This window comes from Parasteatoda tepidariorum, chromosome 5 (genome assembly GCF_982258835.1).
Source record: "Parasteatoda tepidariorum strain Cologne lab strain chromosome 5, Ptep-v5.0, whole genome shotgun sequence".
Lineage (NCBI taxonomy): Eukaryota > Metazoa > Arthropoda > Arachnida > Araneae > Theridiidae > Parasteatoda > Parasteatoda tepidariorum.
The window spans coordinates 38,084,333-38,204,956 of NC_141759.1; the positions used below are offsets into that span (position 1 = coordinate 38,084,333).

General features: G+C 28.7%; 2 protein-coding genes across 2 annotated transcripts; both read right to left on the bottom strand.

Annotated features, from left to right (window-relative positions):
* Positions 1-10,742: 10,742 nt before the first annotated feature.
* Positions 10,743-38,757, bottom strand: LOC107451601 (1-acyl-sn-glycerol-3-phosphate acyltransferase delta). The gene is made up of 8 exons (XM_016067755.4): positions 38,344-38,757; positions 36,317-36,496; positions 27,649-27,818; positions 27,378-27,539; positions 27,007-27,160; positions 21,123-21,307; positions 15,367-15,565; positions 10,743-13,723 (listed from the first exon to the last, which is right to left on the bottom strand). Exons 1-8 carry the CDS (start codon positions 38,360-38,362, stop codon positions 13,506-13,508), a joined length of 1,287 nt encoding a protein of 428 aa, XP_015923241.1. The 5' UTR covers positions 38,363-38,757; the 3' UTR covers positions 10,743-13,505.
* A 6,180-nt stretch (positions 38,758-44,937) lies between these two features.
* LOC107451599 (ATP-binding cassette sub-family C member 8) lies at positions 44,938-115,865 on the bottom strand. Its single transcript, XM_043054186.3, has 33 exons — positions 115,091-115,865; positions 110,070-110,252; positions 108,680-108,736; positions 107,831-108,031; positions 106,145-106,294; positions 101,931-102,074; positions 101,172-101,306; positions 96,282-96,444; positions 94,479-94,519; positions 94,225-94,362; positions 93,157-93,282; positions 88,814-89,018; positions 87,986-88,091; positions 86,737-86,832; positions 85,153-85,318; positions 84,009-84,146; positions 81,182-81,388; positions 79,381-79,708; positions 77,072-77,355; positions 73,399-73,559; positions 71,689-71,758; positions 71,277-71,434; positions 65,409-65,501; positions 64,492-64,594; positions 63,223-63,336; positions 61,767-61,893; positions 61,535-61,656; positions 60,053-60,240; positions 56,700-56,803; positions 55,725-55,774; positions 52,516-52,662; positions 46,117-47,368; positions 44,938-45,971 (listed from the first exon to the last, which is right to left on the bottom strand). Exons 1-32 carry the CDS (start codon positions 115,649-115,651, stop codon positions 47,222-47,224), a joined length of 5,013 nt encoding a protein of 1,670 aa, XP_042910120.2. The 5' UTR covers positions 115,652-115,865; the 3' UTR covers positions 44,938-45,971; positions 46,117-47,221.
* Between the last annotated feature and the right edge of the window lie 4,759 nt (positions 115,866-120,624).

Below are 120,624 nucleotides of genomic sequence, written 5' to 3' on the forward strand. Positions count from 1 at the left end.
CAAAACAAACTGCAATGACTTGACAAACGTTGAATGTTTGAAATACAAATATTTTTCCTCTGGTCGCTTTAATTAAAAATTGCTTATATTGTATTGCTAATTGATAAAATACTATCCATACAACAATACAAAATATTTTTGTAAAAAAAATTTTTTTTTACTTTGTCTGATATTAAATCCACCTAAATCTAAAAAGAAATTAATTGAACCCAAGGGAGGAACTTAGTGCTGAGATTTCATTTGTGTTGAAAAAATTAGGTTCTATGAATTGCTAGCATACTACTAAATTAGCGCAAATCAGTATGTTTCTTATTTTTATTTAATGTTAAAGATGACGACAAATTTTTTTAAATTATGTCATTTTCTATTTAATCTTTGTGAAACATATCTCTTTAAGACCGGTTTCTCTCTTTAAAAAGCTCAAAATGTAAAAAGTGATGAAAGTTATTTCGTTTCGAGGATTAATCTAAAAAATAAAAGATGCTTACTAGAATACATTAATAATTTTAAAATCTATGTTTATGTTTGTAACAAGACATCTAGAATAATTTAAAAACTAGAATGGTAGCTGAGAGAAAAAAGTTTTTACATGCAGTTTAAACATAGTTTAAAACACATTTTTTACCACTCTTCACCCATTGGGTTGATAAGTAAGGGATTAAATAAAATGTAATAAATAAAAATAGTATTATCCAAATGCTACGAATTTCCGTATTAATTGAAAAAGATTTCTCCCAGTTGCCAGTTAAAGATTTCCTTGATGTGTCGTCTTATACTGATCAATTAGGAAAGTGCTTTTAAAATAAAAAGTGCTAACGAGAAAAAGAAAAGTAAAGAAAATTATTTTGATTTTTGTTCCATTGCAACCAAATTATTTTTAAAAAAGGCAATTAAAGTATTTAGAAAATAATTGTTGATGCGTCACATTTTGTATAGCTACCCCAATGTTGCTATATTCAAAATGTTTTACCTCAGTGTATACAACTGAAAGCCTCCACACGGTTTTTTCTAGGTAGTCCGATTAGATCACTATGAAGTTAACCAATTAGTGAAAGAATCATTTAATAAGAAATATATTAAAAATTAGAAAATGGTAGCAAGTATATGTCCAAAAATTTTTTTAATTTAGGAATATAATTGGTTTGTTTTATTTACTTGTCAACCACTACAGATTCAATTCTCAAATATATATGATAAATTTCACTCAAGTACTTTTAAAATAAAATTTGGGTTTATGCGCACAAGTTGTTCGCTTTTTAAATAATCTGCGCATCCTACTTATAAGAAACCGTGTGGAGGCTTTCTGATGTAGAGGGTGATGATATGGGTCGCTGCGTGGCCCAGGTGCCCAGTTTTTCTAAATAAAGCAAGCAAGTAGTTGCATCATCCTAATAAAATATGAAACTAAGTTATTACTACTTTTTATTTTAAACTTTATTCTATACTCGTTTAACAGATCAGCTCCACCTTACAGGGTGTCACCTTTATTCTAAATTCGATGATTATCCAGGATTTTCGAACTAACTATAATTTCAATTACTCTCAACTAATTTCTCCAACAAATCTGATATTGAGGAATAGGAATTAGTTTCTAAAAATAAATGGAAAATTAACAGATCCACTAAAAGAAGTTTTTGTTTGGGACGGTAGCCATTCCGGTTTAATCCATTAGATTTAATTAATTTTAACCACCACTATATATTATTAATTTAAACATTGTTTTGTTTAAATGATGACGATTATTACTATATCCTTGACTATTGTTTTGTGCACTACATAGTGGTTTAGTTCACTATCACTTAATAATTACGTAAATTCTAGTAAATATTGGACAATGTCTTTATAGCCTTTATTCTTGCCAAAAAATACGATCTAAAAAAAAACAATTTTGAAAAAAAATAAGAAATATCAGACAAGAAATATGATCTAAAGATCTATCTGATTAAAATATATAAAATTACAAATGAATAACCGCTGGTATTATAATTTTATAAATAAATGCTGATAGTTAATAATGATTGTGTGATTGTTCATGCAAAAATCCAATGACTTTCCCCAAATTAAGAAAGCACAATAGAGACTGTAAAATGAAAAACTATTTTTATTTTCTAATTTATTGTGAAAAAAAAATTGTTTATACTTTAACCCATGTATTTTAAAATGTGTCTAGTCAATAAAAATGTAATATATTTCCTTCATTTCTTGCTGTTTTATTCATTTTTCATAGTTTTTTAAATTTATTATTAGTAAATTTAATTAAACTGTGTAATGGACACTTTCAAAAATCTTAAAATGCCCAGAATCTTCTATAATCACTACTCTAAATGTATAATTTTAAAATCCTTCTCAAAAAACGGTAATATACCTAATTTCCCGAGAACTCCTTCCGACTAAAAGTCTGAGGTTGTCTGTGCTGCTATGGAAACAGGAGTAAAGTAACTTCTAATGAGGGAGAAGTGAAGAAGCAGCACTCTCCTAAACTAAACCAAAACGAAAGGGTTATTCTCAAACCATATTCGTAGTGACTTTAATCTAAGTAACACTGTAGCGTGAACATAGTAACAGAGATAAACCACTCCCTAAACTTTTGTCGTGTGAGGATACCCGGTGAAAATTGAATCTTTAACCCAGCGGATGTCAGGCATCTGACTGATATTTATGCAGCAATATAAAAAAATCATGTAATTTTTGATCGAACAAATATATTTCAAGATATACTTTCTACAGTGTGCTCCAGAATGCCATATCTGGCAAAGAATTATGAGAGATACTTATATGCACACCAACTCTTATTTTTTTCCATATATATAACACAACTGGAAGGACATATCTACTCAATCTAAATCGCGAAAAAGAGAACCGACGTTCCACAGAAAAGTTAAATACCTTTATTAGTACCTATTACCAAAATTAAGCACCATTGGCGTTAACAATATAGCGATTTTTTACGTTTCCCCGAAACGAATAACTATTTTTTCTCCATTGCTTCAAAGTAAGTAATTTGTATTCATTTTAAATTCAGTTCAGTTGATTTCAAAGTGTAACTACAAACAAATTAATACGTGATTGCATAAAACTAGGAAAACTTATATGGTGACGTAGTCCTCGTGTGATACCATGATCATTAAGCTTGTGGCGAATAAAATCATCGCCAAGCCGACGTAAAAAAATAATGCAACCCTAGAATAGAACAGCAAAACGTCTTTTGCAGTGTGGCGGCGTGCACGTAAAGAAAAAGGGAATAAAGTTTTATTTTCATCCAAGAATGTGATGTTTTTTTTTTTTTTAAAGCAAAATGCTCATTTGATAAAATCTTTGTACGATCTAATATGGATAATCAAATAATTATTCCATAATGGTGACCTGCGGGCGTGTTATGAGCTCGCCAACATCGATGGATGGCCCACATTAAATAGTTGATTTGCTTAAAATATAACACCCCTCCCCCCCCCCCCAAATAAAAGAAGGGGAAAAAACGAAGTCACCCGATCAAAAAACAGAATTGAAGAAAAAAATAATGATCAAAATGATATAAATAAAAAAATAATAACAATTAAATAAATTCTTTAAAAAATAGCATAAATCAACTAGTCGTATTCATTCATCGAATTCTATCACTGATAAAATTCTGGAAGAGACGTAATGTGGTGTAACTACCACTATAAATATTAAAAACCAATTGACTAGTATATAAAGCATGTCCTCATTAATCATAGCACTTTATAATTGATGTAGGTTGCCTTAGTCGATAACTCTATTCCAAGAGAGTATTTAACTTAACGAGATGTTAATATTAATATCTTAGTTCTATTAATAGTACAGATTATAATAATGCGATTCTTAGAACTCTGAAATTTACCAGACATTGCTTGTTTTTGCTTTGCAGACTTTCTATAATTATCAGAATTTCCTCTTAATTAGTAAATCAATATGATCTTTAATCTTTGGGAAACATAAACAAAGCTATTATAGCCGTCGAAGATTGGTGAGCGGAATGGAAAATTTCTGTCAATGCAAACATCAAACTCAAAAATTAAGTAGAGATAATGATAACCACATTGTATATTGAGAGAAAACACCCCAAGAGTGTCAAAACAAATTATTTTGTTGCCACAATAAGCAGTCAAGTCACATGGAGTGATCACATAAGTAATGTTCGATTAAAAGCCTGCATCCTATATCTTATTTTAAAGAGCCAGTCACATCTCAAAGCGACTGTCTAAAAACAACCGGACTGTTTATCACTTGTGCATCGCTAGTACTTAGTTTCATCAGTTCACAAAAAATATATTCATTTTATAACAATTTATTATCAAATTTCATACCTATTTATTACATAACTAGGAGGGAAAAGCCAAATTAAATCTGGTGGTAGATTTTTATTTTTGATGCCTTCATTTAATACAGTGTCAGTAAAGTTAGGGTGCACTTTTGATCGGTCACAGGACTAAAGTGCATCAGGACTTAACAATGAATGTTTTCATTTAGTAGTAGTGCATGGGGGCTGCCGCCAAAAGAATATTTCTTTCTATTTGTTACCAATATTCATATAATTAACGTATTGTGGTAGATAAAACCGAACTGTTTCAAATATACTTTTTTCCTAATAATAAAACACTTCAGTTTCATTTTTTTCTTTTCTATAAACAGTACTTTTGTTGGATGCTATGCACCCAGTGAACGCTGTTTTTCGAAGCTCTGTCGCTGAAGAAAAGCCATAGTTTAATTTCCTTACACTTAAAGCAATGCGCTAATTTTAAACTATATAATATTGCCGAGAAAAACTGTCTGGGCTTTAGAACAGAAAATAACTTTAAAATCTTAAAAACTATTAAACTTTTTAAAAATTCGCCATTTTGGCGACATTTTTCTACTTAGATGAAAATTATCAAAATCACTGCCTTATTCTCAGTTTTTGTAAATTTTTACAGCGGAGTAAGTTTTTAAATATAAAAAATTAGACCACAAACGCTTTTCATTTTTACAAAACTGTGGCCTTTTCTCCTTATTGACGTTTTTTCCAAAAATTAAGACATTCGAATGCACCATATATTTTAATAATATAAAAAAATCCATAAGATATGAAATTACTTGAATGCGATTTTCGGAAACTAAAAGTGGTAGATAATACATAATGCTCTATTTGATGCAGAAAAATTAATAGGAACAAAGCTTTTTTTTAAAAAAAAAAAAATATTTAAAATGGACGTTTTTTTAGGTAGAAGAATAATAATAACACTGAACACCCCCCTCTTTCTTTTGAAAGCCTCTTGTCCTACCTTTTTCGTCTCAGAATGGACAAAAATGAAACTATTGTTTTTTTAAACCTACATAAAAAAATCCAGTTTTTTAAATTTATCCTGTAACATTAATTTATCGAAAATCAAATTAGATACATTTTTGTCAAACAACTTTTATTCTATAGTTTCACAGTTTAACACATAAGACAGAAGACATACAAAATCATCTCAAGTTAGGAAGAAAAAACAGTATTTTGTGCCAAGGATCAAACAAAACAAGTGAAAAGCATTAGAAGTATCAAAAACAGAATCAATCTGTATAACATTGCATCATTGACATACAAAATGCTTTTACCTCAATATTTAAAAAAAAAAATCATTTATTTTTAATTCCCTTGACTAGTTTACATCAATAATGAAACAAATATCACTAAGCCTTTTGATAATTAATAACAAAATATTATAAAGAAAGAAACATACTTTTTTCGGATTCTTGTTATAACAATATTTTGTTTTTCACTATTTTAAAACATAAATAAAATTAAGAATTATAAAAATCAAACGTCATGTTGATTCTTGTGAGAACTTAAAAAATTTTTCAATACAAAAAAATTAAAAAAGAAATTAATAAAAGTATATTTTATTTATTTACAATTAAAAAAAACTTAACACAACTTGCATTAAATCTTTAACACTAGAAAAATCATTTTTAAGATCATTAAAAAAATGTACTAGTTGACTTTGTTTTTGAGAGTTCTACACTTTTTGTAGAAGTTACGAATTATGAGAAAATTGGAGGTTTTTGTAAGTGCCAAAATTAAAAAATCTACCTAGATTAAGAAAAACAGACTTCAAAAAGACTACTATAGGAAATTTATTTTTTTTTATTTTTTGAGGGGGTAGAGAACAAATAAAAATGACAAATAGAACATAAAACTATGTTTTGACGATTACAATAAGAATTACTTTATTTTGAAATTGTGTTACTTGCTTTTTGAATTGTTTCAAACATACCATTCCATTTTATTATCATACTATCAGTTCCAAAACTACATAATTTTATTTGTCTTGATTTACTTTTTACTTATTTAATTAATTTGCTGTCAAATAAACTACTAACTGTTAGTTGGGTCAAGCTAAATTATTTGCTATTCTAGTGTTGAAGTAATGCAAGTTGAGCAATATCATCAGGAAATAACCAAAGAAAAAAAAGGAAAACAAAAAAATATTTCAGGTTATTAGCTTATTATATAACTTAAATTTCTCTAACAAAAATGTGATATTTAATTGATAGGTAAGGAAAAAAATATTCTGCATAAAAAAAAATGAAAAGGTCCAATAAAAAGGTTAATTCTCATATCAAATGTGTTTTCACAGAAAAATAGATTTGACCTTTTTATGACAGAAGGCTAAAATTTAAATTCAGCAGACAAGAATAAACCAACATGCTAACTTTCTTAATAATTAAAAACATACCAGGTGTCCAAAAAAGAATGATCAAAAAATCAACTAAGCAGTATGGTTTTTCGTTTTTCTGCTTCGAAAACAAAAGCATTAATTTTTTTCCAAGTTTCAAAATTAGTAACAAAGTTCAACTTAACTGGAAAAATTCATAAAACAATGTTTTCAAAATAATTGTTTGCAGCAATAAGATGAATACCCCCTTTCTAACACTTGCAGTTCTTGTGAAATAGTATTTCCCTTGGTTGAGAACTGCAACAAATTTTTAAAACAAATGGAATTTTGATAAAACTTTTTTCAGACTTTAGAACACATTTTCTAGTCTTTCTGACCTTTTTCATACATCTGTTTCAGTTATTTATATGTAGTTACGGAGTCAATTTTTTCTATTGTAATATATTAAGATATTAATGCAATGATTTTTGATACCAGTAGAAAAAAAATAAATTGTGAAATTACGTAAATTACAAAAATAACAGACGCCTCTGCAAATATTTTTACTGAAATAATCTGATATGCAACAGAAAACATTGCTTTATAGTTAATTAGTTTTTTCTAAACAGTGGTGCCATCAATTGATGAACTTTGTAACTAATTTTAAAACTTGGTGAGCATAAAATTTCCAGTTTCTTAGGTAGAACACAGCAAATTATAATTAAAATCATCTGTCATATTCAGAACACCTGATTAAGTGATAACACTAGTAGTACTATGATCTACAATATTGAATATTTAACACTGGCTTACAAAATATAGGGGAATTTTCTTACACTGTAAAAATTTCTCAATGGAAAACATCCATACAAAAAAGAGTATACCTACAACTAACAATCACATTAACAGGATATACAATATTTCATAAACATTTAGGATGCATGTCAAGTCATGTTACAAAATTTGAAATTGGCAAGCTTGACTCTCTCACAAGCCAAAAATTTTGGCATTGAAAATATTGAATTTTACAAAAGCTTTAAAAAGAAACTTATATCATTTTGTTTCAGTGAAAATAATATTTTTCATTTCAATCTAGAAAAAAAACAACCAACATCTCATTTAAAGCTCATCGTTGGTTTACTATAACTAATTTTAAATTTGAGTTTAAAATTTTACCTATTGTAAAATATTTATTTGTATGACAATATAAAATATAAACATTGATTATGTTTTAGTGTACTTTTTTCCATTAAAATTTTCAATAAATATTATTTACACAGTAAATTGAAAAATAAATTGTGTCTATGAAATGAAATATCTGTAGTTTTCAATTCAAGAGGAAATTACACATTGATGGAAAAAAAAAAAAGAATTGATAAATATATTTAAAGACGAAACTTTAAGTAGCGTGCATTTACTCCTGCCAAATCTTCAATAATAAAAAACATTTCATCAGAATATACGGTTCTCAACTTATAGAAATTGAATAAATATTAACAATTAATTCATAAAAAAAAGGAGACTGACTGTTTAGAGTAAAACTTCTAAGCAAATAAATATCATTTTTTTTCCTTAAAAATTACATTGTTTTAAATTATACGGGGATATTTTTCTGATACTCTTTTTAATTAGAAAAAAAATTCATAAAATATTCTGCAATTTAGTAGTAGAGACAGTCAATGAATTCAACATTATTTCAATAAATTTAAAAGCAGTTAAAAAATGTTTGAGTCAAAAACAAGACTTAGAGTCAACTTAGGAAACATTTGAAAATCAATATTTTCTTTTTTTAATGTTGGATAATTGGCAGGGGTTTAGATGCACTGCACCAATCCTTAAAGTATTACAAGCATTATCACATTAAACTATTATGCTTCTAACATTAAGAGATTTGAATTGCTAAAATATAAAAAATAAATAACTTTAAAAAAAATCTAATATATGTGATACAGATAATTATACGACTTGACCTATTAAAAAAAAAACATTCTTCACATATTACATACAGAGTCAAACCTCGATAACATGGACTATCCGATATTTGGCAAATTTGAAACACCTACGCACGTCATTCTGAAAATATGAAAAAAATGAAAAATACATATCTCAGTTGCAATATTTGGTGATACGGAAGTAACAAAAATATTTCTTAAAAAAAGTTTTTTTCTTTCGTTGAGATATCTAGGTTTGACTGTATGCACAAAAGTCAATGTAAAACCAATAGTTATGAGCAAATAGATAAGTTTAGATTTAAATAAAAGATTAAATATCTTTTTCTAAAAAAAATATATTTATAAAAATTTAGATTTCACTTATGATTAAATTTTGGCACTGATTGTGAGGTTTCCTAATTAGTAAAATGTGAAATTTCTATATTTTTTATTTAAAATTTGTAAAAATGACTATCTTTTCACATTATAACAATTATTCCTAAAGAATATAAAGTTGTGAAGTGTTTATATAATATAGTGCAAAAGCTTACATCTCAAAACAAAATGTTTATACAAATTAACAATCTGCAAAAGCTGATAGTAGTTCACTTATTAAATAAAAATTATATGTACAACTATATCATAGATAATACAATCGAATTCTAATTATTTAAATTACTTTGAGATAGGAAGGGGAAAAAATTCAGAGTAGCTATCAGATTTCAAAACAAGATTTAAGTGACAAAAATCTAACAGTTAAAACAAACAAGGGAAAACAGTATAAAATGAGAAAAAAAAATTATTCATATTCTATTAATAAATATGAAGTAATTCTGATATGAATAATGAAATAATAATCTTTTTAAAAAGTACCTTTTTTAACAGATACTCCAGAGATGCCAACTGCTCCGGACAGGCCCAAATAATTTAAAAGACGGGTAAATAAATACAAACTAAAATTTGCAAATATTTGACTAATTTTGTTTCATCTGTAAAAGATTTTGCATGACTTACCGATAACAAAGTGGCGAATTATATAAGCCTTCGAATTCTTTAGAAATAGTGGTGGATAAAAACCTAATAAATTGAATTTAGTAAACCAAGAATCACAATAAATAAACTACCACTCAAAAATATTAACTCACTGTCCGGAGCAAGTTGGCATCTCTGATATTCAACTATCGGAGTATTTGTGTAGATAGTTCTACTGAAAGAGCAAAATTTCAATAAAAAACGAATGATCTTGAATCACAAAAAGGAGTTATTTTTTCCATGCATGTACATAGTTGTAAAGAAGACAAATATAATACATAAGAAAATTAACTGATACACAACAACTGTGCAAACTAAATAAGTAGAAACAGTTGAACCCAGTTATAATGAACTGTCAATGGACCCACCAATAAGTCCACTTAATACACTTAAGGAAAAAAGCATTTTCATAAGGAAAATTAATATAATTCAATAAAGTTCCTTCCTAGTGACATAACGTGGAAAAAAATATACACATGAAAAACTTAAAAAAGTTTTCAAATTGCACGATATTTCTTAAATAATTTATACAATACAATTTTAAAATTTATAGTTCAGTGGAAAAAGTTTTTAAATAGATTTTCACAGCAAAAATATAAAATTACATTAAAGCAGAGAGCATGAAATATAGAAATATTTGCATCATGAAAAGAAATATCATTAAAAAAAAGTGAAATATAACAGGAGCTTACACTCCAGGAGAACAAAGCAATAATCTAATACTCATCTAAAATTATCAATATTTTTTTTTTAGAAAAAAATTCTTTCAAACATATTTTAGAATAATATAATGTTATATTCATAAAATCAATCCATAAAGGAAATTTGTACTTGTTGTTCAAAAAATATTCCACAAGCATTTATAAATAGATTACTTTGTTTAGAAAAAAGATAAAATTTTACTACAAATATTTTTTTATAAAATATATTAACTGTGCCAATAGTTCTGATATCCACATTTTTTAAATCCAGAAATTCATCACGCTACTTTCTAAAATTTACAAACATTACTGGAAAAAAATAACAAATTTCTTGTAAAATTTTACTTTAAAAATCACACATGAAAAACTTGATTATGAAACAATGACCCTCTTTAAAATTTTGTTTTTAATTGGTAAAAATGGAGAAAATACAATTTGCTAAGTTGGGAGGTATTCATAGAATTCAAAAATTTTATTTCTAAGTATATAAAATACAAAAATTACAAATAGCTACCTTTATTTGATTGGAAGTAGAACACTGATAAATTAATCAAATATTTTAACACAATATACAATACAATGTTTACTCATAATAACATCTCTACTGAGAATCTGAACTAAGTCATTTAAAACTCTTACAATTTAAAATAAAAGCCAAATAACCTAAAAAAAATTTTGCAAGGCCTAAAGCATTTTATGCAAAGCCTAAAACTAAAACCAAATACATTCTATGGAGCAGGAGTGCACAACCTTTGGCTCTAGGGTTAGTCTATGACCAAGTTGCTCCCTGCCTTTTACCCGAAGATTATAAAAAACTGCTTAGCTAACAGGAGAAAATATGTAGATGTACTAATACAATATGACAAAAGACTAAAATGTCTCAAAATGTTTGTTTTTTCTCTCAGAGACAATATTTTGAACTAGTTTCAGTACCATTATTGTACGGCATTGTTACTATGTCAGCAAAATATTTTAAACAAAAACATGTTCAGAGCAAATTTAGTTCAAGAACTTATTTAATTTAAAATTAAAATCTGAAAGTAATTGATGAGCTGTAAAAAACAATAAAATTATTTTTTCCAGTCAAAAACATGGCATTTATTAAGAAAAAAAAAAAACAATATGCATTAAATTTTAACTTTTTTAATCAAATAAATTTTACATTTACTATTTCTTTTCATTTATAAGATAAATTGATGATGATTTTATTACACTTAGAAACTTTTACTATTTGATATAAAAAGTTCATTGCAGCCTCTGAAAGCCTTTAATTGGAGGGGGGGCTTATCCAAAAATGATGTGCACCCTTACTATAGAACTATTAGCATTTTACTCGGTACCAAACAAGAAAAAGTAATAGATATTGAAAGAAAAGAAAACAAAAATGACAAAAATAGTTAAATTTTACAGGTTTCTTAGGTGCCAAAATATTTTTAAGTTTCGAGATCAAAACAGGATTCAAATGAAAGTAAACAGTTTTGAGCTTTGAATACTTAATTCACATACAATAGTTCTAAACTACAAAATTAAATCATTCCAACTTTGTTTCACATTCTACTAAAAAACATAAATTTATTTCCTAATGCTAATTCAAATCAATGTACACGCTATGAAGCAATAAAATTCCAAAAAGATAAATATTCATTGACTTAAAATGGTACCGTAATATTTAGTAATATTAAACATTAATTAAGCATAGCCAATTAATTAATAAACTAATACTATATTTCCTTAAACTAATAAAAAGTTCAAAACACAAGAAAAACTATTAAAAAAGAAAAAACACACAAAAAATAAACTAAATTTTGCACTCATTTTCAAGCTTATCTAGCAAACAAAAATGAATTAAATATTTATAAGGCACTTGTTCATATTGATATAAATGAAGAAAAAAAGATATAAAAACTGAAAGCATAAAATTATAACTGTAAGCATTCCCCAAATGAATGAAGCTGAAGTTCTTTTTAAATAATGAAGGAAGACATCATGCATATGGGAGCACATAGAAAAGATATTGGAAAAGTTATTCTACATTGTTGGCTACATTTATCAACATTGAGATAACATCACAGAAATACTTTCACTAGCAAACACAAACCAGTACATTTCGTGAAAGGGGAAAATAGACTTATTTCAGGGTTGGGTCTTTGATATAACAAGTGTCAAAAACTGGTTAAAACTGTCAAAAACTGGTTAAAACTTTCAAAACTATTAAGAGCATTAGGAAATAATAATGTCCATCAACTCCGTAAATCATGTTTATGAGGATTTTAAAAGGATATTTAATACATGAAACTAACAAATAAAATATATTCTAACATAATACTAATATATAAATACATAACTAACAATAATTATATCAAAGTAGAAACTAATATACCCTCATTCCAAAGTTATATAAAAAAAATAGTAGTCAATTATACTGATGTAAAGCTTTCAACTGATCTTTTGTTAGTATTTAGTAGTCTATAATTAGTATATGTATGAACACTAGTCACTTTAGAATTCTAATGTTAAGTCACAAATATTTCTTTTTAAATTATTTCAATTCTAGATTGTAATAAAGATCTTTTTTATTCAAAACTTTTACTTTTAATATAAGTTAAAAATAAGAAAATTAGTATTACAATTTAAACTTTACATAAAAAGAGCAATTCAAAAATCAATTTTTTAAGGCTTTTGACAATTTTTAATGCCAGTTTTTAACACAGGGTTTTTGTCAATTGGCATAACCCCGGTAAAAACCATCAAAAACTTCCCAACCCTGGGATATTTTTTGCATCAAAATAATTGTGCCACACACGCATTGTTAAGTCATGCAAACATTCACTTGCAATTCAATTAACATTTGGACAATAGAAAAATGACTTAAGTACTCCAAAACAGTAATAAAATACATTTAAAAATCCAAATATTAAAAAATTTACAAATGATTTTTACAGAAATTCATCACTGTGAACACATCAGCTTATGCATTAACAAAGAGGAAGAAAGCGATGCTAAGGGCGACACTCATAACTTCAATCAATTTTTCGTTGCTCTCTTTATCACAAGAGCAACACAGTTTTTAACTATTATATATACAATTCACATTGACTCGCTTTCGAGTGCAGAATGTTCCATCAACTAAAAATTTTTATTATAAAATAGATAAATTATTCTCCATTATCAAACAAGGAGTAAAAGAAAATCACGTTAAAAAACAACTAAGAATTGCTTTCAACAGTATCAGAGTTCTCATTTCCGATTGAATCTGTTTCGGAAGATTCACTCACTGGGATATCACTGATACTATTAGCACTACCATTGGCACTCTCATGGCTGACTGAGCCATTATTTATTCTCTTGGGTGATTTATCTTTCCCATAGGAAGACCCTTTGGCAGAACTGGTTGCTCTTACCATGTAATACATGATGGTGAAAACTGAAAATAAAAGACTGACATAAGACTTACAAACAAATAATGTAATGTTTTGTGTAACATTGACTACTCAATGCAACAATTGAAATTTAAAATGAAACAAGCTTTTTATTTCTAATAAATAATGCTTTATCGGCAGTAAATTCATGCATCGGAAAATATCCATGATATACAATCATATCACCGATCTGATTTTCGGAGTGGAAAGTTTCAAAGCATCCGAAATTGCGATTTACTGAGATGTGTACGATGTATCGATGTTTATGCGAAGGGTATTGAGTATGGTTCCTGATAGTACATCGATGGTTTCAAATGCGCGCAAAGAGTACTTCTCCCGATCATGACATCTCACGTTTGCAAGCTTGCACGAAGAGCATTTTCCTCCATAAGTGTACAGTGACAGTTGTGGTGATGATCGTTATCTTTTGCCTTTTTTACATCCTGACTCATCGTTTTGCTGACATGATGAACCCCAATGTGATTGAAAATCGAAGTGCAGTTAAATCCTATTAGTTATGGAAGCGTAAGAAGAAAAAAACACTTGTGTCTTATAAAAAATAATGGCACAATATGAGTGAAAAAAAATATTTGATACAATTTCGGTTTTTGTTTACATGCTGTTCTATAGTAGTTTAGACTTGCCCTCTCAACAGTAATTTAATTAAATTTCATTTAGAATTAAAATAATTTTATTGCACAATCAATGGACCTTTGCAATTATTTTATGGACCTTGTGCAATTAAATTTCATTTAATTGCTCAAGGTCCATAAAAACAACAGTAATTAGGAAACATCAAGCTTCTACTGTAATTAATGAAAACTTAAAGCCATTTTCAGACAGAAAAAGGAACTTCATCAATGTTAAACTCTAGACTGTCTTAATTTCCGTATTAAACCAGTACCTAATATTTATGAATATTCTGTTTTTCTGTAATGTATTTAAGAAGCTAAATACTTCTAAAACTTTTTTAACATTATAGCTTTGAAAAAGTTTAATAGTTAAAACTTGGCATAGTGGTTTAACACAGTTTTATGAATAAATTGAAGTTGTGCTTACGTAATTCTTAAGGAATAGAATCTCTTCTATGTCTTTAATATGGACTAAGAGAGTATTCTTGCTACAATTCATTGTGGGTCAGCAGTTTTTGCGTAAATGAAGACTTCACAATCTTGTGAAGAGTGTGGAAGGTGATGTGATCAGATTTAAAGTGTGTATCCACCGATCTAAAGTTAAGTGGATTTTCAGTCATTACTCTGTATAGAAACCCGGTACTCAGTCAGCTCAATGTAAGAGTAATCAGAGGCACTAGATGGATTTAAAGCTGCTACTTCGCATAAAACCCCTATACTCAATGCCAGTTCAGTGACCTCAACCATTGTACCAACGAAATTCTCAAATAGTTTTTACTCTATTTCAAATATATAAAGCTAATATAAAAAAAAAATTTTGAATATTTATTTAAAAACCATGAGCCTGAAAATTTCTTCCAGCTAACAAGCCCATTTTCACTGCTCAGAATAATTCTATATAATATCTACTAAGGTAATTTCAATTGTAAATATACTCTTAATTCTTTTTCAAGTAACTTACATCGAATAAAATATTTAACAGAAGATTATTTAACAAACAAAAAAAAACTACTTACATAACATTGCAATGCTTACTACAGCAGATATAGCAAATAAGCTGCCATTTACAAGAATATATAGCAGCAACCTACAAAATGGTACTCCAACAACTGCTGACCAAAATATAACATTCAATAGAGGAAAAATCCTTGGTTTCACTTTAATGCATACTCCAGGAAATCTTTGAGTTTTAAAATAATTATCCATTAGTCGATCCTAAAAAGAAGGGAATATTGATCAATTTCGAGCACTGCCACTGAGAAAATTTTTGAACAAAAAAGTATAAAACCTCACAGCCTAATTTACAATTATTTTCAATCAAACTTCTAAATTCTATTTTATTTTTAAATTTACAAACTTAAGGTTAGATACTTAAAAAATTTTTTAGAAAAAACAAAAAAGATTTTCTTTTAAAAAAATTACATAGCTCTTAAAATAACCATGATAAATTTAAACTTCTGTACAGATGCATGCTGCATATCAATAAAAATTGGGGTCATAATAATCACAAAATTTTTGCTTGCTCGAATGAAGCTTTAACATTGGGGTACACAGACTTTCTGAGTGAAAGGCTACTTGAATGGTCGGACAAAAAAAAGGGCTGCATGCATATTTAGACAGGTTGATAGCAAACATGGTCATTTTTATGTGAACATTAGTATATATAGTTAGTTTAAATAATAAAACTCATTTAAAACTGAAAAATAATTTTTTTCAGGGTGGCCACTCAAAACAGATTTCAAATTTCCATGATTTTTCCAGGTAAAAATCTTAAAATTTCCACGTTTGTGTTTTTTTCCTTTTTTCTTATAAAGTGTAGGATACGTACAAGAAAAGTATTTTATTCAAAATGTCATTTTTTTTAAACATATCTTGAAAAATTTTTTATTTTTTTACAAGATATTTTTTTATTGTTTTTTGATGTTCTGGTACAACATTAATTTTTAAAAAATTAAGACGAGGAGAAAATAATATGTTTAGCTTGCAGAATATATCGTTTTTATTGAATAATTTTAATTGTTTTTATTGAATTTAATGTGTTACTTTATGTAGTATTTGCTCAAAGTGTACCTACAAAATGACAAAATCAGAATAACCAATAAAACCTTGGATAAGTATTGTTTAATATATTTTCATTAAGGCAGGGATGAGATTAGTCAAAACGCAAAAAAGCTGAATTTCCACGATAGTAAATTTTACGCAAGCGCAACCCTTTAACAATAAATTCCAGACAGTTTAAGGTAATAAATAAAGTGTTGACATACAATTGTGTACTAATCTATTATTATAAAAACGATTACATTGATACTTAACATTTAGTGAAAAATAATTACCAATTGAAAAAATAAAGCTGGAAATTATATTTTTCCTCAGTTCACATAAGAGACAATTACTACTTGAAAAACTACCTGGTTTAGCAAATGAAAACTACTGAGAATATATATTAATATTTCATTTCTTTTAATAAATACTGTTATGTGATTTATAGCAAATATATCAGTAATATTACTTTTTAAATTATATTGGAAAAAAAAAAACTTTAACAATATACCGAATCATTATGTTCATATTATAGTCTAATCTAACTACAGCCCTCTGAAACATATCAATAACAGTGAAGTAGAAATATATAGTAACTCCTAAACATACAAAAATTGCTATTTTAGTTTGAAAAATTACATGACAATAAGCAACTGTTTAGATAATTGTTTCTTATTTGATAAGAATTTTGTATTTTATAGCATAAATAACAGCAATTATAAATAAAATTTTGATGATGAATTAACTCTTTTTCCCTCAATTTTTTTTTAATTAAATCCCTTTTTATGTGATTGCTTTTGTTTGCTATATCTATTATGTTTGCTATATTTAGTCGTTAGTCTATCTTCAAACATCTTGTGACAAATCCTATTTTTTCTTCTTTGCAAGCACAGAATGTAAGTTTTGAATATATTCCCTTCCAGTTTCTCTGATGTTGTAACACTTACATATACTAATAATCGTCGTTAGAAAAACAGTCACCTTTATAGTAACTAATTTTAAAAAAAATTTACTTCTTACAAGCATCGCGATAGTTGATCTTAAAATTGCGTGAATATGAATAACAATTATGGATTTTGAAATCACATGAATATGAAACTAGATATACGATTTTAAAAATGAGAAAATACAAACTGGGATATAGAATTTTTAAAATGCGTAAATACAAATCACGATTCATAATTTTTAGATAGCTTAAATACGAATCATGATGCGTAATTTTTAGATTTCATAAATAGGAATTATGATGCATAACTTTAAGAATGCGTGAATGCGAATCCCAATGTCTTATTTTAAAATCTTGTATAAATACGAAAATCAACGTTTGATATTACAAACCGCATGAGCAAATCAACACATTGAATTTTAAACTTGCGTGAATAAGAATCACTACATAGGTTTTTAAAAAGACGTAAATACGAATCACAATATCGGATTTTTAAATCTCGTAAATAAGAATCGCAACGTACAATATTCAAATTGCGTGAATAAGAATCGCAACACGCAAATATGAAAAGCTATGTTTGATATTAAAATCATGTGAATAAGAATCGAGATATTAGCAAATTCCAGGCTTGGGACCTCTAAAAGGGCTGTCAGAAGCAGCCTTGTTTGAACTACGAAAATCGGATCTATCTGGAGGGCGGGTAAAAAATTCGGAAAATCTTATGTGCTGCCTGTAAAAGGGGAGAAAATAGGTCAAATAAGTAAAAATGAGAAAGGATTGGTAGCTATGTAGTTTGAATTTTCTGTTTCTCTTTGAAAATCGGTAAATTTTCTGAAAAAGCGGAATACTTATAAAAAAAAATTAAATTTTTAGAAAATCTGAATTTTTGATAAAAAAGCTGAAATTTAAGAGATAAAAGTGAAAAAGCGGAAATCCGCTAAAAAGCGGAAAAATCTCATCCCTGTTAAGGAAAAGAAAACCATTTCAGGTGATTATGTATCAATAATTTTTAATAATTACAGTGGCTCCCAAAAGTGCTCACTCACTTATAACTTATATTGAAATAGGAAATAAAAATTCAATAATTAAAATGAATATTTCACAATGGGTATTTGATAATAAGATGTATAATCTATTCTTAGCAAAACTGCACGGAATATTTTAAAAACAAAGCAAAAGTTAATTTTTTAATCAAATAGTAACAAAAATGTTACCCCACGAAAGTCATCGTACATTTAAATGTTTTGAATCTCAGAATTAAAATTATCGCCAATTGCTTTTTTTATTTAATTATTTTTCATTTAATTTTTGCTTGCTAACTCCGAAATATTATATTTTATCATTTAAAAATGACTTGTGGCCGTAATAAAATAGACCAAATTTGATTATTTGTCTTCATAAGAGGTAAATCAGTAATGAATACGTTAAATTAGTTTACTGTATTCAATTGAACTGTGCAATATGTGATAAAATGCTTAAAAGAAGGACTTCCTATCAGAGATTAAAATTATAAATTTTGTGGAAAAATTCATAAATTTGCAATTGAGTGTTGTAAAAGTTTCTATAAAAATTTTTTAAAAGTTTCTATAAAAATTTTTAAAAAATATTCAGTACGAATTTCACCTGACAAAAAAAAAACTAGTTACACGTATTTTCAACCTTTAAAAGCTATTGTAGATGCTAAAGGAAACTCCACTAAATGTTAATTTAACGAAAAATTAGACTTACTAATAGACTGAGTTTTTTCTTTAAAAGTGTATGATGACTTTTGTGGGATAAAGTTTTTGTCACTTTTTGATGATTGATTCCTTAAAAATAAACTTTTCCTTTGTTTTTAAAATATTTCATACTGTCATTTAAAATATTTCAGTTTTGTTAAGATTAGAACACATTTTTTATCATTAAATATACATTCTGAAACATTCATTTTAATTAATGGATAGTCTTATTTCATTGAAAGTCATAAGTGTATCAACACTTTTGTGAATCACTGTAATTACATTTCAATATAAAGCTGTACTGTATACTGCATTATACTGTATTTCATCTTACCAGTGCTTTTTATAAAATTCACTGATCATATTTTCCTTAAACCAATATCTCAAGTCAAATTTTTAAATAATGGTATTTTAAAATAGCATTTTTATTTTAAGAGATTTAGTATAAAAAAATAAATGTCAGAAATGTAAAATTGTCTAATTTTTAGTTCTATACTCTATAGAAGAAAAAAAATAGATAAAATTCCTTAAAATGTATACTTTTCTGATTTTTTTTTCTTATTTGAAATTAAAACATTTAAAGAATTCTAATCTAAACACACAGTTTTTTAGTTTAGCATAGTTAATTGTTTTTGTTTGAACAACTGGAATCTTGTACAGTGCAGAACTAAAACACTAAGTTTTGTTTTCCTTCTCCTGACTAAACACATATGAATAAAAAAAATTATATTTTATGTATATACATCATTTAATATGTTTCCTATATATTCCTTAGTCATTGTCAGCTTTTTTAGGTAAAAAGAGGAATAGTTTTGAAATATCATCTCTGGAATGCAAGCAACATTTACGAACTTTTGATAGTGTGATAACTATACAATTCGAATTTTGAATCAAAAAACTAATATTTACCAAAAAAAACCGTAAAATTTGATATTAATACATAGTTAGTTCTAAAAAAAAACTTTTTTCAAAATAAAAATATACTGTAAAAGGTTAAAATGAAATAGAAAAAATTAGCATTAATGCAAGAATTGCATGCAACATTGCTGTTAGTGATGGGGGGAAATGCGTGATTGGTTGGTTTGCTGAGAAAAAATAATTTACAGATTTCTTTGAATGGAAGTTCAAAAGCTTTCAGAAAAAGAGTGCAATATAAAATCTATTATTTATAACCAACTAATTTTCAGAGAATTTAATGAAGTTAAAAATACAAAAACATTTTGACTCATTTTGTCAAAATAGAAAAAAATTACCACTCTCAATTGCGAACAAACTTTAAAAGAGAATTTAAAAACCGAATCCTAACCCCGTCTTCCACCATAATCTTTGCCTTTCCTAAATTGCACAGTCCCATAGTCTGCATAGAGATCAAAGGTTTCTACATTTGCTTAGCAACCTTGGGAGAATTTTATGTTGTATTCTAGTTTAACAGGGTTATAATGGAGCAAATTTTGATGAAAGCAAAGTAAGTTGATGATATTTTAACTGTTTAGAGATACATTTCCGTCTAAAAAAATGTGGGTATAATGGATGAAACAATTTAAATTAAGAAAATTAGCAAATAATTGAAATTAGTGAAATTAAAAAAATATATAAGAAAAAATTTCCAGGTTTTTATCCATAATTCCCTGATTTTACCAGGTTTTTTCCAGTATAAAAAAAATTCCCTGATAATTCCAGGTTTTCAAGGTTTTCCAGGTGGGTGGCCACCCTGTTTTTTCCAAGTCTGAAACAAATACTTTTTTTCTCAAGGCTGAAATTATTCCATTCAAATCTAAAACAACTTATTGAAATAGGAAAAGTGGTAAAAAGTAATGCCGTTTAATTATATCACACAAAACAAAATCTTACTTTAAAAATAAATTCAACAATAAAAAAACTGAAATGCTCATAGAATAAAAGTTGAATTAAGTATTTAATTTTTATAAATATAAATTAAATAATGGTTCTTCGAAAAAATTCGCTTAATAGAGAAATTTACAAAATGGAAGTTCGTTAAATAGAAGTCTAACTGTAGTTACAAATTCATCAAACAATATAACTTAAGATGAAGACAGCAATAAAATACCTTTTCAACATATAAATTATGCAACCATTTAGACGAAGCTTCATCTGAGTCAGTAGGAATCTCACTCATTGGATATCTTTTTATGTGGATATCTCCGTTAAAACTGTTCCCTTTTAACATGTTGGCAAATGTTGGTTTCACTGGACCATCAGGAAATGCTAACTGCACATCATAGACAGCAGCAACTAAAAAAAAAAAACAGGCAAATGTTTTTATATTTATATTTATATTCAGTGCAAGTTTACATAGTCTGCAGAATTCAGTTTCACAAAAAAAGTGTGATTTTTAAACTTGTAAACCATGTGATTATAAATCCCGATGATTAATTTTAAAATTGTATGAATATATGAATATGAAACTCTATATCGAATATAAAATATGCAAAATTACATATTGTGATAGGTAATTTTTAAATCGCGCGAAAACGAAACCCAATGTCAAATTTTTAAAGCACGCATAAATATGAAAATTGACATTACAACCGCAAAAATTAATCATGACATTGGATTTTAAGCTTGCGTGAATACGAATCGCGATATTGGATTTTTAAACCACGTGCTTTTAAATCACATGAATATGAAACTCTATATCGAATTTAAAACATGCAAAAATACAAATCGTCATAGGTAATTTTTAGATTACATAAATAAGAATCACGATGCTTAATTTTTAAATCGCGCAAAAACGAATCCCAATGTCAAATTTTTAAAGCACATATAAATACAAAAATCGTTATTTCATATTACAACCATAGAGTCATCGCTACATAGAGTTTTAAAAGCGTGTGAATACAAATAGCGATATTGGATTTTTAAACCTCGTAGATAAGAATCGCAATGTACGATATTTAAATCGCCTGAATAAGAATCGCAACATTCCACTTTTAAATCAGGTAAATACAAAAATCGATGTTTGATAATAAAATCGCGAATTTGAAAATGCATAAATACGAAACGCAATATGGGATTTTTAAATCTCATAAATAAGACTCATAACGTACGATATTTAAAAAGCGTAAATAAGAATCATAACGTACAATAGTTAAATAGCATAAATAACAATCGCAATGCGCAACTTTTAAATCAGGTAAAGACGAAAATCAATTATTGATATTAAAATGGCATGAATAAGAATTGAGATATTTGAAGAGTCTGGACTTGGAATTTCTAAAAGGCTTGTTTGTATTGGTTTTGTTTGACATAATTAATAGAAATTTACAAGATTAATTGAATGAGCAAATAAATATTTTCACCTAAAATACACCTCTATTTTTCTTTCGTTTGCTTTCACGCCAGAAAACAGGAAGCAGTGACGTCTGAATTACAAAAATACGAGCTATCCGACGGGCGGATAAAAATACGGAAAATCCTATTTTCTGTGCGTAAAATCGGAGAAAATAGCTAAAATAAGTAAAAATGCAGAAGGGTTAGCAGCTAGAACGTTTAATTTTCTGTTCATCTTTGAAAATCGTAAATAAATATAATTATTTTATTTCAACAACTGAATTTTCAAAAAAAAAGATAAAAATGTGATATTTATAAAAAATAAAAAAAAACTTTTAGAGAATCAGAGTTTTTGATAAAAAGGTGAAAATTTGAGAGACAAAAGCGAAAAAAGCGGAAATCCGCTAAACAGTTTCATCCATGTATAAAGGTCAAACAGTTGTCAACAAGTCAAACAGTTAGTATCCCAGGGTTTCCGCTACGGTAGCTTTTTTCGCAAAATGCGAAAAGACCCCTCAAAAATGCTAAAATTCAACAAAGCATTTTCGCATTTTTGCTAAAGGATTTTACTAAATTCCATTAAAAAAAAAGCTTCCGCGAAAAACCATGACGCTAAGGGTTGTTAAAAAATATAACTACTTTTTTGTTTTTAGCAACCACTGCCATCATGAATGATATCATGTTCAACATTAATAAATTAAGCCTCATATTTCAAAAATCTAATTTAAATTTTGAATATGTTCAATCAAGTGTGAAGGCTTGTATTTCAAGTTTAGAAGAAATAAAAAATGGCACCGGCACTCATTATATGAGTTTTTTAGATGATGTGCCTAAGAAGGAAAGTGAAAAATTTGAGTTTCAGGGCCATATAATTTTAGATGGACTGAAACAGAGGGAAAGATTCCGTAATTTGATGCACAATTTTTTAAACTGTATCATTGAAAATATTACTGATAGATTGGGAGATTTGGATAAAATCGAAATGTTCAATATATTTATACCTAGCAGGATGCCCCATAGTTCGGAAGAATTACAGCATTATGGTGTAAAGGAAATCCGTTGCATTTTCAATTTGTTTTGGGAATCTCCCAGAAAAGATTTTCAGTTTACAGAAACTGAATTACTTTGTGAATGGGGATTATTTAAACACATCTTAATGCAACGATGTAAAAACATGTCATTTAATGAATTACTTTTATTTTTATATACCAATGATGTGTCTGAACAGTACCCATTAATAACTTCTGTTATAGAGTATTGTGCAACAATACCAATGCACACTGTTGACTGTGAAAGGGGCTTTAGCTGCCTTAATTTGTTAAAACTAATATTCGAAACAGGTTGTTAATCAACCATGTAAACAATTTGTTAATGATTAATATTGAGGGCCCTGAAAGTGCATTTAACTTTCAAGAAGCATTTGTAAAATGGGCAAACATGAAAGAAAGGAAGATTGTTAATTATAAACCAAAATGTTTTGATAAATAATAAATGCGTTTTTTTTGTTATAGGTATTCTTTTTGATATTCTTGTACATTAAGCTATTCTTTGTCAGATAACTTACAGTACTTGTTTGATATAAAGTAATTTTATAAGCCTAATGGCATTTTAGCATTTTGCTAAAACTTTTTTTCAGATTTTAGCTTTTTTGCTAATGAATTTTTAGACTCAGCTTAAACCCTGTAGTATCCCAAGGAACTAATTTTTAGAGAAACTTCAAAGAAGGGAGGAATGAGGACTTCAATACTTTTGCTCCGCGGAAAATGAAATTCCTCATAAAATATTTTGACTCGTTCAAAAAATTTTTTTAGCAGAAATTAGCGGGAAAAATGGGATAATCTAAAAAAAACCGAACTCTGCCGATACGTGGAAGAATCACATACCTGCAGTTTGTCCAAAGAAAGAATTAAAATGACATGGAAAATTATGAATATAACATATAAAAATTCATAAAGATTCAACAAAAATAAGAATATGATATACCATAAAAATAACTCCCAAAATTGAAACATTAAAATTTTGGGAAAGAGAAATACTAAATACCAACATACTTGTTTTTTTAATTTTTAACACAAATGATAATACATTAAGCACCCTATTCATTTAATAATTTATTTTTAAAAAATTTTTTAAAAATCATGAGTTCTTAAGATATGACATACTCCTTCTTGTCTCACTAAGCATTACCGCTACAACTAACTTTTCAAGAGAAACTATTGTAATTTTTCACAATTGTCCTTTGTTTGAAAAAGATCAAAACTGATAAGTTACTTAACTTTAATTTTAAAAATCATTCTAAAATGTGTAATATATATATATCCAAAAAAATATATTATATTTAAAATAATATATTACATTTACAAAAAGAAATTTCTATTATTTTCATATTTCTTTCGTGTACATTTAATAACATAATATACAAAAATACTCTTAACAGGAACAAATTTAAGGAAAAAAATTGACTAAAGGTATTTTTCTCATTCGAAACCATATTACGACAAATTTCTTTGATTACAAGTAAAGAATAGGACAAAAAAATAATTGCAGTTTTTTTTCCTAATAAAATATTTTTCTAAAATTCTAATTTTTTTTTTTCAGGGTGGAATTAAAATTTTTTGCCAAAGAAATTAAAAACTTTCCTGATTTTTACAAGTCTTCAAGGGGTCTGAAAAAACTTCAGGTTATTCGAATTACTACATACTCTGAACAAATTTCTACATCAGATAGAACAGTTAAAAAAAAAAAAAAAAAAAAAAAAAAAGAACGTCTATTTTAAATAATAAATTGGCAAGTTTTTCCCCCCTCATAGGTTCTTAGCAAGGACTAGGATATTCTGGTTCAAACCAGATCGAACAAATTTCTCATAAATAACAGTTTTTTTTCCTCTAGAGCAGAGGATCCCAACGAGGACGAAAATACTAGTTTATATCAGATTGAATAATTGTAAATGCCATGCAATAAATTCAGTAGTAGACAAATCAGGGCTCGAAAAAACTCAAAAATTTTACCCGTCCCCGAAGACGGCTTGTCCAACAATGTACCTGGTCTCCTTTGAAACTAACCCGTCGCTTCTAAATAAATAAAAATATTATTTTTTCTTATTTATTACATACATTTATATAAATTATACAATGAATTAGTAGCTACTAGGATTACATTATACAGTAAAAGAAATACTAGGTTACTAATAGTAAAACCTAGTATTTCTTTTATGAAATAATTTAAATGACAAAGATCAAGTTATCTGGAGAGCCAATTTAACCTAGAGTACTGCGTTTTTTAAATGAATCAAATATGACGTTTGCCAGTTCCACAATCAAGCCTATGATTTACAGAGGTTTCTGCACAGAAATCTAAAAGGAGTTTTCCATTTAGGTAGATGTTTATAATTGCTTTTAACGCTCAAGTAATGTGTTTTTTTGTAAGTTCATTGCTGAAAAGTCCCTTTCAACTGCTGCAGTACTCCCAGACGGAAAAAAAACATCAATCAACCACGCGCAGTATGTTGCTGTACTGGATTTCTGGATTAGAGGGTCATTTTAGAAGTGAGGTGCTAGACTCTTGTAAGATAACAAAAAGTGTCACGAGCATTAACGGAAAATGGTCGTCCGCGCGGACGTCTAATTCGAGAAATTCGTTGCCCGAGGGAAATTTTTGACCGCCGAGGACGGGCAGTTTTTCGAGCCCTGAGACAAATTATACGAACACATGCAAAACAAGTTTCATATAACACAAATTATTTTTTGAGAATTAAAATAAATATTCATGAACCAAGAGAATTCTTATGTATCCATGCCACTCTAAGCAATACAAGAAATGGAGTTTGTATAAAAAATATTAAAAAAATTCAGTAACAAATATAAAATAAGTACCGAAATTTCATGTTATTACTAGATGCACCATATAAGAGATTTGAGATTATTTGAGAAATAAAATGAATGCTTACAAATCTATGGAATTTTTTTATTATCTTTATGTCACTCTTAGCATCACAAAGAATGTAAAAAAAAAAACTTTGTTTATACAGGGGTCTGTCCAGACACTTTGTGAAAGGTCCGTTTTTGTAAAATTCTGAAAAACTTACTCGTAATTTGTGAATATAAAATAAATGTTAGGTCACATTCTTTCAACCAGGGTCCGCTTTTGTGAATTTGTGCAAATAGGGTCTGTTATTGCAATTGCAGCTACTATTAATTGCAGCTACTATTAGCGATGCAACATATAAATATTTGGTATTTAGCCTGTACTGCTGAACGCAGAATATTCATTTCGGACAAATAAAGGAAGAAGCGTCTGCCGAAGACAAAATTTAGTTCGTTTACATCTGTCTTTCTTCCCCTCCCTGGTAAGGGTTTATTCGATTAACAAAACAATAATGAAGATAAAAAAATTCGTGAAGGGGCTGATTAAAAGATAAATTATTTTGTGAAGGATCCGTTTTTAAGTTAAAATATTTTGTGAAGGACCCGTTTTTAAGTTAAAATATTTTGTGACGGATCCGTTTTTATGAAAAGATATTCTGTGAAGGGTTCGTTAACGGACCCAAATTTCTTCTAAACAGACCCCTGTCATATGTGATTAAAACTGAGTAATAACTTTTAACATAACAATTGTACACATTTTCCTAACTACTGAAACAAAATTGTTGAAACATTTCTTACTTTTAGTTTTTAAATGCTTCACAGTAAAGTTGAAACCTCTAGTGCGTGGAGATAGATGATGCTCCAAAATAGGTAAATTGTTAGCCCTAGCAAACTCTAAACTAGCTTGGTGCTTTTCTGGAGTAAATCGGGTGCCTTCACAAAAATATAAGATCTAAAAAGCAAAGATTACATCAGTATTTTCAAAGACATTAAAATTGAATTAACAGCTTGGTAAGATAAACGGTTGTGAAAAGCAGATGAGATAGTGTTAGTGCATATAAATATTTTAGAATGTTAAGTATTTTGGGAAAAATTAACTATTCATAAAGGAATTTTTATATACATAAAAAAATAACAATAAGAATAATAACAATTAAAGCTCAAATCACCATAATGGGATCTTCATACGAAACTAGGTTGTCAAGTTTAGGACCTAAAGTGACTTTGTCTTTTTCCCAACTCCTTTCTAGAAATATCATTTCACCAAATATCCAGCCCCATCCTATCACTGGTATCTTCATTAATGATTTCTTAGCACAACTCTTTGCATTCTGAAATAAAAATCAGTTTCTTAAATTCTTAAAGAAATTTTAACTAATTTAATTAAAATGGAAGCATCAAATCAAGAAAATAAAGTAAAAATATATATGCTTAACTTACCGCAAGCATTCCCAAATCTTCACAAGTCATCCAACAATATAGCCAGTCAGTATCATATTTATGATTCATTATAACTAAACAATGTTCTGTCCCAAATTTCTTTATATCTTCTTCTGCACCCCATTTTCTGACTCTAGACCCTGACCACCACTGTGCAAAAGCTACAACTTCTAAATATTTAAAAAAAAAAAAAATCTTATAAAATTCCATTTACAGCAAATAGATATAATTAAACATTTAAAATCTTGGGATAAATTTTTAGCATTTTCTTTTATATCAACTGTTGTAAGAAATTTATATTTCTGATAAAGAAAAATCATCAAAACAAAACTAAAAAATGCACAAATATTTAACTTCTTTTTGTGCATTTAAAGTGGTGTGACATTCAAGGGGGAAATATTTCTAACAAAATATGAATTTGACATTTCTAGACTTTACTTACGAAAATATTCAATTAAACATTATCTACTATGCTCATTTTGTCAATCTATCTAACAATTTGAATATTCCTTCAAAAATGTACAGAACAGTAATGATAAAAAAAAATTTATTAATGAAAAAAATTAATATGACACAAATCGCATTGCAAATTTCGGCTGATAACAGTTCGAATTTGCGGGTATAATATTTTTCTTGTCTACAAGAGATGAAAACTCAAAATAATTTGTTTATGATCTTGTGACATAATTAGAATTACATGATGCTTTGACTATTAATTTTAGAATTACTCAGCATAACTAAGATTTCTTAATAAGAAATTTTACAAAGAAGTAAATATAATATTCTAATATATAAATTCTTATACATTTGTTCTAAAGGTGCACAACCAACACCACAGGGGCTACATGCTGCTTTCAAATGGTCAATGTGCTGACCTCACCATGTAGACAAAAAACAACCCATATCAACCCAACTAAGCACTTAGCCCCATTTTTAGACTCTTATATTTCAATGACCATGTTTGGAATATTACATAATTTTGACGCCGTTCAGATAATATGACAGCACCTGACATAGTGCCCCTCTTTCCAAACTCCAACACCACAACCAACAAAAGAACTTTCAGTCATATCAGATTTAATGTGCACCTAGCTGCCTATGCACACCTGTTATTTTGTGAGTTGCCAGTACAGAACTCACTATCCCCAGCTCTACAATCAGCATTATGAGTGATCAAAAAGTAACATTACTTGCATAATTTTTTTAAAAAAAAAGTTTTTTTTCTTTTACAACAAACAAAAACTTTATTGGGAACAAAAACAAACACATAAATAAAAAGGGATATATATTCGTCGCCAAGAGGAAAATCCTGTCCAGGTGACTAAGAAAGGTAACACAAGACTGGTATAAAAAATCAAATGCTTCATTTAAAGTGAAAAATAGAGATCTAAATTGTCAATGTTCATCACAAATTGAAATAAAGCACGCTTAAAAGAAGAATATATTTTGCAACTGTAATGGTAATTTATTATATAATTTAGGTGCTAAGTAAAAAAACTGTTTTCATGAAATTTCTTTTGAAAAGTGGGGAATCTCATATATTTCAGTTAGTCTCCTTTCAGACACATTAGTTTTTAATTTGCATATCAATTTATTGTTGTGTTAATAAAGTAAAATACGAAAAAATACATTATGGCGAAATGGTAATAGATTAATTCTTGTATATTAGTTATTTAAACTTAATTTTTTAAGGATATCTTTTTTCAACATTTTCAAAACACACGGAACTATTGATATACGAGGGTTGCTATTTATATTTCTGGCCTTGGCAACAGTGAGTGTTGCTAGGCGACCGCAGACGATTTTAATCGAAAGTTTGATATTTTTAAACATAAATTCAGCAGAAGATTTAACATTATATCTTCATTTGTGTTGTTGACAGTAAATTGAAAAGTTCTTCTCCTTCAAAAAATGGAATTGAATTGTGAACATTTTCGTGCCATTATTTTTCATAGCTTTCGATGTGGATTGTCAAGACAAGAGTGCTTCGATGAACTTAATTCTTTATTCAGCGATGAAGCGCCATCCTACAGCACTGCAAAAAATTGGTATAACGAATTTAATCGTGGTCGATGTTCGATCCAGGACGAATCCCGTGCAGGTCGTCCAAAATCCGTTGTTCTGCCAGAAAAGATCGATGCTGTGCGTGAACTGATAAAGCAAGATCGTCATGTGACATACCGTGAGATAGAGGCGTCTTTGGACATTAGTATGACTAGCATCAATAAAATATTGCATGAAAATTTGAGCGTTAAAAAAAATTTGTTCGAGTTGGATCCCGCATAATCTGACAAACACTAAAAAAAACGTTCGTGTCGATTGGTGCAAGGAAATGTTGGAAAAATACGTTCAAGGTACATCAAAGGCTGTGTATAGCATCTACACAGGTGACGAATCATGGATCTATGCATATGAGCCGGAAACAAAACAGCAATCAACTGTATTGGTCTTCCAAGACGAGGCAAAACTAACAAAAGTTGTTCGAGGAAGAAGCACATCGAAACAAATGATTGCCTGTTTCTTCGGCATTAACGGTCATGTGGCAACAGTGGCGTTAGAGCAACGCAGGACGGTCGATTCTGAATGGTACACGACCATTTGTTTGCCCATCGGAGAAATTCGAAAAAAGCAGAAGAATCATACTTCATCATGACAATGCGAGCTCTCACACATCGACTCAAACAAAGGCATTTCTGACGGAGCGAAAGATCGAACTGATGGGTCATCCGCCGTACAGCCCTGATTTGGCACCCAATGACTTCTTCTTATTCTCACACATCAAAAATAAATTACGAGGACAGCGATTTTCGACCCCTGAAGAAGCGGTTGATGCATTCAAAACGCATGTTTTGGAGTTACCTCAATCGGACTGGAAAAAGTGCTTTGAAAATTGGTTCAAACGCATGCAAAAGTGTATTGATCATCATGGAGAATATTTTGAAAAACAATAAAACCAATTTCGATCCTACATATTTGTTTTTTCATTATTAGGCCAGAAATATAAATAGCAACCCTCGTACTACCCAATACTACTTACGTATTCTTAAGAACTTAATTAATAATTTATCTTCTTTATTGCATTTTTAATAAAAAATCATCACTTCATTATATCTAGGAAAGACAATGCGTGCTAAATTTTTATTTATTTAAAAATAAATTAAAATTTAATTTTTGCTAAATTTTTATTTATTTAAAAATAAATTAAAATTTAGCACACATTGTTATGTATAATCAATTGCTCTACTTTGTTTAGTCTTAAAAATTACTGTCTGAATTCATACAGTATTCATTAAACAAAAGAATGATAAATGACATGAAAATTAAATATATTGTGGCCCTTAAAAGTAAAAATATTTTTTCATAAGCCTTGCCCCTAAAAACTGTTAAGCATATTATTTTCCTTGAATTACTGAGAACATTTATTTTTTTATTCAAAATAATATTTTTATTTGAATACTTGATATTTAAAATATTTCCCTATTTAGCATCAATTACTTGTGATTTAAGAATTCTTTTTACTGAAAAAACATTAAAAATATGTTAACTATAAAATTGATAATTAAATATGAAATTAATTTTCAATAAACATTAAGAAATATACCACGATTACAAATATTTACATTTATTTGCCTGAAAGTAACAAAGAACAACAAACTGTGAAGTAATAAGTGTAACAAATTGAGAAGTTATATAATATAAAGTGAAAACTTTCCTTATCAATGCATCCAGATCATTATCACATCAGCCTTTGCTCTTATAAATAAAATAAAAAATAAAATCAAATGTATCACTAGAACACATGTTAATGCGTAATGACCTTGAATGGGAAAAAAATAAAAAGAGAATGAGGAAAGTTATCAAATGTATTCTACTATGAAATGAGATCACAACAAAGAGAGAAATGAACACGAGTTTATCTTTCCTTTATCAAAGAATGCACAATTCAATCAAATCTCTCAGGTAAAAGCCTCTTAGTAATTTTGTCTCAAAGATCTAGATTTTTCTTTAGACAGATGCAAGAAAGCAAATAAGGAAAAATGGAAATATTGTAGAGTCATCATTAATGATAAAAAGAATTTAGATTTGAGTAATGGAGGAAATGACTATGCTTCTATCCATAACTGCTTCAAATTTAGATAAAAACAAATCTTGAAATAAAAAGGGGGTTGAATAAAAATTACAAAATTAAGGTATAAAAAAAATTAATTGGGCTTTTTGGAGGATCTTTTAAAAATATTTAAAAAAAATTATGTATTTAAAAATTTTATGAAAGACACAGAAAGAAATTGTAAAAAAGAATTAAAATCAAATTTTATTAAAATGTAAAATAAAAAAAGAAAAAATTTTTTTATTTTTAAAGAGCATTATCTTTGAAACTTCAGTGATTTTGGATTTTTTTTTATACATATATTATTATTTAATTAAAATTCTAGCTGAAGCCAGTCATTATCAATTATTTTATTCTCAAAAAAGAATAGAAAAATCACAGAAACATTTCTTTCTCTTCAGATTGGCAAAAAAAGCATCTTTAGAAACTAATTCTACAAACAAACAAAAAAACATATTTTGAAAAGTTCTGCAAAAAAAAAAAAATAACACATTTTATTTTATTGTTTTTTTTTTATTATTAATCTTTGTTCTAAAATAAAAATAGAGATATGTAAAAAATATTTCAAAAATTCCTTCAGTAAAGAAAACGAAAACTTTTCACTTCAAAAGGGAAAAATCTTTCTGCAAGAACTTTCTGCCATGGGATTATTAATACTATTTAAAATTTAACTTTGATTTCAACATTGGTCTAAAACATGAATCGAAATCAAAAGAAAAAACATATGTATCACAATTTCAGACATATGATTGCAAGTAGAAAAAATTGAATAATAGAAGAAAAAATTTTTTCTCAGTGTATATTTTTGAAGTACTTATATTTTCGTTCTTTTGTGCAAAGTACTTAATTTTTTTGTGTTTAGTACTTAATTTTCTTTTTTTTTTTTGCGTGATACTTATTTTTATATGCCTATTAAAAGATTACAAGCATTGAAAAAAAGTACGTCTCATTTTTTTTGCACTTAGCCTGTCATAATCACATAATGAAAAAAAATGATTTTAAAAACTAAAATCTACAGGAATAGCTAAAAAAAGAATGATTAAATCAAGTGTATTTACAATGAAATTGCTTGCATTGGATGAGTCAAAAGGAGGGTAATTAAATGTGCGTTTTGAGATTCCCACTTTATAACAAATATTGTATTAAAATTATAAAAATTTTAAAAAATCTGTGAAAATAAGTAGCTGCTGAATAATTGATTGATAAATGAAGCAATTATTACGCCCTCATATATTCTCATATGCGTATCATAATAAAAATAAAACTCCGTTATAATAAAAATGGGGTACTAAAAATTTTTAATTATGTGAAAATCAACAGCTTTAATTGCCAGAAAATAAATAGCTTAATAATACCTAAACACTGCATGGATTTAGAGCAAATTGACCCTGTCAAGAAGTAATTGCTCGAACACGTAAATCAAATTTCCCGTTTTTTAATAATATTATATGAAAATATTGAAACTTAAAAAAGTATATTGGATTTCAATAGCAACAACCATGAAAAAAATTGCTTTAAAATTTTTTTAAAAAAACAGTGAAAAAGCGACATAAAAAAAAGACTAATAAATGCACGAATTGAATTTTGCATGTCGTAATAGCCAATAAAACTATTGAAGTACCTCATGGTTACAATGGTATGATGGTATGTACAATGGTATTCACGCAAATCGAGCGTGTCAAAAAGTGATTACCCAAATGTGTGATTAAAATGTTGTGTGTCGTAATGACATTAGTATATTAAAATCTATGAGAAAATCATTAGCTGCAAAAGGAAAAATAAAAGAGGTCGAAATACGGATTTAAGATGGTACAAACACGTGGAAAAATGATAACTGAAATGGCAATTCAAAATTTCTATCCTGCACGATCATATTAAAAATTTATTCCATTTAATGCAAGCAATAAGATCAATGCAAGCAATAAGATCGATGCAAGCAAATTGAAAAAAAAGGGAGAAACTATATCACATTGATTAAATTATTCCTGATACAAATCGGAACTTGTAATGAAATTGCTACTCATTGAAATATAAGTTTTAAAAAGACGAGAAGAAAACACTTTTCTAGCGATCAATCTTTCAAATGTTCGCGCGAGAGAAAGAGGGTGCTGGTTAGGGTGGAATAAATGTCTCGTTAAGGAGATTTTGAAGAAGTAACTTTGATCAGGGAAACTGCAAGAAAATTTTGTCAGAAAATAAATTATTAACTATTAAAACGATCGAAACACACATGGATTTAAGATGGTATGGACACAAATCAAGCTCATCAAAAATTGTTTACTCAAATGCACTATTCAAACTTTGCATGTTGTAATAATATCCAAATTTTATAAACCATAAGAAAATCAAGTGCACCAACTACAAAAGAAAAGATCTAAAAACAGATTTACGATGGTGTCAAGCACGTTGATAAGTGATAACAGAAATTAGAGGATTGAAATTTTCATGGCATAATATCATAAAAAAATGAATTCAATTATAGCCAAATAGAAAAGGGACAAATATATCACAATGGTTAAATATTTCTTCTGTTACAATTAGAATTTGCAACAAAATTGCTACTTATTAAACTAAGTTTTTTTTTAAAAATTAGAAGAAAAAAACACCATTTTTCTCTAGCAAAAGACCTTTTAAAAATTCGGTTTCAGAATTTTTTCAGACTATCAATTTTTTGCTATATATATGTAACATAAAAAGCTTCAATTAATCTTTTTATGTTATTTCTTTTCAGTAAATACTCTTCTTAATTTATTATTCTGATCGAAACACTTTCTCACACTTTTAAATTCACATCCTGTCCTTAAATCTATTTTTGCCTCAAGCATGCATTAAGTAAAAATAAGATATTTTTCACCTTTACTCTTTGTGGGAATCGCGCAACCTATTTGATAAACCAATTACAATGACTAAAATTTCTCTCTTTCCCCAAATCGAAACATTTTACGGCTTTACATTGCAAGATATTCCCTAATATACAATGAAGAACACATTTCGTGATCACGTTTACAGCTGCTCTCTGTCTAATAATTAATAAATTTTTGTACATTCCTTCCCTGCCTAAGACCTGTTTTAATCCTTCCACTCAGCAATGACGTTATATATATTTATAAATATATATATATAGGTTCAGTAAATGATGCATCAAACTTCTAGGGAAAATATGGCACATCATAAGGTTTAAGAATTACCTAGGAAGCCATGACCGGATTATCGTATTCAATGCTGATTACTGAATGACTAGATTGAATATAGCAGTAATTCCCAAAGTGGTCTATATCGACCCTCAGGGGTTGACGACAACTTGCAAGGGGTCCATGTCAAGTGAAAAAAAATTGGGGGTCCATGAAATGCGAATGGGGGTCAACGATAGTGGATCTCATATAAGCAGGTCCTGACATTAATTTTGGCATTTCATGAATGGAATAATTTAATTAAACTAATTTAGTATGTTTCATAAAATTGTGAAAGTTGTAGGCATTCGCTTTGTGGACGAAATACAATTTGAACTGGTAAAAACTTGCACATAATGCATATATACTTATCCCATATTATGGAATATCGCGAGAAAGGTTTTAATTGCTTTTCCGTCTTTATAGGTAGTGGAAAGGGGTTTCAGTGCAGTTGCCAATCTCCTAACAAAAAAAAAAGAGAAAGAAACAGACTGGACATCATTAACCGAGATTCGAGATTAAACCTAACTAAATTGATGCCAAATGTTGATAATTTATTATTAAAGCATCAGGTTCATCCGTACCACTAAAAAACATTTATTTATTGCTTAATTATTTTATATAACAGACACTAAATTTTAATTAGGTTCGTTTTAATTTGAATTTTGTTAATTAATGTATAAAATTAACATGAGTTTCTTTTTTTAGTTTTTCACATTACACTTCACTACAGTTAGAAATTTAAATCTTTCACAGTGAGTAGCACTATACCAGCTGTCAAAAATACATTTGAAGTTGATGAATTTACAAAAAATCAATATCAGGTAAGCAGGGGTCTACCCAAAACCGGAAAACTTGGCTGAGGTCTACGAGACAAAAAAATTCAGGAACTAGTGGCGTATAGTAATATTATCGTATGAAACTAAGGGTACTCTCTTATGATGAACTGTTACATTGTGTGCCTTGAACAACAAGTCTGTAACAGGCACATAAACATGTCTACAATAGGAAATCTCCCCTAGTAGTATAAAATTGTATTTCCGGTTATGGTTGTTTCCTAGGTAATTCTTAATCCTTATGATGTGCCCTACTTTACCTAAAAATTTGTCGCAACATTTATGGACACCATGTATGTGTGTGTATATGTTATTATTAACTCTTTGCCTACAGCACTCAGCATGGTAAAATAATAAAAAAATATATGAGACATTTCGTAACTTAATAAACCACAAAAGAAATATACAATGGTCAAAAAGCAAACATATGTTACATAATTTGAACTTAACAAATTTAAAATTCATCAAAAAGTTCAATAAATTATCATGCAAATGGCAAATTTAAACATGATACAAATATAAGAAATGTAATAACTTAGAATACATTTACTTACGTGCCCATGTAGTATATATTAAGTAGTAATTAATCTTCCTGTAGAAATTTCGAAACCTGTTGAACAATGTGATGTACAACAAAAATTGTAAGAAGTTGATGATAATTCCACTAAAAACAAACGCAATTGCCATAAAACTGGCAAAGAGAAAACGACCAACAACCCTTGCAAACCTCATGCCTGAAACGAAAATGTGTATTGAAAATATTATAAGTAATTTTTCAACTCTTAGATAAGTAATTACATGATTTTTAAAAACCATAAAAGAGAAATTACAGGATTATATATTAAGTAAATAAACCTCAAAAGACCTAAATATAAAATGCAATTCTAGCAACAGCCTTTGGATTTCGATAAACTTAAATATTTTCTCATTTTCTATACCTAATAAGTTATATTTGTATTATGTCAATTTCTTTTTGATCAAGTACTATGTAAAAATAAATATAAAAGATAACAAAATGATTTAGACGCAGTGTTGTAAAATTATCAAAAAGATAATATATAAAAAGCAAAAATTTATATTAGCTTGCCTAAAGGCAACTAAGGAGTTTGGTCGATTATATGCTTTTTTCAGTTTTCAATTTGTAATCAAAAATTCAGCAACAGTTTTGGTACAGATATCAATAGAAAAAAAATTTGCGCTGTAGTAAAAAAGCCCTTAGAACTTTACATAATATCAATTTTTCTATGATAATTTTGTATCATTTATAATATTTTGTATCATAAAATTCCGAAAAATAAAAAAAACAATTATTAAATTTAGACATATACTCAGTAATACGCAACATTTGAAATAATTTTATTTAATTATTATACAAAAGCAATTATATAACATGTCCCCCATTTTGAACATAGTTTAAAAATTTTAAAAACATAATAATTTAACATGGCTCTTTCACATCTTAATCATTTAGTTAAAAAAAACTAAGAACAGGATTATTATGTAAAAATGGGTCTTAATACAGCTAAATATTAAAGACAGGAAGATTTCCATATTGTACTTTGCCAAAATAGCCATGTTTGCAATAGACGACTTCCGAGCAGCAGCCTGCAAGAAATCAAAATAATAACCACAAAATGGGACCAACTCGAAGGGTATTACTCATAGCCACCTCTGGGTAAACCTCCAAATTCTTTTTTTAAAAAAATATTCCAATTTAAAATTCATTTGGTGTCTCGACGATTGTAGTTAACATTACATATTACATTACAGAATATATCTCCGCAATAGTAGTTGGTGAAAACCAGTATCAATATGGAAATAACCCTTCTATTTTAAAAGGAACTTATTTCAATAAAGTGCAAAAAACCAAATACCACAACAATAAAAGTACCCCTTCTTCTAACCACTACAAAGAATAACAATTGAGCAGATTTTAATCACTCCTGAAGGAAAGTACCATACGTATTATTTTTTAAAGCAATGCTTAATTATGATTTAAATATTTTATATTTGCAACACTAAGCATGTTGAATTTTTAAAAAGGTACTATATTATATTAATAGGTACTTATTTCAATAAAGTGCAAAAAACCCAATAACACAACAATAAAAGTACCCCTTCCTCTAACCACTACAAAGAATAACAATTGAGCAGATTTTAATCACTCCTGAAGGAAAGTATCATACGTATTATTTTTTAAAGCAACTTTTAGTTATGATTTAAATTTTTGACATTTGCAACACTAAGCATGTTGAATTTTGAATTTTTTTTATAAATCCCATAATAAATTTATCTTTTATTTATCCCGAAATCAAAAAAAACAAACATTACACTTGAATTTATAAATAATACTTCATTAAATACTTATATTTAAGATGGTCCTCAAAAGAAATAAAAATTTTAAATTATTAAATAGTAGCAGACATTCTACAAGTGCAATTTTATAAGCTTTTTTCTTTTTCGGTATCAAAATAAATATTTTTTCAACTGAATTAATGATTTATACTTATTTAACATTACAATAAAAAATACAAACGTTAAAAGAAATCAAGATAAATATTTATTGAAAATCATAACGTACCAATTTTAGCAGCAGACATTCTAAAAATGCTTATTCATAAGCTTATATTCTAAGATGAAACAGAACTCAATTTCGGCGATGTATATCTCCTTTCACGCTTACTGATTTTATGTCTACCATTCAGGAAAAACGCATTAAGAAAACGTCAGATGAAGCAACCTTTGAACTGTGGGATGTTCTCACCGCGCAATGTAAACAAAATCAGGGCTTGCAATTAGAAAATATCAGGAGCCATTTACGCAAAAAATAATAATACTGATAGGAAACTGGAAGCAATTATGAATTGTATAGACAATGTTTGTTAGAAAATTATGTGAATAATAATTAAAAAAATCTTTATAAAATTGCAATAATACAATTTTAAATCCTTAAAATATCACAACTACGAAGTACGATTCAACTAGAAAAGTGGTTGCCATTATAAATTCTTTCTCAAAATGGTTAATTGAAAGGCTTATCTACTAACATAATATAGATGAATTTAAAAAAAAAAAAAAAAAAGAATGGGAACCGTTTTTGCTGTATGCATGAAAAATTCACGGGTGCAAATTTGGAGGAGAATAAGAATTTGATTGGTGAAAAATATTTAAAGAGCACGCATAATTATAACATTCATAAGGTCCAGCAGTGGACTGATCGTTAAGATGCGGTTCCCAGCAGATCACCGAACTCAAGCATCATTGGCTGCGCTCAGTGTGCGGGTGGGTGACCACTTGGATCAGTCTGCGTAGGGACAGAGGGCGTGCGGCATCAGTCCTCGTTAAACTGTTCGACCGTAAAGTGCTCAACTTCACGTGCAGGTCGTCGGGCTACCGAAGCGGGGGTGGGGCTCCCTCTACAGAGGATCAAAATTGTGATGGCATGTCTTCGGATCATCTTCAGGGATGCTTCCAGACCGTCGCCAATAGCTCATTGTGAAGCTCTAGGGCGACGTAAATAAACTACAACAACATTCATAAGAGTTTTGTGCAATTTATAAATTCTCACCGGTTAATATATAAATTCTAACCTGAAAGGTTTGCTATGTTTTGAGTGTTATCGCTTATTTCCTTTTATTTGTGTAAAATAGCGCCGTTTGTTATTTTTTGGATAGCATCACGGCAAGCATGCGGACTCTTCCGAACTCATTTGTTATTTGTTTCGTTGAAAACACAATATTGATAACATTACAAGCATAATATTATTGGATGACTCGTACTGTCAAGCTTAGCCGTAAAACTCAGTCGGAAGTAATAACCCGGCAGTCTAGCAGTGAATTTTGTCTCCAGCGCCATCTGCGCTTAGCTTTACACGGTCAACTATCAGTAGGTTGTTGTTGTTGTAGTTCATTTACGTCGTACTAGAGCTGCACAATGGGCTATTGGCGACGGTCTGGGAAATATCCCTGAGGATGATCCGAAGACGTACCATCACAATTTTGATCCTCTGCAGAGGGGATAGCACCCCCGCTTCAGTAGCCCGACGACCTGCGCGTGAAGTCGAGCACTTTACGATAGAATAGTTTAGCGAAGACCAATACCGCACACTCTCGGTCCCTACGCAGACTGATCCAAGTTGTCACCCACCCGCACATTGACCGTAGCCAGTGATGCTTGACTTCGGTGATCTGCTGGGAACCGTGTCTTAACGACCAGTCCACTGCGGGACCCGTTCTCCAAGAAAACAATGGTTTCTTTAGTTTACAGTGCTATCTCCCACAGTCCTAAGCAACATAGTGAACTCTCGCAAATTGAAAAAAAAAATGTGCGACTAAATTTTTCAGGAACAATTCAACTGATTTGATTGCGATCAAATTTTGAATATTTCTATTTCAAATTGCGTAAACTGAATAAAAATTCTTTTCTAACATTATTAAATTAAATAAAAAAATATTTTTGTTTAATGTTTCATTAAACGCACTTTTCCCAGATAAAACATAGCTTTTTACGATGGATTTAGATTTCATCATTAAATTATAGAGATGCCCGCAATCTTTAAAATATAGTCTCAATAGTATAGTTAAATCAAAAAGAGGCTAAAACTTTGAACACTTTTAATGCTCGGTTTTTGCTTATTTCAGATTATCTCTGGAAATATTTAAACTAATCAAACAATTTTTGCTCTTAATAAAGAAATTCGTACATAACTAATAAAATTTAAAGTATAAATTAAATTTTTATGACTATTATGTCTTTTTGCTAAATTTTTTGACCAGGTGACCAAAAGTTTTAAATGACAAAATACAAAATTTGAAAGATATTGTTCAAATAGTTCCTGGGTAAAGAAGTAAAAATTTTATTTGTTAAATTCCGTTCAGATTTTAGCCTTACCAGTAAAAATTGCGTAAATTTAAGTGATGTAAAAATAATATCTTACAATTAAAATTTTTCAAGCTTTCTTAAATTTATATTTAAAAAAAATCATATTTTTAGTATGCAATTATTTTTGGTTAAACGAGTCTCATTATTGTGTGCAAAGAAATTTTTTTTTCTTTCTTAAATAGTTTGAGAGTTAAAGCAAAATTTTCCTAAGAAAAAAAAAAGAAATATTTAATAGATCTAAATTTTAATTGATGAAAATTTAGATCTGATTTAAATTTATTTTAAAGAGATAAATAAACTTTTGTGATCAGCATATTTTCTAAATTGTGGCCTCATTCTTATTTTTTGAAAGTCAAGAAAACCGAATCGCTCGAGGGAAAAAAATGTTTCGTTTGGGCAATTGCATTTTTGTGCCAGATTTCGAAACTTAAAATATTCTCCGTACTAATTAATTTGCATAAAATTAAACTTTCGCACCATTATAAGAATACATCTAAGTACGTATAAACTCAATTTTTAGGTCGCACTGTATACATATATATATAGCCTTGTGAAAAAATTAAATATCTTTAAGGATCACAAATTAATATGTATGTAAGGAAAAAAAAAAGGAACATGTGAAACTCGGTCAAACTAAAACCAGTTTATTTGCTGGGAAAATGTAAGTGGTGGTGGTGGTACTTATTCCTCTTGGCCCAGAACAAGGCTAGACCAAGTCCAGGAGACCGTTCACCGACAGAAAATCAAACACCATCGAGGCAATTGTTTAGTGCTTTTAAACAATTTTTTCCTTACATGATTAAAAGAAATGGTTTTAATACTAATATTTCCATCGTGGCTTTTCAAAGAAAATTAAAGAGCTCACATTTTCACAAACTTTTAGATTTTGAAAAGGGTGCACTATAAGCTAGTTTAGCCACTAGGTAGAATTATCGCGATAGGCAAAGAAACATTCTTTACCGATTTGGCGCATTAAAACAACTAAAATCGTCCCTTAAAATTGCTTATGACCGTTAAATATAGTATTTGTTTAATTTTTGATAACAATATGTTAGCTTGCGAATTTGTTTCTAGCATACGTTTTTATTTCAGGCATTTGAATTACGAGTTCAGAGAGCTTTAATAATTATTTCTAGATTATTTGATAATTATTTCTCTAGATTCGACTGTTCATTTTTTTTTTAAACATCTCTCTTGGTCCATGCTTTTTCCATGACAGTGCATCAACTTTGAAAAAAAAAAAAAAAAAAAAAAACTTTTTTCAATATTGCATGCGCGAGCGAAGAGGGATGTAAAATATAATCTGTAACAAAAAATACGCTGCGCTAATCGGTGAAGTTGTTAAAAAAAATGAGGAAAGTATAATTAGTGACAAAAATAAAATTTCGTATTTTCGATATTACGCCCGAACAACACGCCACCTTAAAGTAGCAATTATTAACAAACCATCCCATAATTATTTGCAAATCTTAGAAGAAAAAAAAATCATCACCCCAATCGGGGCTCTCGTTCTCGAGTTATTTGTGAACTTTAATACAGAGAGATTTGACAATAGTAAAAAATTTTAATATTGTAGAGAATACAAATTTTTACATAATTCTAAACTATGACAAAATTCGAACGAAATATCCTCACTAAATCGAATTTTAAATTCAGAATTTGTATTTAGTCACTCTCCCATAGCAGCAATCATCTGCCTCCTTTTAACTAAAGAGGGATGCGGATGAATAGCTTTTTAATTTAAATTTCTCTAGATTATTCAATTAGTTGGCATCAACAACATTCTTCCAGAATCCGGGCCCGAGGCAGATAATGATTAAAATATCTAAACATTTTCATCGACAATAAAATTTTATAAGTTTACACTAGTGTGTTTTGTACTGTACAATGCAGCACCAATCAATTCTGATAATTTGTACTATATGATGCTGCTCTAATCAGATTTAAAACATGTTTAAAGGGAAGCTTCCAACGATTGAGAATTTGATCGGTACATTGCGTCTATACGTATAGAACGGAACAGAATAAGACTTAGATTTCTTATTAAATATAGTATGCATGTCCAAACAATGAGAAAAATGAGAAAACATCGAAGGAAGAACAATATCTGGTGACATTAATGAGTTTGGATATTGAAATTATTATAGATAGTTATGACGTATTTAAAATTAGAGAGTTGTGAACATTGATAATTTTAGAAAACTGAAAGAAAAAAAAAAATAAAAGCTTCGGACTGATTACTGTAAATTTGGCTAACTTCATTATTTAGCAGTAATACTTATTTAAATATTCAAGCAAATAATGAATGAAAAAAATCAACTTTGATAGAATTTTTTTTTCTATTTTAGGAAATTTTCTGAAAAAGACAAAAATCAAGAGAATCTGATTGGACCAGTAGATCAGGAATATTTTTAGAAAGTGATTTCACTCCATTAATTTTTGAGGAGAGAAATTTTAAATAAACAGGTGACACAAAAAGTTAAAAAATCCCGAAAATTTTATGCGCAAAATCAATATTAAGTATAAATATATATACCATGTATGTTTCATTTTTTAACATAATTTTTTGAACTTAAATTTATAATTAAATTACCCATCAATGAAGAATATCATAACTTTACATCAATTAACTTCAAAAAAAATCTCAGTTCTTACCAGAATTGTGATAATGCGTTTTAAAATCATGTGAATACGAATCACGACATTGGATTCTAAACTCTTGTGAATACGGATCTTGATATTGGATATTTATAACTCAAAAGAATATGAATCACGAAATAGGTTTTTTAAATCGCGTGAATACGAATCTCAACGTATAACTTTTAAATAAAGTTAAATACAAAATTTAATGTTCAATATTAAATTCCCGATATAAGAGGATTCCGACTCAATCAAAATGGCGAAAATCCGCTAAACGAAAAGAATCAAATTGGTAGAATCACATATACATGAACGTCTCGTTAACGGGATTTAGCAAAAATTTCAAAATATAAATTTTAAATTGCGGATCTCTGGGAAAATGAGTTTTTGCTTAATGAAGTATTTGAGATACAATCACCCCTGAATAAAGAAGCGAATTTCAAAATAAAAATATATTTGTAAATTATCATCATTTTATAAAACAGGTTACATTTTCACAAAGAAATCATTTTATTATTATGGATGAGATATTTAACGAAAATACATTATTCCTTTTAGATTAATTACTAATTAGACTCAAAGAATATACATGAAAAACTCTTAAAAAATTTAGTTTCGATATAATCTTTTAATTTTTCCTTTTGTTTACTTAATATTAAAAAGCCTGTTTGAAATTTATGCTCCAAATGACACGAGTGCCTTGAAAATGGGGTTATTAAATAATATGTTTTCGAAAAGGTATACAATTGCTTATCTCCAAACAAAGCTTGTTTTTCAGATGTTATTTTGAGTTGCTGAACATTTTTCACAACCTTTTGTAGTTAGTTATGGGGTGTCTACCAGTTACGAAAATTTTCGTGACATTTATTCCAAATTCAACGATTTTTGAGGTTTCTCGTCCTAACTAATTTTTAAGATCAAATTTCTTATACAAATACGATATTGTGAAATGACCAGACTTTTCCAGGTCAATTAACATTAAATTCCAGTTTTTTTATGTCATTAGTAAATCAAAATTCTGACTAACTTAAACTAGAATGCCCAAACTTCATTTTAAATTCTGTGTCATAAAGTTTCAATCACTTCATGATTGCTACAAATAGAATTTATAATCAATCAGAATTTTGACCACTTTTCGACAAGCTAGAAATTATGATTTGTGATACAAAGGGTGACGATACCTATCAATTAGATAACTCGTCCCATCGAGCTCTAGAGAAAAGATCATGCAATCAACCATTACTCAAAAGTCATAAAAATGTTTAGAGTTGCAATTTTCTCCCCCTCCTCTTCTCATAAAGATTTGACCTTTTCCTTATTCCATATAAAATACTACACAAAACCATAAGCAAAATGTTCAAAAAAATTATAAACAAAAAATTATTGATCCATAAAAATGTGGTAAGCCCATTTTAAATGGATTCAAAACAGTTTTTCAAGATGTAAATTATTATGCTTCTGTAGCTTAGAGAACACCTACTTCAGGGAAGAGACATACAATGTCCTTTTTTCATAGAAGAGTGACAATAATTTTAAAAATTGTTCTTAAACTGAGGTCAATCCTCAGATAGTGTCTGTAAGATAAAATTTCACTCTATGGATATAAAATGATGGACTGAGATATCAAACATTTCCTCCAGCATACCAGCACCTGAACGATTTGCAAACCTTTATTGTTATGTATAAACTTACACAATTATACAGTCATATAAAAATTATATGGATAGAATATATATATTATTTTTATAAATATCAGCACAAATTTTTTGACTTTGCATATAAATTTGTCATGTAAAAATAGACAAATATTTATTAAATAGATTAAAATATTTCTCGCATTTTCTGCAAAAATATAACAGTGAATAAACTACATCTAATTTTGATTAAAATCAGTTAGTTGACAATAGCTGCAACTTAGCTATTATTGACTAATACAAATGTCACCAGGATAAAGCAAAATATCAAATAATAAAAATCTGCTAACAAATAAGTTAAAACAAATAGACTTTACCGCCATAAAATAAAATAAAGTATACAACAATTCACAATTATTCAAATAAATAATATATAAAAAATGTCCAGCACTTGTTAATAAAACATATATGAACACACAAATAAAATGTCTCACAAGTTGAAATAAAAGGTGCAAAATATTTAAAACTTCTTTCAGAAAGTAAAACTTAGTATAAAAAAATCATGATTGACTAATATCAATACTTTAAGATGCATCTAATGTGACTAAATTGATTTGTTTCCTAAAAAGGGATTAAAAAAAATTTGATAATTTTATATCAGTAAACATGAGTAAAACAATTTACCACCAAAAGTGATAATGCGCATAATATTACTGCAAAATGCTTTTCTCAATAAAATTAACTAAGAAAAGCTTCAAGGTTTTTCATCTCTTGTTCTCAATCCTAAACTCAGTTCCGAGTACCCCAGTTGGTTGCAGTGAAAAATATTTCTTTCCCACACGTTAATCCCACCTGTGTTGGGTACGGAAAATTTTGTAAGTGCTAACTTGTCCAAGTAGCAAATCAGTTAAAGGGTTAAAAACTGAAATTCAAAATTTTTTGTCACAAAATATTAATATATAATTATCAATTCATATGTATTATTGCTTAAATATATAAGATTATATTAATATAGTAGAACCCCAATAAATTGTTAATATACAGAAACATTATACTATAAGTAAAACTTATCAGTTTACAGCAAAATATAACACATAGAATATATTCAATGATTCACTTTGAGTTAAAAACATTTATTTTCTCGTCTGACATTCTTGCTTTCTTAAAACAAACAAAATAGTACATCACTAATTTTTAACAGAAATGTCAAAAGTAAAGAAAATTTGGGGAACCTTTTTCAAATTGTTAATATACAGAAACATTATACTATAAGAAAAACATCAGTTTTCAGCAAAATATAACACGTAGAATATATTCAATGATTTACTTTGAGTTAAAAACATTTATTTTCTCGTCTGACATTCTTGCTTTCCTAAAACAAACAAAATTGTACATCACTAATTTTTAACCAGAATGTCAAAAGTAAAGAAAGGCATGTATAAATATAAAGAGCAAAATGATATTTGGAAAAATCAATCTTTAAAATTTGCTTAAAATAACACAATTCTTTCCCCTATTGGTTTTATTTAAAATTTAAATCCAAAAGAGAAAATAAAAGATAGTATTTTTTTGCACACAAAAAGGTAGTATAAACAAACTGCTTGCATAACTGCCAAAAATAAAAACCACTTTACTGATTATGAGGAAAAAATAAAAATAGAGATATTTTGCAAAGTGTTATGCTATTTGAGCTTCACAGGACATGAAAAAAAAAATTTCCAACACATCCTAGAATCACAGTGAGGTAGAAAATAAGGTTGGCAACAGATGTATGCTGCACAAAATTTCAATAATAACTCCATATTGCGCTGCTATGTTTTGTATAATTACATAGAAACGTTAAATATTGGAAAAAAGTAATATGGCTGAGTTCCCACATTAATTAAAATGTTAATTTACATTTTTTAATGAATCTGAATATCTAAAATGGAGAATTAAACATCAAGAAATATTATCCTGTTTCTTTTTATTCATATGGAAAATAATGAAAATAGAAAATTGGCAATAATAAACAACCTTCCCCATACTAAAAAGGCTGACAGACCCCCCACTCACTTGCCCTGATTATTAAAGAAAGTAAGCTATTTTTAACCATGCCTTGCTTTACATTTGCATACACCATTATTCATTTGTAAATTTTTTTTCTTCACTAGAACATAAAATTCTAAATCAACTATCAACACATAACAACATAATTATCAACGGTTATAAAAGATTACAAAAGGAAAATTATTAGAGCCAATGAACAAGAACCTAAACTTTAAGAAGCACCAGTAGTTATGAAATTATGAATGCATGGAAGATTCAATGATGTTGATGACTTGCTTTCAAAAGCGACGCAAAGATACTTCCTTTCACTTCTTGCAAGTCTTTTGGGTGGCCCACTTCTGCGACGCGACCACCATCTAACACAATTACTTTATCAAAGTTCAGAATACTTTGAACACGATGCTGAAATAAAAAGAAAATTGAACTAAATACACCATCAAATAAACAATGTCAACCTATAGATAGCAACTATACAAATTAACGCTTTTCCATAGTTGTTAAGTTATCCTTTCACAGTACCAAAGAAACATTGGCAAAGGTCCGTGGCAGAATCGCAGCGACATTGTCGCACAACTTTACAAAGTTCTTGCAGAAAGATTTTCTTTTGAAAAGTAAAAATTTACCTTTTTTTTACAGAAATGTACACGCAATATTTAAATCATGCGTTTAAATAATCACTTTTTGACGGGCTCAATTTTCACCAATAGTATTGTAAATTGATGTAATGTTTCGGTTGTATTTTCGGCAGTTATTGATATTGATTTTCACATGGTTTTCAAACATCCCTATATATTTCAAACAATATGGAAAATTCGAATCCAGCATTTGAGTATTTATTTTTTAAGGCAATAGTTTTATTGAATTTTTGGAAGTTATTGTGCTATTGATTTTTCCATAGTTTTTAAAACTAATATTTTTTATACGATATGATTTATTACAAAAACCTAACCTCGAAACGAAACACGCATTTGTGTCATTTGATTTATGTGATTTCGTCATAGATCTTTTTTATTTGGCAATTACTACTACGGATTTCATGATATTTAAAAAAAAAAATTTATTGTGATAATTAATTATAAAATGCGAAGAAGAAAATAATACGTGCGTTTCCCCCCCAGCAAAATGTGAGAATATCATCCATAATATTAGAATAAAAAATTATTACATATTCAATTAAGAAAATTAATGTTATTATAATTTTTTGTAAACACAGTGTGGTACTTTTAGTCGTATTTTAAATTAGTAACATCTATCTGTGTTAGTATTAAAAGTATCTTGCAGAAAGATATTAGTGCTAGAGAGTTTAATCTAGAAAAAATCCTGCCACAGGGGGTAAAGGTGATATTCACAGGGCCAGGGACCCAAGGGATTCTGCTCCCAGATAATAAGCAAAAGCTCCAGCAATTTAACTATATATTTATGCACATGTTTGAGTTTCAGATTTTAATTTGAAATTTTTAATATAATAAGGAACAGATAAATGTTTGTATATTAATGTAATTCATAGTTGAAAGCAATTTTAGCCATAAAAAGAAACATTAAAAAATAAGTTTCTCTTTAATCTATCACTCTACCTCTAACAAAAAAACCCCCCCAAAAATAACAAATCCTATTTATATTTAATTTTATTTTAATCATAAAAACTAAAATGCATAATTATTTAATTTTAGAATGAACATATTGCATAGCCCAATTTAAAATAAAATTGAATAAAATATATCAGCCGAACAAAAGTGATCTGTATTTGTAGAATCATCCAAAAAATAAAATCACAAAAAAATCTTTCTTATTTTTTATTGTTTTAGCCTAAAAAATTAAAAGACGGAAAAAAAAAGATTTAAATCACCATTAAAAAAAATAAAAGAGCACTGGAAAGTTTAGAGCTTATCCATTAGCTTAATTCAGGAAATCCAAGAAAATTGTTTGCCTAAATGAAACACTCTTTAATTGAGGAATCATATGCTGTAAACCATTTTAACTAAATTAATATAACACTAGGGAGCTCCGCCCCCTGCTCGCTACGCTCGCCAACCCCCAGAACTGCTTCGCAGTTCCATTGCATATTGCTTCGCAATCTTATAAAAACATTTTAACAAATTTAAATTTTAAAATAAAAATGCCAGATATTGAAATCAATTATTTAATGAAATTTATACACTTCTCTGCCCCCTTCACAATTTGATTATCTTTTCTTCGTGTAGCTGAGAAATTTGGAGCTGTAGCAGAGACTATATCTCAATAAGATCACCAAATGTACTATTGCCAATTTTATTTAGAAATTTAATACAATCCCATTAACTTTGCAAGGTTTGCATGTTTTGGGTAAGCGTCATTTTTATGAGGATTTGTTTATTGTCATTGCGAAAAATAGAATCACCGGAAATTGAATTATGTCAAAAATAAATGGCAGTAGTGTCCCTGAACTTTTGAAATGTATTCTTTGTATCAAAATTTGTTGCCCACACGTAACATCAGTTAAAACTACGCAAACTAAACTGTTTCGATGAAAATTTTCGACACAATGGCGTTTTCTTTCAATATGAGTTTGTGAAGAGGTAAGTCACTCACAGAAAGACTATTTAAAAATTCAGAGGGATAAAGCGTTTGATCGTGATCATTGTCTGTAACCACCAAATCATAACTGATGTATAGTCTCTCTTCATCGGGCATCAATCTTTAAAAAGTTTGGATTTGACTTCTTCGCAATCTTCATTCATCGGAGGCAATATTACTCGATTTGTTATCAGAGTTTGAGCAATTTCTGGAATATAACGGTAAATTTCATCAATGATGGCTTTAAGATGACCAGAGGTATCATTGTCAATTTTGTGAAGAAATTCAGTAAATTTATGTTCACTTGGCAAGGCTCAAGTGTTTTGGGTGAGTATCATTTTAATGATTTGAGTCCATTTTGAATAAAATGTGTTATACCTAATTGTTAAATTTAAATGTATGGCTGTTAGCATTACCCAAGAAATACCACGAGGAGGTCGCCATATCTCATTTCTCATGGGGAGTTTTGATTCTGAAAGGTCCCCTTGCCTACTTCCGATGGGTATTAAACATAAAACAAAATAGTTTTGTTCACAAAAGTTCTTTATAAACTATATTTTTTGTAAAGACTCTCTGATCATTTTTTAAATGTCCTTGCTCATCTGTATCAGCAAATGTTCCACAACCCACTGAAGATACAATTTTTGTGAACGATGCAATAAACTGAAAGTTTCTCTGATGGAAAGACGATAGGCAGCATACTGTCTCATTGTTGTTTTGTTTCGTTGATTATTTGTAACAGTGTGCGAAATATTAATATGCCATCCAGGATCACCATGGGGAAACAGTAGCGGATAAGCCAATGGGTCTAACAATGAGTCTAAAACAGAAACTGTGCGAATGCCACCTGACTTTGACATCACCACCAGGTTTCGTTCCCCAGAGGTACTCCATCTACGCATCTAAAGATTGCTGCAACATCTGTACTTGTGGCATCATTGTACCGTCATTGATCAGACGACGCGTTGACAGTGATGTGCATGCATATTTCCTTTTCATTTCCATCACTGGAATTCCTACAGAGATCACCCATTGTTTGAAAAGATTGGACATATGAATTCACTCTGTTCAGATATACAGCTATTTCATGCATAATGTTCGCATCACATTTGACATTAGCTTGTTCACGCATTCTGTGTTCAACTGCTGTATCTACATCATAAAAGTAATTCTGAGCTTACTTTGGCTGACAACCTTCACTTGGTATAAGTGAACCAACACGATGGTAAAATGTGTCATGTATTTTAAAATGATACATTCCACCGGTTACACTTTCATCTAAGTTTGTCTCAGAACTTATCATGGCAAATGCAGAATTATAGGAGCTAATATTGTCCAAATAATTTTGGGACCGTTTCTGTGCAGTATGGTCTAAAGATGTTACACCAGTAATCAAATTCTCAAAATATTGTGAATGCGACAATAAAGGAAGATCAACCTTGCCTTTCTGACAGCAAATACCATATTCATTGCTACTTCCTGTCTTCTCTAACATAAAATGCTTAGCATGACAAAAGTTACAAATAAAAGTCATAGATCCAATAGTAAAGGGGTCACAATCGTCATGAACAGTCAATGCAGATTTGTAAAAATCTCGAATTTGTAGAGGTGGCGATTCCCTTCGGCGAGAAATGCTTTCCCGTTTAGAATTCCGCCATTAATTTCTCTGACGTCTGCCAGAGATATTTCGACGCCTGATAGCAGGCATTTTATTTAGGCAGCAGGCACTAAATAAATAAAAATAGAACTAAATAACTAAGATATCGTTTTAAATCTCAAATCAAAATAATTGTTTGTAGAAAGTTTGTTTTGGTTTGAATATTCGCACGATGCCATTGCCATTCTATTGTAACGAAACAAAAAATTTATCATGAAACTAAAAATTTATCAAAGGAACTAAAGATATTGAATTCTTTTTTTAAGAAATTCAGTTCCGTTTTTTTTATCCACTCTTATTTTTGTTTATCAATCTATTAATTCAGAAATGCTTTAAATCAAACGATGCTTACGGAAACAATGCTTATGCGAACCACCCGAAAAATGATTTGCTGAATTCTCATTGGTTGAAACTAAATTATTAATTTTATTAATTAATTAAAGGAAATTTTCATAATTTAAGACCTTATTGCACATCTACATAACAATACCTTTAAAACCACACCTTATTTGTTTAATTCTGTTGCGTAGTTTGGGAGTTTTTAGCGAGACAAAATATTGCTAGCCTATTAATATATAGATTTAAACAAATACATAATTAGATATTAGGAATTAAATTAATATTTATTTAAGGAAAAAGATAATGTAGAAGAAATAAGAGATGCATCTTCGATTAAATTATTCTCTTACTGTCTTTTCAAAAAAATATCCAATTATTATTACTAATTTTAAAATTAAATGTCCATAATCCTATTTAATATAATATTCTTATTCAATATGGCAACTTAGAAATTATGTCTTTCCAATTATGTTTTTTGAATAAAACAATCATATTTGAATATGTTTGGGAATTCTATAAATGAGTTACTAATGACATATTCTGAATATAACTCAATTCAAAATATGATATATCTTCCAAAACTATGATGACTAAAATAAAGATCGTAGACCTGTAAATTATTTGGCCAATAATTTACAGGTAAATTATTGGCCAAGTAGCTCACAAAAAAGAAATTTTACTTTTTCTATGCCGTATTACAGCTGCACATCTCCGAGGATGATTTCAAAATATGCCATCATAATTTTTTTTTTTGACAGTGTCATCTATTGATGAACTTGATAACTAATTTTGAAACTTGGCAAGAAAATAGTCTCCTAAACAGAATGTAGCAAAGTAGTAAAGCTAGAATTTTGATCTGGATCCACTTTTCATTCATTCATTTTTAAAGGAAAGTAGCAAAGCATGCATTTTGGTCTACATCCACTTTTCATTTATTCTTTTTTCAAATCAATCATTTTTAGAACGCCCATTAGTAATGGTAACATAATTTATTACTTACGACAATTGAAAGAACAGTGCTACTTTGATAATTTTCAGCTACAACATTTTGTAATATTTGGTCAGTCTCTGGATCGAGAGAGGAAGTAGCTTCGTCCATCACAAGTATTTTAGAGTTCCTAATCAAAGCTCTTGCAAGGCAGAAAAGCTAAAAAATAATTTAAAAAATCTTTAAAAAGATAAAAATGAATAAAATAAAATATATTCTCAGCTAATGAAAAAATCCTGGTAATTAAGCAACTTTTTAAAAAAAAGACCCAAAACTTATACAAAGCACCTAAAATTGGCTTAAAGTTTAAATTTAAACCACTATTTCAACATCTGATACAGAAAATGTGATACTTCAGGTGCTATATAAATTTTGATTTCGTCTTTCATCACTCTTTTAACAATTGCCTCTTTTGTGCTTTTCAGAGATGTTTGAAAATACCTCCAACAACAAAACTTATTAGAAAAATTAAGTATGTACTATGGTATGTGTTGCTTCAATTGGAAATGGAAGAGCCTTGGCTGCACAGGAAATAGAGCGTTTTCCATCCAACAAAGTAAACCAGGTTTGAATCTCAGAGGTGGTTGGTTGATACGAATTCTGCTCCCATCTCGTACCGACCACAGCGCTGACATAAAATATTGCCACTGGTAGACAGATCATGGGTTAGATTTTCCTTCGGGCTAACCGTGGGAGATTTTCATAATTTTCCTCTCCAGAATTCAAACCAGAAGCTCCTAACTATCCAAAGAATTCCATTGCTCAACACCACTAAATGCTACTCTACAACTAGCACGGAGGCACTACAAATGCTTGCAGGAGTCATACCTATTGACTTAAAAAAATTAAAGACATCATTAAACGCACCCTGGAGGACGCACTCGCCTCTGATGACATTTTGAATCCGCTCTACACGAACTAAACTCAGTCTCGGTTGTTGGGCTCCCCGCCTGTTCGCTTCCCGTTATTTTGACATTTGGTTGTTTTATCTATCTCATTCGCTTTTTAATTCTGTTTGAATCTATTTATTCACTACATTGTGCTTTTTATTTGGCTTATTTACATTGCCTTTCCTTGCTTTGCAAATTTTAGCGTCGCCTTTTAATTGTATTTGATAATTGTTTATTTTACCACTTTACATCTTCACCTCCTTTTGTTTTACATTTGAGATTTTCTTGGCTCCTTACGCCTTGTTCTTCTGTCTTACCTGTTGTCAATTTGTCATCGACTGTATTGGTTCCTTGACCTATATTAACTTGGGACCTCCGTTTACCTGTGACCTTTTAATGTTTTCTTATGTTCACTTCAGGTACACGTTATTTTTTAATGGTTCACTTTATGTTTTACTGTTCTTGAATACATCAACAGTTTATACTTTGTGTCCTTTATATCCTGTCACAATGTTAATGATCGCTTTGGTTTAGCGACCCAACTTACTCCACAATATTACTCGTTTTAATCCTATGTACTGCCTGCACATGATGCATTGTATGTCATACTGTTCTTTCCTGTGATGTGTTGTAAAATTTTTCATTTGTGTCTTTGGCTCACTATAAGGGAAGCCCCGTCGGCTTCGGCACTATAAGGCGGGACTCTCGAAGCATTTTAATTATTTTACTGCTGTTGCCATCAGACTCTGTAATGTTTACATATTGTTACTCTGTAATGTTACTTTTTGTATTTTATGTACTTTTCTGTTTTTCATGATTTTAATAAACATTTACCCGTATGCCCTAAATTGGGGCAGGTCGGGGTAAATATTTCATAATTTTCCTCTCCATGTAATGCAGGCTAGTTCCATCTAAAAGGTACCTACAAAGGCTAGATCCAGGAGTTCCTATGTCTTGTTGGTTGAGTTATTGTCAAAACTACAAGGCTACAGAGTTGAACATTGATAGTCATAAATTCGTAATTGGGTTGGCTGTTCAATGCGGGTTACAAAAGAAAATAAAAAAAGGAAATGGAAAGGCCTTCCTTTAAATACTGAAAAAGAGATGAAACTAATTTCGATATTAGAGAAACTGATACACTCTAATGTCCATCCTCAATCTAAGCAGATGTAAGAGCTAGAGCTTTTTCAAAGAGGCAAAAAAAAATTTTTCTCTCCAGAGAATCTGGAGACAAATTTTTGTTAATAATAATTTCTTTAGAAAACAGCAAAAAAAGTGCATGTTCCAGTTAATTGAACAAAGTTACTATTTATTCTAATCGATATCAGTAAAAAAGGTACTCTAATAAATAGCAATAATCTAAATTTAAAGAAGCTTAAAAGCAGCGTTATAGAGTCAGCATAATATTAATAATAAACATTACATTGTTTCATTATCATATTATGATATATGATTTCTAAGTCTGTTATTAAAAACATTCGTATGCATTTATAAATTTTAAAGTAAAGCATTCGCTGAGAAGGCTAACTCCTTATTTCTTTTTTAGAACGCAGTTTCTTGTAGTTAGGAGTAGGACCAGCTGCTTTTTTGTCAGTACAAAATCATTTTTCTTATGTTATTCAGAGGAGATTCTTTTGAAACAGAAATTTTGTCTGGATAATTTGAGTTATGGGGTTAAAATACTATACAATAAAACTATTGAGTAGATATTAAAATAATGCACTTATAATATTCCATAATTTACATAAACACGCACTTAACAAATTATAAGTAGCACACTGAGATCGAGCAAAACGTTTTCTGCTAACTGCCAGAGAAAAGTCATAATTTACAAGCATGAAAAACTGGCATACCTTGTATAAATAAAAGAGGGTTTAAATCTAACTATATATTTCATGACTACAATATATGATTCAGTATAAAAAATAAAAAAACTTTTTTTAACAATTTATCAGTTTGAATGGTTAGGGCAATATGCTGCTTAACCAAACTTTTTACAAAGGAAACAGTTTCTCAGTATTGCTTTTACATCACATTGCATTAGAATTCCACAGAATTTGCCCTAACAGCAGAAATACTTCGATGCCTATATTAAAAATATTCCCTCTATATCACAAGTACAAGTCTCAAGAATTTTCGCAGCACAATACACAGAACCATCTTCATTGTCTATACTGAAATCAAGATAAACTTGATAAAAAAATGCTTTTAGAAAAAATACTCTCCTTAGAAAGATTTGAAAATGTGGCTTATTTATATTTTTCCAAGTCCTTCAGCAATTTTGAGAGCCTTTTTTTTTCAACATATGTAAATAATAGAAATATTTAATACCTGATGTTGCCCAGCACTCAGATTTGAACCTTCGCCAGAAATTTGAGCATCTGTAAAACATGAGAAACATTTTATATAGGCGAGTTTTATTAAATCCTCATGTGATTAAATTCTGATTAAACTTGGTTTCAAATTTAAAACAAATAATATAAAATAAAAACTACAGTTGCAACTTGCTACTCCTATATAAATGGGATTAGAACCTTCATTGAGTTATTAAAAATTTTGTTTGGAAACTGTGATTAATGCAAATTTTTTTGACATAATCAAAGGGGCAGCTGTCTTACAATGGTGTTATATCACAATTCACCAGGACTTAGGCGATAAACTTTTCAATGCAACAAAGAGAAATATGCATTTAATGTCTTCATGATATTGTTTTTCAGATAAAAGCAAGCACTGTTATTAGCCTAACTACTTTCAAACATTGTATCACTAGTTTTCTTCGCATGATAATCAAACCACAAATACAAAATTATGAGTAATAGGTTTTAGGACATTTTTATTGCAATACAAATTCAGATGGAATATGAACTGAATGTTCGAATAATATCACTTTTGATATATTATTTCAAAGCTAACTTGTCAGATTTCCCCCCTTAAACTACATTACACTTAGCATGATCTTTCCTTAATTCTGCACTCGAACAACTATCGCAACCAAGAAGAATATGTGAATCTATTTTATTGTAAGATTTTACATGGCCATTAACTATATTAAAATGTTTGCTTTGTCTTCTCACTGCACAATTCAAGTTTTTTTTTGAAGTTATTTTATTAAGGTATTTATATAAATTGTTTTCATTAATAATTTTTGAGTAATAAATATCAGTCTAATATATCTAATTTACTTTCAAAATTTACAGAATGCTGTAAAATGACTAAAAACTGTCCTGTTAAACTTACCTAAATGCGTAATTAACAAAAGAATATATATATATTTTTTTGCACATAAAAACATAGAATTTTTTTTACCTAAACCACCAGGTAAGAGATTAACTATCGCTTTTAACTGAGCAGCTTCTAAAGCATTCCATAGTTCTTCATCAGAAAACTCATTTGCTGGATCCAAATTTTCCCTAATAAATAAAAAATACAATAAAGTATCACACAAAATTTGGATTTCAATAATAAATTCAATACTGAAAAATTTATTTCTTTAATTGCACCGCTAAAATATTATACTTGTGTACTAATATCTGTAGGTATTACAAACCTAACAAAATGGGATTCACACCTTCCATATAAAGGTAATTTCTTTAGTTCTACCTAGTTTAAATAATCTTATTTTATCATCTTATAAGAACAAAATGCTTAGCATAAATTGCACAATCAAACAAAATAATAATAAAATCCAGGTTTTATTACAAAAATCAATACTGAAAAATTAACTTACTTCTTTAATTGGATTATTAAAATATTTTACTTGTGTGTTAAAGCTATTACAAACCTAACAAAATAGGATGAACACATTCTATACAAAGGAAGATTAAAATAATCTCATTTTTGCTTATGAAACCAAAATGTCTATTATAAATTGTACAATTAAATGAAATAACAATAAAATCCAGGTCTAATTACAAAAATCAATACTGAAAAATCAACTAATTTCTTTAATTGGATTATTAAAATATTTTTATACTATATACTATTATTTGAAGCTATTACAAACCTAAGAAAATAGGAATAGAACATCCATCTCATTTTTGCTTATGAGACCAAAAAGTCGTGCACAAATTGTCCAATCAAAAGAATTAATAATAAAACCCAGGTTTCATTACAAAACTAAATACTGAAAAATGAATTCATATCTTTAATTTGATTATTAAAATATTTTAATACTCCTGTGCTATTATCAAAAGATATTACAAACCTAACAAAATATGATTATCACATTCTATACTAAAATAGGTTCAAATAATCTCATTTTTACTTATGCAGGGATGAGCCCAACACAAAAATCGTGAAAATTTCTTGAGTAAAATCATTAATGATGCATTTCAAAAAAATATAAGTCTCTATAAATTAAAATCATTGATATTTTCAAAACATGAAATTCTAAATAAATTGTATGCAGCATAATTTAAATGAATAACTATGTATAAGCTTACCGATATCTCTAATCACATTTAATATTCTGCCAAAAAAAATATTAACAAACGAAAAAGGTGCTAATTCTTATATTCTAGTTCTAATATTTTTAACTAAAATTTACGAGAATTTTTATACGTAAATGTGATAGATTTCTTGAAACTTCTGGACCTCGGATTTCCGGAAACTTCCGGATCATAGTTAGTAAAAAATCCGGATATCCGGATTTTTGCCGGAGCACAATCATCTCTGCTTATGGGATCAAAATATCTAGCACAAACTGTACAGTCAAATAATGGGGCAATATAATTAAAAAAACTGTACAATCCTGTGCAGTATTTCAAATTGTGCAGGAGTGTGCTTAAGATGACAAACACAATTTTAAAGTGTTTTTCACTTACTTAATAAGATGTTTCTAAGTACAGTGGAACCCTGATTTTACGTTTTCTGCCAGACTAGCGCTAAAAAATTGTAATTGTAAAAAAAGTATTCCAACAATATCAAAAACAATACTTACGATTGTTTTGAAATTTGCTTTTTAGTTTACAAAAGCAAATAAATATTGTTCATATTAATTTTTGGTATTAAACTAAAAAGTAAACTCTGTGGCACGACAGCCCATAGAGGGCCAAGGCCTACTGTGCCCATCTCAGTTTTCTTGACCTTGGGCTCTAGGGTGCAGGAGCAGATGTTAAGGTAAGGTCGTCAGCCGAACATGGAACCCCCAGTGTTCAATCGTGAACGTGGAATCCCCAGTTCCCAAGCATGCTTGGTACTCATTTATCGACCCATTGAAGGGATGAAAGGCTGAGTTTTGGTATTAGCAAATAAATATTTTTTCAAAATTTTTATGTTTTGAAACTCTTAATCAATTGTGTGTATGTTCTTTGATATTTTTTTGCTCATCTTCCTTGTTTTCATTCCTATCATCAGAAACAGGCATTAAATCAGACATTGAAGGAAATGAAAGTAATGAGATGTGTGTTACAGTTTATATACGCGTCATCTATTTTGAAAGATCTTTAGTCACACAATTTTACTCTCGAAGGCCAATGTTTCCATTGGATACTGAATAGCCTGCTTTATTAAACCCACTTGTAATGCATTTAATCAACACTGTAGAAATCAAATTCAGAGCTTCTCGATGATTGCTTTAAAAGCACCTAGCATGTCACTGGGAATAAAGAAAAATAAATGATCCCCTGACCAGATGTTTATTGTAACGTTCTTTAAATGATTGGATTATTCCAAGAAGTTGAAGTTTGGTAGAAAAAATTCCACCAAAAAATTTTACAATTTAAGCTCCCATACTTCCTTTAACCACCCTTTCTGTACTTTGCCTATTCCACATTTTTGAGACTAAAGGAGAAAATCCCGTTCTCACAGATTTAAGACAAAATAGAAAGAATGTCAGAATAGCTTCAAACAGCTATTAAACAAATCGCTCTCCCTTTTTAAAGAAGGGAAAAAAAGAAAGAATTTGTAAAAAGATTTTGCAGACTTTGTTTTAGAAAATAGGATTTTGATCTGTTACAAAAATGTACAAAGCAGGATTTTCTTGAAAAAGGTTACGTAAAATTCGGAATAATTTAACATCACTGGCATACGTAATTTTCATGCACCAACAGAAAATGATGTAGGAAGCGGGATAACGTACAATGTAAAATAGGGCTTCCATTGTATTATGCTTCAATCTAATAGTAATTCTCAAAATTTGTGAAGTAACAATTTTAAAACAATATTAAGGAATAATTTGATGTGAAAAATGTAGCTTTGGAAAAATGTGACATTACTATATTGCCCCAACTTCATCAACATTTAAGCACGCCAATTCAAAGAAGGCAAAGATCTTCTTAGCTAGACTACTGTATAACCTCAACTTAATTAATTCAGAACAAAATTGGAAAGTTTCATTAAAAAAAGAGTCACATGACAAAAACCAAATTCTGCGAAAGGTAAAAAATAATAATAATAGTTGAAAAGGTTGTTAGTTGGTACAAGCTCTACAACAGAAGCTAAGCATTCAAATCCTTTACAATGTTGAGGTCTCCAAGCAAAAGAATTTGTTGATATTTTTTGGTTACCTTTTTTACAATTTCAACTCTCAATGATTAATTTCAATAATATAGCAATTCAATAAAACCAATGAATAAGTTAATTGCAAAATAGAAATAATGAATAAAAGATCTATATTTAAAACAATTTATAAAAAAAGTGTTCATAAAAAGGAATCTTACCGAACTGTTCCAGAAAATATAACAGCCTCTTGAGGAATAATTGACAGCCTGGATCTTAAAACTTCAAGAGGGATATCCATTATATCAACACCATCAATTTCAATTCTACCACTTATAATGTTCACCATGCGAAACAATGCCATTATAAGAGATGATTTACCACTACCAGTTCTACCACAGATTCCAACCTGTATTCATAATGAATAATAAATTACATAATCATATAAGTTAATCAATAAAAAGAAGAGGTTTATCAATGAAAAGAGGTTAATCAATCAAAGAATTGTAAACAAGTCATAAAACCTATAAAGGGTGTCAAAAAAGTGCATGTATGGTTAATGAAACGGCTAACCATGAGAAATACATATTAGATTAAAAGTCTTATAATAAATGTATCAAAATTTTTAAAAAATGCAATCAAAGATACCAAACTCGACCCTCCAAATCTCATCCCCAGGGGCTGGGGAAAACTTCAAAATCGTAAATAGTAACCTCAGTTTTTTTAGAGCAAATCGGGATTCTTCAGAACAAAGTACACCAATTCGACCTACATATTTTATTATTTAGTTCAAACTTAAGGCTGTAAGTGCAAAAAGAAAATGGGGAATAAATTGTTAAAATAGTCATGTCTTGAAAAATATGTATTTGATCAAAAAATAAATAATAAAAAAATGTGATATTTTGGAGAAAAAAAACCTATCTAATGACAAAGTTGACTTCATTTCCTGACTCAACCAAGTCGCATCAGATTCAGTGAGAGTTGAGGGGTCGAGATTATATCATTGAATAATGCATTATTTTTTAAGTTGATTTCTCTAAATATTTGGCTGATTCCATACTTTTTGGAAAATATGGAAAATATATGAAATATTACGAAAATATAATAGGAAATATTACGAAAAATATAAATGGCATTAAAATGCCATACTTTGTTTAAATTAAAAATTTACAACATTATAACAGCAACAAGCTTTCATGACCAATACAATAGTCAAACTCAATTATAATGAGAACAAAAGAACCAAGATAATTTGCTTGTTAAACCGAAGCCAGGGGAAATATAATAATAAAAGGTCTAATGCACAAAAAATGAGCTAAGAAATGCCTAATTGGGAGTTACCTATGATTGATTTTATTTACATTTTAAGGACAAATGTGTGAACATTCTTACTGATTTAACTTTTTAAATTTTTTTTTCTTTTGGCAATTGTTTGATGTATATTAAAAATAACTATGTTTTCATTAAAAAGTAATAATTTTATTGTTTTCTTTAAACATAAAATTTTTGTTTGTATTATTTTCAGAAAGTAAATGTTGAAAAAAAAATGGAGATAGATATTAATTGGAGGAGAGAATTTAGTTCAGATTTCTTTTTCTGAAGCCTTATTTCAGTTCTTAGGATTCAAGAGTTATTTAACCCATGATATACTTATAAATTAATACTAGGTTTAGCACATGCATCACAGAACAAACGTTTTATACCTTTTCACCAGCTTTGATTGTTAGCGACACATTTTTCAGAACAGGATCACTATTTGAATCATATTTCATTACAACATTTTGAAATGTTATAGCACCAAATTCAGGCCATTTGTCTGGCAAACCTATCAATATAAGAGACAAATAAAAAGATTATAAAAAAAAGGTAAAAATTAAAAAATAAAAATTGTACTTAAAGATAAAAAAAAAATATTTTTTTTTAATAACTATATACCAGTCAAATCTTTTGTAGAGTTATCCTCAGTAGGCAGTCTTGAATAGTTTCTTACTCTTTCAACAGCGCTCATATACATTTCAGCACTAGCTAAATTTCTAACTACCCAATTTAAGTATACTGGTACCTATACGGGAAAGAAAAAACATTTAAGAATCAATTCTGTTTTATAATATGAAAAAAAAAATAGTAAGCAACATCTAACTTTTCAAAATCCCCAAACAATGTTTTTTTTTTTTTTTTTTTTAAATTAATCTAGAAAAGTGTAATTATGTTTAAAAATAAGCTTATCAAGTGTGAAAAAATTGTTAAAGCTAAATTTAACATAGGAAACCTTCACTTGCAAAACACTTTTTTGATCAAAATTACAATACTATAAGTCTTTGTCTAATAACTCTCTGCTTAACAACAATCTCTATTTAAAGACGATATGTTGTAGTCCTGGTTTCTTCCCAGTAGAAAAATTTCTATTTTAGGATGTCTGTATTACTGTTTAAAGATTTTGACTAACCATGAAAAATTTATAATGACTACATATACCTAATACCTATTCTATACTACTAATTAATTAGATTTCAATAGAGATATAAATTTCAAACAATATTTAACAGTTAACTTTGCTAAAACTAATATATAATTATATATCTACAACTAGTACAAAACATTAATTAATTAAACAGGGTGTTCCAAAATGATCACAGAATAATATCTATTTTTAATAATACCAATTATATATATTTTTAATATAAATAATTTTTAGTCAAATTATGCATTTTTAGAATGTAAAAAAGTATACTGATACAAAATTTCAAATTAACATATAAGCAAGGGAAAAAACAAACTCTATTGAAATTTGGTAAATCAGAATTTCGGGAAGCAGTTTACCAAACTTAGCAATCTTTTTTGCTGATTGAAAGTTAAAAGTTGTTTTTCGTATTTATCTTTCAAATTGTCTTACAATCAAACAGGGTTTTTGGTGTATCATACAACTAAGATTTTGATATCATTTTTATTTTTCTTCACGCAATTATTTATCATATCAACAATGTGTAGACCTTTTTTGTCTTCATGTCTAAGAATACATATTAAGGGTGCCCTTTGTAGAAAACCATATATACAGTGACAAATCTGTTCCATAATTTGGATTTTCTATCTAATTTTGAATTGATAATATAACATTATCCAGCAAGGTAATTCTATTTACTAACAAAGAGTAAGCCACAATCGTCCTTGCACAAACTTTAAAAAATATTATATTGTTTTATAGTCAAGCTATTCTAACACTGAACTTCACTTTCGGAGATGAAAATTTACCTAAAATTTTTATCGTAACATAGTTTACTTTTGATGATATATTAAGTTAGCATATATAATATCATTGATACGAATAAAAATAGAATTTAGAATATTAATATATATTATTGAAGTGAACATAAAAACATATAATATTACTTACTAATAAAGTGTAAGTCATAGCCATTCCTACAAAAGCTTCTGAAACTTCTCCATAAATAGAAGTTAACATGGATGCCAAGGTAGCAATGAAAAGTATAATACCACCAAGATAATCCTGAAAAAAGTTTTTTACAACAGGGAAAAAAAATTTAAGTAGGATAAAAGATGCAAAAAATCAGTGAAAAAAAACTAAATATTTTACTCCTGAAACGAAAATTAAAAGTGATATTAAATAAATAAATAACTGAATTCATACTAAACAGCTTTACCTTCATTTTAACTGGTTAAAACAAATTATAATAAATGAAGTTCTCCTTTCAGTCAAACTAAACTTTTAAAATAAAGATAAAATTTCAAAATAAATATATTAATAACATTGATTTTATTGGATGCTTGATGCAATTTTAAAACTGCCTAGTACAACAATTTTGCGCCTATGCAAATGACATTTTAAAATTATTTTTATATTTATAATGCTTTAACTCAAAATCAAATTTTCAACAATGATACAATTCAATTACATTTATTGATTAATTATTTTTATAAAAAAAATTCATATTATTTTTTTTTACGTAAGTGTAGCACGAATTTGGAAAAAATATTAGCTTTTTTTTAGAAAAATTAGAAACGAACTAGACATTTAAAGAAACACATTTAAAACAATTCTGTTTCAGAATGTTTGTTTCATAACAAAAAAAGGTATTGTTTCCCAATTTGTGTCCTATACAGGGGCAATTCGAATATCAAAGGAGGTTACTGGTTACAAAGGATGAAAATTGGTTTTATTCGATAAACTTGAGCAAGTTATGTTTTAGTCAGCATATGATTCCAGGTCATGGAGCATGATAAGCAACAGTTTCAAAATGTTTAGAAAAACGTTTTTGGCAAAAACACAATAAATTCATGTTGGAAATCAGTTGTTTTTCTCTTATCTGTCACCATCTAGTGAAAATTCTACAAACTTATTAGGTATCTTTCTGGAAACAATAATAAGGAGCAGTCTGGCATAAAAAATATTACCTTTAAAAAATGTGATTTATTATTGATCCTAGAAATGATTTTGAAAAATGAAATAAAGGAAATGAAAATTATTAACTATAATTATATGAGTTATCAGAATTTTATAATGGCATGATGTGTAAAAAAAATATGATAATAATTAGAAAAACTGAAGAGCATTGAAACAACAATTTTCCTTTTAGCAACATGGTTAGCTAATTTTTGGTACAAACTATAATTAAAATAAAATTAATAAAAATGGAATACTTACAAGAGAAACACCTAACCAACAATTTGAACAGTTAACTAAGATGAATGCAGTATTATTTACATCAATGCAAGTCATTATCATGTCTGTGAATCGATTCTCTGCTCTGAAAAAAAAATCCATTTCTGTTGAGTTTAAGAAATTTGAGCCATTTAAACACTATCCTTCATGAAAGTAAGCAATTAAATTGAGAAATTACATAATTTCCTTATTTGCTTTTTGTTGCTTATGCTAAGAAGGGGGTGGAAAGCAAATTTATGGAATAAATAAATAAACTTGAAATTCAATGTTGTGATTCTTTTAATTTAATATGGCTGACAAAAATCTTGTAAAATTTTATTTTATAAAAAGTATGTTTTTTAACTTTCTTAACTAAAAAGAAAGCCTGAATTAAGGGTTTAGAAAAAAATTTAAATTATCATATTAGAATAAATAAACTACACATTACAAGACTTTAACCAAAAAACCAAGGAAGAAAATCCTATAAAAATCAGTACCACAAGGAAAAAGAGTGATGACTTTTTCTTAGTGTAGTTTCAAAAAAGGCTATTTAAAAAAAAAATTTTTTTTAAAGGAAAAGCTTAAATGATTCTGAAACAGAACATACTAATCTTGTTTACCAAGATAAGAAAAATATTATTTAAAAATAGTTCAGTCTTTAGATTTGTTAACAATTTTTACAAATCATGTATACATTAAAAATCTTTATGATAATACATAAAAAAAATTATCCTTGAATTTTTTTATTTTTATCAAACAAATTATTTTTTTGAAGTATACAATAATATAGAATATATATTGATATACAGTAAGTTTATATGTTTAAAAAGTAAAAATGATTATTATGCAGAATATTGCAATAATAAAAAAACACTTAATTGGTAATTCATCTAATTACTATAAAGTTAAAACACACAAACCTGAAAGCTCTGATAGTGGACAATCCAGCAACAGTTTCTGAAAAATGTGAATAAACTGGTGACCGAGTAATGCAATCCAGTCTTTGAAGTTCTCTGAAAATATGAATTTCAATTCATTCTTTTAAATAATTTCAATTGATATAAATTCAAGAATATAATTATCCCTAATTTGTTAGAAAATTTAAGGTTATAAATTTAATCTGAAAAAAAAAGGAATTTCTAAAAGAGATAAATACATCATAAAGCTACAAATTTTATAGTATATTCCGTGCGATTATTTAAGGTTACTTTCAAAATTTGGTTAAAATAAACAGTGGAAATAAATATATATATAATACTACCCCTGGTTTCAAGGCCAGTGGTAATTGTGACTAGGACTGGGAGATGTTAAGATTTCAGCATCGTGATGCATCGCTACTCAAACATCGCAATGTCACATTGCTGTTTCACATTTGGTTTTGCCAAATTTTGCATTGCACAACTTTTGCTTTTTATTTATTTGATGCTACTGAAAAGTAAGACTAAGACTGAAATTTTAAATATATATATACTTTGTGTGTTTGGGGAAAAAAGAGCGTAAGTTCAATAGAGGGATATTCAGATAAAATTTATAAAAAGTGAAAATTTGCCAAAATGCATCAAACTAACATTATACCAATTACATTCATTTTATAGGTGTATATAAACAACTAAGTGATAAATAATTGAATGTTGTATTTAATTTCAATAAAGTTATATAAAAATATAATCAATAGGGAAAACAGTTAAGATAGGAGTAAATTAAATGTATGACTTTATAGCCTGGTATATATATTAATAAAATTATGTAAGTGAAAAATATTTATTCATTATTTATTTTTTAAGATTATTTTCTTTTTTCGGATAAAAATAATTCAATAGACTGTCTTTTTCAATTTAAACAAAACACATCTTTTCTACCTTCAGATTTTGCTGAAAAAAAATCGGAAGTTTTTAAATTAAAGAAAGAAGGTAATGAATAAATAGTTAACTAGTGAAACGAATAATTCATTAAAATTTTACATGCAGCTTTGAAAAAATTAGTAAATTATCTTTAAGGATAAGTTAAGAAGGGGAAAAAAAAAAGAATACTATTTCAACTTTGGTCAACAAAAATTATTGTTAATTTTCAACATTCTTAAAGATGGTTAGGTATCTTAAACAAAAACACATTAAAAAATTATTGCATTAAGAAATAATTTTTCTAGAAAATAAAATTAGAAAAAATTGGTGAATTTTTTAAAGCTTTTATATTGAAATAAATTTATCTTGACATGAATATTTTAGAAATTAATATTTGATATTTGTGGATGGAGTATAGTGCATGAAAAAAATTACTTTTGACTTAGCAATCGGATTTCAAAAAGTGTGATATTTTTAAATTTATTTTTCAGAAACTATTCAACTAATTTCTTTTAACTTTTTTATTTTAAAATAAAATATCATATTCTTTAAAAAAAATTGTATATCTTACAAGTCGAACTTTTCGACTATTACTAATAAAAAAATTAATTAAAATCATTTTTGCATAAAATTATCTTTGGATAAATGATTATAATTCTGTTCTAAAATTTTTCAATTCCAGTAAACAGATCTTGAGATCTGACGAAATAAGCAAAAAGTAGCGTTAACATCAAGAGATCCTAACTTTCAATCTCTCTCCTGACCAAATTAATAGGACTATATTTCTCAGATTACGTCTATGCCTTACATTTTGAGGGTGAGGAATCATAATCCGTCAAAAAAATTTATTCAGATAAGTACGCTTTTGTACCTCACTTCGTAATTTAAAATATTGTCTGCTTAAACTAATTAGCATATTTGAGGTCTCTCCCTCAAACCACTAAAGATTAAGTCCTAATACGTGAAAATCAGATCAATAGACCAAAAGTCTTAGCCTGCCGCAAAGTATGTCAGCCAACTGTAAAAATAAAATAGATGCAGTTATAAAAATAAAATGAAATTTAAAATGCGCATTGAGCCAACAATTAATAATCTTTATAAAAATCTTTAAAACAATCTTAAAAATCTTCAATTTTAAAAATCTTTATAAACAGAAAAATAAAAAACGTAATAAAAAAAGATAAAAAAAAATTATGGATTGAGAAAGATAGAAAACTTAGAACAGCCGATGCGTATAACCTCTTGGCCATTCTTTCTCCAGAATTTCTTGAAGAATATCCTTCAATAATTTATTAAATTATTCAATTTCAATTATTTATTAATAATTTATAATACCTTCAATATTTTTGAGGAAATAGCGAAAAACTAGTATAAAAACAAAATTTCCTGGAAAAGGATACAGTGGAAATTATTATGGCTTCAATATTGTAAAAATCAATTATTTAAAGATTTATTTTCATAATTATTGCTAACCTAATGTATTATTATGTTGCTAAACTATATTTCGTGAAAATAAAATTTAACTGCACACTCTCATAAAAATTGCTATAAATAAGGAAGATCAAAAAGCAATCAAGTCGAAAAAGAAAATACTAAAGAAATAAAAACAGAACGACTGTCCTAAAAAGAAAATTTGCGTTTGATAAGTCGTTGGTTTAAAAACTCGTTTGCCAAAATTTTTTGCAAAAATATTAGATTTTTTTATATTTTCTAACAGTAATGATAATCATTTTTTAATAATTGAAAACGTGGTCAATATGCAAAATTGCAACTTTATACAAAATTATTAATGAAAACATTTTATCTATATTGAAGGAATGCAATTCTTCAGATTTAACAAAGAAAAATAAATAGGTAAAAAAATAAACAAACAAAATGTCTTATCGGAACTGATCAAAAACACTCTTTTCTTCAATAAGACAAAAATGATCTCAAAGTATTATCAAATAACAAAATATAAATAATCCTCAGAGAATCACTTTCTTTTCTTGGATTTACACGAATTGAAGAAAGCACTTTTTCATCTTTTATTGGCGATGAGTTAGTTTCACTCCTAATCACATCGGAATTCATCTTCAGTACATCGTTACTTGATAATTCGGGAAGGAAGAAACACAAGGGAAAAGATCGTCATGGCAATCGATGTCGCCTCGTAATCGGGGGAAATGCTCTTCGCGAACATCGCTGTTGAACCCGAAGAATCGCTCTTCGCGGCATCGGGGAAACATCGTACACAACGCGCGGACATCGGAATTTCCGATGCTTCGTAAAATACGCCAACCTAAACATCGGATCGGGGATGATTTTATAACATCGATGTTTTCCGATAAATCGATGTATCGCCCAGTCCTAATTGTAACACAAAGTGAGAGACCCTGAAAATTTTATGTGCAAAAACTCGATAACAAGATATCAATTTATATATTCATATAGATTTATAATTAAATTGCCTACCAATAAAGAATATCAGGATTTTAGAGTAACTAATTTAAGAAAAAACTTAGCTATTACAAGAATCACAATATTGGATTTTAAGAATGCAAAAGTACAAATCGCAATATTAGATTTTAAAATCGCGAGAATCTGAATCACAATATTGGATTTAAGAATGCAAAAATACAAATTATGATAGTGGATTTTTGAATTGCGTAAAGGCGAATCGCGATATCGGATTTTTAAATTCAGTGAATAGCATTTACAATGATATAAAAATTGCGCGAATATGAATCAGGATATTAGCGGATTCCAGCATAGTTTCAAATATTAAAAATGATGAAAATCCGACAAATAATAAAAAAAATTGTGGAAGAGTCACATGTATGAAAATGTCTCGTTAACACTATTTGGTGAAGGTTTCAAAATTTAAATTGCAGAACTTTTAATTCCCACTTTTGTCTGATTATAAGTTTTGATTTCCAGAAGTCCGCAAATCAATGGTCTTGAGATACGCAGAATTCTGCAAAAAAAAATCGCATGCCCTGCTCCTAGTTTCTAGATCCGGAATTTCAGGGTACACCTGGAATACAATCTCCCCTGCAAGGCACCACAGGGAACCAAACCCCAGTCATTTACAACGACAGCTCAGTGCATTAATCACAGAACCATCTCGGCTCTCTATAAGATGTTTGAGATAAACATAGATGTTTGACTCTCTATAAGATGTTCATATAAATAATATTTCAATTAATGCTCTCTGAATAGAATTGAATGTAAGATTTAATGGCACAAGGTCCACAGAGGACATGCTGCGCCAGACCAATTAATGCTCTCATTGACACCGGAACTGTTAAAATAATTATAAGAGAACAAATGCATCATAAAATAGGTTTATCTCATTTAATATCTTATAATATTAATCCATAGCATTTGATACACGAATTTACAATTTATAATTAATGACTTATTAATATTTGTATTGTTAAAAATTAGATTATGTCATATAACGTTATAATTAATTAGGATGGATACTTCAACACAGGGTCAAATAAAAATAAATACAGTGAAACCTCCTGTTATGGACACTCCTGCAAAACGGACACCTCTCAATACGGACATATTTTTAATTCCCCGGGAATCTTCTATGAATAAACCATTACGTACATTCTCCGCAAAGCGGACACTCCCGTAACCGGACGCGGACAGTCATTTTGATCCTGAAACGTTGTTTTTTATCTCTACAAACCGGACACTACTTTTTCTAAATAAATTGCAAGCTAAAAAAATGCAACTTTTCACCTTTTTTAAAGCATGTAAATAAAACTTTTTGCCTTATCCATAACTAGAAATATTGTTAAGCTATTTCACCACCGAAAAATCAATCTTTCTCCTGTCACCTTGCCTTATCTTTGTAAAGAAAGAGAAAATGGTACTGCACTCCTGAAATAATTCTGACATCGGCATCTTTTGATCTTTTCATCTGGACCACACAGGTTATGAGACCCCTCAAGTTGAAATGACTTCTCTCAATGCTTCTTCCCCATTGAAAATTTCTTTAATTTTCTTATCAATTTGAAGACTGTATTTAACACAACTGGGGTAAGAAAAAGAGAACAGAAGTATAATCTTTGAGGTGTTTATATAAATGAAACATTTATTCAGACACTTGATAGCTGATCAATTGTGAATAATCATCTCCATAGGTCCTCATGACTTACAGGTATGCATTACTTTTTTTTTCTGTGAATCAAGGGAGGTTTATTTTCCAAGAAGGTATTAACCATGTTCCCTATCAAATGATAAGTAGGTGTAATGGAATGTGACCCTAATAATTGAAACGGACTGAGGACAGTATGTTCCTATTTGGTATCATATGTCTAACTTGAGTATCTATACTAATAGGAAAATTATATTTATTTATCTGTAGCTACATCCAGAATTTATATTTATATCAAACTTCTTTATATATTCTTTTTTTATCCTTCTTATTGCTTAAATAAATATTCTAGTAGATATTTACAGTATTCTTGTAGATATTATTTAATTATTTCTACATCTTTGAGAATATTCTAAAAACAATTTACGATGTTAAATTTCGTTATTAGGGTACCCTTCCCGTAAACGGACAACTCTCATAAACGGACAAATTTTTTGGTCCCATGAATGTCCGCTTAATGGAGGTTTCACTGTAGTTAGATTTTGAAATACAATTCATTAAGATGTTTTCTTGTATTGATATTCCTATTAAAGATGATTTTGAGTTAGAAATCTCTTTGTGTTTGACAAACTCAAGAGATATTTCATCTAGATATAAATTCTAATTCTTAACATAATAAAACTAAAAACAGTGATATTCAAATGTCAATTACGAATGAAAAATTAAACACCAAAAGCTAATTGATTGTGGTGATTGCTCTATTCCAAACACAAAATTATTGTTAATCAGGAATTCTATAGATTCTTACAAAAAATATATTGTAAATGAAATAAAATAAAAAATATTTTTCATACCTAGACGTGCAACGGAAAAAATGCTGTAAAGAATAATAAATAGCAGCAACAGGTATAACAACAATAATGAAATAAGGCGTCACAATCATGTCAACAATAATGGCTGACAAGCACAGTAAAATAAATCGCAAAAGGATGGGAAGAGTAACAGGAAGTTTCTAAAACGAAAAGCAAAATTACAAAGCATTAATAATTTAAAGTTTACAATTTTCAATAAAGAATAATTACTTAAAATGTTGAATAATACATAATTTGAAGTCAGAGTTAAACTATTTTGTTAAAATTAAATACAAGCATAAAATATGCTAGCTACAGTAAATAAGTTATGACAATAGGATACAACAAAATACCTATAATGTAGTTTTTTGAAATGTATTTATATTAACAAATATTTTGAAGCTACAGTACACACCTTGTCAATCGTACTGATGTCAGCTGAAAATCTGTTGACCACTCGCCCAACAGGAGTTGAATCAAAGAACCTTGGCAAACAAAAACAAAAAATATCGTAAGATTTAAGTGGTTCCATTATCTTAAGGAAAGAAAATATATTTTTAAATTTTTTTTTAAATAAATGGGATAGCTAATAATGTCAATATAACTGAAATAACTTGAAAAGATGAATAAATAATTGCAAAACAAAAATACCTACAGTATGTTTTATTCTAGATATATATATAATTTTTTGGCAAGTTATATTTAGCATAAAATTGATACAGCGAGAATATAAAAATAGTGAATATTAAATTTTATCCTCATTAACACAGCTAATTAATTAAATAAATAAATTTCTTAGTAAGCTTCAGAAAACATTACATTTTGATAACTTGATGAAGAATAAAAAAACAATTAAAGGAAAAAAAGAATTTAGAAAATGTGATGAAGCTTCTTTTGCACAAATCAATGATGAAAAATCTTATTTTCAATTATAAAATAAAATAAAAAAAATCGCAAACTATTTTAAATTAAAAATAATTACTAAAAAAAAATTTTGATTGGCCAAAGCCGATCATAGGTTACCCATTGGTAAAATGGTTGATGTCCAATTTTTTCTTTTTACCGAATAAAAGAACATGGTAGCTGAAAATACTATCATAAACGCCACTAAATTTCAAGTCAGGCCTTGCAAAAATTACATCTATTTATGTTTGTCCTCATATCGTCCAATGGGCTGGGTTTATTTTCAATTCCAACCAATATACGTTTCTTAGGACATCACAAAACTATCTTCTATCAGCAATATTCATATTGCCGGCCAAAACGGTGTTGTATTTGTCACAATCATCTCCTACAGCCTCTTCTGCAGCATCCAATATGTAATCGGTTGTTGACCCTGGTTTTGCATACAACACAGCCAAACTCTTTTTTTTGTGTGATATTCACCTGAATTAGTATTGAAAACGATCCAATTTGAACTGTAGGTTAGAATTTCTGATTCTTAATTAAACCAATAAAAACAAAAAAATCATTCAAATGATGAAATTCTCTTTTATTTACAACTGAAGAAGTATTTATGGGATCTCTCTGGTCCCATATCTCAAAAATAAACTCGCCAACTTAATGCATAACAAAATTAAAAGTGAAAAAAAGAATTCTAAAAAAATTATCAAACAGCAGCGGTTGCCATAGCAACGCATGCCCACTATTTACTTTTACTCTTAAACACATTTGAAAAGTGTGATGACGTCCAAAAAAGATGAGCACCATCAAATCCAAAACAAGACCCATTTTGCCAAAGGAAATTTTTTTTAAAATTAATAATAGAATTAAAGATACTAGTTTACAGGTGAATTTTGAAAAACAGTTACTTTAAGTGAATAATTCCAAGAAATTGAAGACATAAGATATACTGCATAATAAAAACCCTTTTCTGCTTAAAAAAAAATGAAGATCGTAAAAGTCTTCATATATTTAATAGTTAGCAAAATAAAGCAGAATACATGACACTATTCTCATACTTTTTGAGGCAAATAAAGTTTTTATATTATCAAGTATTTTATTACTTTTGTACAAAAATGTAAAATTAATTATTAACATTGGATTTTACTTCAAGGAAATGAATTTTGATGAGGAAAGAGTGTGAAAATTAGCCAAGAATTAAAAAATAATGCATCCAACTTACTTCATAGGACTTCGAATAATATTGGACAACATTCTGTCATGCAAAACTTTGACAGCTTTCAATGAAGTGAGCTGTGCTGCCAAATTTGTAATAAAGGCAATGGCTATACTGACGCCAGATAAAATCGCATAGATATTAATATAGTATTGAAGAGAATCAGCCTATGTATAAAAAATGTATATAAATTAAAGTCAATATAGTTAGTACATATGCATAATTATAATAAGGTTACAATATATACAAAAGTTATTTCCTTTTATTTCTAAGTATGAGCCAATAATTACTAATTATATAAATCAACAGTATTTTTATACAGTTATCAGTGAAATATGATTTCAACAAGAGCAAAAAGAGATGTATAAAATTGATAATTTTTGTTTTGTTTAAGAGACTAGAATTTTCTGCAAAAACATAAAACATTCTAGCTGAACATATTAAAAAGCATTCAAGAAAAATTCAGATTATTAATATTTTTTTTAAAAAAACATTAAATTTTTATATATATATATATATATATTTATATTTTGTAATTTGGCAAACTAGTTACGAAAATATTTTTAAATCATTTTCGCAATATGTCAGTAAGTTAAAAGATGTTTGAATTCAACACTCGCTTTATAGTTACATTTTGTACTTATTTTGTATTTTTCATTAATTTATATTTCTTGATTGATATGTTTTATTTTGTTATTTTTTCTTTGGTATGTTTTATTCTTATTTAGATTTTTTTTGGTGCTCCTCACATTATTGTATTAACAATTTTGCTTTGGGTGCATTAGTACAATATTAGAGAGCACTTAATTTTGCGGATATAATTGCGAGAGCAGAAAATGAGATTATATATTACCTTTATTTTGTTTTCTAGCTTTTTAGTTTTTTTTAAATTTTTTTTTTTAATATTTTAAAATTTTTTTCTTTATTTAAAGAGATCTTTCTTTCTTATCTTTAAATATATTTTTCTCTTGTTTTCTTTGCATTTGTAACTTATTTTATGGGTTCTATGTACTCGCAGCTTATAAAGTAAATAAAACTTTGTCTTCTTTAAAAATGTTTTGCAAATATCTCTTTTCTTTAATTCTCTTTTGTCTCTTTATTATATATATACACTCTCAGGAGCGACCACTCTGTGTTTCACAGTAAAATGGTTGTTAATGGAGGTTGGTCGTTCCTAGGTTTTACCTCTATTTACTTCAAAATGTTTTCAAAGGTACATGATTTTTCGCAAGCGATTTTAAGTTTAGTCAGTCATTTTTTTGCTGCGGAAATTCCACTTGTGTTGGCAGCAGAAAACCATATCGAAGAATAAAATTTAGCGTCAACTAAAATGATCCTCATTGACATAATTATGTGTAAAAAACAAATTTACCAGTTATGAATGATAGAACTGTTTTAAAAAAAAATAAAAAATTATGTTTTTAGTTTAAGTTTGCATTTCATTTTATATTGTAAAAAATAGTTAGCTTTAAGAGATGAGAAGAGGCTTTGTTCGAAAGTTTTTTTCTAAAATAATTTTAATTAAAATTTAACTTTTAACTCAAAAAATAAATCATTGATAGCATCCTCTTTAGTGCACTCTGACTGTAACATGATGTTGTAGTCTCTTTCAGAGATTGTTAAAAACAGAAGAGTCTCACACAAATATTTTGAATACATTTTAATCTATTTATTTGTTTTAATATTTTTTGTGTTTCTTTATTGGACCATTTTTGCATTTGGTGTAGAAGTTTGCCCGGTTGCTGGGAGATGTTTTAAGGGTCTCTCCTACAGGTTTTCTTCAATGGAAACACTAAGAAAAAAAGACTAAGACTCCCAAAAGTGGTCGTTTTCCTTATTTGACCTTTTTCGCATTTGGTGTAGAAGTTTGCCCGGTTTTTGTGAGATGTTTTAAGGGTCTCTCCTACAGGTTTTCCTAAATGCAAACTCTAAGAAAAAAAAGACTAAGACTCCCAAAAATGGTTGTTTTCCTTATTTGAATTTTTTTGCATTTGGTGCAGAGGATTGCCTGGTTGCTGGGAGAGGTTTTAATGGTCTCTCCTACAGGTTTTGTTCAACGCAAAGACTAAGAAAAAAAAGACTAAGACTCCCAATATATATATATATATATATATATATATATATATATATATATATATATATATAAATATATATATATATATTATATATATATATAAATACAAATGCATATGATGATTTAACAACACACGGATAAAATTGTAGTTGTAAATGAGGGTTTTTAAGTAAAACAGCATAACTTTAAAATACAATGTTATTAAGAACAGAATTGAAGCTCTGGAATATAGTTTACATCTCGAGTGTGCAGCTTTGAAAGAGAAAGATTTAACCTTAAAAATATTTAAATACTGGCATTTATATAAAACATTTATAAAAAATTTTTTATTATTGGTCAAAATATCAAACACATGTTGATGGATTATTTATTATGCTTTATCATTTCATCTCATCATTCAATAATAAATAACAAATTAATTATAATTCCTGCTACACTAGTTCAGAGAAAAAGGTTAAGATTACTGACTAGAAGTAAAATATATTTTTAGAGATTACTTATTTTCAGATTATAATACTTTATACTACTTTATCATTTTTACTTTATCGTTTTGGTTCAATTATTACTCAGGTTAGAAAGAGCAAAGAAGAAATTAGAATCATCAAAGATCAGTTTTGTCTAGTGAGCTAACAGGTTTTAAATAAACAGGTTTTAAATTATTTTAATTTTTTCTCTTTATCTCAATAGTAATTGATCCCAGTTTGAAAATGTTATTTGTTCTATATCTATATATACATATGTATTTTAAATTTAACTGAAACAATTTTACACAAAATAATTTTTATTATAAAATACTGTTTATGAACACACTAAGGTAGGTTCCATTGGTATTTTCCCTCCAATATAATTAATAAATCAAAATTATCTTAGATGATGGTTTTGAGATAATTTTAATTATTTTTCTTGTTTTTTTATTTTTCTTGTTTTTTCTTGTTTTCTTGTTTTTTTTCTTGTTATTTTTCTTGTTTTTGTAATTGGTCATAATTAGAAAAATTTTCCTTTTGTTTCATATTTTTTTCTTTTAACATTTATTTGAATTATCTTACATGAATTTGATTTTATACATATAAAAAAATGGTTTATTAACAGATTAAGGTAGGTACCATTGGTATTTTTATTCAATTCATTTTTATTCATATTTTTATTCATTGGTATTGTTGGTATTTTTATTGGTATTATAAAAGTATTAGATCAAAATTCTCACATGCCTGAAGTACCTTGATCCAGAATATAAATATTTTTAATTGTTATAAAAAAATATTTAAAAGTGATAATTGTCTAAAAAGTTATCACAAAATAAACAAGTTAAAAGAAAAATTAACATTAACATAAAAGTATGAATTTTGGAGGTCAAAGAAATTTTTTTTTCGTCAAACTTTTTTCACTGATTTGTACCTGAGATTCTTTTATGTCTGAATTAGCTTGATAGAGAATTTTTTTTATTCAGAAATTGATTTGTAAAAAAAATAAAAAAATTATAATGACAATTGTCTTGAAAAAATTACCATAAAACTACCAAATAAAAAAATTATAAAATTATTAATTTCTGTAAGAAAAGTAAAAAAAATAATTTTTTTTTTAGAAACTTTTATCACTAATTTGTACCTGAGAGTCTCCCATGTTTTCTGCTTCCTCTAGATCTATTTCATCCTCTTTGTAAGTAGAAGACTCAGACCAAGCAGACAGCCAAAAATCAGTGCCTATTTTCATGGCTTGGGTAGCTATACTGAGAAATATCACAAACAATGCCAAAGGGAGAGTACATGCATTCATATACATAAGATAAACTTTCTTCGAAATTTTGCCCCTCTCTCTTTCTTCCTCTTTAATGAGTTTTCCATCGGGTAGCTGCACTTGCTCCAAAGAGTTAACATTGGTAATTTTATCCACTTTAAAAAATGATAAAATTTAATTATCAATAAATAATTTTAACATTACATTTAGACAAATAAATATTTGCTAATAAATAAAAGACAAGTAAAATGAAAGTGGAGACAGAAATAAAGGAGGAGAATAAATTTTTAGTTTAAATATATCCTGTTACATGAAATATGAAAGTCCACAGCAGTCAAATTTATCCCTAATATACAATCACATCACAACTCCACCACATTCATTCTGATTTGCCCTTCTTTCATTTCTAGAAGTATTTAATTTGTGCTAGAAGTATTTATTATTTTTGTGCTCGAAGTATAATAGACGTCTTTATGTAACACTTCATGGCATAGATTACTCTAAAAAGAACGCTTAAATAACTTTTAATTGGATAAGTTACTATGAAGCAATGTTATAGAATAAGGGTCCCACCTTAAGCCTGATAATTATTTTGTACAAATGATAATTTAAGTCATAAAATCATACTTATAAACATACTGTCTCTGAGTAAACATACCATTTTTTCCGACAGATTTGAATTTTCAATGTGCAGAACATGAGGTAAGGTAGTAATCTAAAAAATATGACTCCAATACTTTAGACAAGAGACTGGTAAAACTTAGGGTTAAATAATCCAAATTAAATCTCTTGAACTATTCAATTCAATATTTCAATACTTTAATCCAATCTTTAAATTCAATCAAATTCAAAACAATATTTTAAGCTTTAAAATCATTCTTATAAGTCTACTCTCACTCAGAATATTTTTGACAGATCATGATTTCTGATGCTCCAAACATCATGAAATGGTGTTTGGCACATCAGAAAATGGTGACTTGATGGTGGCAATCTGAAAAATATGACTAAAACTTTTTGAGTGGTAAAAATTTTGGGTTAAATAATCTAAAATCAATATTAAGAATAATTAAATTCAATCCTTCAATAATCCAATTCAATCTTTAAAAAACTAGAGTACTATTTATTTTTTAATTGATTTCTAAAAATTCCTTTTATTTGTTTGTTACTAGCATCAGTGTTATGCAAAAATAGATAGTAGGTAAAATACAGTTCAGATTTCAGCTTGTCTTTCTTTTGAGTTTGAAACTAGGAATACATCTATAACCTCTCTGTTCGGCAGACGTGTGTTGTCCTTCTAGAAGGAGTAGTCCATCATTATGTTGTTTTCCCAGAAAATATCTGCAGTAAAATAATTTGTTCTCCTAACTCCGATGCCCTGTGCTCAGTCCCCAGAATATGCATTCAGAAATATTGAACTCTGAACATGGAAATAGAGACCTGAATCGACCTCATCACCAACTATGGTGCCATTTAGTTCTTAGAGGTATAAACTGCTGTACGACTAGGAACATTGAGGGCAAGCATGTTTTTTGTTGTATTTAACATGATTGTGAAACAAATAACTATGAGTTTCCACATTGAATTTAGTCCTAATTTATATCAATGTTCTGTGGTAATTTTGGATGAACCTACATTAATAAATTTTGTTGTTATTTAATTCATTTGCTGATTGCAAGTCAGTTATTGTGCGAGTAATGTCACATCACCAATTACAAGGAAGGAATGTCACAGTATAAATTAGTTATATAGCTCTAACCACCCAAACACTGCAACTTTCTTAGTGATAGCTCTGCCTTTTTTTTCCATTTCAAATTGAGAGCCTTTATTGTTTACAAATCAGTTTTTTTTTTAATGTTACTTGATGATAAACTGAAGCAGGTAGAAGAATAAAGAGCTAAATGACTCAAAAATCACAATAGTCTGTACTTTTTAAAAACTGAAACTTAAAAAAAATTATTTTGTACTCAGGGTGACAAAATCAAACAGCATAGTCTTTATCACGAGAAGAGAAATGTCTATACCTAAAGAAAGCAATTCATCTGAATCTTTTTTAAAACAATTGCAAAACTTACAAAGATGCTTAATATTAAAGTACATTAAAAGTAAAATGCTAGTTGCATCTTTCAACAATATAATTATTTTAGAAATCCCCATTACACATGTAAATTTAAATCACTTACCTTCAGTATTATCTTCCTCTTCTTCTTCTTCATCTTCCTCTTCAATGAGATCATCAGTTCTAGTTGATATCCTGGAATTCAACCTCGATGGAGGGCACTTCCACGACCTTCTAACTACACTTGCAGAGCTCGCACTCGACCTAGACCTCAAACTCTCGACAGACTTCATGCGATTCAGGAGCTTGTGACCAGTATCAGGATCATCTGGATCAGCAATGGAAGGAAGAGGATCATCATGGTCACCCCAATCGTGGCAAGGCAAGGGACTGGAAGGATCGTGAGACATCTGCCGGCTAAGTGAAACCATTCTGGCTCTTGGCTTAATATCCTGAAATATATACATATTTAAAAACTTTTAAGTGATTTAAAGGAGTCTAAAATAATTAGTATGGCTTATTTATTAAGGTGTGATAAACCAATCTTGGCATATAATACATTTTTCAGACATGAGATTGCATAAAAGGAAAAAAAACAGATAATGCACGTGGTAAAAAAAATTAAAAGAATGCACAACCCCTATCTCCCCCCCCCAAAAGAGAGAGAATAGTTAGATAATAAGAATAGATAATAAGGTAAAAAAACTAAAAAATTTTACATTTAGAATCATAACTTCACACTCTTTTTTTATTAATTTAAAAATTGCAAATTTTATTAAACAAAAGTTGCATGAATAAACTTATAATATAATGAAACTTAAGAATTTGAGATATTAGTGATGTAAATAATAAAATAGGCATGCATAACATAACATACATGCTTTTTAACTTTTTTGTTCACTAAAGAAAAATTTCAAAACATTTCTTTTCCTGTACATAATGTACTCTTAATTTTTAAATAAATCTAAATCCTTGAGCTAAATTTGTATTTAACTTGTTTAAATTAAAGAAAGTTAAAAAAAAGAAGAAAAAAAGAAAGAAAGAAAAGCAGATACTGCGATGTATAAAGATTTTATACACATTTTAATCTTATATTTCATTGTTTTCTTCTCAATTTATTAAAATAGTTTGAAAAACAGTTTTAGATTTTTCACATTAGTTACACAGGCTTTCAATTAATTTTTAGTTGCAAAGGAGATGTTGCATTGCCTAATTGAGAACCCCAGGTTGTGCACCTCTTTGATAAAACTGATTTAAACCCAAACATAAAAACAAATAAGTTACATATTAATTTATAATTTATAGAAGTTTTAAAATACTTAATACTTCCAGATAATATCCAAATAAAACTATGAAAATGTTTTAGAATGTTTAAAAATATTAATTACTGTTTATCTAAAAAACCATTTTTTATTTATTTATTTATTTTTTAAATATTTCATTATGTTTATTTTTAAAACTTATCCACATAAGACAGAATGTTAGTTAATTACAATGCCATATCACACATCAAATGTGGTAAAATATAATTTCTATAATTACTAATATAGTAATTATTATATAATTACTAATATAATAACTTACAATTATTATTTGTTTATGTTTTTTATTGTAACTGTGATATTTTTATTTTATGTACATGGTAACTACAATGCATAATTAGTTTGTTTATGTTCTACATGGCTTCATGCCTGTCTTTGTGTTAAGTGAGAAATATATAGGAAAAGAATTGAAATCTTTGTGAAAGAATATAGAATGTGTCACATAGGAGAACTGATACTTGACGGGCTTGGCTTACTCGAAATAGAATGGAAAGAACAGTTGCTGAAGTAAACAAATGCCACGTTTCAACAACCAATCAGGGTAAATATATCCACACTACGTCACTTGCAGGTATCCCATTTACCAATTCAAAAGAACATTACCTGAGTAGACACTGTTCTGTAGAGTTGTTGCCTGGATATTAGACGAACAAGCTTATGTCTTTCCTTTGATGTACCTTCAGCTTGAGTATTATCACTCATATATGCTTTTTTGGGTTTCTTCATATTAAAATTGACATCCTGCAAAAGGCTTTCCATTTCTTTGGGGGTACCTTGTTTCTTTATTGTGCAGGATTCCATCAATAGTACCTATAATTGCATACCAAATTTATAACTAATTTGTTCGTTGAAGTTCGAAATTTTAAATTTAAACTATTTAATTTTCTCTCAATTTTAATCTCAAGAAAGTTTTATGGAAATAAGAAAAATTAGCAGAAGTAAATATGAAAAAAGAAAAGAATTCCTGATTCTTAAATATTAAAATTTTGATATACAGCGTGCAGCGGTTTAAATTTCATCTGAAATTTAACTAGTAGATGATGCACGATATAATATTAAATAGTTTTCATCATTCATAGATTGTGACTTAAGTATTATTTGAAAAGTATTTCATTCTGAAGTTATATCAACATAAATTCTATATAAAAAAAATAGGTATTAAGTTTTTATTAAAATTGAAACTAAATGAGTTGGAATCTAGTAATGTTAAAATATTTGGCGCAACAATTTAAAGTAAAAATTCTTTTAAAAAAAGAGAAAAGCATTGAACAAAAAAAAAAAAAAAAAAAAAAAAAAAAAAAAAAAATCAGTTTAAACTTTTAAATAACAGTCTAGCTTTTTTAAAATTTTATGTTGGTTTGTGATTAACAATTGAATATTTGGCAGTTTTTATATCATACAATGACTGTATAATATCATAACATATAAAGACTGACTAATTTTAAGTACCGTAATTTCGCGGAGAAACGCCGCCCTGGTATATACGCCGCTCCCTCAAAAATCGACTGACAGAAAAAAGCTTTTCACTGGACACGCCGCACCATCGTACACGCCGCGCCGAATTTTTAACAATTAAAGAATTTTGAACTTAATGCAGGTATTGATTTAAGACTTAACATATGCTTTAAATATGCATATGTATATAATTTAAATGGTTAAATAAAAATAAATAAAAGGATATTAAATATTAAAAAAAAATAGAAACAATCCTAGTATATAGAATAGATTTTAATAATTTTCTAAGTAAAATTCAGCATTTTCTAATTTTAAAGTGAAGTAACCATTAAAATATAAATAAAATAATTAATATATCATAAACCATTAAAATAAGTATGAAATTTTTTAAAAATAAAACGATTTTACTTTTAAATTAACAATCCAAAATCCTGTTTTAGAAATAAAGGATAAATCCAAACAAATTTTGTTCAAAGAAAAACTTAAGAATAATTTATTTAGATATCGCCTATCACTATATATTCATATCACTGCACTTAAAAATTCCTCGAAATCAGAGCTCTCTGTTTCAGAGCAAATTAGGTTTACTATTTAATTGTTTATTTCGGGTTAATCTCCGTCACTTTCGGTTTCCTTTGTCCCGGGATGATTTCCGCTTTTTTGAAGCCATTTATCACAGTTTCTTTTTCTCTTTTAATTGCTGACAGCTTAAAGGCAGTGGTATAATTTTTCCTCTTAATGGAAGGCATTTAAAATGGATAACTTAAATACAAGTTATGTTAAAACAAAACGAAAATAGTATTAACGAAACAAAAATATTGACGAAAGAAAAATATATTTTTAGCAATTCCTCCCCCTATTTTCACTTCTCAAATCAGGTTTCTTTTTTCAACTGACTCAGCCTTGGAAGGTCTTTCTTTTATCCCTGTCTAAAATTCGTTTTGAACATTCTAATTGTAAGATTATTGAAGGTCATTCCAAGCTCATCAGCATGCTTTATTTACCAAACATTCACATGTTTTTAACAACCAGCTGACGAAAAAAGGGGAGTGGAGAGAGGCATCCATGACAAGTGGAAGAGTCATATTTCCTGGAAAGAAGGGGGGTGGGGGAGCGTTTGTTTTACAATTGCCTTATCACCGGCCCCACCCTGATTTTCTTCATTTATTCCTTTCTGATTTATGCTTCTCCACTCCATGCCCATTTCCTACACTCAACAGCTGTCCATATGGCAGAAGGGAAAGAGAGACTTTGTTCTCTTGTGGATAGTGGTCTCCAGAAAATGATTCCAAGAAAGGATTAGGGAGGGGAAAATTACAGGTGCACTGACTATTCCTTGGAGTGACATTAAGCATGAAAAAATAAATAAAAAGTACAATAACAGGTGGAAAAAATGAAGATGAAATTTCCAGTGTAGTTTCTAAAAAGCAAAATTTTTTGGAAAAAAAAAAAAAGTAATACTATATAGGCCGCCCCGTTATATACGCCTTCCTGCTAAATTTTCAAGTTTTAAATCACTAACGCCGCGGCCTATCTCCGCGAAATTACGGTAACTGAAAAATACAATACACTTTCTATAAATTAGGAAATTATTAAGCTTTCATTAAAAAAATAAGTACAATTGAAAATTAAAATTTCTTTGTTTATTAATACAGACAAGATATATATATATATATATATATATATATATATATATATATATATATATATATATATATATAAATAAAACAAATAAATAAAATTTTTTGAAACATCAGTCTATATTTTTAAAACTTCAAGCTTGTAAATATTGAATATTTAACATTTTTACCACTCTTTCTTGATTTTTTACACAATTTTTTAAAAAAATTTTCAGTCTTAAAAAATATATAATTGAATTAGAAAGCATATTAAAAATATTTGAAGAAGAGGGGAACAATGATTTCTAAATCAAATATAAATAAATACATAAATAAATAAAATCATGATATTTTACTTTTGAAGAAGATTGCAGGAATTCCAGCTTATGAGTAACCAGAACAACAGTTCTTTGCCTCCTTAGAAGAAGAGTTTTCACACCGTGCTCAAACACATAAGCTCCAACATGGGCATCCAAAGCAGACAATGGATCATCCTTTAAAAGTACAAAATACAGAGGTATTTGAATCACAAGCTCATATATGAATGAGGTATATGAATCCCGATTATATAAATATACATTTTAAAAAAAGTGACTGCCACTAATAAAATCCCTGGATTATAAAATAAGCTATTTTTTAAAATTAAATTAGCAAAACAGGAATCATTACAATATCAAAATATGTGAAAGTTATTTTTTTACCAAATCATTATCGCCATTTAGAAAATAAATGTTTTTTTTTTTTGGAGCATATGTTTAAAATAATGAAAAACTCTATTTTTTCTTGTCTGAATAATTTGAATTTTCTATTTTCTCAAGCCTTTTTTTTTAATACTGCTTATGAATTAAATTATAGAATGCCTATCATCATCCAATGTCAATGATCACCACTCATTCATTAAGGTAAAGCTATCTTCCTAACTACAATAGATGTCAGAGAAGTGCTAGATATTTTAAAATAAACTTTAAAGCAAAGAAAAGGATACATTGAAAGTTATAAAAACCTTTACAGACTTTCAAACCATGTTAAATCTTTAATTATAAATTTTTCTAATCAAATAAATATGCTAATATTTTAACACCTTTTTGTAAATTAAAGAACATAGCTTAGGTTTAATTAAAATTTCAAATGAACATCCAGTAAAAATAAAATAAATTTTGCTTTCAGTGCGGTTGTAAAGTTAAAGTTTCAAATTCTTTTTCTTGAGAGTATACATCCAGTTTATAAAATCAGACACCTTATAAAATGAAATGTTCTCAGAACAAATGTGATTTTAGTAGGGGAGGCCACTCTGTGTAAGTTAGATATCTATATATATATAGGAATATGAATCATAATATAGCAGAAAAATAGAGAAGAAAGAAATATTTCCTTCAAAACCATGCTTTTAATAAATAGAAAGGTATTAAAGAAATATTAAGTTGTCTAAAAATAATGTCTTTTAATAGTTTAGTTATGTAATTTGATTAGATTCCTTTATGATTAAGCCGACATACTTACTAGCAAAACAAGTCGTGCAGGAGAATAAAAAGCTCTGGCAAGAGCAATTCTTTGTTTTTGACCCCCGCTGAGATTCAGGCCCCTTTCACCGATTTCAGTCATGTCTCTAGCAGGCAATAAATCTATGTCAGGTTGCAAAGCACAAGCTTGGATCACTTGGTGGTACCTGTTTCAAAAATATAGAAAATACAATAGGATTATAAAGAAAACAAGTCCGAGTTAGAAGAAAATATTTTGAAAGTTTTACACATTCTTTTTATCAATTAATTGAAAGGAAACCTCAAAACCGAGTCATCAGCCAAAAATAATCAATCAACACTGCAAGAAGCAAGAAAGAATCAGCACTGTCAATATGCCACATGATCACTGGCTTGTCATGACATGCCAATAGTCACTATAGTTTAATTAGATCTTAAAATTTACATTGTAAATTGTAGGGGTACGGTGGCTCAAGGGATAGAGGTCTTTCCTCCCAATGAGGTTAACAGGGAATACCAATGATAGCTGGTTGAAACGAATTCTGCACCCGGCTCGAACCGATCACGGTACGATGGATAAAATATCCTCAGTGGTAGACGGATCATGTGTTAGAATCTCTTTGCCATCAGGCTAAGTGTGGGATTCTTAGATTTTCTTTCTTTCTATCTAACGTAAATGAGGGTTAGTTCCAAAAAAAATTCTCCACAAAGGCTAGTTTGATCCAGAAGCCCCTTGTCTTCTGGATTGTGTTCAAAGTTCGAATGGTATGGAGTTGAACATTGAAAGTCATACACTCACAGTAAACACATAAAAATGAAGAAAAAAAATTAACAAAAGAATCAACAGAATGATCAATGTAACTGATGAGCAGTTGAACATCAGGAAATTGTACTTTTTAATTGTCATTTATGGTAAGCAACTTATTTAAAGGTTAAAATGAAGTGATGTATCATTGCACCACAGATATCTAATTTTGAAATTCATGAATTTATAAGTTGCTTTATGATAAACTATCTAATGGGCAAAAATATTTAAAATTTCTTACCTGGGTTGATGTTGAAACGGAATAAATGTTTATACATATAACGGATGGAATAAATAAATGCTAAACGGAATAAAAGTTTATATACATATATATATAAACTTTGTTAAATTGTTTTAACTTAATATCGCAGAAAAGTCCCCAAATTTTTAACATTTTGAATAAATTTGAGTTTTAAAATAAACAGTTCTCTTCTCAGTAAACTAACTAAATTTCATGAACCTGAAAGATCCTCTAGCTGATTTTAATAACTAGGGTACTTACTAAATTTTTTGTCAGTGACGTTTTGCATATTTTGTACAAACTAAACACAACCTTACAGTGCGATTTAAGAACATGAAACATATAATTAAAAAATGAGAATATTAAATCCACTTTTAATCTAATTAGCCCTGCATAATCTGACATCTTGATTACATAACTAAAATTAAAGAATGTCTGTTTGTGTGGTATTATTTGTGTTTTATTCACATTGTATGGCTAGTACAAAGTGAAGTAGTAGACTGTTTATGAATATGGACAAATAAAAGAGTCTATTTTGACAGAAAATATAATGCACTAACCTTCGCCCATCATATGGCTGACCAAACAAAATATTTTCTTTAAGTGTTGCATTAACAAGCCATGGTTTTTGTGGAACATAAGCAATGAGAGGTGAGCTGTAAAAGATAGATACTATATAAAAAAAAAAGCAAATTTTATATTTTAAAAAACAGAAATCAGTTTATAGTTCAGAAACTATCTTTCTTTCTTAAAACTACAATTAACATTTTTCAATATAAAGCAATTCTCTTACATTCATTTTTAGATTGATAATTTATTTTTCAATTATTTCAAATTTCAAAAGTCAGTGAGCAGTTGATAGCCTTTAAAGTACCTTAACATGCACATGCCTTCCCATCTATTTCATCCCAAGTAATTTAACTCAAATGCAGCATACCAGAACAAAGCTTCTTTTAAATGCATAATGCTTGGAGAGTTAAGCAAATCTCTTTTTATTAAAAAAATAATTGGATTTATTTCGTGATTGTTTTTTTTTCCTTTTGAAATTAGTGATTCAAATTTGAAATGCTTTTTTCTTATTGTCTTAGGAAACATAATGAAATTCAGAAAGAGGAACATATTTTTTGCATCAAAACATTGTTAACAAATAATATATTTAAAAGTGCAGTCTTTATTATAATCAAAATTACTGTCATTATAAAAAAGAGTTCACACATAAATCTATCATTCATAATTACATATTAATATTGAATTATTTATAAATGCATTATAAAGTTGACCTTTAACATCAGAAAAATACCCCTACTGTGGTAAGTAACATTTCTTAAAATCTCTACTTGACCCCTCAAGACTTGCCTCACTCCCCACACGCGACTGTTGAAAGGCATTTAATTGATGCAGAGCTGTTGGTGCTAGCTCTCTCCCTAAGTTTAAAACTTATAATTAAGAAAAAGTAATTATGATGAAGTAAATTTAATAACCAAATCCAAACAACACTAACTAAGTAAGAAAATATTAACTTTGAGCTGCATATAAATGTTAAGTCACAATTAAGTGTAAAAAGCACAAATAGTGATTGTTTGGCTAATATAATGAAGCAACTGCTTCAGGTTCAAAATACTCTTTAAGTCCATCTCCTCCCTTGTTCCAAGTATATTTGCATCCAGCCACTTTCTCTTTCCCATTTTGTGCTTTGAATCTGAAGAAGGTTCTTCATAATAAAGCTAAAAGGATGGTATCTCTGCTTATGTGGCATTATTTGTCTGTTATTAAAAAACAATAAACTTCAATAACAAACAATAAACAAACCTGTTCCAGTTAACTGATCCACTTATCTGGTGAAGTTCCCCAATAATTGCAGATAAAAGGGATGATTTTCCACTGCCTATGGGTCCAACAACAATAGTTAACCGACCTAAAATAAACAGTTTGCAATATGAACTATATCCTACAATAAATATATCATTTCATACTTTTTTCATAAAACAGAGATTTAGAAAAAACCCAGCTTTTTTCATACAGCTAATATTTTCAAATTTACAAAGAAATTAGTCCTTTTGATAATAAACTTGTTTTTTAAAACGCTAATTACAAGTAACATAACTTTTATTAAGTAATAACACAATGCTTTCCAGTTAATTTATTTCAGAAGTAAATTTACATTACTTTTCTATGTTTGCTTGAAAAAGTTCCAACTGAATTTTAATCATATATAACAACTTTTAATCATAAAAACGAGAATTTTATATTAAGATAAATCAGCAAAAAAGATTTTTATATTGGAAGTATACAAATACAGATAATTATTACATTTTTCATGTTATCTTAACACTAAAATGACGAATGGGGTTAATTTGGTCTCTCTTGTTTTTTTGGTGCTCAGCAATTAAAACAGTAACCTACCGAAAGTATTGAGAATTTATGACTTTCATAATTTGAGTGCTAATTAAGTGCTTACTTAATTATTCATGTGTGAGTCTTATAGAAATGTACATATAGAACCTTATATCTAGAATGATAGAAGGGACCAGTACATGCAGCAATAATTATTTTTTTAATATTTAACCTCTGTTTCAATAATTTTAAAAATAGTAGCGAAGTAATATGAGAAAAAAAACAGATTATAATAATAGTTACCAGCAGGAATCTGTACGTTGATATCTCTCAAAGTTGGAACAGTGTAATGTATCAAATCATGAGTAAAATATCCTTTTTTAATTGAAAGAAGAGTATTCTCTTCAAGAGGGGGATAATTATAGAATTCAGGGAGGAACACTCCATCGCCTTCTTCTGATCCTGACAGGTATCCTTTACTTTCAAATGAATTCTCTTTCACTTGCAACTGAAATTAAAATTATTACCTTATATATCTAACATAATTACTAAATTTCTTACATACCAAAAGAATATAAATAAGGATAAAAGAAAAGAGAGATTAATGAAAAAAATTAAGAAAAATAATAAGTTTTCTTACTGTGCATAAGCTGCAAGTACATAGAACTCATAAAATAAATTAAAAATAAAGAGTAAACAAGGAAAAAGATATAAAAATTCCCAAATTTAAAAAATTTTATAGTTAAAAAAAAATTAGGAAGAGATATAATCTCGTCATCAGCTCACACTATTCTATCTGAAAAAATAGTGCTCTCTAACTTTGTATTAATATAGCCAAAGCAAAAGATATCAACACAATAGTTTGAGGAGCACCAAAAAAATTGAAACAAAAATAGTACCTATTAAGAAAAAATGCAATATAAAAAAAGCAAAACGAAACAATCAAGCAAAAATAGATAATACAAATTCAAGAAAATACAGGATAAAACTCAAAATGTAATGTGAATTCAAATGTACTCACACTTACAGGTATTTTTCAAAAATAATTTAAAATGTCTGCCAGATTACAAAATTTGAAAATAGAAGAGGATGAAGGAAATAAACTAATGGTGCATTCTTACTGAAATACAACAGCCTGTTTGACTTTTTAGTATACATATATACACATAAAAAATGCCTCAAAACTTTGCACCAAACTTTTAGCGGAGGAAAGGTACACCACCAGAATGTATTAAAAATTGCATTACAACCCATGACCATCAAAAAAAAGCAAATGAAATCTTAAAGGACATAGGAAAGTGATGAATTAAAAAGTTATATCGGATATCTTGATAGCATATAGTGTAGAGTTAGCTATGCAAGCTTTAGATCAGGGAAACATTGATTACTGCTGATAAATTAAAATTTTTTATATGATATCTAGAAACAAAATAATATGCAGTTTATAATGCCACAACAGGCACTAAGTTCACATTATCAGATGCTACACATACCCAAGACCAAGAAAGCATTGATTGCTGGACAAGGTTAAACACACCGATTTCTTTGATTGTAGCAGAAATTCAGACAAGTCTTGGTCCGAGATCCATTGCTTTGAAAACCCTCCACCAAAAGAAATTAAAGTTTGATAAGTTAAGTGAGTGAGGGGGATACCAAGTATGCAGTTCTATTAGATGCATGGAGTAGAACTTTAATGTAAAGCTCCACCTAGTGGTGCACAATGACATTTAAATTGGTTAATTCTTTCGATGTGTCTACATCCCTAAAAGTTTGAAGTACTATTCTTGAATTGTATGTACATATACACTGAGTGGCCAAGTTATCATGACTGCCCCCTCAAGACACTGGTGAACCACCTTTAGCCCATAATACTGCTTGAATTCTTTCTGTAAATTTCATAAAATTTTGGTAGGCGGTAGGAGGAATTTGATCCCATATCCGATAAACTGCACTATTCAGTTCCGACAAATTGGACGGCACTGGATCCAGGTGTTTGATGCCCCGGCTTATCTCATTCCGCAAATTCTCAATTAGATTGAGATCTGGAGATTGTGCTGGCCAACGAAGAATTGAGATTGTGCTGGCCTGTATGACAAGGAGCATTCAGTTGCTGAAAGTATCCATCTCTGGCAGGGTACATCATTATAGAATGTACTTGATCTGCGATAACACTTAAATATATTTGGGCATTCAGACATTGATCCAAAGGAATCGAAGGACCCATTCAATGCCAAAAAAACATCCCCCAAACCATAACATTGCCCCCACCAGCTTAACGTTGCAGGGCTGCCACTGGATGAAAACAAGAAAAATAGTTGCGTTAGTAGCATCATATACGAATAAAAGTCTCCTAAATAGTCTCAAAGATATATAAAATAGTTGCTAACATCATATCCTCCTCTAATATAATTTTAATTATTTGTGCTTTAATAGCATAAAATTCAAATAACATGCATTTAGATACTCATATTTTATAAAAAATGTAAATTTATTTGTGGATTTTCCAACAATATATTCTTTCACACTACGCATAAAAACAGGGAGTTGTATTTTTATCTGTTACAGAACAGTTGAATTTGAAACTTGAATGTCCTTTCTCGGTTCCAATTTGCAGCTGCTTAGTTTAGACATTAAAAAAATAAATATTGCAATTTAATTCAATTTTATTTTGCTTATTTTTCATAACTGACACATTTCCAAATTTTAATGTTTATCAAAAAAATTACGATCACAACTCGACAAAACGAATATCACCATGTACCTTTCTTTCTATTCTAAATAGCTCTAAAAAAATTTACAACACATTTTGTGTAATTAAAGACAATTTTTCTAATTTTGCTACTTCGTTCAAATTAAAAGAGGGGAAAAAATTTAATCCTCAGAGATATTACATTAGCTTTCTGAAACAGGAGGAGCATTCCAATTCCAATTCCATCAGTCTGATTGGTTAAATATGTCTGTCATGCTTTTGACATCAGACAGTGAGAAATAATAAAGTTAGGATAAAACGAAAGCACGGCAAAAAAAAGTGGGAAAGGGGGAAACTCATGAAGCTATTCTTAATTTTAGTCGCTTTGGCTTAATAAAGTCGCCGATTTTACGCAAATTAGTTGTTTTTACTCATATTTCTACTAAAATAGTCGCCATAGTTGCTATTGCTTTAAAATAGTCGTTATAGTCGCCTTTTTAGTCTCCAATGGCAGCCCTGCGTTGCAATGCAGTTGGGGTCCATGCTTCGATCCATTTTCAAACCCTGCATCTGCAGGATGTAATTGAAAACTTGATTCATTAGAGCATGTAATTATTTTCCAGTCATCTACTGTCCAATCCTTATACTCCTTTGCAAACTGGAGACATCTGCGCTTGTTCAAGGCTGACGGCAAAAGTTTTCGAACAGGTCATCAGCTTTAATATGGTGTAATGTGCAGCGCACATTTCGTACAGAGACGTCTGCAGTTGCACTTTCATTAAGATTCCCTGGTATTTGATGCACTGTTGCTCTTCTGCTGGACTGGACAACTCTGGCAGGTCTCCTTTCAGCTGAAGCCTTCAGTAGCCTGTGATGACCACAAGCCTGATGTTGAGACCCGGTTTTCTGCTTGGTAACTCACTCTCTGTATACATTTAGTGACTGCTGCTCTTTAACGCTTCACAAGAGCAGCGGTTTTGCTGATACTAGTTCTGACGCTTTGAGCGCATGCAATCACCCCGCTTTCAAATTCAGTTAAGTCACGTTTTTTGCCTATTTCTCCGCACCTAACACAGTGCAATTGATGGCTCACTTGCCTTGCATTCCCCTTTTTTAGCTACCTCGCCCTCTAGCGGTAACACTCTAACACAATAGCTCATTTTGCATAAAACTGTCAGGTGGTCATAATAATTTGGCCACACTATCAGGGTAGGTCAAAGCATCTTGAATCTTTCGGTGGTAGTACTAATAAGTAGCCGACAACCATGGTTAAAAAGTATACAAAATCTTGTAACTCTGGAATACCATTTGCCATCACAACAAATCAAAGGTTGTAAAAATTTTATAAAAAATTGTTAAAATTATAAAAACCACATATTTTAGGTAATTGATTTTAGGTAGCATCTAAATGTTGCCACTTTCAAATGAGAATATCTGTATAAAACTTTAAAACTATGAATGTCACGTATTCAGAACTGTTCGGACGTTTAAGAGTCTGTAATTTTTTTTTTGAATAATAGGTTTTTAAGGCAAACAGAGATTAAAAGATGTGTTATTCAATAATAAATAAATGAATAATAGTTAACAACAAGTTTTGTTATTGGGTAAAGAAAAAAGGTGAGAAAGACGACTCACTCCTCACCCTGCGTAACAAAACCTGTCTGGAAATGTTCCCTTGAAGTACTATAAATATTCAGCTTCATTAATATTCATAGTTTATTGCACGCAGTAAAATATACTTTTTTTTAACTTCTCATCTTTTCAACAGCATTTTAATAAGTTCATTAAAGCAGCATAAATGTTATCCTAAACACAGTAAAAGGAAATTAAAAAACAAATGTCTCTTAAAATATTCGATAGGTTCTATGAAAATTAGTTAGAATGGATGGATTTGTTTAAAAAAATTGATTTGTTACCAATAAAAAAAGAAAAAAACCAGTTAAGCATATAAACTTACCAGAACACTTCCACTATCTGGGACAAATTCAACTTTTGCATCTGGTTCTTCTGAGTGATCTCTCCATGGAAGTGTTAAATCAACCTCAGGAAGAACTAGAAATTGTAGAATACGTCTTGTACTCACCTACAAACAAAGAAGGAAAGAAAAATTAATCAATGAAGCAGAGTGGGTTGATTATTTTAGATTTATCTCAAAAGTTAAAAAATTTCACAACAAAGAAAATTTTCAGTTTAAAAATTTTAGTTTTTCACAGGGATAAAACATATAAAAAAACTAATATAGTTTATTCAGAACACTTGAGCCTCGGGGATATTTAAGTAATGATAAATGTCTGCACCAATTATCTTGGTCAAGGGGCACAATAAAGTGTTGAGGCACCAAAAGGCGTGCAAGAATTTAATATATGTTTATATGCAATGGTTTGCCGAGCACCATTAAGTTATACCCTTTGAGTCGGTTCTCTTGTGATTTTCTTTCTAATGTTTCCCATGACAAGACTGGTCGTTGCCGAAATTTAGCAATTTTTGGGCACAAGTATTGATACGGAAATCTTACCGAAGTCTTATTGAGCATTACTAATCAAAGTAAAGAAATTCAGTTATGTTATAAATTAAGTCTAACAAAGAAAAAATAAGGGAAATATCAATGGTGTACTGTGGAAATTTTTGATCCAAGCTTACTTAAAGATTTATCCCCCTAAAACAAGTATTTTCGTACGAATTAAATAGATTCATTTAACATTTCGCACATACATAAAAAAATGATTCACTGACAAGCACTTTTATATAATTAAGAATTTTCAAGTTAAAGACAAATTAGATAATATGCACTGCTTAAAGAAAAAAAAAGTTTTTTTTTATTTTTAAAATAAAAAGTGCATATAAAACATGCATTTATGAATTAAGACAAATATTGGCAATAAAATAAAAATATATACTAAAAATACTGGTAATATCTTCAAAATTTCACAAATACCAATAGAATTTATTGTTTGACAAACTTTTTGATCTTCTTTAGAATAGATAAAAAATTAATTTTACAATATTTCAGAAAAAAAAGACCTACCACAGCATTGATAACCATTGGGATGACAAAAGGTATTATGTAGAGTGGCACAGTAAGTTGATTGAATAGCGCTAGACCTGTGAAAACATCAGCAGGCATGAGTGGTCTTCCCTCAATTTTCGAATATAATGAGAATGTCTAACATAAAAGAAATTTTATTAAAATATATTTATTTAATTTTAAAAAAAATTAAAAGTGTTGGAATTGGATTTTAAAAAGAAACTATAAAACTAATGATTTAATATATAGCATACCACTAGTGTCACAATTATTGATGATGTTTGAGTGATGAAAGCTGAAATGAAGAAAATTTATGTTAAAAAATAACTTTTGAAATTGTTTTTATTAAAAGAAAGAGAATTAATATAAAATTAAAGAAAAAAAAAACCTTCAAAAGCCTACATGAGCAAAAAAATTCTATTAAAAATATGCTTGGATAACAAAAAAAGTTCTTTTTGTTTTTGTTTTCTCAACGTCAGATACTGAACTCTTGTTCTTCGCTTTGAAAGATGCCAAAAATGTTGCTCATTTAAAGTTACCCAGTAGACACCTGTGAACCCAAGAGAGCGGGTGCTGCCACAGATACCTATAAAGGTAGCCCACATTTAGACATCATATAACAGAGGACAATACACAGAGAGAAACATCTATGTCCTGAGCAGGATTCGAATCTGCAACCATTGGGCTTTGCAGTCAAAAGGGTATCTGCTACAATTCAGATTTTCAAATTCATGACTTTCCATGACTAATTCCAAGAACTTTTCATGACTTAACGAAGTTACTATTTTCTCCGACAAAAACAGAATAATAAATTTAAAAAGCATTATAATAACATTAATTAAAATGATAGGTATAACCAAAACTGTTATACTCTGCATTTTCATATTTGTTTTCAAATTTAAAAAACAGAGTAAAAGCAATAAAATAGCTGAGCAAATAATTTTTTCTTCTTTTTGCAGAATTATATTCTAAAGATACTTTTCTTGCTCATCAGAAAGGAAAGAAATACTCCTGATTTCTCTGTTCTCATTTCGGAATAAAAAAAAGTTCGCCAACGACTGGCTTTCTTCAGCTAGAATTTTAAATTGATAAAATAAAAAAAATTAATAATATTAATTCTGCAATCACAGAAGTTTAAAAAATACAGTGCTCTAGAAATGATGTTTTTTCTTTCATTTTTTTTGAAAAAACACCATAATTTTTAAAGAACATGATAAAAATCCTTTTATATTTTAATAAAATATGACTCTGAGTGGGGATTTTGTTACAAATTCAGATATTCGGAACACCATGAAATTGGGGGAGTGGAATTCCATTTTAAATATAAAACTTTTTGGCGACCTAAATCCATGACTTTCCATGTTTTTTTTTAAAAAAATAGTTAAAATCATGACAAATTTTGTTCAATACCGAAATTCATGACTCCCCGGTGCGCGGATACCCTGAGTCAAGCATGCTAATCCTTCAGTCACCTGGCCAGCTATATCAAAATAAGTAACCTTCCCACAATTACCAAATCTGTAGATTTAATAAAATTATTTATTTCATGCAACTTCTACACCTGTATATAAAAACCTGTTATTGCCTAAATAAAAATCATGATGCCTTCAGAAAAAAAAAATTTATAATATGGTTTAACAATAGCCTGACCCAAGTTTTCATTTATCTTTTTGTTTAGGAAGCAATAATCCATGCTATCATTTTGAGAAATAAATAATTGATAGCCAATAACTCTAAAAGCTGAATTGAAAAGCTGATTTGATTCATTTTGAAAAGAATAAATTCAAATTCTTACATTATAACTTGTAAAATAACTCCCTATTTATTTGCAAAAAGTTTTCAAAGATGTCAAAAGTAGAATTCCTAAATTTTAAAAGGAAAATTTTGCTAAAATAATTTCCATTTAACAATTTTTTCCCCCTCACTTTAGTTGTTAACTTTCATAATTCTTATCATTAATTTAAAACGAGGTTAAACCATGTAAGTTAACTAAAATTTCAAAACATAAATGGTTTAGAAGTGACCATGACAAATAAACAATAACTTGTTATACTCACTATTAAATGCCACACAAACTGCATCACTTCTTAAAATTTTGAGTTCTTTATTTCGAATTTTTTGCACCAAATGAGCATAAACTGTTTCCCAGCCATATAATTTTAACAGCTTGATTCCTTGAAGTAGTTCAGTAGTCTTTTTCAATCTCTCATCAGAAACATCCTTTCAAGAATAAATACAGAACAAACTTTTTAAAATATATACATAATTATTCATTTAAACCTATTCCACAGTAGTTAATATTTCTTTTTAAAATATTTAGATTATTTTCTTTTTAAAATATCAAATATAATAAGTTAATTTCAAAAAAAAAAAAAAAAAAGGTTTATATAGGTTTGTATAGTTTTATTAATAAGCCTATAACAAACAATTTTTAAAATAAAATAAAACATTTTTTAACGGAGGTACAAGGGTAAAAATTAAGACAATTTAGTGACTAGTCCTCAGGAATATAACTAATAGATATTGCTGGTCCATAAACGTTTTCACTGGACCCTATACAGGTCTTGAGTGGATTTTATTTTTAAAAAGTTGGTTTAGTTTAGTTGAAAAATAACAATTTTTTCTTCTTCTTTTAACTCAGTTATGATGATGTGTTTATGAGATCAAGACAACTTTCTATCCTTTTACATTACTTGCTAGTTCAGGGGTTCAAGTCTGAGTTGAATTTCAGAGGTACTGGACCACTTGACCAATAACGTTTATTTCAAGGCCTGAAGAGAGAGTGTAGGCTTAGATTAGAAGAACTCATAGAGTTCTTTCTAATGCAAATGCTAGATTTATAACCTTGACTTATCTAACTTATCCCTGACACATCAATTCTAAAAATTTTAAGAATCATTAGTTTTAAAACAAATTTTAAATAACAATATTTTTGATAATAATTGTAATGATTTCTCACAGGAATTTTTTAGATTGGTTGCCTACCAACTTATTATTTAAATTTTTTATGATTTGAAGCTTACGTTTGTTATTCATTGAATAATTATTTTCACACAAAAAAAAAATTTAAAAAAAATTCATATAAAAAAGGGAAAAAAAGGATCAAAGTTAGACAGCATTCTAAGAGGAAAAGAATCTTAATCTCCAGGAAGTCCTTATTTAGTGCTTTGTAAAAATATATTCCATATAAATAAAATACAAATAATTAAAACTTTTATAATATTTTAATTACAAAGCAAATAAAAAACTATTTCGACATTTATTGAAAAAATATCTATTCTATCTAATTTTAGAAATCAGGAAAGAAAGAAATATTTTCACATTTTTTCCCAATCAAGAAAAAGTCAAAGGAGTATAAATTACAAAATGACAATAAAAAACAAAAATTGCAAATTTCAACTGATTTTTAAAAGTTATCACACATGCACATTGATATTCACACAATATAGAAAAAAGAAAATACCAAGAGAGAGAAGTAAGAAAAAGGTTCAGAATAATAGAAGTTATCCAGATGAAAACTGTAAGAGAAAGGAAGAAAAATTAAAACACTTTAACTGCAAGTAATTAAGTTAATACACAGCATTTAGAAAAAATGTTGGAATCATAGTAAACTTCAAAAATAATAAATTAATAATCAATAATTTCTCTACAAAAATTGCTAAAAAAAAAGTTTTAATAGGTCTGTAGAGTTTCATAAAAGCAATACTAACTTAAAGCTGTTTTATTTTTTCATTAATCAATCTGTAATAGTATTTTTTAACCAAGAAATTATTCGGAAAATTAATTAGCCCCCACTACAACCCATTGTGGGTCAGAGGGCCATGAAGGTTGAGGTTTAACAATATCGTGATCAACAACATGATTGTAATAATGTGGTCAGTACCTTCCCAAGCAGACCTATACCCATAGATCTGAATTTGGTGAGCTTCTGCCACTGAAGAATGAACCCCAGTCCATTACAATAAAAGCTCAGCGCCTTTAACCACTGAGCTAGAAGTGGCTCAATTAAGGTAAAGTCAATTAATGCCGAGTCAGTAGCCTTTTATTCAGAGTTTCCGGATTTTAAGTCAAGCCAAAAAAAGTGAATCTGGTTTTTCTTTGTTTAAATCACCTAAAAAAAGCTGGCTAAAATTAAAAAAGCCAGCTTTTATTAGCACTTGCAATTTTCAAAAACTGTAACAATATAAATTTTTTTTAATTAATTAAATTGGTGTAATTGTGTGTTATGACCGATTTGGAGCAGCAACTTTGCACTTACAAAATAGTTTGAAGCAGCAGCTTTAACCACGGAAGCCTTAAAAGAATAATTTTAAACTACTTAAAACTACAATTAAAAATCAACTTCTTTAATGCAGCATAAATATATGAACAATACAAAATTAACTATAATAAATTACTAAGAGTCCATCTTTTTAATAGAGCATTTTTACAATTTTAATAAATAAATATTCTATATCAATTTAAAGCATAGTTAGGAAAAATGAAAGAAATAGGTTTAGAACATTTTCAGACAAAAATGTCTAGTTTCGAAGCTAACATAGAACAGAAATTTCATTAACATTAACTACATTTTATATATTTAAGGAATAAATACCTTTAAGAGAAAGCAAAATTAATATCATAATTTATATTAATCAGATTTTACTGCATAGTCATTAATAAAATAAAGATAAATACATTTATAATAATTTTGAAAAATAAAATAATAAAAAGTAGGTATAAATTGGCTTTTTTGAATAAAAATTGATTGAAAAAAAAAGCCTTTTTGCAACCCTGCTATTTACTTTCATATGATTAGACCCATTTGCCTTTATGACAATAAATCCACAATTCCATGCTCATAAAAACAAATGTTGGCTACTGTTTAGGCCAGTTGCACATGCACACCTTGACAATGTCATCACAAAGTTTATTTGAATGCATGAAAGAACACACAAGTCACAAGGGAACAGATTTGGGCACTTTTAAGATCATTGGCTCAAGAGTGCTCATTTGAATTTCTTGCAGAAATTCCTTTATTTCATTAACTGTGAATGGTCAGTGCTTACTTAAATGTTTATATTCGATCACTTTTCATTTTTACCAGCTACCTTTTATTTTTCATAGTGATTTAATTACACTGGCTATTTCATGCAATTCATCTATCGAAACACAAAAACATTGTTATAGAGTTTCAGAACTTTTGCCATTGTGACAATAGTTGTATAGTTCCATGCCCATAAATAACCATAGCAAACTATTCAGATCAACTGTACATGCACACCTTGATTCCCTTTGAAACCAATATACTCTCAGTGCTTCTTTGAACTCATCAACAATTTTAAATAGGTCGGGATAGCCTGGTCGGTAGGGCGCTGAGCTCATGTCCGAGAGTTCGAATCCCGCCGGTCGAAAACTCCCCGTGTAGTAAAGTGACTGATGCACATTAAATCTGTCGAGTCGCCAAAGTCTTCCATGTTCCCATAACAAATCAATACCTCTGGGGGTACTGGATTGGAGATCGATCGTTCTGATTCAGGTCAAAATTACAATCTGTGGATATTTGAATGGATGTATGAATGGGTTTGCCCTATAAACGGGTGCGACATATGGTGTGGCAGAAGTCGAATTCTTGGCCATAGATGGCGCTACTGGAAAACAAGAACAATCGCTCCCCCTCTGCCTAAACAGGCATACGTCAACAATTTTAAATGCAAATAGGGACAAATTGGAGCTCTAAAAATGTATCAAAACTTCTCATTTCAATTTTTGCAGAAATTCCCTGACATGACAGGTCCAGCATTGTCAAGCAGCATGGTGATTTTACAAGATTGTATATTGGAATGTTTAGTTTTGATTACTTTTCCGAGTTTTGCTAAGATTTCTACACACCGATAATTTACTCTAGCTCCCATAACAAGACAAGCATGAGCTCTTTGTGACCAGTCCTTTAATTACACATTACTTACAGAAACAGAAATTATGAATCACAACATCTGAACAATTCTCATTTTATTTTAAAAATCAATGATGGAATGAAAAGCATTGTAAGCCTAACAAATGAAAAGTGTGTGAATTCTTCTCATCACAGCATCAACTACCTTTTCCTAAATAGAATAGTTTTGCTTAATGACTTTTGTCTATATCTTTATTGACTAGTTAATAATTGTAACATAAAAGTATCAAAATATCTTTGTAGCCATGAATAAAATTTGTTTATCCATATACAGTTAATTAGAAAAATTATTTTTAGTTGTACTTCATTTACGTCGCACTACAGGTGCACAATGAACTATTGTCGACGGTCTGGGAAACATCCCTGAATGATCTGAAGACATGCCATCACAATTTTGATCCTCTGCAGAGGGGATGGCACCCCCGCTTCAGTAGCTCGATGACCTGCACGCGAAGTCGAGCACTTTACGGTCAAACAGTTTAAGAGGACAAATACCGCACACCCTTGGTCCCTACGCAGACTAATCCAAGTGGTCACCCACCGGCACACTAATCGCAGCCAGTGATGCTTGACTTCGGTGATTTGTTGGGAACCGTGTCTTAACGATCAGTCCACTGCGGGACAATGAAAAATGTGTGAATTCTCTTCATCTCTGCATCAACTGCCTTTTCCTAAATAGAATAGTTTTGGCTTAATGACTTTTGTCTATATCTTTATTGATTGTTGTTAATAATTGTAATATAAAGTATCAAAATATCTTTGTAGCTATGAATAAAAATTTTTATCCATATACAGTTAAGTAGAAAAATTATTTTTAGTAAAAGTAATACTTTTTATTCTTAAATTTAATAATAATCAAAAACATTCTAAATTGTAAGATGTAAAATGCTTTGTATACTTTTAAATTACACAATTTAGAGTGATAAATTCTAATATTTGAGCTAAATTGGTTGAATAGTTTTTGAAATTAAAAAAAAAGATGTATTAACATAATAAGCAGATACTCACTCACCAAAGCTTTACTTTGAATCCGAGATAATAATGTACAGATATAATACTGTATGGGAACTAAAAAAATTACAGTAGCAGCACCAATCAATGCACTGTAACCAAGTTGGAGGTAGAGAAGAACCAAAAGAAGAACAACCTGGAAAAAAAATTCTGTTTTTCAATTTTTAGAACAGGTATATTTTAGGTTTCAAAACAGATTATTAATTGAAATTATACAAAATACATAATTGTTATAAAAAAAATTGGATTTAAAAAAAAAAAAAAACATTAAACCTCAAATGAATTTTTGAAAAAAATTTTTTTTGACTATTCTAGATTTTCTAAATAAATTACAACAAAAATCCAGTTTATCAGATAAAAGAAGAAAAAAACATTGCCTAATATTTATTTAAATATACTTTTAAAATCAAAAACATTTGTTAAAGATAATTTTTTTAAATTATTTTTTTCCCCCTATTGGCTGCCACTCAACTAATAGTTCTGTTAAATATCATAGTTTGTTGGAAACAATAACAGTATATAAAGATTTAATTTACTTAAAAACGGTATATAAATAAAGGTGATATTATACACAAGATTGTAAAATATTTTTATAACACAAACTATTTATTTTTTCAAGAAAAATAATTAAAACAAAGTATTAAAAAAAATTCAAATATATTTTGAATAGCTAAAAATAAGTATGTCAGAAAATAATAAAAAAATACTTTTGAATAAAATTTTTTCAAAAAAAGAGAGCTATAACTTTACAGTTACATACCTTTAAAGGTACAGCCCAAATATAATGGCCCATGGAAAAGAGCATCAACATATTAAAAGCATCAACAGACATATGATTGACTAGAGCTCCAGTATCTAAGCCTGTAGCAGAATTTGTCTTTAATGCTTTTTTATAAACAAGACACTAAAAGAAAGCGAAAGAAATTAGTAAAATCCAAATTTGCTTAAAAGCTATAGCTAACAGTACACACTAAAATAATGAATTAAAAATGTAGAAGTGCTAAATAATAACCTCATAAATTATATAAAAATTAAAAAATATTAAAATATAATGTATACCAGCAGAGCATAATTTAGAAAAAGATTATGAAAAAAAATTTTATATTTGAGAAAAAATAATAAGCTTCTTTTAGAAAAAATAACTATCTTTTTTCGAGTAATGTCCATAAGTAATTGTATTGCTTAACTAGAAGAGAATATAATTAAAGAACCTAATTAAGAAAAATTTTGAAGGAAAATTTTTACAATTTGATTATATCATTAAAAAAGACCTAAAGACTATGAAATGTCTTGCACTTGGTTTACACACATGATTGCACAAGAGATAGTAAGGAAAATAAGAAACTTTATTTATAGGTTCATATATTAATTCAGATAGTAGTTAGACAGTGAACTTTGCATCACTCACAAGCAAATTTTACAATTTGTTTAAAGTAAGAACTCCGCTACTCATTCATCTGGACCTGCTGCGTTGACTGTGGTAACGAGACATAACTATTTCAAGTAGGAGTGTGGGGTCATTGTTTCAGACAGGTTTTGGCTCTGGTCGGCGAGCGAAAGAGAATTGTTTTTTCCGGTCTATTGTGTTAGTCCTAAAGTGAAGACAATCTACCCTCCCTGAAGTGCGCAATTCCTGTTTCCATAGCAGCAGGCAGTCTCAGACTTTGCGATGGGGGGAGTTCTTACCGTGGACAAACTATAGGTTGCTACTCACAAACAATAATAAACATGCAATGGATAGATTTCTTAGTCTAATATGGCATCTCCATACTTTGCAGGCTTACTTGATAGCACCTATTGTCAATAAAAGCATATCAGTTAGCAGTGCATGATGCTAACCAGATCCATCAAACAGCACACTATCAGATCACTGTTGAGCAGTAAAGCAGAGTAAAAACATCATGCAAGTAAGTGAATCAGTTACGTGAAAGAAAACATGTACGAGTATTGGTCACTCATATTTATTTGGTGATCTAATTTACATCACAATGAGGCTAACAACTACCAGGGTAGCCACTCAAATCAGATTTCAAATTTCCATGATTTTTCCAGGTTTTCCAGATAAAAATCTTAAAATTTCCAGGTTTTTGTTTCTTTTTTCTTGTAAAGTGTAGGATGTGTACAAGAAAAGTGTCTTTATTATAAAATATTTTATTCAAAATGTTATTTTTTTTAACATATCATCTTGAAAAAAATAATTTATTTTGACAATTTGGCAAGATTTTTTTATTTATTTTTCAAATGTTTTCGTACAAAATTTTGAATTAAAAATCATATATTGACCAACAAAAGAGTAAAATGAAATATTAATATATAGTTGGTTCTTACAAAAAAATTTTTTTTAATATATGTTATAAAAGGTTAAAATGAAATAGAAAAAATTAGCATTAATGCAACAATTGTAACAATTTATCGACAAACATTGCTGTTAGCGATTGTAAAAAAATGTGCGATTGGTTGGTTTGCTGAGAAAAAATAATTAACAGATTTCTTTGAATGGGAGTAGAAAAGTTTTCAGAAAAAGAGTGCAATATAAAATCTATTATTATTAAATTATAACCAAAGATTTTTGGAGAATTTTATAAAGTTAAAAATTAAAAAACATTTTATCAAAATAGAAAAAAAAAATTACTGCCAAAGTATCAGAACAAACTTGAGCCATAAATGGATTCAGCCCAAGGACAGAATTTAAAAACAGAAGCTAATATCCTAATCCCTTTTTCCATCTCCACCAGAATCTTTCCTAAATTGCACAGTCCCATAGCGGTCAAAGGTTTCTGCATTCGTTTAGCAACCGTGGGAGAATTTTATGTGGTATTCTAGTTTGACAGAGCTGTAATGAAGCAAATTTTGATGCAAGCAAAGTATCGCTAAGTTGATGATATTTCAACGGTTTGGCGATACATTTCCGTTTAAAAAAAAGTGGGTACAATGGATGAAATAATTTAGCTTAAGAAAATTAGTAAATAATTTAAATTAGTGAAATTAAAAAAATTATCAAAGAAAAAATTTCCAGCTTTTCTTTAAAATTCCCTGATTTTCCAGGTTTTTATCCAGATTTCCCTGATATTTCCAGGTTCTTTCCAGTATAAAAAAAATTCCCTGATAATTCCAGGTTTTCAAGGTTTTCCAGGAGGATGGCCACCCTGAACTACATACTTAATATTAACTATTAAAATCAGTAAGATAAATATATGCAGACTGCCAACTTGTGACTAATATTGCAGACAGAAGTGTGCTGATTCTCTGATTATGAAACACATTGTAACCATTCCGTCTCTTGACAAGCCATCTTGTAACTACTGGATGAGGTATAAACAAGACCTCTAAAGCAAATAAAGTCCCGCTCACGTCGTGAGTAAGATCAGTCAACCGCTTACTTTTAAATTTGCTTAGCAACGGAACTTTCAAACAGAGCAATAGAAACTATTAACTTACTTTATTATTCATTTGTTTACAATCTTGATACTTGAAATGTCATGTGTAGTGTTATGTTCAAAAACTGTATCATTTTATTATTGCATCATTTTACTGCATAATTATTATTTTCTTTGCATTTTAAAGAATGAAGTTAAAATGTCTTTTCAATTTCTATAGTAATAGGGGAAATATCTTAATTAAATATAAATTTCTTGAAAATAACTTTTAATCGAAAATTTAAAAGAATTATTGAAAGTAAATATTCTGATAAGGTTTAACTTCTAATGCAACATTCAATTTAGAAATTGTAAAGTAATAATAAGATATTAAGTCTCATAGGGTACAAAAATTCGGAAAATTAAAGTTAACATTTATGAATAAGGTTAAGGAATTAATTTGAGCGACACAGGCCATATCTGTCAACCAGAGTTGGCAAGTTTCGGGACAGAATGGATTAATCCACGGTTTAAACCGTCCTGTCCAAAACCCTTTTACTCAAATTATGTCACAATTTTATCTGAACAATATTTAAGAGGTAAAATAAACATATAACTAATAACATATTGATAATTAAATATACTACAGAATATTTGTTTTTAAAAATATAATGTTTTATTAATATTGTTTGACTCTTCAATTTAAACAAAGGAAGATTAATCAGTAATCAAGTTCAATTGGTCCTCTCATTCAATAGTACATAACTGTAGTTTGGCCTTGTCGTACAGGTTAAAATATTAGGGACTAAGTGCTTGGTTTGTCATAAACAGGTTTATTTATCTATAGTACTATTCAAGAATACTTTTATTTCATTCATGTTTAATTGTTTTAGCATAGTGGTGATACATCACCAGTGTCAGTAACTGAAACTGATGTTATGCCTTTCAAAACTCTTAATACATTTTTCAGTTATTTTGTATTTTCAATTTAAACTAATATATTTATATTTAAAAACAATTTTTTTCTTTAAATAGATGTCTTTTTTATCATCCTGTGATGCAGAAATTATAAAATTTTTTAAAAAAAAATATTGTGAAAAATAAAAGATTAATTTTTGAACAAATTTAGCATTTTTTTTTAAGAAAAATTATTATTTTTTAATATTGCCATATTTATCCTTATACAAAAATATTATTTATCAGTATTAAAAGCATATTTACATTTAAAGGATTAGGTATTCACTTTTGCTGTTCAATGAATGGAGCTTCAAAAATTATAAGCCTTTTCCTATTATATTATATTATTTTCCTTTAATAAGTTATAGTAAATTGTACAAAAAATATCAAATATTTATTGATACATGTAATTATTATGTGTACAATGGTTAAATGGTTAGAATTTTTACCGTTTACCTAAGTTCAAGGTTTTGGATACTTTAAGACAGTTTTACCCACTTTAGGACAGTTTTACCCAGTAAAACCCACGTGTCTTGTCCAAAACCAGTTTAGGACGTCCAAAACCCCAACCCTGCTGTCAACTGTCCAGGCCAATATACAACTGTCTATAATAACATAAGAGTAATATAAATGTTTAAATAAGAGTAACAAAGTATTTCACCTGCAAAGCTGTCCTTAAGTGTGTTCCTTCTGCTATTGCCAAGTGGTTAAAATTATTTGATAATGTGCTTTGCAGGAAAGTGGCAATAAGAACAATTACAGCCATAACAAAACCATTTTGAATGAATTCCCAAGCAGTAGGATAATATGGCTAAAAAAGAAAAATCAGTTTAAATTATACGAAAATCAATTTAAAAATTTTAAATTATCCTTGTTAAAACATTTAGTGGGAGAAAATACTAAATGAACTAATGAAACACTTGGGTTTAAGAAAACCCTTACGGTCAGATAACCTAAAATAATTTTAAATACACAACATTATTACAAGGTTGCCAACTTTCTACGCTTTTTGGGAAAATTTCATATAATGGTAGTTAAGTTTATGTGTTAACGTAGGATTCTTTGTCTTGAAAATTTGATATAAAGTTATTATCCACACCACTACATGTTAATGATTCAAAAGCTGATATGAAATGCCACTTTGTTCCAAATCTTCCGTGGTAACTCTTTTAAAATGCTATCAAAATTATGAAAGCTTTAGTTTTTCTACCACTTATTATGATATTTTGCAAAAGGTGAAGTAGTGTGCAGCCCTGTTTTTATAATAAGTATTTAGTTTGTTAAGTCTTTATATAAAAAGATGTTTGGTTCCAGTATAATATTATGTGAGTATACATTTGATACCTTCTAACTTTATGCCATAAAAAAAAACAGGTAACTATGACCGTACATATATGTGAAATTTTTAAAAATTAAGATTAAATTAGGCAATTTGTTATTATTATTTTGGTATTGCTACATTTTTACTACTTTATCAGAAAATCTCCTAGTATCACTTTCAAATTTCATTAAACAAACTAAATTAAAGTAAATTTAATTGTTTTCATAAATGAATCTGAAATTGTCTAATCATTATTCAGCTTTTCATTTAAGCACAACCTTAAGATCACTTTTACAAGTGATTTTTTTATTATTATTATTATTATAACTGGAGTTGAACAGCCCACTGAATTCTGAGTTTACTACTAGTACTATCACTGCCAAACTCCATAGCCTTGCAATTTTGAAATCAACCCAGAAGACAAGGGAACCCCTAGATCAAGTATTAGGACAAACTAGCTATCAAGGAGGACTTTTTGATAAAACAAACCCACTTTTATGTTACATGGAGAGGAAATTCACAAAAACCCCTACAGTTATCATGAGAACGAAGGGACTCTAACCCACTATCGGTCTATCACTAAAAATAATTCAGGTCAGTACTGTAGTCCGTGCAAGCCGAAAGCAAAGTTCACATGAGCCTGCCCTTGCTGGGATTCATACCTGGGTCACCTCATTAGGAAGAAAATATTCTATTCCCTGAGTTGACAGCAACTATGACTATAACTGGGCACTGAATGTTTTTGTCAAATCACTAAATAAAAGTATTTTCGATAGAAAAGATGTCTCGTAAACAGCCTTGTACAGAATCTAAATCTGATTCACTAAGCAATTCAGTTAACTAGATTACCTAACAAGTCACCATACAGGTTTTTATCTAAGTGAACCAGTTATAAACCTTATTTACAAATATGATAATGAACAAGTTTTCATCTAGGCAAATTAGTTATACACCTGATTCATTAACAAGTCACTAAACAAACCATCCTGTAAGTAAATAAATTATAAATAAAAGAGTATAACATACTTGTTCTAGAGTACCATGAGGTAGAGTGCCAGTGCGAACTGATGCAACATAAGCCAAGATGATATTTATTGATAAAGGGCCAATTAAAATCACTACATCACCAGTCACTTTCATAAGCCCTCCAAAAAATAAAGTTTTCCAGAATGTCAACCAATAACATTTCCAGAGGGATATATCTCTTCCAAGTTTTTCGGCAATTTGCTAAAAAAAAAAAAAGTTTTTAAAAAATCACTAGCATTGTAAAACTGCAAAAAATTTTTGATACTAAATACAGTTATTGTTTTTTGATTACAGCTGTAATTTTTCTCTCATAAATTGTAAAGAAGCTGGTAGAAAAAATAGGTATTGAAAAGAATGATAAGTAATTGTTTTAATGTAATAATAGTTGTTGCAAGAGTAAATAAAAAAAGGTTATAGTAAAAATATGTAAATAATCAAGCATGCAACAAATGTGAATAAATGTAAGATAAATATAATTAATTATATGTAATAATTTGTATCTGCAATGTGGATCATTTTTTCTAAGTTTAAAAATCATAGAACTTTAATGTGGTGATGGAACATTTTATTCCCCAATCTTTTACTTTGAAGTCAGAAAAAAAAAATAATGTTGTAATAACAGATTGGAATGTTAACTCTACGAAAGCATAAAGCATCAATTGATACTATATGGATAACATTCCTTTGTGATTGATATCAAAACTATTCTTATTATTAAAAAGACAATAATTTACATATACAAATAATATACTTATGCATAGTTTGCACCAACTATAGTGATGACCTGAAATATTTTACCACTTTTTCCAGGATATATATAAGGTAATGCAGATTTGAATAGCATATTACCTTTTCCTTAAGATATATTTCATTAAATCTTCTAAATTGGTATTCAGCTTTTTCTTCCTAAATATATAAATAAAAATATTAAATACAAATAAATAAATAAAAGCAGCATAATAATTAAGGGGGGAAATGCTTATTAAAAGGAAACTTATGATAAAATGTAACTTTCAAACATATCTTTAACATTAAGTTATAAAAATATTTATGAAAAAGCATTTTGATTTTAAAGGTCTTAATAATTTATTTTACTGTTAAATGGCTTTAATATCATCAAGTTGCAAAATATCAAGTAAATTCACATATACACAATTTCTAAATTTTAATTATTTTATAAATAATTTAATAATAAAGATATACCAAATGAAAAAATATAAAATTTCAAAACATTATTTGTCATTAGAAATTAAATAAAACACACATAAGATATAAAGCAATATGCTTAATTTGCGTAAAAAGGGATATCTTTAAAATTATATTGAAACAATTGCATCATTTCAGCAAAAATGAATAAAGTATTCATCCATTAAGTAGTAAAAACGAATAAGTATATACACATTGAGAATATATAAATAAGGCTTCGTACATAATTGAAGATCTTAGATAAGATTTTAGGTATCATTTTTGAAAAATTAAAATTCTTCAGGGAAAAATATCATTCTAGTCCTTCTTAACTATAACACTGATTAATTTTGATAAATCTTTCGGCAGACCTCAGAGGAGGAAAGTAATAAATTTCAATTTTTGAGTGTTTACAGAGTGAAAGAAGGTTCCAAGTGCAGCTAACAGTTAACAAGTAATTTTAGAAAGATTTTTTTAAGCAGAAATTATGTGTGTGCTTGCTATGACAGTGACAGTTTAAATAAGTGTTAGGAGTTAATGCATTGTTCTCTTATAAAACTCTTGAATAAAAAATAAAGTGCCAATCATAAACAACAAATGAACTTTTCAAGTTAATTTACTCAAATTCATTTATAACCTAATTCACTCAGCTCTTCAGTTAAAATTTTCATTTTACTCAGTATAAAATATAAACTAATAAAGAAAGGAAAAATTATTTTTTAAAAATCTGAATTTAATAACAAAAAAAAAGTTTTAAAAAAAGCTGAAGATTTTTTTACACCATATTTCCAAGGGATCAAAGTACTTCGTACACTTGAAAAAAATATAAAATTAAAAAAGAAATCCAAAATAAATAGCTATCTGAATAATGCATTTTTTGTTTTATTAGATAAACATTTCTATATTTTTTATCTTATCTAAAAAATTTTACTCTATTTTTTATAAAAACTTTAAAATGAAAAAAAAAATACAAATTCTTTAATATGTATGTCAGAATTTCTTTGAAAAATAAAAAGAGAAAGTAAGATAAAAATAATTTAAAATGTGAATTTACTTCTGGAAGTCCTTCTAAATCTGCAAGCTCTAATGGACGATGATAACCCAATTTCAATAGAGGAACAAGCCATGAAAATGTTGCCTTGGCGAATAAATTGACGTAAGGATGTAAATACTGAATGTTAGAAACATCAAATTTGTATTCTGGCTCTTCATGATAAGGTTTATGACACAAATATTTCTGAAACAAAAGTTAACTGTTAAAAAATTAGACTGCGAATTAATAATTATGATTTTTGCAAATACCGAACAAAAAACTGACAAAGGAAATACAGATTTAAAAAGTCTAATTACATAGCTAAAACATATTATATAACATTCGCTTTAATTATAAGGTACAGAAAAATAGCCAGACTAACAATCTTTAATAGAACTTCATTAAGATTAAATTAACAAAATATAACAAATAATAATAAGAGTAGACTTTTACTAATAAATAAATTTATTTGGTTTCAAAGTGGCTGCCTTTTGCAGCAATGCATAGGTGCAAATACTTCATGAAATTTTCAGCGATAAGTCACAAGTCTTCGACCTATAATCTATCCCATTTCAGTCAAAATGATTGCTTTAGACAGTGCAAACTTTTATGTGGTTTAGTGCAGGCTCAAGACTGTAAAATGGACCATACACTGTAATCCATGGAACATGGAATACATCATTAATTACATGTAATACATCATTAATTACATGTAATCAATAGATTTAGCTTTATATTGAAAAAAGCCCAAAAAATAATATGTTATCTAAGAGATATATTATAAAATATTTTATAATTGTAGAGCTGGGAAAACCAAATGAACACACAAATTAACAAGAAATTGGACTTAGTTTGAATTTTTTTGCTGTCTCTGGTATAGAAAAAGTATTTATTTATTAACCAAAAAGCAGCAACATTTAAAAAGTACCTACATTTTACTCCTACAATCTCTATAAAGATTTTAAACAAAAAATTAAGAATAAGGAATACATCACATTAATGACATTTATAACTATTTATATATACAAAAATTATGAAATTTTATATGCAAAATGAGTTACAAAACTACTAAAGAATAGATTCTGTCCAGACCAAGGCCATGATGGGGTATTAAGGAGGTCATATGTGTGTGCATACATGTTACTAGCAAAGCTTAAAATGACATTCTATACAATGCCTAGGCATTGAATATAATGTCAAACGTTTTTAGGCAAAATACAAGAATTATTATATACTTCCAATAAGCATTGAATATAATAGATATGTATTCTATAGAAAGACAAATGTTATTTTGATAAAGAATGAAAAAAGATCCAGATAAGGCTATTATATAAATACTGTGCATTTCTTAAAAACATAGATGTTATTTTGAAAAAATAATGAGAGTGCCATTAACAACAAAAATAGGTATCTTACAAGAGTCTAGTGCATACTGCGTATGGTTGAATTGATGTTTTCTCTGCCTTGGAGTACTGCAGCGGTTGAAAGGGGCTTTTCAGCAATGAACTTACAAAAAAACACATTAAGTACTGGTCTTAAACAAGAAGCGTTAAACATAATTATGAACATCTACCTAAATGGAAAACCCTTTTCAGATTTCTGTGCAGAAACCTCTGTAAGTCATTGGCTTGATTGTGGAACTGGCAAACGTCGCATTTGATTCATTTAAAAAACGCAGTACCTTCAGATAAATTGACATTCCAGATAACTTGACCTTTGTCATTTAAATTACTTCATAAAAGAAATACTAGGTTATTATTAGTAATCTAGCATTTCCTTTATTACTGTATAATGTAATCTTAGCATTTGTAATCGTAGTAACTACTAATTAATTGTGCAATTTATATAAATGTTTGTAATAAATAAGAGAAAATTATATTTTTATTTATTTAGAAGCTGCGGGTAAGTTTCAAAGGAGGACGGGTACATTGTTGGACAAATGAAGGCTATTTGTTTGAGGCACTCTAGAGATGAGGATGAAGTAGAATCCAATACAGAGTAGAATCTGCATGATTATACTAATAACAATACTGAATTCGACACAGACAGGGTTCCCACTCTATGATGAGATTGAAATTCAAGGACTTTCCAGGATTTTTCAAGGACCTCAACAAAATTTTCAAGGACCTTAATCTAAGACCAATTTTAAAAATTATTCTCTTCTATTTTACTAGAAGCAACAATGCTTGTTGTGGCAATAATTAATTTCAAATATAATACCTAAATGCTTTGCCTATATAGAGAGAAGAGAGTATATGTATTATGGACTAAAATTTATATTTTTTTAAAAACAACCCTACTGGTTTTACATATTAATTCACAAAATCATTTTCAGCACAATCTATAACTAATGGTAATGAGGTGTTAATGGTGAAATCCTTTAATTCTGTGTATTTCCATGTGAAGGCTGCATGAAAGACAGAGCTAAATCTTAGGTATTCCATATTCCATGACTATTCCATAACCCTCTCCTCTATTAAACATCGTTTCTGAAATTATTCATCCATAATTTACACAACCTTCTCTAAATGTTATGCAGCAACAATTCTCTCTGAAAATAAAAATTAGAAGGAACATATCCCATTTTCCCATGTTTAAAAGCATTATTCGTTATGTGTAATCCACAACTGCCAATGAATATGACCTGGTGGGAATATTTCTCTTTTAATTCACACTGAAGCTTCTAATAGAATTTCCAACTGACATAGGGTACATCTATGGATAATTGAAGTATTTTAGAGAGCTTTTAACCATCATCCATGCATTTGTAAAAAGAGGACAAAATATTTTCTGCAGTTCCATGACCCATAAATTGGGAGGTAAGATACTTAGTGCAAACTTTATTATCAATTCCTTACCATAATGTCCATCTGCTTAGATTGTAGAGACTGATTTAACGTCTCATCAAAGAGTACAGTGTAGCAATCAACATTCTTCAGCTCATTTATAAGAATCCCTTTGAAGTATAGTGCCAATCCAAAGGAGCCCAAATAGGCTCACTTTGTGGCACTACAAAAAAATTGTCTCGCTATACAGCTATCAGCAAACATTTTGGAGAACAATTTACTAATCCCTTCAAAGGAGTTACATGAATAATTAGAATTTCAGCATCAAGCACATTCCTTTTGACCAGATAAGAAGACAATGTTACCTCGGCCACTAAAGTTTCTGTTTCACATGGGGCACACAATGTTGAAGGAGTATTTACACCAGATGAATTAGATGTTGATGTCTTTGGAAAAAGAGAACTCAGGGCATGAGACTGCTTTTTTGTTTTACCTTTCTTTCATGTGTGATTTCAGAGTAGATTCTTCCATTTTTGCGATATCGATCTCCTTCATGCATAATCGGCACTTGGCTCTGAACTTCTTTTCGGGCATCGATAAAATCCATTCTTTATAAGCTTGATTATCCATCCATTGGGGATTAAAATAGCACTTCCCAGGCTAACTAGTCTAAACTACATAACACAAATACGAAGCCGTGCCTTTGCGAATACGCTTTACAATAAAGTTTTGAAATGACGCAAACGTAAGGACAAGTGCGGATGGTAAAACGGCAAATTTATTAAAACTACAAGGTACATATTGTTACAAAATTCGTCGATAAGAAAAAAGAAGATCTAAGCATATGCGACGGAAGATGAAGTGGAGTCTCGCCCCGAACGCATTGATTGTCTGCTGTGCTCCACGCGCTTGGCAGACACCAAGACGCTACGCCCGGTTAGAAACGGTGGCGTTAAAAACCACGTGAGAGAGCTCGGGAACAAAACAGAAAGAACGAGAAAGATCCGCGGGTGTTTTATAAAAAGGGCCGTCGGCAGTATTGGACAAATTCAAGGACCTATCAAGTTTTTCAAGGACCTAAGACGTTTTTCAAGCACTTTCAAGGACCTAAATTTAGCAAAAAAAAATTCAAGGACTTTCAAGGACTCTCAAGGACCGTGGGAACCCTGCACAGATGATGTCCTGAAATCTTTAGACTTCGTAGTATATATTAAAAGTTTTCCTAGAGTCATACATTTAGAAATAGTACTCTTGAATAAATTATCTTAACTTTTATACTAAATTCTCTTAGAGAATTTTTATATTAGATTCTTTTCTGAATATAATTTTTTTACATTTGACAGAATATTTCCTTCATATTATCAATGGAACTGTTAAGTATTTTATATTGCAGGCTAGAGGGAGCTTTGCTTATTTATTTTTTTCCATTGATTTACATACTAGTTTTGAATTTGGGTGAAATTCCAAATAAAAAGCATACTCTTCAGCTTATACAAGGATGGGCTTATATTCAGAAATTAATTATAATAAATTTTTTAAAATGCATTTTTACTACAATTTTAAACTCACCTATATGATTTCCAAGCAATGAAATTTTATACCACAAAAGTCTAACAAACCATTTTTTTTTTAAATTACAAATAATCTGTTGTATTCTAAATTGATTTTTTAATTCTACTTCATTACCAATAAATCTTAAAATTTTAATAATTCCATTCATATAACAGTAAAAGAATTTCTATAATGAAGAATGATACAATCAAGTTATAAAAATGACTTTTTGTAATTGCATATTATAGGAAATATATATGAAAAATATTATGATTTTTATAAATATTCTACGAATATTCAAAAAATTATAATAATCTTAACTTAATTAAGTTAAAATGATATAGGTTTGTTGGAAGTGACATAAATTCAAAATAGTTCAGAATAAAAATGAAAAAATTTTCTTATATAAATTTTCCTTATAAAAACAACTTTAAAAGTAATATATATTCATCATAAACCTTTTTATAGAAATTATGAACAAATTATGCACTAATGAATTTCATAAAGGCATGGCGAAACTATCCATTTATTAGATTCATATACATGATAGCTGTATGATTAATTTGGGAAAAAGAGTGTAATATGATAATTAATTTAGGATTAGTGCACAATTCATAAGTAACTTTAATTCAATAATTAGCATAATTCATTATGAATTTTACATTCGTTCAATTGTACCTCATAATATGTTTGAATATCATTTACCTGTACAATTAACAAAGTAGCATCAATAGCAGTTAATACAGAATAAAACACAGTAAAAGCCCATGTGACTTCAATCCTCAAATGAAAGATATTCAGACCCATTCCATAGAGTGTGACAAGTTTGGCAAGCTTCAAGATACCAGCTATGGGCCAGAACAAGAAGAGAATCATCAAGAGTTTAGGACGATTCAAACGTTCTACATAATAATAAAAGAAAATTGCTGAGATAGTTGACAGTAATGATGTGAATGGTGCCATTACAACATGAAATTTCGTGAATTCATTGAATTGATTAACGAGTATCCCTTCACCACATTCTATAAAATTTAAACACAAAAGGAGAAGTGTCAAAATCCATCTTGTGGTATGTTCATGGTATCGGACCAATTCTCCTTGTTTGCTTTGTATTTTTGTGCATTTGTACCTCAAAGTCACTACGACGGTCATAAACACCAGTAAGATGTTTAGTACCATACTGATAGTATCCACATAACATTCTTTACGGGTTGAAAAGTACCGAATTGTCCCGTTAATACTAATCTCAGGATCGGCACAAAACATTTTTAGTTTCTAATTGCATTCCTTTGTTAGAGCAAACTCTTGATGGGGAAACCGGCTCTTCCCACACATTTGAACTCCAGAGTATTAGAGAAGAATGAGAAGGTGACCAGAAGTGCTCTTGGAGAAAAGACGTTCTGTCAGATGGCGTGAAAACATTATTGACATTCACATGGAAATCATAACAGACCGCCTACACTATTTTGATTATAAAACTAAGCCTGTTGCCATTCACAAACACAGCAATTTTTACCTCTAATAATTTCTTTTCATTTTCACGAGGTTCGCATGAGTGGAAATTTAAACTATGAAATCGCGAATATAAGTTTATTTGAACACTTTTTTGCAAAAAAAATTTATGATTGTATCATTATCATATATTTCTCATCATATATAATTGTAAACTACAATTTGAAATATACTTACTCTTAAAATTTATTGAATCGAAATTCCTGGACTGGGGTAGTCGCTGAGCAGTATCACTACCATGAGTTCAGAAATGTGGAAAAAATTTCCTTTTGCTATAGATCTACCTCTAAATTTCTGAAAGTGACCTCACGAAATGCAATGGTATGTCATCGGCTCATCCTCAGGGATGTTTCCCAGACCGTCGCCAATAGCCCATTGTGCAGCTTCAGTGCTACGTAAATAAAGCTCCTACCTATCTCCCAAATAAATTATTTGTAGCTGTCATATACCAAAAAAACTTCTTAATTGTAATGTGTATGCAGTTTCTACGAGTAGAAACTATCTACCTCATAAAAATAAAAGAAGTGTTCATTGCATCATAAAATATTTGATAAATTTTTCACTCTAATAAAAAAAAAATTGACAGCCATTTTTGGAAAAATTTACAGCGTTTGCAAAGTGGATAGACCTATTTTAAAAATGGACACGAGTAAAAAATACTTTTTTTTTATAAAATTACAAATTCCTGGTTACAAATTTTTTCACTAAAGTAAAAAAAAAAAATAATAATAATAAGTGAATAAATAAAAAAAAAATCATTTCTTAAAAGATAAAAAAAATATTTTTAGTGATCATTTATTCTTTTTTTAATAATTTATTTTAATGATGATCAAAATATTTTTTTAGAGAAAAAATTTGAAATGTAAGAAATTTTTTTAAATTTTTTTATTTGTTTTTCGGTACTCTAGTTTTTATGTATATATACTAGCTAAATATCCTTTCTTCGTAAAAAAAAAAAAAAAAAAGTAATGATCAATAAATCAGTGCTAAACACGAAATCATGCTCAAAAATGAAAAGCATGATGTAATTAATAAAACTAAATAAATTTCGAATATTTCTTCACTTATTATTTTTTGCTGCCCACACTGATGGTTTTACGATATTCAATTAGGCAAAACGCGCTTTTTGTGTTTTTCATCCCATCAGATTAGAGATTAACTATATTCAACATCACTTGGCATGATGCTACTGCTCGCGACCAAATTGTGATAATCGAAATTTACCAATATCATACAATTTTCTCCAATACATATGCCTTTCGAATGTCTGTTAGACACTCATTTTCACAGTATCTGTATTAAAACTGCTCTATAATGAGGTCGGTTTAATAATTATTAAAAATATCCCAATAATACTTTGTACCTATATTAGTATATTTGGCACCGACTGCAACATTAGGGATTGTGCGAAATACATTAATCAGTGTTAGCAAAATAAACCCGAATTATTAAAATCAAATAAAATTCTAAGGAGGCTTTGATAAGGACTTTAGAGCATGGCAATTTCTCTATCTGAATTTTAATTTACTGTGTATTCATTAAAATACTAATATACCTTCTTTGTTGCCACAGGAAATTGATTGTTCGAAACTATGGAAAACCTTTGTAGAACTCTAATTGAAACAGTGCCAATTGCCGCAACCAAAATTAGTTAAGCGTTATCTAAGTATAGAGATTTTCTACGGTTTCTTCTCTTCTTCTCATTGGCACGACAGCCCAGGATGGGCCTTGGCCGGCCTTCTCATCAAGCCTATGCCAAGACATTCTTCCCTTAGCCAAGGTTCTCCATTTAATTATCTTTAAAATTTGTAGGTCCTTTGCAAGGCAGTCTAAAAATCTTAGGTTTGGTCGTCCTCTTTTTCTTCTACCTGTTGGCCTGGCACAGAAAACTTTTTTGGTTGTCCTGCTATCCTCCATTCTTATAATGTGGCCTGCCCATTTAATCCTTTCTACGGTTTACCTTAACAAAAATAAGTAAGTTTTGTACTTTTTCAAGTAAATTACTCTTGACTCAAGTAAATTTTTTTAAATTTCTTTTCTTTCTTTTTTTTTAACAGACATTACCAAAATATATATATATATATATATATATATATATATATATATATATATATATATATATATATATATATATATATATATATATATATATATATATATATATATATATATATATATATATATATATATATATATATATATATATATATATATATATATATATATATATATATAAAATGTAAAAAAAAGGTAAGTTTACATAAGCCCGGTGACTTTTCATTGGCAACTTTATCACTTGCGTCGGCGAAATGGAAAAGTACCGTAACGTTTCTCCAGTACCTTTGTTTTTTGATGTATGACTTATTTTTTTTATTTCAATTAATATTAATTTTATTTCAATAATCAATTTTAATTGAGCAATGGTGTCGATAATAATAGAGGGATTTAAGATTCTTCGAAGCGAATAAGTATCTTTTCTCCGTTAACTTTGCTTTATAGGACATAGGTTCATTTTTTTATTTCAATAAATACATATTACTAACTTCTAATATTATTCAGGTAAATAATTGTATGGCTATTTTTTCTGTTACTCCTAAACGATTAAATACCTTCCCGCCATTTTTTTTCCTGTATTACATAGCTTATTTCTTTTATTTCAATGTACATCCATTGCTTAAATTAATTGAGCATCGTTGGAGCCAATGATAGTATGGCCTAAGACTCCTATTCAATCAGAGCTGACCTATCAAGCAATATTGGAGCAAACAAGTTCGCAAGTTTACGTTATGTTAGTATTGTGCTTATGTTAGCTCTTTGCTCCAAAAATAGATGATAAGTCGGCCTGTCTAATTCAGGGGCTCTAGTATGGCCAATTTTTAAGTTTCTCTTAAACGTATTACGAATTAACACCACTTTCCCATTAATTTTGCCTCTCAATAAATAACTCTTTTTTTTCATTTCCATTACGTTGACTTTAAATTATTCATTTAGGTAAAAAACGTTTCAAAAGAATTACTATAAGCAAAATAAACATGTGGTATCAGATAACTTTAGAAATATTAAATGGTGACGTAGCTCACGAATGTGAATAGGTTAATGTTATTCATTTGTATGATATAGAGGAAAAAAAATACTAAACTTTTCTTGGATAAAATAAAGGTATAAGGTAGCAAATATCATTGATGTTTATCTTTAAAACATTTGAAAAATTGAATAATCTTTAGTTAATTTTAAAACAATGGCTAACGCTATACCTATCAAAAAATTCTATTTCGTTTTTCGCTCATCCCAGTCGAACGGTTCGTAATATAATGTTCTGATGTGAAACTGACCTTAACAAACACTCGAACCATGAGTATACCAAATTTCATCGCTTTCGATTGGATGGTTTAGGAGTTTATAAAGGACACACAAAGACATACATACAGACATTCATTTGCATATATATATATATATATATATATATATATATATATATACATATAATTTTAAATATTTTTATTTGACCTCTCTCCTGGCTACACCGGGAGCATATTTTCTTGATTAAGACTATCTTTTAGATTTTGAAGGTAAAGACAGTGAGGGGGGGGGAGGTATGTTTGTTCGAAGAAAGTTCATTTTGGAGTTTTATATCGCAATTTTAAACACCATTTGCCCAAATTAATTATCAAATTTAAGGTTAAACTCCCGATCTCGAATCATAAACATAATATCATAGTGCGTCATAATTCCAATTATTCGATCAATAGTTATCCTCATTGGTAATAACATATGTAGGAAGTAAAGGCGGCTTGTACGCGATGCTGATCATAATGCCGAATTCATGCCGTTATCCGCGAAATTGAGGGACATTAATCTCCACGATGGGTCTTGACCCACAACGGGTTATGGTAAAAATTTATTTACTTTAACTTTGTCATTTATTTATTATTATTATTATTTTGATGAAATTTATTCAGGTGTTCCAATTTTTTCTATGTAATTTTGCGCACTGCACATCACTTGCCTTCTAATAAGCACTCGGTTTTTTTCGTCTTTTAAAGTAATATGTGTAATCATTATGCAAGAGCGTAAACTGCGCCATTATAGAAACAAATTTGATAAACTTTCATTTTTCTATATTGTATCTCTTTTTTTGATCGGATTCTGAAAGGCTTAGAACTCTTTAATACTGGGTATTAAATACTGGAAAATAATTCTTTTACTTTAAACTACTCCTTTAACTAAAAGAGACTAGACTTTGGAAAATAAATTCTGCTGGGCCAAAGCCCTAACACTAATCCCGAAGAATGATAAGTTACTACTGTACAACTTGTTACACCTTAAGTTCATATATTTAACAAAGGTTAGGTATATGAACTCTCGTATTACTCATGTTGAATGGACTGAAGTACACTATTGAAAAATAAATTAATATAGAGTGAAAAAGAGAAAACTGTTTGTTAAAGGTTTTCTTTTTCTGTTTTTCAGATATGGGCATATTTTGTAGTTCTTTTTTTTCCGGGAAATTTTCTAAAACTTATGACAAAAAAAAAAAAAAAAAATTATAGTTAAAACATAGACGGAAGCGGCTGTATGAACTCCTCGTAAACAAATGTTTTCTTTAAAAAATAGTGTGATTGACTTGCATATAAAAATATTGAAGAATTTCTTAACACCTTCATTTTTTTTTTTTTTTTACTTTTTTCATTGAAGTAATCTAAAATGGAAAAATAACGATTATAATT

What these genes read in the sequence shown, in the direction of transcription:
- LOC107451601 (XM_016067755.4), bottom strand. An exon ending in AATATATACTACATGGGCAC is followed by an intron (nt 27,819 to 36,316) that starts GTAAGTAAATGT and finishes TTAAATATTTAG; the next exon opens with AAGTTGTAGCTTTTGCACAG. An exon ending in CGTATGAAGATCCCATTATG is followed by an intron (nt 27,161 to 27,377) that starts GTGATTTGAGCT and finishes TTTGCTTTTTAG; the next exon opens with ATCTTATATTTTTGTGAAGG.
- LOC107451599 (XM_043054186.3), bottom strand. Translation starts at nt 115,651, where the DNA reads ATGTTTTGTGCCGATCCTGAGATTAGTATTAACGGGACAATTCGGTAC. An exon ending in AGTTTGTGTGGCATTTAATA is followed by an intron (nt 94,520 to 96,281) that starts GTGAGTATAACA and finishes TCTTCATTTCAG; the next exon opens with CTTTCATCACTCAAACATCA. An exon ending in AGAGGAAGATAATACTGAAG is followed by an intron (nt 77,356 to 79,380) that starts GTAAGTGATTTA and finishes CATTTTTTAAAG; the next exon opens with TGGATAAAATTACCAATGTT.